The following is a 133,112-nucleotide window of genomic DNA, read 5'->3' on the forward strand; positions in this document are numbered from 1 at the left end:
TGTGTGAGATTTGGGCCCCACTGACCCCCAGGCACTCCCCAGAGAGGAGGCTGCCAGCATCCCGACACAGCCAGCAGGATCTCCCCAACAGAGCTGGGCCCTGTCCTCCCATATCCCTCCCTCCTGTCAAACTTACCCCCTCCCAGCCACCCCACATCTCCTCACCCTCTCCTTCAGCTGTCTGCCAGCCCCATGAGTCCTCTCCTGCCTCTAGTGATTATGCCCCGAATTTCCCCTTTGTTCCTCAGCCAGGCAGTCCCTGCCCTCTTCTGACCTCTCTAGCCCCACCAATCTGCCCCATGGCTCACTGAAGGCCCCTTCTCATTCCATGTCTCCTGCCTTCCCACCAGGTGCCCGGAGCCGTGTTTCACTCACCGCAGTCCCCTCTGCCAGGGCAGCTTTGGAGCCGGGCAGCTCCAGGTTGTCCTGCCCACTCTTCTGTGTGGTGAAGCACATGTGGGGGTTGGTGCAAAGGAACTGGATCTGCTCCGCCAGGTCCTGAAACTAGCAGGGTGGGATGGGGACAGCCATGCAAATTGGCTCCCAGGCTCACATGCTCTGGGGGAAGGCTGGAAACCCCTCCCCCAGCTCCCATAACCAGCCTCTCCTCCAGCACAGGCAGAGTCAGGAAACAGGACAAGGCCTGTGCAAGGATGGGGCCCCGATTGTATGGGACAAACACATCCTTCTGGGGGTCCCGGATCCTAGGGGATAACTATTCCCATTAGGGGCTGTGGATCATCTGGGACAAGCCCCCCCCCGGTAAGGAGCTGGGATGGGACAAGGGGCAGGAAAGACTCGGTTCCTGCTCCACTGTGCAGTGTTTGTATCTTGTCTCCACCTTGGAGATACTCCGTGACAACCCTCCAGCCACCTTCCACCATGGTCAGATCATTGTCGTCCTCTGGGGCCAACTCCTCCGACTGGTCTCTGGGAATCATTGCATCAGGGAGAGACTCCTGCTGCTGGGGGAAGGAAGGGAAAGGGCAGGGTACGGCAGAGAGAGATGGGTTAATGTTCCCCTCTCCCACGTATGGGCCCCGTGGCAAAGAGGGCCTCACACTGCTGCTCCCTCAGACACCTCTGCCCCCAACCTCTTCCACAGAGGGCTCTGCACTCTCATGTCCTCCCTGGGAGATGCCACCACTCACTTGCCAGCAGCCCCCCACCATGCTCTGCTGCAGGGGGCAGCTGTGCAACTCCTGCTGGCATCAGTAGGGTCACATGGTTCAGGCCAGCCCCCTTGGCTGGGATCCCACAACAACTCTGACAGAGCAACAAGGCACAGGGTGTGAACAGTCTCTTACTGCTCCCCATGCCCAGAGTTCTGCTCACCTGCAGTGGCCTGCAGGTAGGGAGCTGCAGCTGTTCCCTTGGGAGCAACCACTCTCTTGCCCTAGGGAGGTGTCCAGGGAGTGGGCAGAGCGATGCCTCCTGCTGGGCCACTGAGGCTGGGCTCCTGGGGGCTGGCCTTGAAGCAGAAGCAAACCCAGAGATGTGTTGCTTGGCTCCTGTCGTGGGCTGGGTGCTGTCTGCCCATCCAGAAGTTGGGCCACCTCCATCTCTGTGTGGAGCCCTCCTTCCCCTGCACTTCATTCACTGCTCCAGGAGCTGGTCTCCTGCTGCTCAGGAAGGCCAGGCATGTCCACCTCCTGGGCTGGCCAGGAGCTGCTTCCCCATCATGGGGGACAAAGGGGGCCGCTCTCCTACTGGAACCGCTGGCAGCTGCCTCCCTCTGGCTCCAGGGCCACCTGCAGAGCCTTCTTCCTCAGCATCTGCTTTAGCACATCCATCCTGGAACTGAGCAGGGAGCAGCTGTGAGTCTGGGGCAACACAGTCTTTTGCCAGTGGGACTGTCTGCCCTCCAGGTGGGCACTGGGATCTGCACATGTGGCAGCAGCTCATAGGACAGGCTGCTCCCAAAGCTCCCCCGCACCATCCATGGTGCTGGGACAGCAGGGGAGTTGCAACCGTTCAGAGCAGTAGGGTCAGGGACTGATACCTGCAGTTAGTCAGAACAAGCAGCTCCCTCCTCCAGCCCCAGGTCACACTCCTCCATCTCCCCAAGCCTGAGAAGGAAGAGAACCCAGGAGTCCAGGCTTCACCTGGGAAACTTCCCTGGCTCCGATTCAGAAGGTCCCAGCCATGGACTGTGGAGTGCCTGGGTTCCCATTGATTTTAGCCCCTCGTAGCGTCTGGCCCCCCAGCCTGGGGAACAGTCTTCTGCAAGGGAAGGGCTGGGAGCCCTACAGCTGGGACATTTCCAAACACACTGGAGCTGGCTCTGGAGCAGGGCTGGGCAAACTTTTTGGCCCAAGGGCCACATTGGGGTTGCAAAACTGCATGGAGGGCCGGGTAGGGAAGGCTGTGCCTCCCCAAACAGCCTGGCCCCTGCCCCCATCCGCCCCATCCCACTTCCCATCCCTGACTGCTCCCCTTAGAACCTCCGACCCATCCAACCCCCCACCCCCTGCTCCTTGTCCCCTAACCACCCCCTAGGACTCCACCCCCTATCCAACCCCCTGCTCCCAGTCCCCTGACTGCTCTGATCCCTATCCACACCCCCGCCCCTTGACAGGCTCCCCGGGTCCCCACGCCTACCCAACCCCCTCTGTTCCCTGTCCCCTGGCTCGTATCCACACCCCACCCAGTGACAGCCCCCCCCCAAGACTTCCACGCTTATCCAACCCCCTCCTGTCCCCTATCCCCTGACCGCCCCCCAGAACCTCCCCCTTATCCAACTCCCCCCTGCTCCCTGTCACCTGACTGCCCCCCAGGACCTCCCGCCCCTTCTCCAACCCCCTGGCCCCGTTAGCATGTCGCTCAGAACAGCATGTCTGGTAGCCACATCGCCTGGCTGGAGCCAGACACACAGCCATGCTGCCTGGCAGGAGCGTGCAACCCCATCGCCCAGAGCGCTGCCCGCGTGGCGGTGTGGCTGTGGGAGAAAGGGGGCAGCAGGGGAGGTGCTGGGGGCTAGTCTCCCTGGCCAGGAGCTCAAGGGCCAGGCAGGACAGTCCCATGCGCTGGATGTGGCCCGCAGGCCGTAGTTTGCTCACCTTTGCTCTGGAGAATACCCTGCTGGCTCCAGGGGGCTGTGCTCCAGTGAAGGGCTCCAGGGGGCTGTGCTTGGAAATCACTCTGTCATTGGGGGGATGCCCCCTCCCATTTCTGCCCCATCCTGGACATAAAGGGGAAGTGACTCAGGAAACAAGAGCCGGTGCCAGGCCTAAGCAGACTAAGCAATTGCTTAGGGCCTCAAGCAGCTCAAGGGGCCCCCCTATTTGCTTTTTATTATAAGAACTTGCCTGTTTTAGTGGGGGGGCAAAGATATTCCTGCTTAGGGCCCCCATGGGCTAGCACCCGCTCTGAAGGACACGCTGAATGGCGCTCACTTGCTGCAGGAGATGGAGTGCTGGGGGCGGATGTTCTGATGCACTTTCTGCCGCCCTCTCTTCTCCTCGCTCTCCAACCCCAGTGCGGGCTGGAGGGGGCCCTGCCCTGGGGGGTTATACTGCATGCCAGCAGGGCGGGGTGCAGATGACAATGTCAGTGAACACAGAGCAGGGCTTATTGCTGTGGGATAGGTAAATTCAGGCCAGCAGCATGGGACCAAAACACTGACCCCATGTGTGTCGGGGTTGTGACCCCACCCCCTTTCTCATGAACCCCAGCACCTGACACCCATTCTTGAAGCCTCCCAACCTCTGGGCTGTAGGGAATGGGGACCCAGCCCCTCTGATGGGAAATTGTGGCCTGGGCCGGAGCAGCCACTGGCTCAGGGTCACTAGAGGAGCCAGTGACAGAGCCAAGGATGGAACCAGGAGTCCTACTTTCCAGGTCCCCGCACTAACCCCTACAGCACATTGCCTCCTAGAGCTGGGAATGGCAAGCAGGCCTTTACTCCCTCTCCTCCTGGCTTAGAGTGAGGGTGAGATCTGCCGTAGTGCCTGGCAAAGGGGATTGGGGGTCAGCACTCCTGGGTTCCATGCTTGGTTTCATTATTGACTTGTGGCCTCTTGAGGAACTCACTCCCTATCACTGTGGCTCAGCGCCCATCTGTAAAATGGGTTCTGATACTTACCTGCTCTTGTACGAGGCTGTGAGAATCACCCAGGGGAAATTGCTCTTGGTACCACACCCAAAGACATGGTTTTATCGGCTTTTGTAGCGAGAAGGCGCGGCCTCCCACCTGTCAGAAGGGGAGAGACCCGAAATCACCCCCTAGTGGGCAGAAGCAGGCCACTTCCACTCCCCCACCCCCAAGGCAGAGGGCCGGGACAGGAAGCAAGACTATAAAAGGCCAGCCTCCTAACTCAGTAGGAAGAGAGCTGCCAGAGGAGCAGGATGTCTCTCTCTTCCTTGCTGCCGGAGCCTAGAGCTGAAGGAGATGGCTGCTCAACCAGAGGAGTTACCTGAATTGCCAGAGACCAGCAACGCCGATGAACTGCCGGGGCTGCCATTGGCTGTTTACACAGGGGAGATCGAGGATGACCCCGGAACCCAGGTGCCCCAAACTGGGAAGGGTAGGAAGGAGCCCAGGAACACTGAATAGGGTTCGGTTGTGGAACTACTGTGAACTAGCTACTGTGTTGTGGGTGGATCCCCGCTGACCTAGTGGTGAACTAGCCCACCACTAATAGGGCCCTGGGCTGGGACATAGTGGAGTGGGAGGACCTGCATCCCTTTACCCTGGGCACCTCACCTGTGAAGGGTGGCCACCTCCCCACTAAGAGGCCAGGTGGCCTGAATCGGTGCCCGCTGGAGCTAGGGTGCCAGGAGCATTTGCTGTCACTCCTGGTTGGGAGCTAATTCCCCACCCTGAATTGCTGGGCCATATTGCACGGACTCAGCCTGAAACGCCCTGATTGAGGGACTGGGGCAGAAAGACTAATTAAGGCCTGGGCGGATTGCTGGCCAGGCCTGCTAACTGCCTTGATTGAGGGACTTGGCAGGACTAAATGCTACTTGGACTAATCACCAGGTGGACTCACTGGCTGTGAGCTGTGCCCTGCTTGCGACACAGTGAGGAGGAGCAGCCTCCTGCCCTGTCAGAAGGGGAGAGACACGTGCACCTCCTTACATCTTTGGATGGCGACCAGCAGGAAACCAGTCTGGACTCTTGCCCCAGAGAACAGCCATCCGCTGTCCTTCTGAGCTCAGGGAATTTAACTGATCTGATCCAGGCTGGAATAGCGGGAGCTGCTTCAGATCTCAGCGATACTGGCGGAGCAGGAACTGGGCTGGAGACCTGCACTCTTGCTCCCTTCACATTATGCCTGGCTCAGGCAAGAACATTTGCCTTTGTGCAGGGAAAACTGTTTGACTTGATGTGACCAGTGCCCCTTTGGTCTGCGGCCAGAGAGAACTGTTGATGTAAACGTGATAAAACAGTGAAGAGAAGCAGCTCAGATGACTTGACAATAAAGTTCAGGTTGAGTGGCAGTATCCCAGGCAACTGACACAGGTTGAGGGCTAGAGATGTTGTTTCTGCCCCTGCCACCACCTGCCAGCTTGGCCTACCAACAAGGTACGTGATCCTCTAGTACAAGATACTGCTGCTAAACTAATATTTTAGTGTTTATTCATATAGACACCAACTCCATGGGTGCTCTGGGGCTGGAGCAGAAAAAAAATAGTGGGTGGTCAGCACCCACCAGTCACAGCTGTTTGGCAGCTAGAGAAGAGGTTTGGGGAGGGCAGAGAGCAGCAGGCGGGTGGGGGCCTTGGGGAGGGGGAGGAGAGGGGGCAGGAAGAGGCAGAGCAAGGGTGGGGCCTCGGGGGGATGGGACAAAGTGGAGGTGGGGCCTTCGGCCAAGTAGAGGTGGAGCACTCCCAGGGAAAAATAAAATAAAAGTCAGCGCCACTGTTAATTTGTCTAAGCCACTTCTCTCCCTTGTTTCATCAGTTTCAGATCACAGCTTTCCCATAACAGTGCCCATTGTAACACTGCAAATGTGCTAGCAGAGACTTTCACAGCATACTGTTTCCTGGGGGAAACTGGCTGGAAGGACTCCACCTGGGGGACTGTCAGAGAAGCCGTGAGGCTGAAGAAGGCATGTTGCAAGCAGCCACAATAAAGCTGGAGTTTGTTAGTTATCCTGGTGTCAGAGGGACATCGTATATGGCAGATGATCAAGACACAGCAAAGCGTTACACATGTGCCAATGGTAATAAAATCCTGGACAGCAGGACAGACCATTCAGAGCTGCACTTCACAGAGCAGAATACTTCTGCGAGTACAAATTTTGTTTCACAAGACAAGGCTGGGGTAACAGAAGATAGAGGGGCTGAAGCCTCCAGGGATGTTCATCCGGCAAGCTAAGACTTTAATTCCAGCATGGAAGAGCTGGAAAGAGGAATTTAACCTCAATGTTACCTGACTGGAGAAAGCTAGAGAGAGATAAGTGAGACTTTGCATGGAAATTCCCCAGGCTCAATGCACCATAGAAGCAGTTTTGATACAAAAGCCTGTTTTGATACTCCTGTAACTCCAGGAAGAATGAAAGAATGGAAAGATGTAATTTCTTTCCTTGGTATCAAGCAGCTGCAGAGGATGTAGACAAGTACAGCACCAACTGAAAAGTGCCAGCAGCCAGCTGCAGTTTTGGAAATTTTTAAGATTCAATTATAAGAGACAAAGAGTCCTGTGGCACCTTACAGACTAACAGAAGTATTGGAGCATAAGCTTTCATGGGTGAATACCCACTTCGTCAGATGCATTATAAGAGACTAGATAGCATGCAGGCTATGAGACTCATGAGTATAAGAACAGTTGCTGATGGAAGCTGGCTTAACTTAGAGGAAAAACTTGGTGATATGCAGGGCAGCAGAGCTATCCACAGAGAAGATTAGAACTCTAGCAGGGCAGTCAGCAGAAACTATCCATGCAGGGGCCGCTCCAGGCACCAGTGCTCCAAGCGCGTGCCTGGGGCAGCAAGCTGCGGAGGGTGCTCTGCTGGTCGCCGCTAGGGCGGCAGGCGGGTGCCTTCGACAGCTTGCCTGCGGAGGTGCCACTGGTCCCGCGGCTTCGGTGGACCTTCCACAAGCAAGTCTGCGGAGGCTCCGCTGGTCCCGCGGCTTCAGCAGACCCTCCGTGCTTGGGGCAGCAAAATGTCTAGAGCCGCCCCTGTATCCACGTAATATACAAGATACGTCAGCAGCAAACAACAGTAGAGACACATGCAAATACTGTAGGAGAAAACATGCAAAACAGAAAAGTGTCTGGTTTATGGGGAAAAAATGTTTTATCTGTGCCAATTTTAATAGTTTTGCAGCCAAGTGTTTGTGCAGAGTGAAGAAAAACAAACCCAAGGTATACACAGTAACTGAAAAGAGCACCAATGAGTATGAAAACAATTATGTGGGTGACCAAACTGCTGGTAAACACAGTGCAAGAAGACTCTAGGAAGCACCAGAAACTGTGGTCACAGACGATGAGACTGCAATACCTCTTCTGGGAATCTAGGCCATCCAAGCGATGAACCTGATGAAAGTGCATTTCCAGAACTAATGAAAGTGGATAGCAGAGTGACTGGAGATACCTTGGATGGTATTACCTGGGTCCAGAGGAAGTATAGAAACATGTTTCCGGGTGATGGATGGCTAGACAGTGATAATAAAATATAGATTGACACCAGTGTGAAGTCAGTTAAATTGCTATAAAGAAAAGTAGCCATTGCATTACTACAGGCACTGAAGGATGAACAGTGGAACCCACAGAATCGTGGAAGTATATAGTCTGTAGAGAAGAGCACCGACTGGATAAGAAGACCTGTGATGGTAAGAAAGCCATCTAGAAAAATAAGAATATTCCTAGATCCAAAGCCCTTAAACAAAGCTTTAGAATGGAACCATTTCCCTCTGCCTACAATTGTGGACATATTATCAGATTTGTTTAAAGTGAGACTTTTTTCAATATATGATGTAAAAAATGGATTCTGGAACATCAAACTGGATGAAGAATCCACTTAGATGACAATCTTTGCAACTCCATTTGGGATGTACCGATGCTTAAGGATGCCAATGGGAATCAGTCTGGCACCAGAGGTATTCCAGAGCAGACTGACCCAAGCATTGGAGGGCCTGATGGGACTCTGGACAATAGCAGACAATGTGCTGACAGTGTGAGAGGGTCACGATCCAGAACAAGCATAGCAAGATAATGACTACAAATTAAGCAGAGAAACATTAAATTGAACTTAAGGAAGCTCAGGTTGAGAGTAACCAAGTTGACATATTTTGGACCTTTGTTGACCATAAAACCCTGAAAGTAGACCCAGGAAAAGTGAGGGCAATTAGAGAAATACCAGGGATGTTAATGGAGCCCAGAGATTTCTGGGAATGGTCAATTATTTAGCTAAGTTTTGCAACCATCTCTCTGAGAGATTCATGATCCTAAGACAGCTGACACATCGGGACTCCTTATGAGAGTGGACAGACCAACATGAGCAAGTATTCTGGAAAGTAAAAGAGATATTGGGAAGGCTCCCATTCTGAAATATTACAACCCAGAGGAACCCCAGAAGCTGCAACGTGGTGCATCCAAGATGGGTCTAGGGGATACTTTGCTGCCAAGGGGAAAACCTGTTGTATTTGCAAGGAGACTATTGTCCTTGAACATTGTCCATGATGGAGAAGAGATCTGCTCAAATTGAAAAAGAATTGTTAGCAATACTTTTGGAATGGAAAAATACACCAATGCCCTTACGGGACATACAGTCTGACCACAGATCTCTCAAAAGCATTTGAAGAAAGCCATTATGCAGTGCACGAAAGTGCTTACAACAGATGATGATATGTCTGCAGAGATACAGTGTACACATCAAGTATTGCCCAGGCAGAGAGTTGGTATTGGCAGACATGTAGAGTCAGGCTTACCTGTCAGAAGCCAGCAGGAGGGATCCGTAGAGGCCAAGATGGAGAGAATACAGATGAACTTTTATCTATTTGAGAAGAACGACAGAGAGAGATACAGAGAGGTGCAGAGAGAGACAGAATGTTGCAGACCCTGAAATTCCCCTTGCCCCCCTAAATTGTTAATACATCTTGGAATACTGGCGAAATTCCAGAAGAGTGGTAAGATGGCAATATTCAAAAAGGAGCAGTAGCCAGAGCCCCGGGCCCTTTAAATCGCCGCCAGAGCCCCAGGCGGCATGGGTCAGGCAACACTGAAGGGCTGGCTGGGGGAGGCTCACCCCCCCCAAGCATGCCCCCTCTGTCCAAGGCCCCGCCCCTTCTGCCAGGCCCCCATATCGGTAAGAGTTTTAAGTTACTTTCACCCCAGGTGATGCCATGCTGTACTTAAAACTCACAAGCAAAACAAACAACCAGGGGGTTTCTTACAAGGGTAGGATGGTGCTGAGGCTTCCTGCTCTGGAGTCCAATGGACAATTGGGCTGGCTCTCAGTAGCTGGAGCAGGAGTCACTCCTTCTATTAGTCTCTAGGCTGCTGGTCTGTGCTGGGCTGACACACGTCAGTGACCCACTAGCCCCCACCAGAGATCAATGGGAAGTTGAATGGGCACCTCCCAGGCTGCAATGCTTCTCCCTCCACTCCGCTCCACCGGCAGCCAGCAACCAGCACAATGTAGCCAAACGCTTTGTCTCTGAGTTCTGGCTTCTGATTGGCTGTGGTAGTAGCATCCAGTGTGTTCTATCTCCGCCCTGTGTTCCAGGCAGGAGTGACAGAGGGAATTGCCCCCATCTTGCCTCGGCATCACCCCAACATGGCTGTGGAAAAAGTACACTCCTGCCCTTACTCCACTGCTGCACCGTGTGGGCTGGAAACCAGTGAGCAGAGTGGAGACATTGCCTGTTCAGCAGGTGCACAGGAAAAAATATTGGGAGGGTATGTGGTATACAAAAGTTAAGAAACTGATCTTATAACTCCCAAGAGGGCTGAATTGTTGGGCACATAGCAGTCACATGCTCCATTGGCCATAGGGTTATAACTTTTAGAAGTTCTGAAAATTTACATACACAGTTGACACAGGAAGAAAGACTTTTTTTTAAATTCATAACCACTGCCAGAGCTACCAACATAAAGGATTATGCCTTTGAAATATTGTTTAATTGAGAACCCGGCCTTCGTGCATTTGGCCTTTGCATGGGCTCTCAGTCATGATTACTTCAGAACAATATGAACTTTGCACCACACACCATTGTTTATTCATGAATGGGCAAATTATTAGAACACTGATGAAAAATTAAATTTCAGTGAATATCAGTTTCAATTAAATTCAGTCTTTCCAAAGAAATTCTTTTGGGACTAACACTAAGTAGGGAAAATGTCAGCCCAAAAGGAACCTTTCTGTGAAAGTGCAAAGAGAATATAAAAAACAGCTTTGACTGGAAGCCACCTTTCAGGGTTAACTATGGAGTCACTGCCCAAGATTTCATAAGACGTGGCTTTCATGTCAGCTTCTCACTGATGCACAGCTGATCTGACAGCCAGACATTGCATGGTACGGACCCATGGACACTGCTGACAAAAACGTCTGATCAAGAGTGCACGGGGACGCGCACATGTGGAGGTGGAGCAGCCTACGGACAAAACATCTTGGAGAACTCCAAGTTACTGTACAGGTAAGTAACCTCCCCTTCTTCAAAGTGGGTGGCCAAACTTGGCTCCTCTTGGACAGATCTCAAAAGGAGCTTGCTCAGCTGCCATGAAGGTACTTTCCTTCAGAAAGGAAGGATGGCCCAGTGCTGAGGGTATTAACCTGGATCTCCCAAGTCCCAGGCTTAATTTCTCGCTTGCCCACAGGTTTCTTTTGTGACCTTGGGCAAGTCACTTAATTTCTCTGTGGCTCAGTTGCTCCTCAGTAAAATGGGGACAATAGTACTGCTCTACTGCACAGGCATTTCATAAAGATAAATATATTAAAGATTAAGAGGTGCTTACATACTATGGTAATGGATGGACCATATACAATGAGGACTCAGGTTTCCTCAAAACCTACCTATTAGTGTCATGGCGAAGCTGAGCTCTGTTCAGCATCTGACCCCAAATGTGAGGGCTGAGCCCAAGAAAAATCTGGCCCTGAGTTCTTATGAAAATCTGGCTTTATCTTCCAACTGGTCTAAGTAACTGCATATTTCCCTGGATTTGTTTTAACACGGGCCTATTAGATACTTGCTACCTTCATTGTGCAGTAGCACTAAATAAAGACCTTAAATGTGGAGTCTCTCGCTACCTCCCTAATCCTTGTTTCACTTAGTATTAGCTACATTTAAATCTGCCTTAAGATGCTAATCTTTTTTTAATCCTTTTTTTAATTGCTTCATTTGCTGGAGAATAGCTCTGGTGAACTGGGACCTACAGTGTTCTGAGGGCCAGCTGCACAAGCCATTGCTTGCAGGCAGCACTCCTCACTGTACCTTGTCCAGTGTTGGTTAACTCTCCTTCCTGACATTTGCCCTTGGGAAAGCACACTAGTTGACTGGAGCCCCTGAAGAAGATGGGTCTAGTGGGAAACTGGTTTAATAATGAGATCGGGGCTCTGCACCACAGGATGGCGGGATGATGGAATTTGTCTTTATTTTTCTGTTGGTAAGACCAAGAGCTGAAGCATGTTTGGAGAAGCATCAGACCATGGCCCGTGCATGTGCTTCAGCAGGTCAAAGGACAGCCTGCTCTATAGTCCCAGTCTACTGTAATGCACCAGCTCCTTCTAGTACAGACTGTTAGGGTGACCAGATAGCAAGTGTGAAAAATCGGGACTGGGGCTGGTGGGTAATAGGAGCCCATATAAAAAAAGCACCAAATATCAGGACTGTCCCTATAAAATCGGGACATCTGGTCACCCTACTTGCCTGTTCAGTTCCACTCCTGCAGTGTGTCTGCTGCCTGGGGCGCCCTATTTTATTTTTTGGTGCTCTATGGACTGCACTGTGACCATTACACTGTAGCTGTGCCTGTGCCCTGTCTCCCTGGCTACTTTTTTGTGTGCCCAATGAGTCTGTGCACTTCCCAAAGCCCCATCCTTCCTGGCTGTTCTGTATGGTGCAGACCTGTAGGATTGCTTCCCTGTGCTCTGCTTTAACTTAGGCCTGATCTACACTTAAGGCTGACCTAGCTACAACGCTCAGGGTTGTGAAAGAAATGTCCAGTGTAGTTAAAGTGACTTAGTATCTCCACAACCGTGCTACAGCCATGTTGGTACAGCTGTAGCACTTACAGTGCAGATATTCCCAAAAGTGTGATAGCAGCCAGAGGATCCAGGCAGGGTGGGTGCCGTGCTAGGGTTCCCTCTATGCTACCACATAGAACCTTTTTGTGAAAGTGCAAAAAATATGAAAAACAGCTTTGAATGGAAGCCACCTTTCAGGGTTAACTATGGAGTCACTGCCCAAGATTTCATAAGACGTGGCTTTCATGTCAGCTTCTCATTGATGCACAGCTGATCTGACAGCCAGACATTGCATGGTATGGCCCCGTGGACACTGCTGACAAAAATCTCTGATCAGGAGTGCACGGGGATGCGCACATGTGGAGGTGGAGCACCCTATGGACAAAACATCCTGGAGAACTCCAAGTTACTGTTCACATGGGTGGCCAAACTTGGCTCCTCTTGGCCAGATCTCAAAAGCGCTCAGCTGCCATGAAGATATTTTCCTGCAGACAAGAAGGTCTAAAAATTACGGGGCTCTGCAGCACATGCCCTTCAGCATGTAGAGGGAAGGTTCCCTCTGTGCCAGCACAGCAGGAGTGTGGCTAGAGCCAGCCCCCCCACCCCCCCCATATGACAGCTCGCCCTGGCCAGGCCCTTGCTGGTGCAGAGGGTGCTCGCTCCCTGGGCGCTGCAGTGCTGACTGCTCCCAGCAGGGCAGGACGGGAGGGAAGTGGCCTGGGCTGTCCCTGCGGCGCTTTAATTGGAGTTGTGGCCTCCTAGCCCCCAAGTAGCCCAGACAAGCCAGGCTTCACCCAGCATCCTGGGGGGGGTGCTGCGCCGCGCCTGCCCCTTGCGCTGGCCACTGCCACCCAGCTCCCTGCAATGGGCCACGCTGTGCCCTGCTGCACCCCACAGCCGGAGGCTGCGACATTCCCTGCAGAACCCCTCACCCCCACCCACTCCCCGTAGAGCCCAGGGGGGCGGCTCCGCTCAGCCAGACCAGGGGCCTGCCGCGGCATTTCGGCAGAGAGCGGGGATGGGAATTGGGTGACGGTCCCTCGCCCGGCCCCTTGTGGGGGGGGCCTTGCGGCAGAGAGTGCGGAGCGCCCCTGCGCGACGCTCCCTGGGTCCCTTGGTAACGGCGAACGCCGCGGCGGGGGCGGGGAGCGGAGCTCGGCGCTGCTGCCCCGCCCGGCTCCGGCCTGGCCCAGACCGGCTCCGCCCGGGTCATTCACCCCCACCCCCACCCGACCCTGTGGCCATCGCGCGGGCTGCCCCGCCCCCCAGCCCGGTCGCAGCGCCCCCTAGCGGGCGGGGCCCGGGCAGGCTCCGTGGCGAGCTGCTCCCCGCCCGCCCGCCCGCTGCTGGGCCTGCCTCACGCCGCGCCTGCCGCCCACGGGTGTGAGCCGGGCCGCCCCCCCCCCCCGAGCCAGGCTCGCTCCAGCTGCCCCTGCCCGCCTGACACTGCCTCCACACTGCGGGGAGCTGGGACCGTGCCCCCTGAGCCAGGCTCGCTCCAGCTGCCCCTGCCCATCTCACACTGCCTCCCCACTGCAGGGAGCTGGGACCGTGCCCCCTGAGCCAGGCTCTCTCCAGCTGCCCCTGCCCGTCTGACACTGCCTCCCCACTGCGGGGAGCTGGGACCGTGCCCCCTGAGCCGGGCTCGCTCCAGCTGCCCCTGCCCGTCTGACACTGCCTCCCCGCTGCGGGGAGCTGGGGTCGTGCCCCCTGAGCCAGGCTCTCTCCAGCTGCCCCTGCCCGTCTGACACTGCCTCCCCGCTGCGGGGAGCTGGGACCGTGCCCCCTGAGCCAGGCTCTCTCCAGCTGCCCCTGCCCGCCTGACACTGCCTCCCCACTGCGGGGAGCTGGGACCGTGCCCCCTGAGCCAGGCTCTCTCCAGCTGCCCCTGCCCGTCTGACACTGCCTCCCCACTGCGGGGAGCTGGGACCGTGCCCCCTGAGCCAGGCTCTCTCCAGCTGCCCCTGCCCGTCTCACATTGCCTCCCCACTGCGGGGAGCTGGGACCGTGCCCCCTGAGCCAGGCTCTCTCCAGCTGCCCCTGCCCGTCTCACACTGCCTCCCCACTGCGGGGAGCTGGGACCGTGCCCCCTGAGCCAGGCTCTCTCCAGCTGCCCCTGCCCGTCTCACACTGCCTCCCCACTGCGGGGAGCTGGGACCGTGCCCCCTGAGCCAGGCTCGCTCCAGCTGCCCCTGCCTGTCTCACACTGCCTCCCCACTGCGGGGAGCTGGGGTCGTGCCCCCTGAGCCAGGCTCTCTCCAGCTGCCCCTGCCCGTCTCACACTGCCTCCCCACTGCGGCGAGCTGGGGTCGTGCCCCCTGAGCCGGGCTCGCTCCAGCCGTCCCGTGCCGTTGGAAGCACCTCTGCAGACGGCCAGGTTGTCCGGTGATTTCGGACATGGCCTCGGAGGCGGTGAAGGTCATAGTGCGCTGCCGGCCCATGAACGAGCGAGAGAAGGCGCTCAGCTGCCAGGCCGTGGTCAACATGGACAGCCCCCGGGGCCAGTGCTTTATCCAGAACCCGGGGGCCACTGACGAGCCCCCGAAGCAGTTCACCTTTGACGGGGCGTACTATGAGAGCCACAACACTGAACAGATCTACAATGAAATTGCCTACCTGCTGGTGGAGGTGAGTGAGGCCAAAAGTGATCTATGAGCCACAGAGATTCTCCATGGAGAATGGGTGGCTTGGGAGATTGGCAATGGCTGGCAAGGCCTTTCCATCAATTACTGCAGAGTTAAGGGCCGGCCCTAGGTTTTTTGCCACCCTAAGCAACTGCCAAAGCAAAAAAAAAAAGAGTCCGGAATGCCATCCCTGAAATTGTGCTGACCCAAGCACGTGCTTGGTTTGCTGGTACCTAGAGCCAGCCCTGGCAGAGTTTAAACTTTCATTAAAAAATTCTACAAAGTTTTAATCTTTATGGTTTTGAAGAAAACCTACTGAATGTGACCTCATGCTGCACTGTCTCCTTGATTCATAGATTTGAAAACCAGAAAGGACAATTGGGATCATCTAGTCTGGCCTTCTATATAACAAAAGCCATGAAACTTCCCCAAAATAATTCCTATAGCAGATTTTTTTAGAAAAAAAATCAATCTTGAACTGAAAATTGTCAGTGACCCTTGTAAATTGTTTGATGGTTATTTACTCTCATTGTGAAAATGGTACATCTTATTTCCAATCTGAATTTGTCTAACTTTGACTTCCAGTCATTGGGTTGTATTATATCTTTCTCTGCTAGACTGAACAGCCAATTATAAATATTTGTTCCCTATGTAGGTCATTACAAACTGTAACCAATCACCCCTTAACCTTCTCTTTGTTACACTGAATAGATTGAGCTCCTTGCATCTACAGTAGAACCTCAGAGTTACGAACTGACCGGTGAACCCCACACCTCATTTGGAACGAGAAGTACGCAGTCAGGCAGCAGGAGAGAAAAAAAAACAAATACAGAACTGTGTAAACATAAACTTCTAAAAATAAAGTCAACATTAGAGGTCCTTTGCACTCTTCTGACAACGTGCAGCCAAAAGGGCTATCTGGACCCGCTGATCTTAAAATGTCTAACTTTAGTAGCTGCTGTTCAACATCCTCCTGAGATATCTAGTAGTGGAATGGAAAGAGTGTAATAATCATCATATAATGAGACTACATCATCTGTTTTTTCCCAAGTACTGAACAGAAATATTTATTGGTAATTTCTACATTATTATTGATAATTCTACCATTTGAATTTAGCAATGAATGAGTACCATGGTCAAGATTCTTTTATGCTTCCAATATACTCAAAAAAACGTATTCTAACTTTGCTTAAATATACTTGCCATAGATTTCTCTGTGTGTCCCTTTTTTTAACTTCTGGTTTATATATATTACTATCAACTTCCCCCTTCTTTAATTTATTATGTATTATGTTTTTCATTTTTTATAGCTGCTTTCACTTCCCCTCTAAACCAGGTCAGTTGTTTAATCAGTACGGTCTTCTTCCTTGATTGTGGCTTTTGGGGCATCTAATAAAGTGTTCTTAAACAATTCCAAAATATGATCGATCATATTTTTCTAATTAAATTTTTCCTCCCAGCTGATTTGGCAGATAATTGTTTGCAGCTTTGTGAATGTGGCCCTTTTAAAGCACAAAGTATACATATTACTGGTTTGGACTTTATTCTGTTTGCACATTATAAATGTGACCAATTCATGGTCACTTGTACCTAATAGTTCTGTGATCAGTCCCTCTTTATCTGTCAAGATGAGGTTTAATTCAGAGTCATCCTGTGTTGATTGCAACACTTTTTGAGTTAGGAAATTGTCATCTATAATATTTAAAAATTCCAAGGATGTTTTAATACTGGCAGCCAGTGGAGGGATTAGCCATTGGGCCAATGGGGCTGTGCCCAGGAGTCCCAGCCAACTGAGGGACCCCTGGAAAAAATCTGCTGCCACCGGTGGAAGCCCAGAGGCCTAGCTGCCAGGCGGGCAGAGCTGGGGAAGCCCCCGCACCCTGACTCTTCTCCACGGCAGCAGAACAGGGTGGGGGAAGTCCCACACACACACACACACCACCACCCATCCCCAGCAGAAGCTGCTGGGCACCAGGGCAAGCCACCTCACCCAACCTGCCCTCCAGCAGAAGTGCTGGGTGGGCAGGGTGGGAGAGGCTCCAGTGCCCCAACCCTGGTCCCTCACAGAAGCGTTGGGGGGTGGCAGGGAAAGCCCCAGTACCTGTACCCCCACTGCGGCCCTGGGACAGCGAACCGCGGCCAGTGGGAGTTGCGATCGGCCTAACCTGCGAATGCAGCAGGTAAACAAACCAGCATGCCCCCTGGCCGGCTTCAGGCCAAAGGTTGCCGATCCCTGCACTACAGTAAACTGAAGAACATTAGCATAGTATTTCTCCTCTGCTCACTCAAAGGCATCTCTGAAGCTGGCAAAGGAGGGGATGACCTCAATCAGCAGGGGGCTGGGAGGGCTTCACAGCAGGGGGCTGAGCAATTCATCAGGGCTTTGCCCTTTTCCTCATTTACAGCTCTTCGCAGCCTCTCTCCCTAACCATGTTTCAGTCTCTGGTGAATTGGCATGTGGTTCATTTTTTTCAAAATCTCTGTTTAGTTATTATTGCCATTGCATCTGGGGAATCTTGCATTCAGTTTTTTTAAAAATCAGTAAATCCGTCACCCAGTGGTGATTTGTAAAGTTATATCTATTTCATGTCTTGCTGAGATGGGAAGGAAGGAAGGAAGGAAAGATCGCTCCAGGGCCAGTTCTGGTTTTTTTGCCGCCCCAGGCAAAACAAAAAAACCAAAAAAATCCGGCAGGCCTGCCGGAGCATGAAGGGAAGGGAAAAAAAAAAAACCTATGGGGCGGCCAGAGCGGCAAAAGAGAAAAGAAAAAAAAACCACACCTGCGGGGTGGCCAGAGCATGGGTGCAGGGGACTCCCAGCCCTGCAGACATGCCCTGGGCAGTGGAGTACGCACCCAGGCTAGCAGGGAGGAGAGAGAGAGAGAAGGGGGCAGCCAGGGCTTTCTTCAGTGAGGCGATCACCATGTCGCCTGCCAGGAGGGCTCCGCGCCGCTCAGGGAAGGAGGTGGGCTGCCCTGCTGGGCTTGCTACAGACCTGGCGCCGCTCCCAGCAGGGCACTCCCCTCCTCCGCACTGCCACCCCCTACAAAAAGAAAGAAGAGAAAATCTTGTGGGGATAGCCGAAGTGGCAAAGCAAAAAAAAAACAATGGATTGGAGGGGAGCCGCCCCTTGGAATCTGCCACCTCAAGCCGGCCCTGGGTCACTCCCTCCTTTAGCCAGCTTTGCAAAGGATGAATTTGAGTGAGTGCATGAGACATAACGTTCTTATCATTATTCTAGGATTAAGACTTCTCTTTTAGCCACAATCAGCTGGAGTTCCATTTGTTTCTCTGGTCCTCAGAGTATCTTCTGATCTGCAGCAAAAGTATCCTAATTTTCTGTACTATAATCAATGGGCCCTTCCTGTTTTGACCACCTCTGTTCTGTCAGCCCCTGGGGTTTGAGAGAAACCAGGGCATTTATACAGCAGTGAATTGTATTTTATTTTATTCTCTTTTAGTCTATGGCCTGAGCTAGGAAGCTTGTCTTTTGCCCCTACTTTTCTTCCACTTCAGGTTTATTTTTCTGGGTTTTGGATGAGATGTAAAACCAAGTCCTTGGTTTGTAGAAATAAAGATCCCATGGGACTTTCCAGAAGAAATTCAAAATTCCAGCTCAGGTGCTTGCGTTCCATCCATCTACAGATGACATTGCAATTTCTTTGCTCACCCAGCAGTTTCTCGCCTTCCCTATAAAAGCACCGTTAGGTGATAGAATAGAATCTTAGTAGCTTGATTCAAAACATGTGAAGGGACGAAGATAATGGCTATTATCTTTATGTTTTTCTTGGATTTTCCAGGGTGTTACTGAGGGCTACAATGGCACCATTTTTGCCTATGGCCAGACTGGCAGTGGGAAGTCATTTACCATGCAGGGCATTGTGGACCCTCCTACACAGAAAGGCATAATTCCCAGAGCATTTGAACACATTTTTGAGAGCGTACAGGTATGTAGAGACATGAAATGGCTGCTGTAGCAGGGACTGTAGCCCAGATCCTCAAAGGTATTTAGGTACCTAATTCTCATTGATTTCAATAGGAGTTACGTGCCTAAATATCTTTGAGGTCTGGGTCTATATGTTATAAGCTATTTATTAATAGGTTTTTCTACAGTATTCACCGCCATAGTATCTGAGCCCTACAAACATTAATGAATTTATCCACACAACCCTATGGCAAGGTAAGGAAGTATTATCCCCCATTTTACAGATGGGGAAACTGAAGCACAGATCAGGAAAGTGACTTCCCCAAGATCACACAGGAAGGCTGTCACTGAGCCGGGATAGAACTCTGATCTCTTGTGTTCCTCCTCAGTGCTTTAGCCACATCCTTCCCACCCCCAAATTATCAGGAGGGTAGCAGGAGACCTCATGTCAACTTGCCAAGAACTTCACATGATGAGTACATGAGTACTGAATGCAGTTCTGGTTGGCTGAGCGTGTATGATTCAGTAATGGGCATATGTAGAGTCCAACAGAGTCCTTGAGATTTGGGACTCAGGTGCTGTTTACAGCTCTACCACATTTACTGTGTGAGTTTTGGCAAATTAGTGTTTCTCTCTCAGCCTCAGTTTCCATATCAGTAAAACCAGGATAATGCCTAAATCTTAGGAAGTTGTGAGGCTTAAGTCATTAATGTTTGTAAAGTGCTGTGAAGCCCTCTGCTGAAGAGTGCTAGAAAAGTATAAGATACTTTTACTCCAAGCAGAATATTCTCAATGCTGTGTATTTACCAGTGTAAACGAGCCCCTCACACTAGGTCTATACTTCTCAGTGTCTATGTATTGTATGGCAGGAGTTTACAATCTGAAAGATCCCATATTATGTAAACTAAATCTGCAGACTAAGTATTTTCAAAAAAGCCAAGGGGGGTTAGGCACCCAACTGTCATTGACAGTCAATTGGAGTTTAGGTATCTAACTCCCTTAAGCACTTTTGAAAAACTTCCCCTAAAATCCCATCGCTTGTTTTTGTACAGTGTGCTGAAAACACCAAATTCTTGGTGAGAGTCTCTTACCTGGAGATCTACAATGAAGACATAAGAGATTTGCTAGGAGCTGACACCAAGCAAAAGTTGGAGGTGAGGAAATCATAAAGTAATTATGGCTAAATGAGGATATGCTTTAATTTGCTCTGACTGCTATCAGGCATGCCTAATAGAAATGAGAGAACCCAGCAGAGACTTTTTGCAGAAACTGAAACATGAAGCATTTGGGATGTGACAAAAACTGTTCTTATTATGTTTGGTGAGTTTTATCTACAGTCTGGTCCCATTCCCCCAAATCTAATACTTTCCTTTATTGTCTGAGACCCAGTTTGAATATACTCTTTTACATGAAAGTAGAGTGTGCTTCAAATCAATGTTGAAAGTTATCATCAATGTGTTTTTACCCTGACAAAAGGTTAAACTCAGCTTCTCTCCGCAATTGATTTCAAAGTTCTTCATTCTTGATGGTGGCTATTAGAATATGCAACTCACAAGACCAAACTTACTTCTGTTATTTTACGTAGGTATTTGAATTTAACTGAACACATATAAAAGAATGCCTGTGACTGGTGCCTGCCACCTTTGGCATCAATTTAAAATGCAATACAAAAATAATTACAAAACCACACACACTCACTCACTCGCTCTCTCTCGTGGGATCTGAGCCCAGACCCTGGAAGGGGTGTGTGCATGCCTGCATTTTCCTTTTTTAAAGGGGACGCTTTAGGTAGAGCCCTGGCTAGTAGCCACTAGACTTCACCAGAGCCATGGCGGAGTGGCAACTCCTGGTCCTGGGGTTAAAATATAGCTCTGTAGAACGGACCTTATCATCATTTGTCACTCCACCAATTTTGGTGTGCAAACTTTACCAGCAGTGACATTTTCTTCCAGTTCATTGATAAAGATATTTTGTAGCATTGGACCAAGAACAGATCCCTGTGTGGAGCCCCACTAGAAAGGCTCCAAATGCGTGATGAGTCCCCATTTAGAAGAACTTGTTGAGGTCTATCAATTAGCCAGTATGCATAAGGGCCGCAGGACTGGACCCAGGGTCCCAGCTTTGGGCTAGGAGGTGGGAATCTGCCTCAACTTTACAGGGAGGCATGAAAGGAGTTAGGTTGCTGAAAGTGGACACATGGAAAGAAGGGGTCAGGAGAGAGGATACACAGGATCATAGGGAAGGGGAAAGATGTCATGAAAACAGAGATGTAAGAATGAGAGGGATTGTGCAGACCCTTAAAGTGAGGCTGAATTGCTCAACTTAGAAGGAGAAGGGAGCCAGAGAAGGGATTTGTAGGAGTCTGGAAGAACATTAGGTTATGTCTAGTTAGGAATATAAGACACCTAACTGGATGGACCATTGATCTTGTCCAATGTGGCAAGTCCTATGTTACAGTGTCCAGTTCCAGTATGCTTCAGAAGAAAGTGCAAGAGGTCCCCAGTGGACCATTATAGAATAGCCTGCACATAGGGGAAGTTTCTTCCTGATGCCCATAAGTTTGTATCTGGTTTATGCACTGAAGCAGGAGGGTTTCTGTCCCTTATCCATTTTTAATCTTATCTAATGTGACCGTGGATGATCTTATTATCTTTAAAAATTGCTGATCCTTTATAGACAGGATACTGCAGAGGTACAACTCCCAATTGGAATGCATGGGAAAGGCAGGAAGTTTCAAAGATGTAGTACAATAAAATGAATACAGTTAATAATTCTATTGATTGTTGTTTTACAGTAGCTTTGCAAATCTCTGCCCTTCCCATGCATTCTTGTGGGGAGCTGCATGTCTTCTCTTCTAATTTACATGCCAGCAAGATTGTCAGTATAAGGAAAACCAAGGTACTAGCACCATCTGCTGCACAGAAGTGTTGAAACTGTGACAGAACTTTAGCATGTGCCTGGCCCTATAGGGGTGACCTGGTGGGTCCCCATTTCCTCTCTCTGCAGAGAGAGTGTGTGTGTTTAGGGAGAAATAGGGTTCACCATTTTAGAAAGAGCTTCCTGCACATTCCTGCTTTTTGTTCCACATCAGTCATGACATTGGTTTCCATGATGACTGCTGTTGGCACAGGCAGGGCAGTGCTTGGGCAGAACTGTTTCCACAGGAACACACGCTGGTGACAGCTTCTGGCTGTAGCTGCTTCTACAGAATAATTAAGTGAGTCAGTGTTCTGTGGAGACCCAAAGCCTAGGCAGATCTTCTGCCCCCTGCAGCCCTACATGTTTCTCCTCTGAGATCCCATTAGTATTATTAATTGTATTTGTTTCCTTTTAATGTCGGTGACTCCTGGCCACCCGTGCACCCCAGGGACTCACAGTCACTTGCCACGAAATAAAGCCCTGCAGTGAACAGGCCTCCCTGAGCTCTGCTTGGAAGACATCACACTCAGTTGATGTGCAGTGTCAAGTGAGTGGAATGTCCTTATTCTCCCCTAATAGGCCAAGTACAGCTTCCTCCCATGCAGGGCAGTGCCATTCCTTCAGCCGCTTAGAGATGGACATTGGTGAGGACTTCGCCAGGGACTAAGCTTCCACAGCACTCCTAACTTTAACCATCCCAGTCACCTGATTATCATATATCACAGTTAAAAGCTATAGTGTAGATCAGGGGTCAGCAACCTTTTGGAAGTGATGTGCCGAGTCTTCATTTATTCTCTCTAATTTAAGGTTTCGCGTGCCAGTAATACATTGTAACGTTTTTGGAAGGTCTCTTTCTGTAAGTCTATAATATATATAAATAAACTATTGTTGTATGTAAAGTGAATAAGGTTTTTAAAATGTTTAAGAAACTTCACTTAAAATTAAATTAAAATGCAAAGCCCCCCAGACCGGTGGCCAGGACCCAGATGAAAATCAGCTTGCGTGCTGTCTTCGGCACGCGTGCCAGAGGTTGCCTACCCCTGGTATAGATTGACCTAACCCTGATCCTGTAACTTGGTTACCCAGGCAGCCTAAGGCTTTAGCTTGGTTAGGGAACATGATCAAGGTCCTACCTACACTACATTTTTAACTCTCTCATAACCTGATTCTGTTCTATTCTAGATAGGTTCTTATGGTGCATTTATCACAGTAGTGTCAGAGTGCTTTCCAGCAGTGCATTAAGCAAGGCGACTAACATCTGTCATATATCTGAAATCACATCAGGATAACCAGGTTGTAGCTTGGTCCCCCGACTCAGTTATTTTGTGGTGTAGATAGGGTCCTAGTTGTCAGCTCAAATGATGATGGCCATAACTGTTTGCAGATGATTTCAAATACATTTGAAAGCCCCAATGAGAATGGAGTCCAAGTGGTGTTTGTGATCCTAGTGGGCTATTCTGATCACTTTTTCCTGTGATGGATTTGATGGATCACGCAAGGCTATAAAAGAAAACACATGTACTTTAGTAACATCTTTTATGAAAAGTCTCCTCTGTGGGAATTTTAGTTGCTGGGAGGATTCTATTAGAGATTTAATGTATTGGGGATATCTCTCTCCAGAACAGGACTTTGGAGTCACCAAAGAAAAACTGACACCCAGATTTTATACTTGTCCTGAACATGACGGGCAGGATTTTGAGAGTTTAATCAATGCCATGTAGATGCCCATGTGGTGTAGAGGGGATCAGTAAAACACCTAATATCAGTATCCCTCACTACTGTGTCTCAGGGCTTGTCTACATAGGTCAGGTTTCCCTCCCTACTCTGAACTTTGGGGTACAGATGTGGGGACCCACATGGAAGACTCCTTACGCTTATTTTTAGCAGCTTAGGTTTAAAAAAATTCCCCAGGGCACAAATCCCTTCCTTGTCCTTGGACGATATTGCTGCCACCACCAAGTGAGTTAGACAAAGATTCAGGAAAAGGATCACTTGGAGTTCCTATTTCCCCAAAATATCCCCCCAAGCCCCTTCACCCCCTTTCCTGGGGAGGCTTGAGAATAATATACCAACCAATAGGTTAACCTGGTGAGCACAGACCAGACCCTTGGGTTTTTAGGACACTAAAAACCAATCAAGTTCTTAAAAGAAGAACTTTATAATAATATAATACCTCTGTAAAATCAGGATGGAAGGTAATTTTACAAGGTAATAAGATTTAAAACACAGAGGATTCCCTTCTAGGCTCAACTTCAAAGTTGCAAAAAGCAGGAATAGACCTTCCTCTTAGAATAGGGAAAAGTCACAAGCCAAAACAAAAGATAATCTAATGCATTTCCTTTCTATTACTTACAATTTTTGTAATCTTAGATGCTTATTTCAGGTAAAGTTTTAGAAGATTTTTTTCTCCTTCCCCGGTCCTTCTCTGTCTGAGAGAGAAACACAAAGAGAACCCAAACAAAACCTCCCCCCTAGATTTGAAAGTATCTTCTTTCCTTATTGGTCATTTTGGTCAGGTGCCAACCAGGTTATTTGAGCTTCTTAACCCTTTACAGGTAATGGAGGGATTTTATGCTACCCTTAGCTGTATGTTTATGACAACATACCACTTAAATCAATGTAAGCTATGTTGTTTAGGGGTGTGAAACCCTGCCCCCCCCCGAGCAACATAAGTTACATTGACTTAAAGCTGTGTGTACGCTTCGCTATGTCACCATGAGACACTCTCCCAACAACATAGCTTCTGCCTCTCATTGTGGTGGAGTAATTTCGTTGATGGGAAAGTACTCTCCTGTCAACGTAATGCATCTTTATCAGATGTGTTCCATCAGCACCGCTGCAGCACGGTAGTGAAGACAAGCCCTCAAACACTTGATGTAGTCAACTCCCTATAACCAGAGACACGAGCCATTTGCTATGGCAGATGAAAACCTTGACATATCTTCTTAATGTTTGAAGTTGAAGACACAGCTATGGGGCAGCTCAGAGTAGGGGAGCAGGGCACCATGTGACACTGGAGATGCCTGAGTTAAGCAGCAAACTCTTGACTTTAGTTCCTGTTGCATATGGTCTGTTTCCTGGTTACAGCCAAATACAGCTGCCTGCCACATTACAGCTGTGTAGTGGGGTGGGGCAAAGTCTAATTATTGAGCACCTACTGAGCACAGTGCAACCTCCAAGTTAGTGGGAGATGTGGGTGCTCTGCAGGTACACAGCACCCCTCAGGAGTTGCTTCAGAGTGCTGTTCTGTAGCTGGCAATGAGATTTTTGCTGTAGTGTCCCATTATGCACATAACTGCCTTTTCCTCCTTTCATATGCAAAGCGTGTGCACTCCTCGGGCTCCTGGAAAGTTTCCAGAGTGGTCTGTGGTGTTTCAGAGTCTAGTGGTCCTGCTGTAACCTGTGTTCATGGATTCATAGATTTTAAGGCTAGAAGGGACCATTCTGATCATTGTGTTGTGCTCTTCCTGCTTGCAGCTGAAGGAGCACCCAGAGAAGGGGGTGTATGTGAAAGGACTCTCCTTTAACACCGTGCACAGCGTGGCCCAGTGCGAGCGCATCATGGAGACGGGTTGGAGAAACCGAGCAGTGGGCTACACCCTGATGAACAAGGATTCTTCCCGCTCCCACTCCATCTTCACCATCAACATGGAGATATATGCTGTAGGTAGGTGCCAGATTCCTGAGTCAGGCCTTTGGGAAACTAAGCATAGAACCTGCCTGTACAATCTGGTGGATAATCCCAGAATAAAAACTGGCACTTGAATACAGCTGAGCAAATCATTGATTTTTCTGTTCTATTGCTGAACCACAATATCTGTGGGGAAAAAATCGGTTTGTTTCTAAATGAAACTGAATGTTTTGAGTTTTTCTCACCAAAACAAGAACTGAAAACATTCCATGTGGGTCCAAATTAAATGTTTTGAATGTATGTTCAAATGGACATTTTCAAAATGTTTTGTTTTTTTCTAAGGTATTTTGACCTTTTCAAAAATTTTATCTGTTGTTTTTTTTGGGGGGGCCAAAACTATTTGTTAAATTTGATCGACATTTGCAAACGGTTTCAGAGCCCTTGAAAAATGCTTTTTTCAGTGAATGTACTATTTGCTGAAAATTTTCCCAGTTCTAGTCTTGAATGATTTTAGGTCTAGAATGAGAGCTGTGCCTTGGCACCAGCATTCACTACAGTGCAAAGTGACTGAGTATCTTTTAAATGGCTTTTCCCTCACTCACCCATGGAGCGGGGGGACAAGTGTCCTACACATTGTTTGGGAGCATATTTCCCTCTGTTTTTCTTTTTCTTCTAAAATCCTTATTTGATGCTGTTGAAAGGTGCTGGACTGACAGCCCCAGTGCCTGCAGGCCACACTTGCACTTGGAATTCATAGATTGTAAAGCTGGAAGGGACCGTTACTATCATAGAATCAGAATCATAGAAATGTAGGGTTGGACAGGACCCGGAGAGGTCATCAAGTCCAGCTCCCTATCCTGAGGCAAGACCAAAAAAACCTAGACTGTCCCTGACAGGTGTTCGTCCAACCTGTTCTTAAATAGCTCCCATGATGAGGATTCCACAATCAGCCTTGGAAACCTGTTCCAGTACTTAACTATCCTTATAGTTAGAAAGTTTTTCCTAATATCTTATCTAATCTCCCTTGTTGCAGATTAATCTAATTACTTCTTGTCCTGCTTTCACTGGACATGGAGAAGGAGAGGTTACTTACCTTTCTGTAACTTGAGTTCTTTGAGATGTTTTGTCCTTATGAGTGCTCCACTGCAGTACGCATGCACACCTCTAACTAGTCTTCTCCCTGCTTAACACAGGCCAGAGAACTTCACCCAGTTCTTCCTGCACTGAACCTACGAACTTTTGATTGAACTACAGCATATCTTTTAGACAGATACCTAATCTCAGTTAAAAGATCCCAGGGAAAGAGAATCCCTAGGTAGTCTGATCCAGTGGCGAATTACTGTCACTGTCCAAAAAATGTGCATTTTATTTCCGGTTTGGATTTTCCTGACTTTGGCTTCTAGCCACTGGACTTTCTTTATTCAATAAAGTATGGATAGCAACAGGGCAAGTTGCCCCCAGATATCACCATGCCAGTGTGTCTCAACCTGGACCTGAAAGGGCCACCCCTGTGAGAGAGAGAGAGACCATCAGTCTTCCGTGCTCCGTTCAGTCCTTGGCCTCTGCTGAGTGCTAATAGTCTGGTTTTATTTCCTTCATCTGTTCTCCATTCATGGGAAACTTGCACAATGTCTTCCAACTATAATTGCAGACGCTGCTGATAGGCCCTCATTTCCATGTATAGAGAATTTACTCACCAAACATTTACTAAAAATGGGGGAATGAGGGGTGACCCTCAGAATAACCCAATTAGCTGATCACGTGGGTGTTAACCGTGCCTTGGTTTGTTGAACCAGATCCTGCTTCACCAACGTCTATAATGTGGGACCCTCAAATCCTGACGTTAGCCTAAGAATCAAAAGTAAATGCTTACACTCCTCTCGTGTTCCAGGTAGGGCTTGGGTTGCAGTCTAAGGGCTTGTCTACATCAGAAAGTTGCAGCGCTGGTGAGGGAGTTACAGCGCTGCAACTTTGAAGGTGTACACATCTGCAGGGCACCACCAGCGCTGCAACTCCCTGTTTGCAGCGCTGGCCGTACTCCCGTTTTGTCTCGGGTGTAGAGGATCCAGCGCTGGTGATCCAGCGCTGGTAATCCAATGTAGACAGTTACCAGCGCTTTTCTTGACCTCCGTGGAAGGAGGAAGCCTCTGGTAATCAAGCTGGTTTCCTTTCCCGGTTTGCTCTCTCGGTCCCGGAGCCAGCCAGCAAACCGCAGGGAAGGAGACCTGCTTGCTCGGGGTTCCGGGACCGAGAGAGCAAACCGGGAACGCCGCGGTTTGCTCTCTCGGTCCCGGAGCCAGCCAGCAAACCGCAGGGAAGGAGACCTGCTTGCTCGGGGTTCCGGGACCGAGAGAGCAAACCGGGAAAGGAAACCAGCTTCGCCGCGGTTTGCTCTCTCGGTCCCGGAACCCCGAGCAAGCAGGTCTCCTTCCCTGCGGTTTGCTGGCTGGCTCCGGGACCGAGAGAGCAAACCGCGGCGTTCCCGGTTTGCTCTCTCGGTCCCGGAACCCCGAGCAAGCAGGTCTCCTTCCCTGCGGTTTGCTGGCTGGCTCCGGGACCGAGAGAGCAAACCGCGGCGTTCCCGGTTTGCTCTCTCGGTCCCGGAACCCCGAGCAAGCAGGTCTCCTTCCCTGCGGTTTGCTGGCTGGCTCCGGGACCGAGAGAGCAAACCACGGCGAAGCTGGTTTCCTTTCCCGGTTTGCTCTCTCGTCCCGGAACCCCCCTTGAAGCCGCCCAACAGCGCTGCAGTGTGGCCACATCTAACACCACTTGCAGCGCTGGTTGCTGTAAGTGTGGCCACTCTGCAGCGCTGGCCCTATACAGCTGTACTAATACAGCTGTAACAACCAGCGCTGCAAAATTTTAGATGTAGACATGGCCTAAGTTGGAATTATTTGTCTTGTTTAGAGGCTTTCAAAAAGTGGTACCTCTGTTTTTGTAGCCCAAACTAACAGGGTGAGAATGGCTTGTCATTTAATTAACTTGTTAGGGAAGCCCCATGCATTCCATGGCAAGCTGGACCTAAATTCTGTTTCAGTGTCTCTGGATTTTGCAGTGCTATAGTGCAGCAGACTGGAAATTCTGCATCCGTTTCATTTACATTTGAGATAGGACATTTTTACTGGCTTAACATGACAGTCGTAATCCAAACAGTATAGTGGCTATTTATTTTGAAATTAAATTACATTCATTTTACACGTTGCTCATGTTTTCAGTTTTTATGCCTCAAGATTTGTTATTGGCAATCCAGAACTGCATAGTAGAAAATGGAGGAGAGAGGAGGGTGAAATACGATATTTTGGCAGCTGTATATTGGACAGTCTGATTTTTGGGCAATTGGGGAGGGGTAGGAGCAAATTTGGGATTGTGGAAAAAGCACGTTAGCTGGATGTTTCAACTAAAATGACCATCAGTCAAACAGTTAACAAAGCTGATATTTAAACTGTCATCTTTAGGTTTCAGATTGGACCCCCATTAAGACAAATGGGGAAGATCAAGCTGTCTGCAGTCTTGGGAAGAAAGACAGCATCACTTACTTACAGTTCCTATTTTTAAGAATCCCTTCACAACAATGAGGTCTACAAAGACTTTTTAATGCACGTTTAGATTCCAGATTGCAAACATGCAGCAAGTAGTAGATTCTGTGGCAAATTCTGTGGCTGCAGATTTATGAAATACACAGGTTCCTTGCCATTAGTCCAGTGTTTCTCAAACTGGGGTTGCTGCTTGTGGAGGGAAAGCCCCTGGCGGGCTGGGCCGGTTTGTTTACCTGCCCCGTCCATAGGTCTGGCCAATCGTGACTCCCATTGGCCGCGGTTCCCTGCTCCAGGCCAATGGGAGCTGGTGGAAGCGGTGCAGGCTGAGGGACTTACTGGCCACTGCTTGCCCTATACAAGCGGCGACCCCAGTTTGAGAAAGACTGCATTAGTCCTGTCTGAGCAATCAAAGGAACGGGTGCTTCCCCCCTTGATTTGGTGGGAAGGAAGATGTTTTAGACTTGTCTCATGCTTCTGCTTCCAGAATTTGTTGATGGACTAGAAGAGAATTAGACAGTGACAGCCTGACTTTCCAACCTGCTTGCAGGCATTTTAGCAAGAGTCTGGGGACTTGTTACACCAGGGAAACTAACCCAGTAGTTGTATTGATTGAAACAAACAAGCTCCTTGGGTACAATTACTGGCAGGAGCCAAAACAACTACTTAATTTTTAATTGCCAGTTGCAACTTACAAACCCCCACTCTTCAGAGTGTCCATTTGCCCCAGGGCTCAGAAAGGAGAGTAAGAAGGGGTGGCAGTATATTCAAACTCCACCTATTTTCCCCAGTTTCACCCCCAATCCCTGAGCTGCCAGATGTTTCTGCCAGAATGATCAGTGATGAAACAGCTAGCAATGCTTTATGTCATAATCATTACAGTTTAGCGTCAACACCCCATTGTGATGAATAGGCAGTTAACTTCTTGGAGCTATTGTTTCTGTCTAACTGAGAACTCAGCTTTCACAAGATGCATCAGTTTATGCTTTGTTGACATTTGGAAGGTTTTCTTCACAGCCTTAATGTCTAGAAACTAATTTTTTGAAATGAAAGTTTAGATTTTGCAGATATTGATAACGCCATCACAGTAGTGCTGACTCTGTCGAACCCTTGATGCATTCCATTGTCAGTTTCATGCTGTTCTAGCGGCTTGTGGCCAGTTTTACTCTTAACCCTGGGTTGTGATGGCTGGTGTTGGGAATAGCAGGGAAAGGGATGTTTGAAATGAAGGATGATCCAGCACTTAGGGTGGTAACCTGGCACATGGAAGACCTGGATTCAATTGTCTGTGCCATCACAGACTCTTTATGTGACCTTGGACAGATCACTTAGTCTCTCTGGACCACAGTTCCTCATGTGTACAGTGGGGATACTAGCCCTGCTCAGCTTCATGGGGGTGAGGATGAATCCATGAAAAATCATGAGGTGCTGAGATATTGTGATAATAGAGGCCACATTATTTACCATAGGTAGAGTTTGCAAAGTCTGACTTCCTAGCCTAGTTTTTATTCACTGGAGAATCACTCTCCTTTTGTTTTATTTTCCTTAGTTCACTGAATGAGCATTTGCTACTTATCTAGCATCTCAGATGCTGACTGGCAGAATGGGGCTTAGGGAGGGACTAGGACAGTTTTCCACCTAGTGAGTTACTTGAAAAAGAGACAAATGCGTACCTTTAAAAACAACTTCCTTCTGGCTCAGAGTGCTCTGTATGCTTCCGAGAGTGGGGTAATTTATGGAGGTGCTGAGAGTCAAATGGTTCAATACACCCCTAATGAATCCGAGCACATTGGAGTTCTGGGGTGAAATTCTGGCCCACTGAAGTCTTTGCGGCCATGTTTTCACCCTGACCTTTATCCTTCAGTCCCTAGTTAGCAGGAGTGGACAGCATGCCCGCGCCCTGGATGGGGAAGGAGTGGCTCACATTGGAGAGAAATCCCCCTGGCCAGACTGGCAGCAAAGCTGATAGGTTCTGCAGGGAACTGCTTGCAGCTTTTCTCAGTCATGAGGATAGTCCTAGAGTTTAAGGCCAGAAAGGATCACCAGATCATCTGCTCTGACCTGTATATCAGAGGCCCTCAACACCACTTGGCACCAGCACACTAAACTCATCATCTGAAATTACACCAAATTATTACAGCCCACAGGAGACTAGCCTGTTCTATGCCACTGGTGTAGATTACACGGGACTGAGCTGCACCAGTGCCTGAGGCCCCACAATGGCAGGGAAGTGATTAAGTGAGAGAGACCCACTCAGCTCAGGGGCTTCTTAATTAACAGAGACTTGCCCAGTGCCCAGTGTTCAGACTTTCTGAGCAATTTGCAACTTGTGCAGTTTCAGCTTCTTTTGATCTTCACTCTACTTATTTTTGCTCACTTTTCTGTCCCTATTTCCCTTACCCAAAATAAGCAAACAGCAAATAACAAACTGATAACCACTTTGTTCTCTAGCCAGCACATTTACAACTCACTTAAAATCGCTACCAGCATTTCAAATCAATCAGCTGTGCACAGATCCTGCTTGATTTCGCCACTGTGACTGGTTCGGTCACAGAGACTCCCCCTTGAGACCTCACCTGATGTGCTGAGACTACCTCTGAGCCCGTTTTCCCTGCCAGCTTGGGACTTCAGTACGCTGTCTTGTTGAGCCAGACACACTAGCCTCCTGCAAACACAGACCCAGGTCTGAAGCAAGTCCTCCAAATAGTGCAGACTTAACTGAAAACAGCTTAAGAAGTGCTTCTGTCTCTAGCACCCATACATCAAGCTCCCATTGGGATCCTAAATCCATTTTACTCTGTATAAAGCTTATACGGGGTAAACTCATAAATTGTCTGCCCTCTATTACACTGATAGAGAGAGATGCTCAGCTGTTTGCTCCCCCAGGAATTACTTACTTACTCTGGGTTAATTTATAAGCAAAAGTGATTCTATTAAATAGAAAAAATAGGATTTAAGTGGTTCCAAGTAATAACAGACAGAACAAAGTAAGTTACCAAACAAAATAAAACAAAAACACGCAAGTCTAAGCCTAAGACATTAAGAAACTGCTTACAGATAAATCTCACACTCAGAGATGTTCCAATAAGCTTCTTTCACAGGCTAGACTCCTTTCTAGTCTGGGTCCAATCCTTTCCCCCGGTACAGTCCTTGTTCCAGCTCAGGTGGTAGTTAAGGGATTTCTCATGACTGCAGCCCCTTTGTTCTGTTCCACCCCCCTTATATAGCTTTGGCACAAGGCGGGAATCTTTTGTGTCTTTGGGTCCCCAGCCATCCTTCTAAATGGAAAAGCAACAGGTTTAAGATGGATTCCAGTACCAGGTGACATGGTCACATGTCTTGGGAGACCTAAGCCTTCATTGTTCCTGGCCTGACTCACAGGAAGGCTTGCAAGTAAACAGAGCTATTTACAACCAATTGTTCTAGTTGATGGGAGCCATCAAGATTCCAAGCCACCATTAATGGTCCACACTTTGCATACTTACAATAGGACCTCAGAGTTATGTTTCATATTTCTAGTTTCAGATAGAAGAATGATACATTTATACAAATTGGATGACCACACTCAGTAGATTATAAGCTTTGTAATGATACCTTACAAGAGACCTTTTACATGAAGCATATTCCAGCTACATTATATTCACACTCATTAGCATATTTTCATAAAATCATATGGAGTGCAACGTCACAGTCACCTCAGAGTCCTGGCCCACCCTGTCCACTATCCCACCTCTAGCTATGGACATTGCTGCTGAAGCTTTAGAGGAAGGCGATCTCTCGCCTCCAAAAAAAAATAAATAAAAAAATACAGTATACATGGGCGTGGGGGGAGGAATTCCTTCCTGAGCCCAGTACACTTAGCATTATTTTGGAGTGAAAGGTAGGAAGGAAATGTTACAGAAGGGAGGGTCACTTCCTGGTCTCTGGTAAACAATGTGTTAACTTCAGCTTAGCTCTTGGCTTCCCCTAAGTACTACTGCATGAGAGAGAGCTGTAAATTGGTTGCTTAGGAGGCAAAGGGAGCAGAATCCTTTTAAGAAGGTCAGGCTCCTCACCCAGGCTCAAGGGACTGGACTGAATCCCAGTCTGGGGAGTTTTCTTGGTTTCTGCTTATACTTCCCATTGTCCATTGAGGAGGAGCAGACTGTGGCAGTGCACGTCTCTCCTCCTGCTGAGTCATTTCACCAGCTTCTAAGCAGTAAAACTTGAACCTTGGAGAGTGTTTGCAGCCCCCCTTGGGATGCCAGGAACCCACATGGTGACGTCTTGATAGTGTTTGTTTCCCTGGTATGGGGCACTTCCTGTGTCTGTGCACAACAGGCCACCCTATGAGCATCACCATACACTGAGGCAGCTTTGATTCAGGCCTAGAGAGAAGCTGTAGGCTGGAAATTGAACTAAATATTGCTTCCAGGCTTCTTGGTTCCCCCAAGCCTTTCCCGGTAGTCCACTTGAACGGATCCTCCTCTCTGGCCATTCACATCCTCTGCTGCTTGTACTGCCCATATGTTTCTTCCGGCCATGCTGAATTCCTACCCCACTGACTCTTGACTCTCATTTCCATTCTCCCTTATCTCCACCCTTTTAACCTCTCTCTCCCTGCCTGGCATTGATCATTTAACTCCATGAAACATCCTGGGGGACATAGTTTGTATGAAAAAACCTGCACAAGGTAAGAGTCCCAATCCTGCACGGTGCTGAGTGTCTTCTGCAAAATTCTGTGTACCTTCATCTTCCACTGAAGCCTATGGGAGGTGAGAGTGCTCATGGGATCAAAATCTAAAGCGGTTCAAGAAGTTTTGCTGTGTATTCTGGGAACCAAGGCCCTGATTCAGCAAAATTGGTAAGCACATGATTTCAATGGGACTCAAGCCTGTGTTAGAAGTTATGCATGAGTATATGTGCCCTTCTGAGTCAGGGCCTATGTGCATACAAAGTCTAGGGCTCAAATTCATATGTAATGCCTAAGGGCAAGAGGCCTGGTCCTTGTCTGGTGAAGTTGCTTCTTCTTAAAAGAACCCAATCCCACATTGTTTTCTTGCAGATGAGAGAGGGCAGGATCACCTGAGGGCTGCAAAACTCAACCTGGTGGATCTGGCTGGAAGCGAGAGGCAGTCCAAAACCGGAGCCACAGGGGAGCGTCTCAAAGAAGCCACCAAAATTAACCTCTCTCTCTCAGCTCTGGGCAATGTCATCTCAGCCCTGGTAGATGGCAGGTGCAAACACATCCCCTATCGAGACTCAAAGCTGACCCGGTTGCTGCAGGACTCCCTTGGAGGAAACACCAAGACCCTCATGGTGGCCTGCCTGTCTCCTGCTGATAACAACTACGACGAGAGCCTCAGCACTTTGCGCTACGCCAACCGGGCAAAGAACATCAAGAACAAGCCCCGTATCAATGAAGATCCCAAAGATGCTCTGCTGAGGGAGTATCAAGAGGAGATCAGGAAGCTGAAGGCCATTTTGGCTGAACAGATGAACACAAATAACTTGTCAGGTACGATGCCCTTGGACTGCTCCAGAGTTGCTTTATCATTGGCCAGAAAATTACACCTTAAATATACAGAGTGCACGTTGGCATTTCTCCCCAACCTTCCTTCTACCTGCTGGGGAAGGCACTCTTCAGCCCAATGCCAGCAGCTTTGGCCTTTGAGTTGGGTGAGAGGGGTAGGGGTAGGATGGGAGCAGTCTGTTTTCAGATGGGGGGAGACTTTAGGGAGGGGAGCAGCCTCTAGGACCCATCCTCCATACTCCTGGATAGGAGCAGCCTTTCATGTAGGGGATAAGACTGTATGGCCTTTCTTCCCTTCCCCTGCCCCAGACAGAACCAGCCTTCAAGAGAGCAAGCAATGTCCATGCCCCCTTCGCCTCCCTACTGTTGATCCTACCCTCCTGGGCCTGAGGTTATGTTAGGTGGCCACATTAAGTGGTACTCCTGCCTTTTCTCTCTGAGGATAAGTAAGGGAAGGGAGCAGCATAGGGGCTATGAAGCTTGAGAAGCACAAGTTCACAAGATCACTGCTCGATTTAACCAGACATCTTGCCCGCATCCCTGTAACTTTAGGATTGGGTGAAGAGGCAGCATTCTCCAGCAGTTAGAGCAGAGGACTAGGCATCAAGAGTCTTAGGTTCTGTTCTCAGCTCTGATGCTAATTCTCTGTCTGACCTAGGGCAAGTCACTTAACATTTGTGTGCCTCAATATCCTCATCTGTAAAATGGGAGTGAGAATGATCCTCTTCCCTGAGTAAATAGCTAGATGAAAACCAGGGACAGGAAGACTCCAGTTAGCACTGTATTCCAAGCAGCTCTCACTCTTGCATTTACTGCCATAACCCTTTCACATCACTGCAGACCTGTACTGCTCTCAGAAATGTGATCCAGTGTCCAGGGAACAATGTCTTTCTGTGTTGAAGAGTTTAGAGTGTCCTACGCGGTAAACTACTTCCCACTGCCAGTCTGGCCACAGGCAAAGATCATACCATTGTAGCCCTCAATTACATCCTGGAAAATAATAGCAAGAACCTATCTAGTCTAGATTAGAATTATCTTCAGCCTTTTACAGAGCTGGAACCAAGCTGTTTAAAACTCTGTCCTTCCACACAGCAGTGACTTTCTCTCAGGTGCAGCCCCAGCACAGAGCATGCTCTATCAGTGTGGACTGTATCCTATTAACACAATTTAAAGGAATGTCTAGGCTGACACATTCCCTATCATCTTTTAGCCTCTTTCTGTTGGCTAGTTGCCAAATGATCTGTGGACAGTCCTCTGTATGTGTGAGTAATCTTTCTCCTTTCCTTAGGTCTGTTACCTGCTGAGACTGCTCAGCTGGAAGTGAAGCCAGCTCTCCTACCTGAACCCCAGCCAGATGTTGAGGCAGAGAAGCAGCTGATCAGAGAAGTAAGCCAGGGAGTATGACCCCCAAGTTACTTCCTGCTGGGGGCTGTCCACTTTTACAATCCTCAGCACAACTGTAGCGCAAGGGGAACTGTGTGACCTGCTTGGTACACCTCTCCCCACGCACCTCAATCTTTGGTCTTGTACCACATAACCTGTGTTGTTGGAGACCATGTTACAATACCACTGTTTCCCAACATTTTTTCATTTTGCTTTGGAGATGGGATGGAACTGGGTTCCCAGCATGGGTCGATTTGCATTGTAGAAGTGCCTTAGCTTTCAGCACTCCCTGCTATTCTAGTGTGGAATCTCCTCTCAGCAAGGGGTTCAGTGAATCTGATCTGACCAACTATTGGGCCAAATCCTGAACCTCTTACTTCCTCCTTAGTTAGACTAAACTCCCAATGATGTCAGTGCTGCTGGTTGCTTAGGTGATCATTAATGAGATATAGATCCTTTCGGTTCCCTTGGTGTCTCTAATTTGGCCATACTGGGAGGGTCAAAAATTTGTTCCTATCTGATAGCATTTAGGATGTGGTTTGTATGACACAAGGCTGCCCCATTTGTCCCCAAAAATCATAATGACCAATTTCAAATACACAGAAGCCTAAATTCTAGATTTCCTATGAACCAGCACTTATCTAGCCTGGAAAATTACCATTTAACTGCAATTTTGGATTTGTCTAAGATTGTCTGTGTGGGTCAAGAGTCACATAATCCACCATCAGAAAGGATCAGAAAATTCAGATTATGCATCGAAACATCTCACATAGCCTGGATATATGCTGGAGAGAGGAATAACTAGTGCACGCGCACACACATACACTGATTACTCTGTCTTATTGACAGTCAAGTTTTTAATGCCATCTGTACATTTCCTGATGGCTGATAATCCAGGCTGGGATATTAGTCCATTTCCTAACATGCAGGTGTCCAAATTCATAATCCACCTCCAGATTCAACACTGACCAGACTCCTTCTTGGCAGACTGGGCAGAGAGATCAGAGGTGAAAGTGCTAGAGGGAGTGAACTCCCCTCTCATTTTTAAAGGAGATCCCTCCAGGGCAGGGCTGAGGCATGCTGGCATCACTGTGGCGTCAGCTATTCCTGTCCTGTGGATAAATGGAGAAGTGCCAATCACCTTTGAGCAGCCACTGTGTTCATTTAAATTGTAGAGTGGAAAATGGCTGTGAATGCAGCTCTGTATTTAGTATATTGCTAGGGAAGTGACAAGCAGCCCAGAATGGGTGGGCATGGTCAGGAGTAGACCATTGGGATGTGCCATGCCAGGCTGTCCACAGTGCCCTTGTGCCTTTCAGGAGTATGAGGCGAAGCTGGCCCAGCTGAAGGCGGACTATGAAGCTGAGCAAGAATCCCGCGCCCGACTTGAGGAGGACATCAATACCATGCGGACTTCCTACGACCTCAAGCTGTCCACTCTGGAGGAAAACCTCAGGAAGGAAGCAGGTGGGAACAGGGAAGATTTAGAGAAACGCTAGCTTTTGTGGAAACCATAGTCAGGGAGGATGTAGACCAGGGGACTAGCAACTGCAGACAATAGAACTTTGCAGCCTGGGCCACAACAGCACTTAGCTTGAATAAAAGTTTTGAACTGCAGAGATGACAGGTCCCATCATGCATTGCTGTACCTTAAGCCAGTGGGCTTGGCACAAGCCACACTTCTATGGACGATACGAGGGTGATAGTTTCAAACTTTTCCATTATATGTGAATTAGGTGTGCCCCTTCAATGCCTGGTGATTAGCCAATATGGCCTGTCAACTCGGCAAAGTTTGGGGATTCCTGAGACAATTGTGACTTGCTGCCAGCCATCCTTATTTGTTTTGCAGTGCTGCCTAGGACCCAGTTGAGCTAGTTACTGAACAAATACAGATCAGAAAGATGGTCTGTGCCCCAAAGAGCTGATAATCTATAGTAGTTCTATTACCTATGTTCTCAATAGTTGGCTCAGAAATTTTGTAACACAAAATGGTAATTTTTCTTTGACCGTTAGCCCCCACCCTCAGAGACAGACTGAGCATTCTCATGTGAACCTCCAAAGTTTTACCATCCATTGTGAAGACTACTGTTTTCATGCAGGATGCTCTCTGGGTCTCCCATGGTTTTCCCCAAACAGAGTGGAGTGGCAATTGGCAGCTGTTTTGCTCACACGTGGTATTTTCATAGAATGATGCCCTAGTGGTGGAGAGCTTGTAGCTAAGAGTTCTGGGTATTTTTTCTTGTATTCTCCAGATGCTGTCCTGAGGGTTGAAACTCTCCCTGACCAAGCACCTTTGTCTCCAGGCCCTGTTGTCGCTGTCCCAGAAACAGCACAGGTGTCCACCAAGGTACCCATCAGCCAGTGCTCTTTATCAGACAAATGGAACAAATCTAGCTGTCCCCCTGTGTCTGTGAGGTTCATGGATACTCAATAAAAGAGCGTATTTATCTAGCCACAGTGCAGCTGCTTCTGGGGTAGAATGTGGCAGCTGTTTAACAGTGCACAGCCAATTGAAAATGCAAGGGGAAATTTAGCTTTCCCAGTGCCAAAACTTCACTCCAAGCAGTACCATATCCTTAAGGGTAATGTGACAATTTCGGTGGCTTGTGCTGCAGGGGGAAGCAGCAAAATGACATTCCTTACTCTTTAGTCCACGAGCAGTCCCAGCTTCCTCCTTCATCATGTGTCACAGTACACATGCTGCATGTTTTCAGAACAGCTGTCTTTAGTTGCCTTTTGCCCTCAGGACACAGCAGAGCCTCAGATAGCCCAGTACGTCGGGAGTGTGACCAGAGAGAGTTCTGGAGCAGAAGTGGCTGTTGCTGCTGAGGAGCTTCAAGTGGCTGTGGACCAGCAGCAAGTGCTTGCCAGGTCAGTAACTGTGCCTCTGATCCAGCAAAGCTCCTTCTGTGCATTGCATGTGAGGTGCATGGGCAGAAACAACCAGACTATTGCACTGTATTATTATTATTAAGCTCGGACAGTGTGCTTAACGTGTACAAAACAGAAGATGATGTGTCTCCTGCTCCACAAGGAAGTTCCAGTCTCGTTCAAACATGAAGACCCAGCAGATCTGACATTAGATGTTGCCAAAATACAGAAATTATAAGAGTGAAGGCCTGTTCCCCAGTATATTTGAAGAGATTGCAAATGGGACAGCAAGTGTTTTGCTTCTGGGTTACCAGATCAAATGCTGCCTAACTCTGAAGTCTTTCCTTTCTTGGCGCTGTTGGTAGGCCTGTCTTTGAACTAATGCATTTCTATCTACTTGCTGTTGGTAAGGTTTGGAACTGAACAGACTGCGGAGACTGCTCCTTTTTCGATTCCAGAGGGGGTTCCTCCAGGGCATTGGAGCCCGGTGGTGGGATGAGGTGTGGAGGAATCTTGCCTTGTTGCTGCCCATAGTGTAGCTCAATAAATGAGACTTTCTTCTTTAGGGCTGTCAGTCTGCTGTGATAAAACTCACCTTGAAAAATATATTGGTTATTGTTACTGTAAAATATTTGCCCCAAAACAGTGAAAATGGAAATCAGCTGTTCTTGCAAGAACCACATCTGAACAAGAACTGGCAAATCGGTCCCTTCTAGTTTGAATCTGCTGTGGAACAGGGTTCAGAGCCTTGAACCCAAACTTGACCCTTGGAGTATGAAGAGCTTCAGATTCAAGGTTCAACTTTTGGCCCATCTTGAATCCAAACTAGTGTGAAGATGGCACAGTTGTTAGTCTACCCTGGAGAGGGCCTGACTGGAAAGTCCCTTTAAGCAAAATGACAGTGCATTGAAACAATATGGGACTTGCTGTCAGTTCCTCACTAGTGGAGTTTCACAATATCCTGATTCACTCTTTATGGGTTCCACTGTTTTTTGAGGCAATTGTGTGCCTTTATATTAAACTCTCAAGTGTTGAATGCTGCTTCGTTCTGAAAATGGCCTTGTGCTGTAACTGTTTCTCCAGAAGGTTTCCCAAGGGCTTCTCTGCTGCACATCTCTGTTGGGCATCTCTTAGGCTCAAACAGGCTATTAAAATATACAAAGCAGTGCAATTTGTAAATTATAAGCTATTCGCCTGTTAGGCTGTGTCAAGGCTGAATCCTCATTCTGTCACTCCGAGTGCAGGAAGTGGGGGCCCACAAGGACTTTACAAATTAATACTTGCCACTCCAGGCTTGTTTTAAATTCCCAAGGTTACAGCTTCTCTCTGACCTTGGCTTGGTAAACGCTGCCACCACCCAAATGCAAAAAAAACCTCTTTGAACCCAGGAAGGAGCACTTGGGAAATCCTCCCTGTGGGGTACCCTCAAGCCCTCCCGGGAAGAGCTGAGAAAGAAAGCAAAGGAAATTAGCTGTTGCTACCAGAATCAAGCAACATGCACAAACCTCTTAGGGACACAAAAAATCCAATTGTCTTCTTAAAAAAAGGTAAGTTTTATTAAAAACAGAAAGAAAGAAAATACATCTGCAATTTAGGCTTTTGCTAGATTTTAAAACAGCAGTTCCAAAAATTAAGCACCCAAAATAGCTTTCTGGGGGGTTCAGCTTAAAGGTTACAAGCTAACAAAAGCATCCGGGGTTAGCACAGAGGAGATCCACAAGCCAAAATAAAGAATAAACCTGATTGCATTCATCTAAATGTTCCCTATCCAAATGATTCCTTCTAGGTATGGAAGCTGATTTTTCATACCTGGTTCAAAACTTACACAGCATTCCTGTGTTAAAGTTAGAATCAGGACTCACAATTTGTCAGACCACTCTGTTTTATTAGTGCAGCGCTCCGCCAATAACACCCAGATAATGTGAGCACCATGCAAGGCAGATAAAAGGGTGAGCACTTAACAAGATAACAAAGGAAGCAGAATCTGATAAGTTTACCTGGGCTAGGCATGCATACCAATCCTCTGTTAATGTTTCGCCATTAGCACCCTTGTTTATGCCTAATGTTTCTTTTCCTGGCACCTGTATTTCAACATTTCTTATTTCTGCTTAAAGGTACTTACAACATTTCTTTAATCCATTCTTATTTTTACAATTTAATTCATTCTACTTTCACACCTGCTTATAGCGTTGCTGCCCTGCCCCTGCTTCTCTGGAGAACAACAGACAAAGGGAAAGTTTCTTTCCCATTTTAAAAAGTTCTAGCCTTCCCATTGGCTCTTCTGGTTGGGTGCCCACTCCTTTTCTTTTACCTGTGGGATTGTTAACCCTTTACAGGTAAAACAAGCAGAGAACACCTACCAAGAGGGATTTTACAGCTAACTGGCTGGCTGGGTGTCTATCAAAGGGAGTTATGTCCCCCTTCATTTATCACAGGCTGAGACAGCTTCAAAGAAATTATTCTGATTGATTGTGTCAAATCTCAACACTCCCTTGCAGAACTTAGTTTGCTTAACACACAAGGAAAGGAAACTCACTCCTACAATTACATTGTTAAATATCACAGGTCTTTGCATATCAGGCAAGGCAGGGTTCCTTGGAGATGGGATTTTCAAAGCCTCCTTGGAACAACTTTACAGCTCAGGATGTCTGCGGACTATCTGCTACTGTTTAGCAAAGCAGGATTCAATTGTGCATTGAACAAAAGCTGCTGAGGGCTAAATTGTTTCATATCAAACTCAAGCTATTGAGACAGGAGGTCCAGTGGAGCAGAAAGAGCCGGTTTCCTCCTGAGGAAACCTGAGTTCTTTAGGAATGGGTTTGCATGCTCTGATGGAAGAAAAGACAGTTAAGAGGATAATATCATCGCAGGTCATGTCTACTCTGGCATTCTCTCCCTATTGGCCTCCATTGGCCAGCCTCTGATATAGCAACAGCAATGCAAACCCCTGTGTAGAAAAAGTATATGGCTGTAAGGTCCAGCTTACACCAGGTTCAATCAGGATAAGCTCCACCAGTGTGAATAGTGACTTAGAGCAGTTTACCTTCTCTACACCAGTGCAATTACACGACGGGCTGGCAACCAGTGTCTGAAATCCTCAGCATAGGCAAGGGATTGTAGTAAAAATATTAACATTCCCAAGGGGGCGATCACCTTAAATGACCTGTTGGAGGGTTGTTAGGGGAACAGGTTTTTTTCCTCCTGTGTACAAAATATTCAGTAATTCAGTGCAGGCACATATTCCCTCATGATGCATGGACATCAATTTGTTGTGTGATTCACAGAAGGGCATTTGTCTTATCGTCATGGCAGACTTCTCCCTGCCTTTCAGGGGCTTCACTGTTGACCTGAGGTCAGCAAGAGACCAAGCCTTTGATGTGGCAGCCACTGCGTATGGAAATTGCTCCCTTTACTGCATCTGCCTCAGTCCACCCACTGAAAATAAATTCCAAATGATTTTGGGATGCTCTGTACCCTAATGGCAGCCCCTGCTATATCAGTCTTGGGGCTAAACAGCAGGTTTCAAAACAAAGAATAAGGATAAGGATGTTAATTTTAAAAAAATCTCTCTTACTTCATAAATACAGGGCCATAAATGTCAAGATTTCTAGATATACCTAATGGAGAATACATTCAGGGTGTATGTAAAGATACATACACTGAGCTCAGGCTTTGGTGAACATCACCACACAAAGTAAATCTTAAAACAGAGGCTCCCCATCGTCACTCACCTCTTAAATCAACAAATCTGAATACTCGCTTCAACAGAAATCACTGTCTGTTTATTGTATCTTTTAAAATGTCTCTAGGCAGTTGCCATGAAAGTGTATTATTTGCATATGTGCAGATGTTCCTTTTTGCTACAGATCTAAGAAATGTGTCCAACTCTTCCAGGCTGCACATGCTGGAACAACAGGTGGTTGGAGGAGAACAGGCCAAAAACAAGGACCTGAAGGAAAAGCACAAACGTCGGAAAAAATATGCAGATGAACGGAAGAAGCAGCTGGTGGCAGCGCTGCAGAAAATCGATGAGGACAGCAGTGACTGGGTCCTGCTCAATGTCTATGACTCTATCCAAGAAGAGGTCCGAGCCAAGAGCAAGCTGTTGGAGAAGATGCAGAAGAAGGTAACCCCTAAGAAGCAATTAACTCTTGTATAGAGCTAAGATTTGGGGAGCATCCATGAGATTACTCTTGGAGGTGCCCCTTACTCTTATCCCCCTATCCCCTCATCCGCCTTTCCTCCTTCACCTTCATCCATTTGTTATAGTGATGAGACACTCCAGTCAGCATGACTTTGGCATCTCTGTGTCTCTCAAACTGATCCTAGTTAACTGACAAGACATGTTAGACATGGATTTTGATTATTTTAGCCCCTTGATAATCTTAAATATTAAATTATCCTTGCTCACGTCGAAGCCACGCGATTTCTAAAAATAAGAATAAGATTTTTTTGCTTAGGGGGAGCTCAAAATTGCCACTATGTTATTCCACCTCAAGATAACACAAAGTAGAAGTAAATCAAGTGGCCTACTTTTGATAGCTATATATGACATGCTTTGAGCCAGCCTGGATAGAACAACAGACGGATTCAGGAGACCTGAATTCTCTGCTTGGCTCTGCTGTTGACTCATGTGGGCAAATTGTTTCCCCATCTATAACTGAGAAGAGAGATTTTTTTCACTCACCTTTGTAAAGATCTTTGAGAGCTGCAAGGGAAAGTGCTCTCCAGGCGTTGTTGTTATGATTTGTATGGTTACTCACACATATCTATAACATGGGCAGAGTTGGCAGGACTTGGGATCATTTGAGAATGGTCATGGTGGAATGTTGCCCATCTCCAGCTTTGTCCTGCTTTGACTTGCAAACTAATAAATTGGCTGTACGCGTGCGCATATGTGTGAGGGAGATTATTCTCTCTAGTGGCACAGCTTCTTACATTGTCAAAGCTGACGTGAGGGGCACATAGAATCACAGAATATCAGGGTTGGAAGGGACCTCAGGAGGTCATATAGTCCAACCCCCTGCTCAAAGCAAGACCAATCCCCAACTAAATCATCCCAGCCAGGGCTTTGTCAAGACTGATCTTAGAAACCTCTAAGGAAGGAGATTCCACCACCTCCCATTCCAGTGCTTCACCACCCTCCTAGTGAAAAGTTTTTCCTAATATCCAACCTAAACCTCCCCCACTGCAACTTAAGACCATTACTCCTTCCTTGTTCTGTCATCTGGTACCACTGAGAACAATCTAGATCCATCCTCTTTGGAACCCCCCTTCAGGTAGTTGAAAGCAGCTATCAAACCACCCTCATTCTTCTCTTCTGCAGACTAAACAATCCCAGTTCCCTCAGCCTCTCCTCATAAGTCATGTGCTCCAGCCCCCTAATAATTTTTGTTGCCCTCCACTGGACTCTTTACAATTTTTCCACATCCTTCTTGTAGTGTGGGGCCCAAAACTGGACACAGTACTCCAGATGAGGCCTCACCAATGTCAAATAGAGGGGAATGATTACGTCCCTCAGTCTGCTGGCAGTGTCCCTACTTATATAGCCCAAAATGCCATTAGCCTTCTTGGCAACAAGGGCACACTGTTGACTCATATCTAGCTTTTTGTCCACTGTAACCCCTAGGTCCTTTTCTGCAGAACTGCTGCCTAGCCATTCAGTCCCTAGTCTGTAGCAGTGCATGGGATTCTTCCGTCCTGAATGCAGGACTCTGCACTTGTCCTTGTTGAACCTCATCAGGTTTCTTTTGGCCCAATCCTCCAATTTGTCTAGGTCCCTCTGTATCCTATCCCTACCCTCCAGCATATCTGCCACTCCTCCCAGTTGAGTGTCATCTGCAAACTTGCTGAGGGTGCAGTCCATGTCATCCTCCAGATCATTAATGAAGATGTTGAACAAAACCGGCCCCAGGACTGACCCTTGGGGCACTCTGCTTGATACCGGCTGTCAACTGGACATGGAGATGTTGATCACTACCCACTGAACCCGACAATCTAGCCAGCTTTCTATCCACCTTATAGTCCATTTATCCAGCCCATACTTCTTTAACTTGCTGGCAAGAATACTGTGGGAGACTGTATCAAAAGCTTTGCTAAAGTCAAGGAATAACACATCCACTGCTTTCCCCTCATCCACAGAGCCAGTTATCTCATCGTAGAAGGCAATTAGGTTAGTCAGGCATGACTTGCCCTTGGTGAGTGCATGCTGACTGTTCCTGATCTCTTTCCTCTCCTCTAAGTAGGGTGACCAGACAGCAAGTGTGAAAAATTGGGACGGGGGTTGAGGGTAATAGGCACCTATAGAAGAAAATGCCGCAAATATCGGGACTGTCCCTATAAAATAGGGACATCCAGTCACCCTACGTCTAAGTGCTTCAGAATTGATTCCTTGAGGACCTGCTCTATGATTTTTCCAGGGACTGAGATGAGGCTGACTGGCCTGTAGTTCCCCGGATCCTCCTCCTTCCCTTTTTTAAAGATGGGCACTACATTAGCCTTTTTCCAGTCATCAGGGACCTCCCCCGATTGCCATGAGTTTTCAAAGATAATGGCCAATGGCTCTGCAATCACATCTGCCAACTCCTTTAGCACCCTTGGATGCAGCGTATCCAGTCCCATGGACTTGTGCTCATCTAGCTTTTCTAAATAGTCCTGAACTACTTCTTTCTTCACAGAAGGCTGGCCACCTCCTCCCCGTGCTGTGCTGCCAAGTGCAGCAGTCTGGGAGCTGACCTTGTTCGTGAAGACAGGCAGAAAAAGCATTGAGTACATGAGCTTTTTCATGTCACTAGGTTGCCTCCCTCATTCAGTAAGGGGCCCACACTTCCTTGACTTTCTTCTTTTTGTTAACATACCTGAAGAAACCCTTCTTGTTCCTCTTAACATCTCTTGCTAGCTGCAACTCCAAGTGTGATTTGGCCTTCCTGATTTCATGCCTGCGTGCCTGAGCAATATTTTTATACTCCTCCCTGACCATTTGTCCAGTCTTCCACTTCTTGTAAGCTTCTTTTTTGTGTTTAAGATCAGCAAGGATTTCACTGTTAAGCCAAGCTGGTCGCTTGTCATATTTACTGTTCTTTCTACACATCGGGATGGTTTGTTCCTGCAACCTCAATAAGGATTCTTTAAAATACAGTCAGCTCTCCTGGACTCCTTTCCCCCTCATGTTATTCTCCCAAGGGATCCTGCCCATCAGTTCCCTGAGGGAGTTAAAGTCTGCTTTTCTGAAGTCCAAGGTCTGTATTCTGCTGCTCTCCTTTCTTCCTTGTGTCAGGATCCTGAACTCGACCATCTCATGGTCACTGCTTCCCAGGTTCCCATCCACTTTTGCTTCCCCTACTAATTCTTTCCGGTTTGTGAGCAGCAGGTCAAGAAGAGCTCTGCCCCTAGTTGGTTCCTCCAGTAACTTGCACCAGGAAATTGTCCCCTACGCTTTCCAAAAACTTCCTGGATTGTCTGTACACCATGGTATTGCTCTCCCAGCAGATATCAGGGTGATTGAAGTCTCTCATGAGAATCAGGCCTGTGATCTAGTAACTTCTGTTAGTTGCTGGAAGAAAGCCTCATCCACCTTATCCCTCTGGTCTGGTGGTCTGTAGCAGACTCCCACCATGACATCACCCATGTTGCTCACACTTCTAAACTTAATCCAGAGACTCTCAGGTTTTTCTGCAGTTTCATACCGGAGCTCTGAGCACTGCAGTCATACTGCTCTCGTACATGCTGGGCATGCTCATCTGGCACAGCCAGGATTTCCACCTGCCTGCCCGATAGGGTTGCCAACTGTCTAATCGCGCAAACTGAAAGACCCTTGCCCTGCACTCTGCTCCTTCCGTGAGACCACGGCCCTGTCATGCCCCTTCTCCAAAGCCCCACCCCCTGCTCACTTTATCCCCTCTCCTTCTGTCGCTCATTCTCCCCGGTCCTCACACACTTCCACCAGACTGGGGCTGAGGTTTGTGGTTCAGGAGGGGATGTGGGATGCAGGATCTGGGAGGGAATTTGGGTGCAGGGTGCAGACTGTAGGCTGAGGCAAGGGGTTGGGGTGCAGGAGGAGATCAGGGGGTCGGCATTTACCTGGGGCGGATCCCAAAAGTGACCAGCACAACCCTCTGGCAGCGACTTCTAGGCAGGGGGCCCAAGGTCCATCTAGTCCAGTAACCTGTCTACAATAGGGGCCAACATCAGATACTTCAGGGGAAGGGGCAATAAACTCTGGTGTAGGCAGATGTGGAAAAATCTGCCCCTAGAGGAGTTCATCCTAAACCCTAATAGTTCGGCAGAGATTTCCTTGAAACTTCAAGCCTGAGGTTTTACATCTCTTCCCATTTTTTTAGTATATGCCAGTGTAATTCTGAATATTCTTGATGTCGATATAAGTTCCAGCCCCTCATAGCAAAATTCAAAGTTATTTATTCCCACAACTTCATGTGGCAGTGAGTTCCACACTCTAATTGCACATTGTGTGAAGAAGCGTTTCCTTTTACCAGTTTTGAAATTGCCACATTTCAGTTTCATTGAATGTCCTCTTGTTATTGGGTTATGAGACAGAGAGAATAGAAGTTCCCAATCCACTTTCTCTGAACCATTCACATACCGTATACTTAGATCATGCCCTCTCTTTATTAGTCTCCTCTCTAAAGTAAACAGTGCAAATCTTTTCAAATTCTCCTCAGATCTTTCTTCCCTCTTCATATCTTCCTCCTAATCATTCTTGTGCCAGTCATCTAGAGTTCTCTCTGTTCTCATCACAGTTAACCCTTTCCTTTTGGTGACCTAGCTGCGAGCTGCTGAGACCGAAATCAAAGACTTGCAGTCAGAGTTTGAGTTGGAGAAGATTGATTATCTTGCCACCATCCGCCGGCAGGAGCGGGACTGCTTGCTCTTTCAGCAGCTTCTGGATCAGGTGCAGCCCCTCATACGGCGTGACTGTAACTATAGCAACCTAGATAAGATCAGATGTGAGTCCATCTGGGATGAGGACAGCGGCTGCTGGAAACTCCCAGAGCTTGTCATTCAAAAAACCAGCCTTCCTGCAGGTAAGAAAGGCATCCGCATTGTAGTCCTCATCTACGCATCTTATCTCTGCTCACTAGCATGGCCCGTGTATTGCATTTGGATAGTATTTGCTTATAAAATCTTGGTTTGGCTCATAGGTACGGAATAAGCTGTAATCTTTCTGTGGGAGCCTGGATGATGGTCTAGCTAAATGAGGACAAAGCATCTCTTATTGGGACTACCTAACTATTTATTTTGAACAGGGTGTGATTGATTTGCGTGACAGTAGGAAATCTTGTGTTAAACTACACAACAGTATAACCCATATCTGATTAAATATCTTCAGCCTCTCTGGGCCTTTAGTGGAGTGTTGTTTGGTAACTGGTGCTTAACAAAAAAAGTTGCCTTTCTCCCCATTCTTTTCCTTCAAGGACCTTGAAGCACTTTATGAGATTAATGAATTAGGCTTCACAAACCCTCATCAGGTAGATATTATTAGACTGGTTTTAAAAGGGGTAAACTGAGGCACAGAAGGACATGACTTCCCAATGTGCCATAGTGAGTCTGTAGTAGAGTGAGGGCTGGAACCCAGGATGCCTGACCCCCAGTCCTATGTTTTTTATTTCATTTCCTTCTGTGTATTAGCTGCCTTAGCCCAATAGATGAACCATTTTCCCTACAAGGTTGAAATATTCACTGCACAGACCTGCAGGCCCCATATGTAGTTGCACTGTGTTATGTAACCTATCATTTAAATCAGCTTCTGTACCCAGTGGCTGGAGGATAAACAATGTGATGCCATTTTTTAAAAAAGCCTCCAGAGGTGATCCTGGAAATTACAGGCCAGTAAATCTAACTTCAGTACCGTGCAATAGTAAAGAACAGAATTATCAGACACACAGATGAACATAAAGGGAAATCGTGCCTCCTCAATCTACTAGAATTCTTTGAGGGGGTCAGCAAGCATGTGGACAAGGGTGATCCAGAGGATACAGCGTACTTAGATGTTCAGAAAGCCTTTGACAAGGTCCCTCACCAAAGGCTCTTAAGCAATGTAAACTGTCATGGGATAAGAGGGAAGATCCTTTCATGGATAGGCCCTTCCAAATTCACAGTCCATTTTGATCAGTTTCACGGTCATAGGATTTTTAAAATCATAAATTTCATGATTTCAGCTATATAACTGAAATTTCACAGTGTTGTAATTGTAGGGTTCCTGACCCAAAAAGGAGTTGTGGTGGAGTCGCAAGGGTATTGTAGGGGGAACTGCATTAGTGCTCCCCTTACTTCTGCGCTATTGCTGGTGGTGGCACTGCCTCAGAGCTGGAGAGCGGAGCTGCTGGCCAGGAGCCCAGCTCTGAAGGCAGAGCCACCGCCAGCAGCAGCACAGAAATAAGGATGATATGGTGTGGTGTTGCCACCCTTACTTCTGCACTGCTGCCTGCAGAGCTGGGTCCCCGGCCCGCAGCCCCCGCTCTCTGGCTCCCCAGCTCTGAAGGCAGCGCAGAAGTAAGGATGGCAATATCACAACCCCCCTACAATAACGTTGTGACCCCCCGCAACTCCCTCTTGGGTCAGGCCCCCCAATTTGAGAAATGCTGTTTTCCCCCATGAAACCTGTATAGTATAAAGTAAAAGCACAAAAGACCAGACTTCATGGGGGGGAGACCAGATTTCACGGTCCGTGACGTGTTTTTCATGGCCATGAATTTGGTAGGGCCCTACTAGTGGATCAGTAACTGGTTAAAAGATAGAACATAATGGGTAGGAATAAATGGTTAGTTTTCAGAATGGAGAGAGGTAAATAGTGGTGTCCCCCAAGGGTCAGCACTGGGATGAGTCCTGTTCGACATATTCATAAATGATCTGGAAAAAGGGGTAAACGGTGAGGTGGAAAATTTGCAGATGATACAAAACTACTCAATATCGTTAAGTCCAAAGCAGACTGCAAAGAGTTACAAAGGGATCTCACAAAACTGGGTGACTGGACAACAAAATGGGAGATGAAATTCAATGTTGATAAATGCAAAGCACATTGGAAAACATAATCCTAATTATACATATAAAATGATGGGGTCTAAATTACTGTTACCACTCAAGAAAGATCTTGGAGTCATTGTGGATAGTTCTCTGAAAACATCCACTCAATGTGCAGCAGCAGGCCAAAAAGCTTAACAGAATGTTAGGGATCATTTGGAAAGGGATAGATAATAAGACAGAAAATATCATATTGCCTCTATATAAATCCATGGTACATCCATATCTTGAATACTGCATGCAGATCTGGTTGCCCCATCTCAAAAAAGATATATTGGAATTGGACAAGGTACAGAAAAGGGCAACAAAAATGATTGGGGGTATGGAATAACTTCTGTATGAGGAGAGATTAATAAGACTGGGACTTCTCAGCTTGGAAAACTGATGACTAAAGGGGGATATGATAGGTCTATAAAATCATGACGGGTGTGGAGAAAGTAAATAAGGAAGTGTTATTTACTCTTTCTCATAACACAAGAACTAGAGGTCACCAAATGAAATGAATAGGCAGCAGGTTTAAAAGAAACAAAAGGAAGTATGTCTTCACACAAAGCACAGTTGATCTGTGGAACTCTTTGCCAGAAGATGTTGTGAAGGCCAAGACTATGACAGGGTTCAAAAAAGAACTAGATAAATTCATGCAGGATAGGTCCATCAATGGGTGTTAGCCAGGAAGGGCAGGGATGGTGTCCCTAGCCTGTGTTTGCCAAAGCTGGGAGTGGACAACGGGATGGATCACTTGATGATTCCCTGTTCTGTTCCTTCCCTCTGAAGCACCTGGCATTGGCCACTGTCAGAAGACAGGATACTGGGACCCAGTATGGCCATTCTTATGTTCTTATTGGTTGGTGCATAATGTGCCATCTACTGGATAAAAAGTGTAGTGCGAGCGTCCTTCTAGTCCCCTATGGCTCAGTAAGCAGTGATCTGGGGAAGTCTGCAAGCAGCAGTGGGGAGCAAGAGGGATGGTCAGGAAAAGCTGGAACTGATTCAGTGCTGCTGGTCCTTTAAGTAATGCCTTTGTTCTCTCATAGCAGTTCCATCACTGCCACAGACTAAGCCAGCCAGGAAGAGCGCCTCAGGCGAGAACGGAGAGCTGCTGATGGTAAGCTGCCCGTCTCCTCCAGAACCCTGGGGGAGCCTTCTGAGCTACACAGCTCTTCCTTCTGGAGGAAATAGGCAGAGGGCTGAGTGGCTCCAGAGGGACTCATACCCAGCCATCACTGGCATTAGACTAAGGGCTTGGCTACACTGGAGAGTTGCAGCGCTGGTGGTGGGTTTACAGCATTGCAACTTAGTAACTATCCACACCTGCAAGGCACATCCAGCGCTACAACTCCCTGGCTGCAGCACTGGCTGTACACCTGGTCTCCTTGGGGTGTAACGATTGCAGCGCTGGTGATGCAGCGCTGCTCATCAAGTGTGGCAACCAAAAGCGCTGTTATTGGCCTCCAAGGTATTAGGAGGTATCCCAGAATGCCTGCTCACAACAAACCGGAAGAATGGCTGAACTCCGAGCTCCCCGGAGCTGCTTATCTAAAAAACAAACACAGCTCCTGTTTGCTGGAGCGAGCGGAGGCAGGCAGGGGAATTGCTTTGGAAGGTTCACAGCTGTTTGCTTGAAGAGAGAAGTCACAAGGCAGAGGAGGAGGGGGAGGGGGGGAGTCCGTGTTGAGCAGCTGCTTATGTGGTCTGAAGGCTATTTAGGAGTGCATAATTTGCATTTAGTGAATAAGAGAGGGGTGGGGGAAGGGCTCAAAACTTTTAAATTGATTGCAGGTTGGTGATGTGTATGTTCCAGTCCTTAGAACTTGCTAGGCAGGGAGCTGACTGATCCAAAAATCCACTCTCTCTCTCTCCCCCACGTTTCCCCTCACCCCCCTTTTGAAAAGCACGTTGCAGCCACTTGAACGCTGGGATAGCTGCCCACAATGCACCACTCCCAAAAGCGCTGCAAATGCTGCAAATGTGGCCACACTGCAGCGCTGGCCCTACACAGCTGTACGAAGACAGCTGTAACTCCCAGCGCTGTACAACTGTAAGTGTAGCCATTCCCTAAGGGTGTGTGTAAAGCAGAGTAAATAGTGAAGCAGTGAACAGGCCTCTCAGTCCAGTGGCCAGTCAGGGGAGTGTAGGAGCCTGGCCAGCAGAGGCTGGGAATGCTGGGAGTCCAGCCCCTGAAGAGGAGAGACAACCGCGGCCAGAATGATAGACAACACAGCCCTAGAGCAGTTCCAAGACTAGAAGGACAATGCATTGGCTGTTCTCTGTGGGGAACTGGATTCAAGTTCCAGTTAATTGGTGGCATCAGAGTCTTATTCCTGGGGGAATTCTGCGGATGCGCAGAATTCATGAGTCTCGCATACTTTTGTATTTTCCCGCATAAAAAACATTCTGCCCAAGAAGTGTTGCAGTTCCATCTTTTCCCCACCAGAGGCCGCTATGGTGCCAGAACAGCCGGCTGCGTTCATTCCGGCTGTTCTAGCGCCACAGCGGCCTCTGGTGGGCAAAAGGTGGAACTGCAACACTTCTTAGGCAAAACGTTTTTTATGCAGAAAAATAGAAAATTCTATGCTCAGTGCCCAGAACAGAGTTCATCACAGCAGCTGCCCGCGGAGCCAGGTTGGACAGAGTGGGGCACACGGGGCTTCTGGGGGGGTGTCACAGATTCGGGTTCAGAATGGCTAGTGGGGGGGACAGACAAGCGTGGGCTCAGGAGCTCCTGGGTTGACAGCATTGAACCTGGAGATGGGAGAGGGACTCTGCAGAGACCCGTGGGGATGCGGGGTGCGCGGACGGAGCAGACGCGCCTGACTGAATGGGAGAGGCCTGGGGTCAGCCAGGGTCTGCATGGGGGTGGGTTCCCAACACCGTAACCATCCCACTCCCAAAGAAAAACCTCCCACCCACACTCATCACCCTCCAGGGTCACTGCTAGGCGCCTTCCTTTTCCCTCAGCTCCTCCGTAATCCTCCAAGCCTTTGCACTGCTTCTGACAGGTGTGAGAAATACAGTTCTGTATTGTCATTTAAATGAATTACACAACCTTCTGTATTAATATGCCTAGTATGGAATCTATTTGTCCATAAAAAATTGTCAGAATTTTTTTTTTGGTCTGTATTGTTACAGACGTACTTGCTGACAGATATTTTGAAATAAATTACCAAAATAATTGTAACTGGCATGATTATATATTGTGTTATTTTGACAAATAAAATATGCAGAATTTTCAAATATTGTGTGCAGAATTTTTAATTTTTTGCTGCACAATTTTTAATGTTGGGGGTGCAGAATTCCCCCAGGAATAATCTTAGCTCTCCTTTGACAACAACAAAAACACTCCCTGCTTTGCTTGGCCTCTGCCCAGGGCACAATTGCTTGGGACTAGGATAGTGCAGCAAGTGTGGACGGAAGCTTAGTCCCAAACTTCTGTGGAGATAATTGAAACCTGCCTCATGGATCAATTGCTGATTTCCCCCTCCCACCCATGCAAAACCTTAGTAAATGGGATCAATCCTATTGCCCGCAGTGGTTGTGTGGCCCCTACAGGACCTCTTGGCAGGGCTTTTGGACAGTGGATTTGCATGGTTTGCAAACCTGCTGGCCATGTATCTACTGCAGCCTTGGAGAGAGTTGCCAGAAAGCCATTCAGTGCCGCACATGGAGTCTGCCCGCACCCTGTCCAGTGTAGCAGTGTTTCACCTGTGTCATTACATTTTGGACTTTGCTTACAGGTATTGTGGATGGGGGGTGGCAGGATGTAGCCCAATGCCTGTCCAGATTACGTCCAAGACTGTGTGTTCTGCAATGTTACTGTTGCCCAGGTTGGATCACATGTTCAGTCACTTCATATTATCTCTAAGTCTCTGGCCCTAGCTCATGGAATGGTGCTTGGCTGCTTTCGAGCTGGAGCTGAGGGGAGTGCTACTCACAGCATTTTGTGATCCCAGCAGGAAGAAGACCGCTACAAACTGATGCTGAGCAGGAGTGACAGTGAGAATATTGCCAGTAACTATTTCCGGTCCAAGCGAGCCAGCCAGATCCTCAGTGCTGATCCCATGAAGAGTCTTGGTAAATATCCCAACACTCTCCTTTCCTCCGTGTGCCGGTATCTCCTCCATGGAGGGTTCCATTCCTAACATATCAGTCTAGAAGGATTTGTTGTTCCCCAGTCAAATAGCCTCTTTAATGGACAATGCAACCCATTCCTTTATTGGCGGTAATAGCCATTTTCCCCTCTGAGAATGGTTCCCTAGAGTTGCTCTAGCAGACCAGATGTTGATAAAGCTACCTGTAGTGATTTGAATGATTTGCTTCCAGTGCTTGTAGCTTGGAGGTAATTCACGTTCTTCGTGTCACCCTGACCAACACTTGCTATCTTTTGTCCCTCCATAAGGGTGCCACTTAGCCCAGTTTTTCAGGGAATAAAGCACCATGGGCTGGATGTTCTGCAGAAGCAGCGGCCTTAGCCCGTGTGTCCATTCAGTGGTGCTAGTGATTCGTTTTTAAATTTGCCATGGATTTAGTCCTTGGTGACAAGTGCCCTTGCTGTGTCTGACTCCATTTGTTTTAGGGATAGCTAAGCTCTGTAAATGTACAGCATGGGTCCATCTGTGCATTCAATAGGAGGCTCTTGCCGATCAGGCCCTCTGTTTTTTGGTTTTGGGTTTTGGTTGGTTGGTTGTTTTTAATTAATTTTGGAACAATGTACTGAGCTGCAAAGCTCTGTGGCCATTTCTGAGCCAGCACACAGAAATAAATGCAGCTGTGGATGAACTGATACAGATCCTTTCCTCTTCAGGTCACTGGTTCCAAAGTAGACTAGGTAGGTCTAACAAAAGATGACAACCCTGTGGTAGCCTGAATGAAACAGATTTTTGTGGGGTTTCAGTCTAATTCCTGGTGAAGAGCTGTCTGCATAATAAAACCCAGGGCCTCCCAGAGGGAGGGGCAAGTAGGGCAATGTGCCCCAGGTCCCCACGAGAATATAGTATTCTATAGTATTGCAACTTTTTTTTATGGAAGGCGCCCCCAAAATTGCTTTGCCCCAGGCCCCCTGAATCCCCTGGGCAGCTGTGATAAAACCCACCACCACAGTTGGTGCTAATTGGCATCCTTGCTAGCAGAGACTGAATGGACTACACACACTCCCATCTTACCCTTAGAAATGTCTCATGAGGACAGGATTGAGGCACATTGATGAGGCAGCATGGAGAAATGTATCCAGTTACTACTACTTCTGTGAATGAAGCCTATTACCCCTAGTCTCAGGTGCCTGTCATGCTGGCAGCTGGGCTCTTCAATTACAGAGAATAAGCAGAAAGCCAGAACAAAACAGAGACATAATCAACAATTCAACCAACTAAATGAGCTTTGCATTGTGCCATGAAAGTCATTCAACTCTGGCTGTGATGCACTCCCAAATGTGGAGGCAGTCCGCTGAGAAAGCTCAGCCACCAAGCATGGGGTGTTTCACGCTCCAGGACTGTCAGTTATTAGTATTTGACTAGATACATTGCATAGTCAGAAAAGCAACCAGTGAAATGGTCCACTCCAGTCTGGAAGTTCCTTAAAATGAGTAAATTAAATGCAAAAATATCTAAATTTCCTTCAATAAAATTAATGGATAAGGTTTTAATGCAGCTGGGAATGTGGAAAAGCATTGCTGAGTCTTAACAGACCAAACATATTGGTATGTCCTGTTCCTTTACTCTACAGCCCATCATAACTCCCCTCCTGTGCTGAGCGCCCCCCTGAACAACAACACCTCCAGCATGGCACCAGTCTCTCCTTCACAGACTGTGGAGATGCCCCAGCCACGTCCTTTCCGCCTTGAGTCGCTTGACTTCACCACACCATCCTCCAAAACAAAGCGCAAAAAGGGCAAAAACAGCTTCAGCAGCGACCCCTTCTGAGTGAACTGACCTCAGGTGAATACGGATCCTTCTGATTGTAGTGGCCTTCGTGGACTCCAGTCCCCTGTGGCCCCTGGTGGCAGTGTCTGTTCAGATTGCAGCAACCTACCTTAGCAGTTACCCTCTTAACAATGTAGCATTTGGTGGCAGCAATCCTCTTATCACAGCAGCTTTTGGAAGGGACAGTTTGACTTTCCTTTGAGTTTAGGGTCAGTGGAGACAAATGCTGCTTCCAGGGGTTTTTAAGCCTGTAATGACAACTCCAGGTTCAAGCTGGGGCTGGCACATTCCTCCGTTACCTGCTTCCCTGCCATGTGTGTGCAGCCAGCACCATATATTTAGTCTTCCATTCTGGTCACTGCCATGCCCAGCAGGTGGTGGGAAGTCAAACCTCTGTACTTGGACTAAAATCTTTAGGTGATGTGAGGCAATGCCTCAAAAAAAAGCCTTAAAATCACTTTCTGTATTTGCCAATGCAAGTTTCCTAGACAGAACTTACTTATTTCCTTTTGGATGTCACAGCCACAACTTGAGCTCATGCCCCATACAGAATTCTCCTGTCTTATTCCTCACTGTAATAAGGCAGTGAGAGGTTCTGGCAGTATCGCTACCATATCACAGCCATATCACAGCTTTTCTTGAGAAAGAGTCTGAAACTGACATCATTTATGAGACACAAATTCAGTTCTCCAAGGAAATACGGTTTGCAAATTTGTTCCCTGACTCCTAGATCAGATCAGATCGGAAACTGCAGTTCAGTGAGACAGTGGAAATGATTGCTCCTGTCCTTGTGTTCAAGATGTTAGAGTTTTATAAACTGTATGTTGACTGTTTATATTTTAGTCATTTATCATCTGGTTAATGATCGCAATACATTGCCTTTTAATGACGAACTCAGTCTGACTGTTGTTATATTTACAGTTCATGTTCCTTTGCATTTTTGCCAGATGTTGCATACATGGGCCACAATCCCTGTAGCTGCAAAGCACTGGGTCGGGAGTGTCTTGCCCATCAGCTTTTGCTTCATAATCTGAAAGCCAGCATATTCTGCTGTTGATCAGCAAAAGACGCTGCCTACCCCAGTTGTCCTAGACAGTGAGAGGTGACCCAAATGGCAGGGCATAGCTCGGAGAAGAGGAAAGGGACATATGCTGCAGCATGGTTACCAGCAGTGGCAGTGGGAAGTAAGCCCCTGGTGTTGGCAGATAGAGCACAGTTTACAGCCCTGCTAGGACAGTAACAGTGTTGTCTACTCTCACGATTTTATTGTAAATCTTGCACTATCCGGTGCTTTCCATAAAGCTCCCACAGTCATGTGATTACATGGGAGACTCTGCTTTATTTTAACAAGTTAAGTTTCTAACCTTCGCAGTGGCAGCAGTATTGCTAAACCCAGATGTTCAAAAATCATGAGATTGGCTTTCATAGCAAGAGATTATGTAAAAATAATAGATTGTGTTCTTTTTATTGGCTTTCTGCTTTTTGAACCTTTAGGGTCCATTGGGGTCACATTATGAAGCTTTGTCCAGTCATGAGGGATAGAAACTTACTTTTAAGAATAGTATCAGAGGGGAAGCTGTGTTAGTCTGGATCTGTAAAAGCAGCAAAGAATCCTGTGGCACCTTATAGACTAACAGACGTTTTGGAGCACGAGTTTTCCGTGGGTATTCACATTCTTCTGACGAAGTGGGTATTTACCCACGAAAGCTCATGCTCCAAAACGTCTGTTAGTCTATAAGGTGCCAGAGGATTCTTTGCTGCTTTTACTTTTAAGAATGAATGCTGAAATCCTCACATAGCCACTTGACTCCAGGAGCTTGGGCTTTAAGAAAAACAGTAATTATCATGGACTTGTGACAAAATCATGAGAGTTGGGGAAAGTGACAATAGAAACATGCCAATGGGACTCCTGAAGGGCAGGACTGCAGAAGACAGAGACCCAAAGTTGTTGTTTTTTTAATATCATGCTTGGGAGTGGCTCCTGCAGTGAGCCTGGGGCATGAAGGAAACCAGGCAAGGGCGGTGTGAGAGGAGGCGGCGCGCTGCGCAGGCCCAGCAGCAGCAGCCACAGAACCCGGCTGCAGGAGCAGCCCGGCCTGGGCTGGGACCGCTGCCACCCCTTTGATGGGCCGCAGGGGGCGCTGGCTCGGAGGCGGTTTTAGCGCGCATGGGCGGGGCTCAAGGCGCCCTCTGAGGAAGGGCTGCTGGGCGGGGCCCGCTGTGTGGAGTTGTCTGTCTCTGATTGGGCCCCGCTCTCCAGGAGGCGGGCCTTCAGTTCTAGTCCTCGGGCCCCGAGAGGGAGGGAGGATGTGCCGGGTTTCCGATCGCTTCCGGGTCACAGATTGAGGCGGTTTTGCGTGTCCCGCCTCTATGGGCAAAGCGGGTCTGTGATTGGCGTATGGAGAGGATCGGTTCCGGGTGAGGCTGCCCCCCGAGAGGAAGATGGAGGCAGCGGCCGCTCTCCCCTCAGGGCGGCTCCTGCTGCTGGTGCTAGTCGGGCTGGGCCTGGCCCAGGCGGACGGGGGGCCCCGCACCCTGGTGCTGCTGGAGAACATCAACCTGCGGGACACGCACTCGCTCTTCCTCCGGAGCCTGGCGGGTGAGGGCGGCGGAGCGGAGCCCGGGTGGAGTGAGGGGAGAAGCGGGGGGGTCCCGCGGGAAGGCGGGAGTCATGGTCTGGGGGAGGGCGATGGGGGTGCTGCCTGTCTGTCTGCTGAAGAGCTTCCGTTTGTTAGACTCGCGTCTCCCGTTGTTGGCTGCAGCCCCTGCTGCCCAGATCTCACGAGAGCATTTGCTGCTTTCCTGTGCGTGTTTCCCTCTCTGATGTTCACGTCATCCACAAGTTTTATCACGGCTTGATTCACATCAAAGACGTGCATGAAAATGCTATTGAGAGCGCAGAGGTTCTTGTTTGTTTTTAATTTGGTTTGTCCAAAAAGTCCCCGTGTCCCCTGAACACTGTGGATTAGATTGTAAGTACCAAGAAGTGTCACTGCTTGGAGACTGTCGGGAACAATTCTGCAGACAGTGCTCACTGGAGTACTGAGAAAATAAGTGTATTGTGGAAGAGTAAAATGCTTGACTTCGATATTTATGTAGCAACTTAAAAAATATGAGAGTCTGGTGGCACCTTAACGACTAACAAATTTATTTGGGCATAAGCTTTAATGGGTAAAAAACCCACTTCTTCAGATGAATTACACCTTAAAAAGTATGGCAACCAGATGCTTAGATTGTAATGGGTAAGACTGAATTAAGGGCCCTCTTATCTCATTTTCTAGCATGATCTGTCTTATACTTTTTTTAAATTAAAGTTGTGTCAAATTATTCATGGCTATGATCTTTGTTTTCTGGGTGCAGATAGAGGCTTTGACCTCACCTTCAGGACTGCTGATGACCCTGGCCTGTCCCTCATAAAATATGGAGAATTTCTGTATGACAATTTGATTATTTTCTCCCCATCTGTAGAAGGTAAGTGATCCTTTTGCATAAAGGAAAAGACTCAGAAATTAAGTTGTGTAATACTCTGAGGCCCTTGGAGAAGACACATTAGATCTGTAAAGTGCCTTGCAGATATTCGCTAACCTTCATAATACCACTTTTGAGGGTAGTCTTTTACTATTCCAGTTTTCCAGATGGGGAGGCAAGAGATTTATCCAGGGTGAAACAATTAGAGGTGGCAGAGCTAAGACTTGTCCTGACTCCCAGTCTTCTGATCAACCATGAGATTGCTTTTCCTAGGTTTGATAAAACTGATCAAAGTATTCTTCGGACTTGCTTCATTTTGACCTTGAGGAGGCTTTTGGGGCCTGTCCCTGAGATGTGGAATTACAGGTGTTATCTTCATTCATCATTGGGCAAACTGTGGCAGGAACTGTATGCATTTTAAGCAGTTAAATAAATGGTCATCAGGCTGCTTCTAAAAAGGAGGGAGGGGGGCAGAAGCCTGTAGAACAAAGAATAAGCACAAAAATTTGGCTGATTGCTTTGGACCTGCAATCACTGTTGGGTATCTATTTTCTGTAAACACCATTTCATTACCATTGTTTGCTGTGATAGCAACTGTTATGTCTGTTGTTAATTCTCAGATCACTTTATAATCCCTGTGGTGTATCTAGAATTATGGTACTGTGATTCAGTAAAAAAAAAAAAAAAAGAAAAAGAAAAAAGAGTATTGAATATGTATTTTTGGAGCAGTGCTTCCATAGATTAACAAATGCACTGTTCTAAAATTCTATAACTAAAAGATGGAATAACACTATCATTATTTTAAATGCCTTGATTTTAAGTATAGTAATAGTCGGACACCGCCAATACCACACCAAGTAACCGAGACAGCCGACCAGGGAAATAACCCACTTCCTTCCCTGACAGACCAAGGGACGCACCCCACCCATGTACTTATCAGCTCCACCGATACTGACTTGGACTCCTTATTCATTCCATGGGTGGCATACCCGAGCCCACTTATCCACTGACACTTTAAAAACCCTTGCACCCCAATCTGGGTATATGCCGGTTATGCAATATGTATGTATCTTTTCATCCTTGCAAACAATATCTGTAACCCCCCATAACCCAAGCCTCACCCCAGATGTACAGTACCTTCCCTCTCAACCGGTGTATACTTCATTTCAAACATTCACTTTAATACAAATTTTAAATTGTTCTAATTCACACCAAAATATCTGGATTCTCTCTTTACCCCTATTAACAGCCTGAATCAGACTTGATGAGGGATTATTAATAGCAACCTTTTTGAAATACATCCCTTCAGGAAAGTGAGCGATCAGGTGATATTGGTGTGATGAGAGAGCCAAGTGAGTGTTCAAAAGGAACACTCACTTAGCAAGAGTGGAGAGCTAGCTGATTGTGTGTGAATTAAACTGAATAGTATAATCTGTAGCCCCAGGTTATAGCACACTTAACTTCAGGTGAGCCTCAAAGATAGTGTCAGGTAACTTAATTTTGAATATTACTACTAGGATTGTGATAGTGGAATCAGATCCTTAGGAGAACTAACTACAGAACTGTGAAAGAAGAAGCTAATGGCTCATGATACGTAGGAACCCTTTTTAAACTACATCAGAGCTAAATTTTAGAGTGTGGCATACAGTGTCTTCCTCATGACCTGTTCTTAACCTCTGACTTACTCCACTTCTGTCCTTCTCTTGGTGTTCTGTTTTCTCTTTCAGTTTCTTAATTAAGATACTGTAAAGTTTTGGCTGTACCTCTTTCAGCTTGCAGAGATGCATGTTTCTCTAAATTCATTTGCTTTCTCTTGATATATTGGTTATTGTTGCTATAATGAAGTTTAATTAAATTTGATTTTGTTAGAGAATGGAATGAGTGAGGTATTCCTCATCATTTTCCCAGGAATGCTTGCATTGGTGCCAGTTATTAATTATTCCTTCTTGTAGAAGTTGAATTACATTTCCTCTTATTGACAGATAGATATATCTCGCTCTATCTCAATGCAAAAGTCTATCACTATCTTTAAAATGTGGAATTTCTACCTGCAAACAGATAAGAATTGTATCTTGGGGTGGGGTGAGGAAGAAGCAAATCAACTACATGTAACCAAAAGAAAAGTATGTCTTTAAATATGCCCAAACAAATAATAAAAAAGTCATTGGCTATTTCTCTGCAACTGAGATTGAATGGCTAGATCTATGCCTTTTAAAGGCTGGATTTTATGGTTCTTTGTCTTCCTTCTGAAGGAATTAATCCTCCCTTAATCCAACCCTTTAATCTATGTTGGCCATAGGTGTATGGCTTCAGGATCCTGCTTAGGCACAGGAGGTGCCCATCACTCCAACACAGCTTCTCTATTAATTTGCCTCATCACCCTTGTATTTCCCTCTCCTCCCTTGCTACGAAGCACTGGTAAAATAGTTTGCTGTCCGCTTTTTGAATCACTAATGTCTGATGCATCTTTTCAGATTTTGGCGGAAACATCAATGTAGAGACAATTACTGCTTTCATCGATGGAGGCGGAAGTGTCCTTGTGGCTGCCAGTTCTGACATCGGTCAGTAAAATCTGCGTGTCAAACAAATGGGTGTAAATGTTGGCTTTTCACTTTATAGCTGCATAATAAGAGTTTGCTGGATATAGAGAGCACAGATCAGTCCTGTGGGGGAAGGTGTCTTCCTTGTCATGGGAGCTCTTAGAATTCTGGCTGCAATCTTTTTTAAAGGGGATTTTCAAAAGCTAAAACTATACAGCACTCTGTGCATTCAAAACATGCTACAAACCTTCATTCTCACAGTGCTCCGAGGGAACTGATGGAATGCCTTAATTTCACTTTCCAGAGAAAGTTGAGTTCAGCTAAGGGTTGTGTACTGAGTGCCCCCAGCAGCCTGGTTAGCAGGACGCTTGCACATAAATCAGGGCTGTCCTTTGTTTTTATTTTGATTTTTAGTTGCTTTTATGTCTTGTACATAGTGTTAATTGGGACTCCGCTTCTCTGTCCTTTTAGGTGATCCTCTGCGAGAGCTGGGCAGCGAGTGTGGAATAGAGTTTGATGAGGAAAGGACGGCAGTCATTGACCATCACAACTATGATATCTCAGACCCAGGCCAGGTAAAAGTCCAGACACTGAATTCTTTGGGTATGTCCAGGGCTTGAGGAAACTTGTCTTAGCTAGTACATAGCTTCTGGGAAGGAATTTTTTTTTTTTTTAAGCAGTTGGCTGTAAGGGCTGGAGACAAATCTTGTCTTCCTTTTTCTCTTCTTTCCCCTCCTATCCATGCTCATTCCAAAGACTGTTTTAAGTAGCAGCTGTGAATCTTATTGAATGATATGCTGCTTTTATTATTGCTCTTATCTTTAATGTAAGATTGCAATTATCATGCACCTTTGATCTATGCCTAGACAACTTCTAACTTTCCAGTCACACTGAGCAGTTAAAAACACCACCTGGAATAGTCAGGGGTTCACTGTATTGGACCTCGAACTCCTCGGGGATAGGAGATCGGAATTCTCCCTTTCTAGTGAAATATTTTATTTCCTTTTATTCATGATGGGTCAGGAGATAGAATATCATGCTTAATAGCCAGGCATATTAAAAAAGGTAAACTCTAGCTCAAGACACAAGGACAAAGAGAGATCAATGTAGAAAACTCTGTAGAAGTTTATCAAATATATGTGATATCTTGATTTTTTCTGTCCTTGCATGGTCCATCTGGTTGGATGCATGGTTCTGAAATATCTGTCTTTACAGGAGAGATACAAGATGTCCCAGTAATGTTTGAGAGTTAAGAACATTGTAACCTAGCTTTTCTGTAAACTATGTGGGGCGTGCACAATCCCCGATGGATGGGGGGAAAACCGTTGCTTTGGGGTGCCTATGTAACTTATCAGCAGTGCAGATTTTGCAAACGTTCCTTTTCTACTGTACCATCTTGTGCTTGCTACCAAACCAATCTTACAGAACGTATAGTAGGACTTGGAGATTCATAATTTGTAGCTAGATACGAGTTCTTCCCAGCCAGTAGATAGTTGAAGGCCTATCCAATATCACTGAAAGAATAACACTCTAACAGTGGTTTTCAACCTTTTTTCATTGCAGACCCCTTTGGAAATTTTAGACTCAGGTTAAAAACCACTGTTCCATAGGTTCATGGGGCCTTTGATTTCACTGTGGTGCTGTTATTTAGACTCTCTTAATATGCTTAGTTCTTAGATTGGTATCTCTTCTAGTATGTTGTAATAGCTGAATACTTCCTGGTTTAAACAAAAAATTCTTTCAGTGGAAAAATGTAACTAAAACTCGGTACAGTAAGTGCAGTAACTACCCCTCTCGATACACAACTATCCCTCAGGGAGAATTCTTCTGAGTGACTAAGTTACATCACCATTTAATTAAGGCAGCTCCTGACAACATGCTGCAAAACTGTAAGCTCATTATTCCTTACTTAAGAACATCTTGTGTCCTAGAGCAAGGCCTTGCAGGCCAAGAGGATCCAAACTGCTCTAGGATGGGCTGTGTAAGTGTCACGGACTGAGGCTTTAGGCAGCAGCTGTCCCCCAGTATCTTCTGGCACTTTGGAATGCAGATTCTTCCATGTTGTACTTCAGGGGTAGGCAACCTATGGCACGCATGCCGAAAGCGGCACACCAGCTGATTTTCAGTGGCAGTCACAGTGCCTGAGTCCTGGTCACCTGTCCAGGGGGCTTTTAATTTTAAATTAAGCTTTTTAAACATTTTAAAAACCTTATTTACTTTACGTACAACAATAGTTTAGTTATATATTATAGACGTAGAGAAAGAGACCTTCTAAAAACGTTAAAATGTATTACTGGCACGCGAAACCTTAAATCAGAGTGAATAAATGAAGACTCGGCACACCACTTGTGAAAGGTTGCCAACCTGTTGTACTTTCTTGACATGCTTTTTCTGATATGCTGAAATCCCTTCTACAGTGTTCACATTAGCTTGTGGCAGCAATCAGAACAAATAGGAACTAATAAACACACGTTCCTGCAAGAGATCTGCATCTGTTGCCCTGGGATTTACCTTCCTTCTGATTTAAGCTTCCTAATATGCAACTCACAAGAAACTCTCACAAGAGAAAACCTGCTCTAAACTGTAACCAGCAGGGGCTGTTGTCTGTTCCCTGAGGGCTTCTAAGCATGTGCCCGGTTTCTTCTGCTCTTACCACCTCCATCCCCTTGCCTTGTGTTACAATTCTTCCTGTCAAGAGGTCAAGTGAGACTCTGCAGAGCCAATTAATGCTACTTCAAAGTTCTGGAAGGGCAGCTGTAGAACATGAGGTGCCTTGTGGTGCAGATCACTAGCCATAGAGTGGCAAGCAGACACACATTAACAAGTTGCCTGTGCATTAATGACATTGTTCAGTAGCCCGTGAAAGCTTACCACAGGTCTCTTGTTTCCTTCCTGAAGCACACGCTCATTGTCGCAGACTCTGAAAATCTGCTGAAGGCTCCCACCATTGTGGGGAAAACTCCATTAAACCCCGTTCTCTTCCGAGGAGTTGGGTAAGTGAACCACAAGGCAAGGCTGGCAGTAGGGCTGTAACTGAGAACACGAGGTTTCTCTTTGGATGGGTTTCTTGCCACTATCTTCCTTCCAGATAGGTTATAAGCCTAGGGCTGGGGTAGGGACTATTATAAACAAAGCATGATAGGTTGGTTTTTGGTTTCTTCAGTTGAGATGCAACAGGCATTTGGTCCTTTAACAGGATGAAATTGGGGGGAGGGCGGCTGAGGGCAGGCAAGAAAGGCGCAGACTTCATGCTGGTTGGGTAATAAAAGGTTATTCCTCATCTCTCAATCTAGTTATAAACTTCTTTGAAACAGAAAACTTTTAATACAGTAACTCCTCACTTAAAGTCGTCCTGGTTAATGTTGTTACATTGCCGATCAGTTAGGGAACATGCTTATTTAAAGGTGTGCAGTGCTCCCTTCTAACGTTGTTTGGCAGCCGCTTGCTTTGTCTGCTGCTTGCAGGAAGAGCAGCCCATTGCAGCTAGCTGGTGGGGGTTTGGAACCAAGGTGGACTGGCAGCCCCATATCAGCTTCACGCTCCCCTAAGTTCCCTGTGCAGCAGCTACCTGCAGTTCAACTGTGTCCCTTCCCCCGCTGCCATGCTTCTCCTGCCCTGTGCCTTGGAGCTGGTCCCTGAGACTCCTGCTTGCTGTGCCTGGGGTGGGGGGGAGGGAAGGAAGAGGGGGGCTAATGTCAGGGTGTCCCCCTTCTCCTTCACCCCGCTTACCCCATCTTCCATAGAGCAGGGCTCAGGACAGAGGGAGCTTATAGCAGCTGTGGTATCAGCAAGCTGATCTAATTAACAAGGCAGTGTACTTAAGGGAAATGTGCATATCTCCCTCCATTCCTGCTGCCTTGCAGAGTGAGCGAGTTAACCCTTGAGCGCTCAGCCAATTGCTAGTTCATCATTTAGCAGTAAGGGAAATATCCCACCCTCTGACTCCTCCACCTCAACCAAGCTTCACAATCATCATCACTGTGTACTAGTATTACATTTTTTGTTTAAAACTTAGTGTGTGTGTGTGTGTGTAATTAATATAATATATTTATATAAAAAAAATCTTTGGTGGAAAAAATTTCCCTCGAACCTAAACCTCTCATTTACATTAATTCTTATGGGGAAATTGGATTCGCTTAACATCATTTTGCTTAAAGTCACATTTTTTTCAGGAGCATAACTACAATGTTAAGTGAGGAGTTACTGTATTTTACTTCTTGCTGTTTACTCTTTCTCTCTACGTGGACAGTGAAAGTAATCCATTCACTTCCCTGTTCTCATGTACTCATGTTTGTTTAAACTATTTGTATTTGAATTTAGAACAAAGAAACACTTCTGTTGAAGTCAAGTTTTGTAAAGGGTTGTTCTTAAAGGAAACTTCAGTCTTTGATGTGATACCATTTCTTTAAAATAGCATAACTATTCACAGTTGTTTAAAGTGACAGTTGATATAAAATTAAGTGGGCCTGATTGACTTCAGTGTGTGTTGCCACTAATTTCAGGAGGAGCTGAGTCAATCCCATGGTTCTCAACCTCTGTGAATTTCATATATGTTAGCAGACTTCAGTAAGAATGTAGTGCACACTAATCTTCTTGGGCAGGTAACTCAGGTTTGACCAGCTTTCAGATGTCTTCCTGATACTTAGACTGTGTCTCTCTCACGACAGGATGGTGGCTGATCCTGATAACCCTCTGGTACTAGATATCTTGACTGGCTCCTCTACATCTTATTCCTTCTTCCCAGATAAGCCCATCACACAGGTACACACAGTTATCTTTGTCCTCTTTTGCTTCTAATCCTGTGGAATTAATTACCTCTCTTTCAACAGTTTAAAAATGGATCAAGAGACTTAACTCAAGTGCCTCTTATATTCTGTGTCAAATACTTACGGGGTTTTTTCAAAGTTCCAGTCCACGGTCTCTTAGTACTATATATTTTCAAATATTATCAGAGAAATCTATCTTTCTTGCAGTTTCATTGGATCCAAATGAAAAAAGCTTAACAGGACTGCACTGGAGGAAATATCAGCTCTTAACTTTGATACTGTTTTGCTGTATCAAAGGGGCTGAATTCAGACTGGTGAAGTAGAAGCAAAAGGCTCTGAACCCCATTGCTACTGTGACAGGCAATAGAATTTGAAGCCTTTTTCCTCTAAGATACTGGTAGAATTTGGACCAAGTTGGTAGTAATTGAAAGCTCTGTCCATCTTCCAGCAGGACTGTGACCAGTGTGAAATGAGGTGGTTCTTCTGTTTAGTTTTGAGGCTCTGTAGCTGCAAGGGGTTAAAAACAATGCTGTTGTAGTTGGCAGATTCTGGGAGATGAATGTCTCAGCTGTGTTGAAGCCTCATGCTTCTCTCCACTTAGGTAGCGCAGTAATCTGCAAAAATGCATTGTGTCTTATTGACATGATGAAAATGTAGAGAAAAATAATAAGCTGGGAGTTGGCATGAGTGGGACTTAACTGACAGCAAAAGTGTTCAACTTTGTCCGCTTAACATGCTCTTCCATAATGGGTGTTTGAACAGGCAGATGAGTAGTTTAAACATTCCCTTTAATTAGGCTTATGAGGTTTGACAAGTCATTTGACACGACAATAATAACTTGTCTGGCCCCAGCGAGACCTAGCAGCAAATTTAAAGGTCGTCCAATATCATTTAAGTCTCAGACGTTTCCCTGCTACTATTAACTATTTAAACCTCATGGATAATACTGCCTGGCTAGTTTCAGTACTTGCCTAATAAAGCTGCTTAAAGCCCTGATGCCTTCTTTCCATATATATTAAACGTGAGTTTCTGGTTACTTTTTCTTGCCATGTGATCTTGAGCACATCATCCCTGTGCCTTTATTTTTCTTGTCTGTACAGTACCCAGCCCACTGGGGTCCCTATCTCAGTTGGGGCCTCAAGGTGCTACTATAATACAAATCATTAGTGCTGATTTAAATCAATTCTTGTCCAATTTCAGTACCCTCATGCTGTTGGGAAGAATACCCTTTTGATTGCTGGTCTCCAGGCCAGGAACAACGCCCGTGTCGTTTTCAGTGGTTCTTTGGATTTCTTCAGCAATGCTTTCTTCAACTCTGCTGTGCAGAAAGCTACACCTGGCTCTCAGAGGTGCACTAGCTTAATGTGGTCTTCTGTAGGTAGGGTGGGCCATTCAGGCTTTTCTGTCCAAGTGGTTTGGGTACCTCTTTGATCAAGGGATCCCTAGCAGGTGATGAGAACTAATTGTATCAAAGATGACTGATGGGAATACTCTGAATACTATCATAACTATCCAGCCCTGCTACTGTAAAATCTACACTGTTTAGGTTATAATAAAACTTAAGAAGAAAATGAAACTTCCTTTAAGTGCAGTGCAAATTGTCAAGCTGGCTAGCCCATACAGCTGTCTCCTGTCCTTATAGATATCCTGATAGGTGTGTGAGAAGCAGTTTCTGCATCCATTGTATTCAGACATGCTGTGAACACCATTCATAATGTGGGCCCAGCTCTTACTAGGAAATTTTGACATAGAATATTATACTCTGAGTGCTGATATAGATCAGATCAGTGAGCAAGCTTGAAACCTTTCAGTGCTGATCTGTTAAAATATGTTTCACTGTATTTTTAAGCAACTACCTAGGAGACCTAGTAGACAGTTGGGGTCTAAAGATCAAACAGTCTTATGGGAAAACTTACAAGTAATGTGATCATTTAAAATGGGTGCAGACTTTCTGATCTGGCACTTAGTTCTTGGAGAAACTTCATAGGATACCTGACTGAAAAAATGTCTGGTCCTGTGAATGCCCTCCAATGCAATCTCCCACTAAGCTTCTGTTCTCAACCTCTCATCATCTGTAGGTACTCTCAGACTGGTAACTATGAGCTGGCTGTTGCCTTGTCCCGCTGGGTATTCAAGGAAGAGGGTGTGCTGCGGGTTGGAGAGGTATCTCACCATCGTGTAGGGGAGACATCACCACCTAATGCCTACACTGTCACCGACCTCGTGGTAAGACTGACTGTAGGAAAATGAGTCAAATAGACTTGTGCAGAGAGAATGTACTCTGGTTCATTGGGCTACGAGTGTTGTGGAAGCAGATTTATCTCCTCTTTTCTGGTTGGAAAGATGGTTGGCACCCAGGGCCTCACCAGTCAAGGTGTGAAATTTCAGAGGCCATGAGGAAATATAACACGGTGGGTTTTTTCTTCCTCTTAATTGTAGGAACTGTTCCCTTCTTGACAGTGTGTTTCTCCACTAATGTGGAGGCAGAGTCAACCTAACCTTTAGTTCCTACATGTAACTTTCACTTAATACTAAATTTCAGACTGCTCATGGCTCATAGACTCTAGGACTGGAAGGAACCTCGAGAGGTCATTGAATCCAGTCCCCTGCCCTCATGGCAGGACCAAATACTGTCTAGACCATCCCTAATAGACATTTATCTAACCTACTCTTAAATATCTCCAGAGATGGAGATTCCACAACTTCCCTAGGCAATCTATTCCAGTGTTTAACTACCCTGACAGTTAGGAACTTTTTCCTAATGTCCAACCTAAATCTCCCTTGCTGCAGTTTAAGCCCATTGCTTCTTGTTTTATCATTGAAGGCTAAGGTGAACAAGTTTTCTCCCTCCTCCTGATGACACTTGAGTATCATTCAATATTAAGTGGCGGCAGCAGCCAGCTCTGGAGAAGTCTGTGTTCTGTTATCTTAAGTATTACCTAAGTTTGCTGAGGGAGGTTGGTTATCCTTGCGAATGGTTTCTCTTCAGTCATGAATCTTCTTGCTAAACAGGTATCTGAGCCTGATCAAAAGCACGTGCTGGAATTTTATCTTCCCTGTTACCTCCATTTCACTCAGATTCGGGATGCCAAGCTTCATTATACAAAAACAGTACATTTGCAAGCCTGAAATACCATCTGCTTTGAATAGAAATTGCAGCTATATATTTGGGGGTGGGGAGAGAGAGCTTAGCATGCCTAGAGAGTTTAAGTGTAGCACTCTCAAATTCAAGTCAGTTCTACGTTGCTGTACTCACTCACTGATTTGCTACTGAGTATTGGCTTGATTTTCAGTGCATGGTAGTTCAACTGCATTTCTAAGTGTGGAAACTCACTTGGACTCTTATTTTGGAAATAGCAGTTATTGGAAAAAGTCCCCGTTGTCCCCCCTGATTTCACGGAAAGTGGAGTTCATAGTTTAGGATTGAGATTTCTATTAAATGGATTTCAGGTATCACACTTAGCTCATTGATAGGGCCCTACCAAATTCATGGTCTATTTTAGTCAATTTTGCATTTTCAGGTGTTCATGTTTTCAGATGGAGGGTCCTGATCCAAAAGGGGTTGTTTGGGGTGGGGGTGGCACTCTCACAGGATTGCCACCTTCACTTCTGTGCTGCCTTCAGGGCTGCGCGTGGCTGCAGAGCTTCCAGCAGCCAGGGGAGATAGCTGGAGCTGAGTCTGGTCCCCTCCCTAGAGTGGCCATTCAGGGGAAGTAGTCCTGTCCCTCCCTAGACTAGCAGCTTGAGCCAGTGAATGGTAGAAGCTCCTAGCTGGGGTATCCCCAGCCCTGCCCCTCCCCTCCAATTACTACATTTCACAGGGGAGATCTGATTTCATGGTCCATGACATGTTTTTCACAGCTGTGACTTTGGTAGGGCCCTACTCATTAACAGTGTGTCCTCTTCCTTTATACGTCTGTTAACGCAGCATGCATTTGTATGTTACAGGAGTACAACATTGTGATTGAAAAGCTCTCTGATGGGAAGTGGGTCCCCTTTGATGGAGATGATATTCAGCTGGAATTTGTCCGCATTGACCCATTTGTAAGGACTTTTCTGAAGAAAAATGGTAGGTCTCCTATTGGACAACTAATGATTCCTGCCCTAGGGCTTTAACAATAACAAAAGACTGAGTGTTGACTTCTTCCCCCACCACTGAAACTCACCTCACTCATATGTGCTGACTTGGAACGCTGTGGTTCTCCTGAGCAGGTAGTGTACAGAATCACTGCAGGAAGCATGTGCCACTGTTAAGAGGAAAGGTGCACTTTACACAGCACTTCTTCCAGCGGAGTAGCTTTGGGTTCCAGAGGCTAGTCTTCAGTCTGGATGAAAAGCGCCACAAAGAGGGTTTGGGGGAGACAAAGGGCCATGACAAATGAAAGGAGGTGAGGAAAGAATGGCTCTTAACTCCTTAATGCTTTTGTTCTATTTACTGTGTAATTTAAATGGCCCTGCCTCTTTCCTAGGTGGCAGATATAGTGTGCAGTTCAAGCTGCCGGATGTCTATGGAGTGTTCCAGTTTAAAGTGGACTATAACAGGCTGGGATACACCCACCTGTACTCCTCTACACAGGTAAATTGTGTGAATTCTCTTGTCTGTGCGGTAGGAAATGTAAGAGTACTGGCTGAGATTTCAAGTCAAGTACTTAAATTTTGCAAATGTTTTGAGTGGATACCACATGGGCTGTTAATCTTAATTACCATGTAGTTGCATCCAGCCTTCCTTTGTGTGTGAAATGGATTTACAGGCTATCTTACTCTGTTACCCTCTTCAGTTATATGTAGGAAGGCCTGGAAATAAGCCTTTGTAGAGCATTTTACCCTCAGAAACACATTCTTGCCTCTTAAGGCAGTGTTGGACACCTGCCAGGGCTGCCTGCACTGAGGCTTAAGGTTTGCCAACATGCTTCTAAAGCAGTTGAGGATTTGGAGCTTAAAACTCTAGTTTAAAAATAAGAGATAATTGAACCACTTCTAGGAGTTCTCATACATTTACCTTTCCAGGAAGGTAATCTGGTTCTACGGTCATCTGAGTGGGGCATCATCAGAATGGGTTTGTAAGTTAAATAACACATCTAGAGCTGAGATAATCCTGCTACACAGAGGACTGAATGACTTCCTCTCCTGTGACCCTGGTCTTGTGTTCTCTTCCCTCCCAGGTGTCTGTGCGTCCCCTCCAGCACACACAGTATGAGCGTTTTATCCCCTCAGCGTATCCATATTATGCCAGCGCCTTCTCCATGATGATAGGCCTCTTCGTGTTCAGCATCGTCTTCTTGCACATGAAGGAGAAGGAGAAATCTGACTGAGATCTCTCAGCAGGAGAAAGAGCCCTCGTCCAAGACATTGGCTCCATGTGAAGACTGGCAGCACTCAAGGCACAGATTATAAATGTTTGGGGACTGGAACCCTCAACTGGTAGGAGCCAGATGAGCCATGGGGATTTTTAAGACTAGAGTGACTAGTGGGAGAGAAATTGAAAACTTTTATGTCTGAGAGGAAGCCACTGATGTCCACAAAAGATCAAAATGTATGGCAGTTCCAATATCTGTTTTCAGGTTTTTTTCATGAAACACCATTTTGTTATTTTCACTCCTTCTCAGAAAGGCTCTTGCCTCAAGATTGTTCTCATTTCCAGAATAAAGATTTGTTCTCTCACCTTCTGCTGAAGTATCTGACTTTTGTCATCGGCTGCATGCGTGTTCTCCCTGTATGCTGCCCCAGCTCTGCACAGACAGCTGGCACAGGAGACCTCGAGCAAACCACCCAATGACCACAAGATCCGTTAAGGTACGAAGGCACCAGGCCAGGTTTGTCAACAAAGCACAGTAATAGCATCTGGCAGACTCTACAGGGATACTAAGACACACATGTCTGTGACAATGGACACAGCTCAGTGAAGGGCGGGACCTTCCATTCCCCCCTTGGCCGGACCAAGGTACTCCCTCTGAGATGCATCTTTATACCCTGATACAAACAAGTAAATACTACCTCCGACATAATTAGTTATTGCCCCCAGACATGGCTAGTTATCACCCGTCACCTTGTACATTATGGTTCGATCAAAACATCTTTATTACATACTGTCATCCTGACCTTATCTTTCAGGAGGGGTCAGTGTGTTCCTGTTAGGGAATATTTTTGTACCATCCTTGATATTGGGATGTGTTTGCATAAGTACTCTGTGCTTAGCACTTCTTAGGAATTGTTCTTCTGAAATAGCCCTGTTCTTGCCAGATTGTGTGAGTAGGTCCTTTCTCATACCAGGCCTCTGATACAAGGGCTTACATCACAGGCTCTCTTCCTACTAGTCATGTGAGGTTTCCTAGAGAGGAACACATTTTTCATATACAATAAATCGAGGACTGGTTCTAAATTGTCTATATGAACTCTATCCGAAGCTAAACAGCTTGTGAGTATTTAGGAAACTATTTGAAATGGGACAATGAAATAGAATCATAGGATTGGGGAGAGACCTCAAGAGGTCACCTAGTCCAGTCCCCTGCACTCATGGCATCCCCTGACAGGTGTTTGTCTAACCTGCTCTTAATCTCCAGTGATGGAGACTCCACAACTGCCATAGGCAATTTATTCCAGTGTTTAACCACCCTGACAGGAAGTTTTTCCTAATGTCCAACCTAAACCTCCCTTGCTACAATTTAAGCCCATTGCTTCTTGTCCTATCCTCAGAGGTTAAGAAGAATGTTTTCTCCCTCTTTGTAACAACCCTTTATGTACTTGAAAACTATTATATCCCCCCTCAGTCTTTTCTTTTCCAGACTAAATAAAACATGGATAGTGCCATACTGTAAGGAGGTGGCCCTGTCTCAAGAGTTAATGTTGTAGTGAGGTTCCTGTTATATAAGGCTATATTTATTGTTTTGCATCTGGTCAGAGAAGCGTTTTCTGGCAAAACAATTGAGACAAACTTTCTGAGGTGGGTCTTGCAGGATGGATGTAATACACTTGGTATCTTTTTCCTCAGACGTACTGATCTAGAAACATGGCTGTGAGCACTAGGGCATAGAACCATACTGGAGAATGCCTCAGAGAGAGCGTGGTAACTCCATCAGCTGCTGCCAGAGTTCCAAGTTCTCCAAAGATCTGAAGAGCTAAATGTAGTGGAGGAGGGGAAGTTTCTAACACCTTCTTGCCAAAACAACAGCCTGCTGTAATCAGTTAGGGGAAAAACCCACCTACCCTCCTTCCCTCTGCAGCAGTTTAGAGATCCTAACTCACCTGCTTCTGATAGTCTACATCCACACTCTCCTTTCTAGGGCAGAGGGGCTACAGCTTCCACTCTGCACTCTTGTTCCTGCATGATGTGGCTGTGGCAGCATGGCTACCACCAGAGAAAGTGTCAATGTCTCATGGTGTCATTTTTCCTCTACAGGTGCCATAGTGTGATGCCAAGAGTCTCAGGATTGCTTTTGTAACTTTTTTTTTTTTAATCCTACTAGGGTTTGTAATCAGCAATTCCTAGTTTTCCATGTGTTTCTTTTGCAAGGAAGGCACTTAATCTTCCAGAGACATCAAAAGTCTCAAAGTACACAATATTAAAGAATTTAGCAACTACAGAATTGGTCTGTATAACAAATGCAATCCAAAGCCCTGCATTGAGGCACTTCAGGGGTTGTTAGGAAGCCCCTGGCGGACTATGAACTTCTGCCGTTACTTGTTGTGGATGCAGAGTTTAGAGGATAGTGGTGTTTAATCCCACATGAGCCACTAACATTTTCATTCTGAACTCAGTCAGACTATCTCCTGAATGCCCTATTCCTCAATTAAGCGAGCTGGTATAAAGCAGACATATGGACCTTCACACGGATAGGTTCTTGCTGCTTGCCTCGCTTGTAGAATCACAGCTCCGATCTCTCACAAAAATACAACCACAGGCGCTAAGCTTCTAGTCAGTCTTATAAGCACCTGCCCGAGCAGCTCCGTGACTGCAGGGAGGGTTAAGGTCCGGCTGCCTGGGCTGCAGTCCTGGGAACAGATCCAAGGTCAGCCCCTCCCCCCGCCGCAGGGACCGCGGCTGAGGCGGCGACGGACAGAGCAGGGGCGGGGAAGGCCCCGCTCCCCCGGAGCGTGGGGCCCGGGAACGCTGCCCGGGGACGGGCGGGACAGCCAGCGGCGGGGGCTGGGCCGTGGGACCCCCGGGGGGCGGCTCCGCCCGAGTCACTTCCGGCAGCGCGCGACAGCGCCGGGCGGGCGGGGCTTTTACGACAGCGGGCGCGGCGCTTGGCGGCGGCGGCGGGGGGCTGCTGGCGGCGGAGCCCGGCCCGGCCATGCTGCTCACCGTGTTCTGCCTGCGCCGGGACCGCTCCGAGCTCACCTTCTCGCTGCAGGTGGACGCCGACTTCGAGCTGCAGAACTTCCGGGCGCTCTGCGAGCTGGAGTCCGGCATCCCCGCGGCCGAGAGCCAGGTGAGGAGACTCCCGCCGGGCCCCCCCGCCCCGGCCCCTTCCCTCTGGCGGGCCCCTCCCCCCCTACCGTGGGGAGACCCCCCATTCCCCTGTCCCGGCCCCCTGCCAGGTTCCCACCTCGCCCCGGCCCGGGCAGCCCCCTCCTGTGTGTCCCGGCCTGGAGAGGCCTTACAGAGACACACACACTGGGGAAAGGGCTCGGGCCCCGCCTCTGCGGGACGAGCGAGAGCCCCGTGTTCTAGCCTCTGCCCGCCCCGGTACCCCTCCCTGCAGAGCGTCAGGTGAGGAGCTGGGCTCATCCCAGGATCCCCATGGCTCAGAGCCAGCGGAGCCTCTGGGAGGGGGATCTCCCCGGTGTTTCTGCCTCCGAGAGAGAGTTGTGGAATTATGGAGCCTGTGGGGGACCTGGGGCCCCATCCTTGCAGAAGGACAGCCATGCCTTGTTAACCCTCCCTTCCTGCACCCAGCAGCTGGGCGAGACCTCAGGTTTCATCTCCTCTCTTAGGACTGCTATGGGATCTTGTCTAGGCAGTGACCCCTTCTGCTCTGGCTCATGGTAGCCAAAAGAGAGGAGACCTCATCTCCCCAAGAAATGACTCCTCCACGTTTGTAGGATCCCTCCACCTATCTTCAGGACACAATAAATGGAGCCAGAGTCTCTCTCTTCCACCTCACCCTCCCAGACCCAGAGATGCAAAGCCTGGATACTTTCTCTCCCTCATAATAGAGACCCCTCTATTCTGTTCTTGGGTGGCACGATCTTGGATCCACTGACAGCCACATTTAGACCCCTTTCTTCAGACCCACCAAATCCACTTTATTGCTAGAACAGTCTTCTCAGATTCCAGTCTCTCCAGTGTCCCTGACTGTCTCCCACTGCCCCCTTTTACAGCTGCAAGCCAGGGTCACCCCATCTAGTTTCTAAGAACCATATGAGTCCCTGGAGAGGGGGGAAAGTGAGGATTTCTCTGCCCTTTCAGAGTGATGAGGATTGTGTGAGTTTTGGGGTGAAGAAGCTGGCCTCCCAGCTCCTTGCTTAGGGAAACATCTCAGAATTGCTACTAGGAAGTTGGCTGCACCTTCAGCCCATCTAAGAAATTGCTTAACATCCTCTCCCTCATTCTACTAAGGAAATGGGGTAGCATTTTAGGATGAGAATTCCCTTAGATTTCTTCTAACACTTAGTACATCAGGTTGACTTGGTCCTGGACCCTTCTTAAGCCTGGAATGCCAGTTTGGTGTGTGTGTGTGAATGAGGTTTTCACTTCTTTCCTTTTGGGTGTGAGAGGCAGCTGAAGTGAAAATTGGTGTCTAGGACTTTCATAGAGAATATCTCAGTCGAGTTCAAATTCAATAAGGCTTTACTGGCATGACAAGCTATACAAGTGTTGCCAAAATATAAGAAAACAACAAGTGCTAGGTGTGTGTTAGAGGGGGATGCAACCCACCCAAGATAGGGTTGCACACCATTTGGTGTTTGATTGCTGATATCCGGTTGTCATTTCTGCCCACATCTGATTTGATGACAGTGTTTTTGTGCAGTGCCATATCTGCCATCTCTCTCCAAATCAGAGGCTGGAGATACCTGTCAAAGCGCATGGAGCATTCTGTGATCATTGCCCTTTGCTTTTTTGGTCTTTCCGAAAATATGCTCAGACAGCCCAAAACTTTAATTTAAATTTTAAGTGAATATTAGTGCCGGTGAAGGGTGTTAGACTGACAGCCCTGGAGGTTGATGTCAGTTTCTCTTTGCAACAGGTTCAGTATGGGCAGCAGGAGTATAATAAGCTTTTCCTCCACATTGGCCAAGTTCTCTGACTCATCTCAGCCCTGGGTGAGACACCTCCACACCCATTCCCTTGTGATTGGGTTGAGAGGTATAGTTCAGATGCCACTTTATAGAGTGGGTAAGGAGCTTGATTACGGTGAATGGTTTTGTGATGTGGACATCTGTCCACTGAGTTCTAGACTAGGGCCTTCAGTTCATTTCCTGGAGGCCATCAAACAGCTACCAGATATATTGGCAACTAGGGCTGATTTGCTGCGATTATTATTTAGGGTAAAGTTTTAGGGTGTTCACTGGGAAAAGGCCTGGAAGTACAGTTTTAAAAGAAATCAAATATCTCTGTCCTTTTGTTTCCCAAATAGTCAGACCTGTGTGTGCATGCAAATAGGTAGATTTAAATGACGTTGTTGCCTCTATCAAGCCACATCTGTAAACTTAATTTGCCTCCCCAGATAGTCTCTTAATTTTGGGGAAGGGAGAAGGCTCCCCACTTCTGTTGGAATTAAGACTTCTCACCAAAAGCTACTAGGTCTGAGCCTTCATGTTGCCATATTGTTTCTGAGCTATTTTTTCTCTATTAGCTTCCTGTACAACCCAGTATTTAACTTGGCTGCTCTCAAGGTTTTAGTGAAATTGATTCAACGCTTTAAGAGATGCAAAAATCCCAGGAGTTCAAGTCATAAGCTCTTCAGGACCTGAACCGTGTCTTTATATGTGGCCTGTGTAGAGCAATGGGATCCTGGTTTGGGCATATGAGCACTACAGAAATGTGAATAATAATAATAATAAAGGACATCTAAAAAACAACATGAAAATACTATGTGCAGTAGCTCCCATTCCTGCAATACAGGTTTAATGCTGACTTTTGATCACTTCTGAGTTTGGTGAGTTGATGCCAGTTACTTAGTGCTGGAAAGCTCCATGTCTTATCTGCTTCCAGTGACGTGCTGCATGCCATCCTATTCGAAAGCCAAGTAACTGCAGAATCAAGTCACTGATCTAATCACCGTAATCTAAAATGAGATTAGAAAATTAAAGGCCTGTGGAATTCCTTAGGGGAAACTCTTATTTTTCTCAGTGGGGAGCGAGTGACGATGGATTGCAAAGATTCCAATTCTTTTTATGCTGCTGTCAACCCATGTTTATACAGAGAATGAATATTAAATCCAGATACATGTTCTTAAATGAGACTTGTCCTGGTACAGTAAAATCAGAGTCCCAAGCACCTCCTGGTCCATGTTCTTCCAATTTGCCTGCAGGGGAAGAGGACCCCATGACCACTAAGTAGCAGTTAACCCTGAAAGCTTTGACTACAAAAACATGAATATCCAGTGTTCTTCCTATTGCCAATGACCAGCATAACTTCCCTGCATGTGAGAATGTACAAATGATGGCCACTGGAGGCTTGAATTTCTGAAGTACTGCCTGAAGTGTAAACACCTCTTGTTTTTCATATATGTCCCTCCAGCTACTTGCATAATAACATGATAACATTGACTCTATTTTAAGATGATGGGTGGTCGTGTACTCATTTGCTTGCTTGTGCTGCTCCATCTGTGGGATTTTTTCCCTCTGAGCTGGTGCCTCTCAGCAAATAATTTTAAAGTTTTATATACTAGCTTCTACAGTTATCTGTGTCAAATAACCTGCAATTGACTCCAAACACCATCATGAGTGCCTCTGCTTCTCTCCTCGCTTCCATTTACCTTTCTCTTGCCTAATTCCTATTTCCTTCCGTTCTCTCCTTTATTGTCCATCATTTTCCCTTTCTGCCCATGTATTTGCTGGGCCGATATCTGTATAACATCCTTTCTAGTCAGCCCCTCTTTCTGTAGAGCATTTTGCAATCTTTCATAGGAAGAAACTATATAAATACCATTTGTATTTTACTTATTGGAAAACCAGCTTATCTTAAGGACAAGGCTCAGATTCCAATAAGGAAGCACTGTGCTTGCTTAAACTGACAAATTGTATTTTAACTCAGGGGCTTGTTCTTCTTGCATTATTTTTATCCTAGCTCTCTTTTTACAATGATCAGAGGCATGTTGCTTTAAAAGCAAAATTGTCAGGTTCCTGCCCCGAGGCAGATGCAATTCATATTAGACATTACGCAGTGGGGAATAAACCAAGGAAGTGGGGAAGGCCAAGGGTTGTGATGAGAAACTGATGTTCTTATGATGTGTGTTCATTATTTTATTTTACTACTGTTCAGGAGAAAATGAGGGCTGAAAGTCTTGACTAAAAAGCAGGCTGGATAAAACTCAATGTTTTTTTATTTAAATTGGATTTTTTTGATAAAATGCTTTTTGAGGAAAAAAACCTATCTAAAGTTAGTTTTAATTAAGATACATTATAGCTCAAAGATATCTCATCATGGAATAGGAATTATAAATTCTAATTCTATAGTATAAGACAATATCTTCATGTAATGTTTTAAGAAAACTTTGTAAATGAGTTCCAATAGTTCATGAATTAGGGACCCAATTTTATAGGGACCCAGGGGCTTCTGTATAGATCAGAGGTCAGCAACCTTTCAGAAGTGGTGTGCCGAGTCTTCATTTATTCACCCTGATTTAAGATTTTGCGTGCCAGTAATACATTTTAACATTTTTAGAAGGTCTCTTTCTATAAGTCTCTAATCTATAAGTAAACTATTATTGTATGTCAAGTAAATAAGGGTTTTTAAATGTTTAAGAAGCTTCATTTAAAATTAAATTAAAATGCAGAGCCCCCCGGACCGGTGGCCAGGACCTGAGCAGTGTGAGTGCCACTGGAAACCAGCTCATGTGCCGCCTTAGGCACCCATGCCATAGGTTGCCTACCCCTGGTATAGATTATTTAGGTTAATCTTTCTTTCTACCCAATGGTATCTTCTAGACTGAGCACTGAGTCCCATCAGAGATGCTTAGTTTTGCAGTTCTCAAACTATGGATTTGTGTCTCCAGAGATAACATGCTTGTTAACATCAAAAATGTTTTAAAAGAAATAATATATAGAGGTGAGAAATAACAGACCTCAACCCTATTGTCCTTCTGCAAATTTGTATACACAGAGTCAATCCTTTACCTCTCTCTAAAAGTGCGAAGTTTCAAAAAGTTAAATGAATAGAAGATTGTTGGGTGTGGAATAGATCTGGACAAGGAGAAGTGTGGAGATAAATGTGACAAGGGAGGGACAAGCAGTAGAAACAAAAGTGAAACTGTTTGAGCGGCATATTCCAGAAGTCTTGAGGTCTTTCTGAGTGTAGCTTTCATTGATTTGAGATCTACCATACCATTCTCTCACTAGAAGGGAAAACCTAGAATGGCAGCAGGCCGTAGATGAGGCCCAGTTTGGGTCTCCTCTGTCTCTGAGTTGTGAAGAATATGTATTAAGGTTATAACAACCAACAAGAATGCACTTTTATGTAGAAATCCATGATTAAATTGAGTCTTCCTGACTAGTAATTTAAATCTATTAAAATCAAATCCACCCTGCTAAAAAGGATGCACTGTGAGGAAAGATTTAATGGAGATAGTTGAAGCTGTGTGGCACAAAGTCAGAGAAGATGTTCACAGCCAAAGTGGTGGCACAAAAACACTTGTGAGGAAAGGAGACGCAGGGAACAGGGAGGCAAGTGGATCAGGCAGCGAGTAGGGCATGTGGAGGGGAATAGAAGGCAAGAGAGGTGAAGGGAATCGTGAGATTTTTGCCTCCCATTCACCTTTTGATTGCTAACAAGTTTGTGATTTTTTTTTTAGTATGGCTAACAGTGCACCATCCATCCTATAAAGGGATTTGGAAAGGGAGGGGAATCTGAACAAAATGTGCTGCTGGAACTTATTTTGGAGTCTTCTGGGATCATTTATATACTTTCCTTCTTCAGCCTCTATCCCACCTCCATTTACTGACGTGCTCTTGGGTTGCACATTGTCATAACACTTCAGCTAAGGAGATCTGGAGCCCATCAACAGTTCTCTGAGTACCAGTCACGAGTTAGCTGCTGTGGGTGGCCCCAGGAGCTTAGAACTCTGATTCTCACAGTACAGTGCTGCAGAGATAACTACATCAACCTCTAGTTTTTTACATTGCTGACACTACTCTTCTCAGTGTTTATAAAGTATGCTACTTTTATGGCTAATCCATTTTCTTGATTGCAATTACTTGGGAGCAGAAACTGGTTGACATCCTATTGAAAATTAGAGTAAGAGTTCTCGTTCTAGATTTTGATTTACTTCTGTGCTGCCTGGGGATCTCTAGTAGGAAGTGTCACTGACCTCCCTTTGTGAGGCACTTTGAGATATACTGATGAAAAGTGCTATATAAGAGCTAGGTGGTATTATGTACCAGTGTTAGACCAAGACCTTGACTGTACCAGGCGGTGCCTATCGGTTGGGTGTGGTCTTAACCTACTATGAAGTCTGGGCAGCTCCAAACTCCTAGACCTGTGGAAGATCTGTAGCAGGCTAAAGTATGCATAGCTGAATGGAGAGTGGGCAGTGATGGTACACATGGGCCCAGCACAGAATCTCATCAATACGGTAGAGTGGGGGAGCATATAGTGTCTTTCAGCACCATCGATCTGCTGATGGATGGAGAGATTCATTAAACAGATTGTAGTACAGGTGCTGGAACCAACCAGAGGTGGTGCTCTTCTAGCATAAGACCTCAGCAGCATGAATCAATGGCTTACAGATATTATAGTTTTGTTTGGTAGAGTTTGTAATAACATCCCCCTATACTCTGTATGGTAACCCCAATGACTAATAACTGAATTTTCAACACTCTGTAGCATCTATTTTTAAACATTTTCTAATAAAATTTTAAATCTGCACTGCTTTTGTTCTTGCTTTTAAAGGAAAGGCATTCCTGCTGTATTGTCATTCAAGCAGCAGAAAGCTAGCTGCCTTCCTGGTCAAGCATTCTTTGCAAAATCAGAGCACTTCATAATGTTGGGGGAGTCTTGGGCACTGCCCAGCTTCAGAGAAGTTAGTGACTTAATACTGGGCTGTCTCATCAGCGTTTGCTTTTGTAACGTTTCATACCACACAGAAGCAACGAAGTCAAATTAGTTCATTTTGCCTGTAAAGGAGGATGGTTAAGAGTGTGTTAAGTTGCTCTGCTGAGGGATATGGTGTAACTGCTGTGTGCTTAATTCATGCTTTGAGCTGTTAAGGTGAAAAGTTTAAAAATCCAATCCAAGCAAGAAGACAAGCTAAACCTCTTTTAAACTGATGAAGTTGTGTCTCCCAGAATGTCCATATGAAGAAACTGTCATTTAAGATTTGCAGGTGGAGGTCAGGTTTATTCTTAGCTTGTTTTTTTCCCTGTCAGTGGCATGACTAATGCATGTGGTGCACCACTGGGTGTGGTGTATTTAGTTATGTGAGATGCTGCTTTGACAATCATATCATCACAAACAAAGCTTCATAATGCCAGTAAGAGTTGGTTGTAATGTTTCTTCTCTGCTGATTTAAAACTCAACAAAATTTACACATGCCCTGGATCAAAATAGCTTACGAAGTATAAATGGAGCCTGGGTTGCAAACAGGAAGAACTAGAACTACTGGTGCAGGAGGTGAAACCAGGTATTATCAGGTGAATGGAAGCATGCTGGAATAGTAGTCATGACTGGAGTACAGGTTTTGAAGGATATGTGCTGATCAGGAAAGACAGAAATAAAGATTAACGTGGTGTAGTAACACTGTATGTTAATGATGAGGTAACCTGTAAAGAACTTAGAAGTGATGGAATGGAATGTTTGGGTCAAAATCATTTTGGAGAAGAATGGAAACAGACTCCCCTGGGATAATGCTTGGGGTCTGTTACAGAACCCCAAGATCTGATTTGAATATGGATAGCCCAGTGAGAGAAATACTATGGGGAATTGTGTGATTATGGGAGACTTTAATTTCTCCCATAATTGGCCTTGTTAGCACTACAAAAAGTAATTTTTCCTTTATTGATGTTCACCCCTTCTTGTCAACTGTTGAGAATAGGCCACTTCCACCTTGATTGAATTGGCCTCGTTAGCACTGACCCCCCACTTGGTAAGGCAACTGCCATCTTTTCATGTGCTGTAATATATATATATATATATATATACACTGCTTACTGTATTTTTCATTCTGTGCATCTGATGAAGTGGGTTCTAGCCCACGAAAGCTTATGCCCATATAAATTTGTTAGTCTCTAAGGTACCATACAGACGTCTCATTTTTAAAAAAATTTCTCTGATGTTGACTGGAGGACCTCATCTGGACTACTGCATGCAATTCTGGTCTCTCATGTTCGAGAGATGAATTCAAACTGAAACAAGTGCAGAGAAGGGCTACTAGGATGATCAGGGAAATGGAGAACTTACCTTATAAGAGGAGACTTGGGTTGTTTAGCCTAAATGAAAGCTCTGGAGAGATAGGATTGCTCTCTATAAATTCATCAGAGTGATAAACACCCGGGTGGGAGAGGAGTTATTTAAGATAAGGGCCTATGCTGGTGCAAGAACAAATGGATATCAGCTGGCCTTCACCAGGTTGAAATTAGATGAAGGTTTCTAACCATCAGAGGAGTGAAATTCTAGAAGACTCTTCAAAGGGAGTAGTTAGTGCAACCTTTTTGTTTCAAGACTGAGTTTGACAAGTTTATGGAGGGGATGATATGATAAGGTTGCATACTGTGGCATATGGCCTATCCACAATTGCTATTAACAGATATCTGCAACAGTCAGAGATGGCTCAGGGTCTAGCTGATTACCATATTTGGGGTTGGGGAGGAATTTTCCCCCAGGTCATATTGACAGTGACGTTAGGGGCGGGGGTTTGCCTTTCTCTGTGTCGTGAGAGAGAGGATCACTTGCTAGGATTATCTGGGTACATCTTATTTAAACATTTCCCTGCCGTTGCAGAGGCCTCGGGCACTGGTGCCCCTTAGTCCCTCTTAGGCTCTGCCTGTGGCACATAGTAGTCTAGTCTCCACTGGGCTCTAATACTTTGGTCTAACTTCAGTTGTTGGATTTAGTATGCGGATGGTGTTGGCCTGAGGGATGAGTTGTTGGTCTCTTCTGACTTTAGAATTTATTGTGCATTGACATAAGTTAATGATAATGTAAGTTTTTGTAAAACTGGATGTTATGGAAAGTCATGGCTACATGTTCACAATTCCACTGAAAACCTCATGTCCTCCTATCCTGTCCAGTATTCAACACTTCTGCCTTGAAATTTGTTAAGTTAAATGCTTTATTGCTGCTGTCATGTTTATGATGGGAGATCACAATTTAGAAAGTAGGCAGACAGTAGAGTTTTCGCTGAAGGTGATTCCAGGTTTATATGGGAATATGTAGAAATCAGGGCGTTATCCAAAGCTGCTCTAAAATCCTCCATTCTTCTTCTTCTTCCTTAACCAGCCCTTCTCAGAAATGCTATGTACTGTGAAACCATGTTGGTTTCCTGTAAGAATAATTCTCTGTGGAGCACTGCGTACTTATTTCTTGGGATCTATCTGCCTAGTGCACAGGGCACTTGATTTGCAGCAGTCTGATGAGAATTGCACGCTTACCAGTAATTCGTTTGGATTTGTCTTGAAATTTATAGTGAATCAGATTTAATGTTCCTAAGTAAAATCACCACTTAGGGTCTTGCTGTCAGTTCACTTTGTGCCATGCATAAGCTTGTTTCCTATCACCCTGTCTCTCTCCCTATATACAGATTGTCTATGCAGAGAGGCCTCTAACTGACAACCACAGATCATTGGCCTCATATGGCTTGAAAGATGGGGATGTGGTGATTTTACGGCAAAAGGAGAATGCAGAGCCACGACCTCCAGTCCAGTTTCCAGGTGAGAAACACTTCAGACTAACTTGCTGGGCTACCTGCTGTTGTCTTGCAGTCCCCCTTGCTATACCAGATGTCCATTGTACCCAGATTACCTTTAAACTGTGACTGTTTAGCCTTTTGATGCTTTGGAGGTTTTATTCATTGATGTGTGTGAAACTTAACTAATGTCGTCTTGTCACGGGTCTACTAATCTATTAAATTTAAAACGTCCCCTTTTTTCAGAGAGTTAATAACTTGATGATGAAAAATATACTTGGGGCAGAACGTTGGTTCATTAATAAATAAATACACCAAAATACTATTTCGTGTGTATAATGCATTTCATACAAGTGCTTGAGAAACTTCATAGTAGCCACCCTCAGCAAAACTGTTCTTGTTTAGGGGTGGGCTTTTTCTTTGCTTTGGTTACTTACAGGGTTTACCTCTTGCGGTGATGTTTTAGTCCATGGGTAGGCATGATTTAGTTTGCTGTTCGGGGGTGAGAGAAAAGTGACCAAAATAATTTGGTTCAGAAAAGCAGCTTCTGTGAAGTCATGTGGATTTTCATAAGGCTTCCTGTTCCTCTCCCATTCAGTATAATGATGCAGTAATATGCAGGCTGTGCTGCTCTTACGCATTAGAGGGTTGTGGCAATGTGTGCTCTGAGTACATTTTTTTACTAATGCACAGAGAAGCTGAAGCTTAGCAGACCCAATCACGTGATGCAATATATATTCAAAAGGTTCCTCAAGCCCCATAGTATGGAATTGGAGTCCTACTTCTACCACCCTTCCCTCTTTTAATTCTTAATCCTAAGAGTTCCCATTATAATTGTATCCTTTACAAAAGGAAATGTTGACTGCAGGTTATAGCAGGGGAATGGCTGTAAAGGTCCCAGCTCTGCCTCGGCTGGAAGATTGGTGGCGGCAGTGCAGGGCTTCAGTAATATTTTTCTTACTACAGTATCTTCTTTCATCTGAGGAATTCAGAAGCGCTTTGTAGATGGAGTTAAGCCTCGTAACCCCCTCATGAGGTAGATTGGTGGTATGCATATCTCCGAGTTGAAAAATTGAGTTGGAGGGGGTTAAGTGAGTTTCCCCAGAAAATGGGCCAGATATGGGAATAGATCAGTTACATAAATATGTAATAGTATTCCTAACCCACTAACCTGAATATGTTGGTGACACAGTGGAGCTCAGACGTGAATTCGCTATGTACATGAAATGTTAGTGTAGGTTGTTCAGCCATTCCACAGCTTTTGACTGCATTGTCCACAGCAGCTGAGAATGTGAAATGGTCAAACTGTTAACTCGTTTTTCCATAAGGTCTGCCCAGGATAGACTTCAGCAGCATTGCAGTGCCTGGGACGTCAGCTCAGCAACAGCAGCAACCAGCACAGCATCTTCGCCCATCACCTCCGGATACATCTTCATCCCCTCAGGGCTTGGACAATCCAGCACTGTTACGGGACATGTTGCTTGCCAATCCCCACGAGCTGTCCCTACTGAAAGAACGCAATCCACCCCTAGCTGAGGCCCTGCTCAGTGGAGACCTTGGTAAATTGGGATTTGGAGGCGATTGGTTCTTCCTTGCTTTGTCTGAGGCTGTTACATGGTAACATCCATCTGTGCTGAATTCTAGTACAAAGTAGTTATGCGTGTTCAGTCACACAATGGCTTCTTAGTGAGTTTAATGCTGACAGCATTGGAGGTGGAATACCCCTATCCCCAGAAGAGGAGTAGCACTAGCTAGCAACAGCTTTGCAAACTTCCTCCATCTGACTGCCGGTTTGCCTTGTCCTCTTTCTTGGAGGGATCACATCTGGGGAGTGAGATCAGTTTTTAGGACCAGTTCCATCCCTGGCCTCTGTACTGAGACTCCTGTCAACTGTATCAACTGGTAATTGTGTTACCACCCCTAGCTCTCTACAACCCAGACAGGAAATAGCTCATTTTAAATCCCATCCTACCTCCCTTGCAAAGGCCTGAAAGATATTAATATATGTCGCTACAGACATGGACAAAAAAAACCGAAATAAGAGAGGCTTCGAATCTCACTGGCAGGCACCTAATCTGGCAACCTTGTGGTCGCCCTGGGAACCAGTAAACAGTATTTATTTCACCATTCCTTTTGAAGAGTTTCCTTCAATGTATTTTTTAAAAAAATTAAATTTGGCTTTTTTAGAAACCAATTGTTAAAATCCTTCTGAGTGCTATCTAAGATGGTGGTGCACTTGGCAAGCTTAGTGGTATGATGCCCTCTGTGCTCTGCTGGTGAACACCTGTTCTTTGCTGCTCACACCTTGCTTTATTTGAGCTTTATTTTATTTATTTTTGCAATAACATAGAGCTCATTTAATGTGAAAACAGATCATTTGGAGGCATTAAAATGCATGGTTATAAACTCTTACTAGAGATCCATTCGTGGGAAACAGCTTATCAGGAACTTGGTTACTAATGTGGAGGTTTGGGAGAGATGATGGAAGGAAAAAGCACTCTGTAGAAGAGCCTCCCCACAGTTTTTCTCCTTTCCAGTACAGGAAGGCTGGAGGAGAGAGGTACAAGGCTTTTTTTTTTAATTCTCTATATTGATTTGATGTATATGAACAGTTGCAAAGAGCGAGGGAACACAGTAATGTACAGTGCTGTATGCCATATTACTAAAGCATACAATCCTTTCCATAAAACGTGTCTTTCACTGGCCCTCTTTTGAGCCTAGCAGTGTGTCCCCTATATCGGAGAGCTGGTTGCAGAACCACGTGAGATGTTCTTCCTCCCCATCCTAGGATGAGAGCACTGCTTCTAGGGCTGGCTGCCCTTGATGGCGCAAGCACACTTGCGGTACTAGTGGTGCAGAGCTCTAACTACAGGATCCCAGGACTAGTTCATCTGCTGCTTTTTTTGTCTAATCTGTACAGTAAACTCTCGTAATTCAGATTTGGTACAGCTCTGTGCATTCAGAGGGTGGATTATCAGGTTATACTGTCAGAATTTGCCATCAGCATTTGGGCAGATATCCAGGTCTGCTCTCACTGTAGTGTCCAAAATACATCAAGCTTCAATGCATATGTAATTGTGTTAGGTGCATTACAATACATTAAAAGGCACCATCTATACAGAGCATGGAGCCATGGAAATCAAAACATCCTACTCCTTGCAGAGTCGATAAGTTTTCAAGGCCAGGTGTATTTGGAACCACTGCATTTTCTGAAGTGAAAGCACTAGCTACTGTTGAAACAACTGTTCTGATTTTTGAATGCAAGTGGGGTTAGGAATGCATTTTGTTGTGTACAAACCTTGAAAAAACATGGCTGAAATTTTCGACCATTGGTATCTAAAAGTTGTGCATCTAATTTTTTTTCAATAGTGACCACTTCTTAACTCCCATTACGTGTAGATTTAGGAATCTAACTGTAAGAACTCAGACTTGTAAATCTTGGCCTATGTTACTTGGTTTAAAAATAAAACTGCTGTTTGAAGCCTGTGATGTCATAGAACTTTGACTTTGCTCAGATGCAAAATTAATCTATGTCCAGTGAGTTCTGCTGCTGTCTTTTTGGCGGAACATCTGGTTTTGTCGGCAACATGGTCCAATGTACAGCGCACCATACTGGGATTCAGAAGACCTAGATTACATTCCTGGCTATGCCACTGACTCAGTGACGTTGTGTAAACCAACTGACTTTGGTGCCTCCATTTCCTCATGTTAAAATGAGTGTGGGTAATGACATCCACTTTTGTAAAGCGTTTTGAGATCTATGGGAAAAATGGTAAGTATCATGGTTATTGTGAGTTCAGTTTCTCCTAACTGGGAAAAAAAAAAAGTTTGACTAAAGATTGTTCTACATACAAATGAATAATTTAGACTAGACTAGAAGAAAAAAATGCTGAATTTCTGACTCCTATTCTGGATGTAACTTATTTGCTGCTTTTGGAGTTGTTCTTGCATGATATTGGGTAGATCTTGCTGCAGTAAAGCAATGAACATATTTTTTAATAGCAGCTCTTTGATTTAAATATCGCGGTGTCTCTGCACATTACATTTATTTGCAGACAATGGAAAGATAAATGTAGGGTAACTTCAGTTCATTCAGAACCTGAGAACTCTGTTATGTCTACATAGGCTCTTGGGCATCAGGCCCAATTGCAAGGAGTTCAGTTCACTGAGATGGGAAACAAAGTGGGAATCTCGAGCGAGTACGTGATCAAGCCCGTGAGTTTTCTCTGTGCTGGCTGATTTTTCAAGTAGCCCTGGAATAGAGCCCACTGCTGATGGCACTAGTCACTTTACCTTTCAGTGGTGGCCAACATCTTTAAAAGACACTGTTTTGCTACAAGTTTAATAGCATTTCATTTGTAAGAGTAATTTCCAGTAAACGGTGTCTGTGCATCTAACTATGGTGTTTGTATCTGTTTTTGTTACTGCAGAAAAATTTACCCGGGTGCTGGTGGAGCAGCAACAGGACCGAGCCCGCCGAGAGCAGGAGAGAATCCGTCTGTTTTCAGCTGACCCTTTTGATCTTGAGGCTCAGGCAAAGATAGAAGAGGACATAAGGTAGCAAACCTAAGTCCAAGGGAGAGCTCTGGACCACTTTTTGGGACCCTGTTCCAGTTGAAAAAGCATTTTTGGGGTCTAGTTGGAATCGAGAGGGGCAGGTAGATGCAGCATTGTCTCCCATTTGTTGACTCTGCCACTTCTTTTGGTGGTGTGGTCTCACCCCTACAGCCATCGGAGTAGAGGTGGTCTTGGTCATCTCTCTCGACACAGGGGCTGCAATTTCCCCAAATCTGGTCAGAGTCTTTGTTCTTTTTCAGGGACCTTTCCCAATTCTGCAGTGCGTCTCCGTTAACTAGCCAGTAGAGAGCACTGCATAGAAACTGCTTAACCAAAATTCCCTGGAGAGCCTGCAAGTAGCTGCCTGGGGTATATTGGATCCCCTCAAGCCTGAGGACCAGGGCTTACAAATGTAGCCCCTAACCCATGTCTCCTGGGTATGTCTACGCAACGAAGAAAAACTCATGGCTGGCTTGTGCCAGCTGACTCAGGCTGCAGGGCTGTTTCACTGCTGTGTAGACTTCTGGGCTCACTTCACAGGGCCCTAGGGCTCAAGCTCCAGCCCGATCCTGGACAGCTACACAGCAGTGAAACAGCCCACAACCTGAACCCCATAAGCATGGGTCAGCAGGCCAGGCCAGCCCTGGGTGTCTAACTGCTGTGTAGATATACCCATTGAGCCGTGGTCCACACTTACAACTTATGCTGGCATAGCTCCCGGTGTAGATGCCTTTGACAGAAGAGTGCTTCTTGTCAGCATAGCTAACATTGGGGAGGTGGTGTTTCTACACCAACAGAAACTCCTCCTGTCAGTATAAGCTACCTCCCCCCTGGGCGGCTGTAAGTTTGGTGGTGCAGATATAGCCCAAGTCTCTGCTTAGTTGCAGATTTTGAGCACGGTCATTGTCAGAGAAGTGGCTCTGTAAAAATGGCACCATGCTGCCCCTGGTTTACTTCCCCTTTGTATCTTTTGTATGCAACTTCAAAGTCTGTAAGTCCGAACAAGGCGTCTCTCACTGCCAGTGCTAGAGGCTCAGGTAGGTACTGCCTGTGGGAGATGAGGTCTGATTCTTCTGTTTCTTACATCATTCACAATACATTTTTGAATCAGACCACAGTAAGCAGTTTTGCTGATGTATGAGAACATTCTGCTTCATACAATAGGCTCATACTGGTTTTGCAGACTTGGCAGTGCTAAAACATGCATTAGTAATAGGGAAAATAATCATTTGTTATATTGTAACGACTACAGTACAATATAACAAAGCATTTTGCACTATGTACATGTTAAGTATTTTTCAGTATTTCACAATACTCTTCAAACACTGACTAAACAAAACATCTCCATGAGCTATTTAAGTTGTGTCGTTATCCCCACTTTTATAGATAAGTGGAAACTGAGGCAGAAAGAGCAAGTGATTTGCCCACAGCTAGACAGTCATTTAGTGACAGTGGGGATCAGAACCTGGGAGCTGCTAGTTCTCAGTATTAGTCTCTGATCACCTGACTCAAGCCCCTCTCTATTAGATTTTGTCCCCATGAAAAGATGGGTTGGGAGCAGATGCTGTGTGCAGCATAATACATGCCACATTCTACAGAGCCATGTTTCTAATCTTTATGCACATTTTAAGGAAAATCGGGGGGGGCAGGGGTCGGACCAGGGTTTTTTGTAATCAAGCTGATCCTAAATATCTGCCAGTCACATACACTTCCTTCTTCCAACTGACTTAATCTGACGTACTCTGAGGGCCCAGTATGTGTTGCTTTGAGCTAGATCATGAGTAAATAAAGCCAGGGCAGCCTAGTGGCTGTGCAATACGCTGCTTTGCAGTTGTCCACAGTAGCAATGTGAGACTCACTGGTATGGCGCCTCCTGCTGGTCATCTGGGAATTAGCTCTTTTCCAGTGTATGAAGCACTCTCTGGAGGCCGGTGTCTCGCCTGCCGCTGGCCCCATGTCCCTCTCAGACCCAGGTGCCCCTTACACTGGGGTTCTGCCCCAGCAGTAACCTACAGTCTGGATCTCCCCTCCCAGGGGAACCCCCGACCCTCTAAACTGCACCTTGCCTCACTGGGGCAAACTGCAGCCTGTAGTGGCCACTCATCACTGGCAAGGGAGTTGGACCAGCCTAACCCCAGGCTGCACCTCTGCAGCCCCAGTACCTCCGTAGGCCTTGCACAAGGCCTGCAACCTGGGGAGTTACCAGGCTGGAGCTCCCCAGCTCCTTTTGCCTTTCCCCAGCACCACTCTACCTCAGGTCCCCTCTTTCCCAGGCAGCCAGGTCCTTCTCTCTCCACAGCTAGAGAGAGACTGCCTCAGCTCACTGGCTCACAGCCCTTTTGTGGGGCCAGCTGTCTCCCAATTGGGCGTGGACCCAGCTGTGGCTGCCTTCCCAATCAGCCTACCCTCTTGGCTCTGTGGGGCAGCACTTTCCCAGGGTTGTTTTAACCCCTTCAGGGCCGGAGCAGGGTGATCGCCCCGCTACATCCACCTTGTGTTCTCAAGCAGCCACGTCTTAGAGCACTGCATATTCCTCTCCAGTGTCCCCTTCTGGAAGGTGTATGGAATATCACTGACTGTCTCCAAAGGGAGTTGCTTTTTGCCTTCCTGTGGTGGAGGGAGGATTGCTATAAGGTAGGAAAAGGGCAGGTATCTTCCCTCCTACTGAAAAAAAGGGAACCTATCTCTTTAAACTAGAGACCCTTTTATATTGGTACATGAGCTATTTCTGGCAGGGTAGCTGCAGATACCCAACATGCTCAAGGTTACTGCAGGCACGGAGCTTCATTTCATTTGGCTTATATCTATCTTGCGTTCCTTTTTGTAGCCTTGAATTTGTAGAGAGAATTTGCGGTGCTGTCACTGCACTCACAAGAGTTTCATGTAACCTGTCCCAACCCTGGTACTCGCAAAAGGGATGAATCTACTGAAATGTTATACAAGCATTTTGGAACATAACTTCTTGGGATCCTAGTGTTGTAGCAGAATGACTAATAAATGTGCAGCCTTTTGCCCCGAGTTCTTTTTGTTAACTCTGTAATCACAGGTTTTTGTTGTGAACAGAGAATCAGTTGCAGGTCTCCAGGTGCTAAAGTGCATCTGACCACTTTACTCCAGACTGCTGCACTGGGTCTATTTAAAGTGCTACAAGGAACATTCTTTCCTTCCTGCTTGCAAGCAACCTGATGCCTCTGGATTAAGGCAAGATTTTTTGCTAACATCTGCTAAGTAGGCTTGTGTGTAACTGCTGAAGTACGCCTTTCACAAGGTCTTCATAACTGGTGGTAGTGGGGAGAGGGAAGATGACAAATCTGTTTGTCATCCTTGTAAAGGGGAGGCTTTATAAATATGCCGTTTCTGCTCACCGAAGGCATGTTTCCAGTTTCTGGTTTTCATTTAATTCAGGCAACAAAATATTGAAGAGAACATGACAATAGCTATGGAAGAGGCCCCAGAGAGCTTTGGCCAGGTGGTGATGCTCTATATTAACTGCAAAGTCAATGGACATCCAGTGAAAGCCTTTGTTGACTCAGGTGATTCTCCCCATTTTAAATCTCTTTTTACGCTCTTTTCCTCCCCCTTTTCCTGGCTCTTTAAAGGAAATAGTAAACACCACAATAGGTCAATTTGTAGCATTCCCTTCCCACATTAAAGAATTATGAGATTTTAAAGGATCTAATTAAAATCTGAATGTACTTTCTGTCATTATTCAACTGAATTAAAAATATTTGCGATGTGTGTTGTGGTTAAAACATGACCAGGAGTCAGAATTTCTGGGTTCTAAACTTGCCTTTGCTGCTGGCCAGCTGTGTAACCTTGGACGAGTCAGTCTGCCTATGTGCCTCAGTTCCTCTAACTGTAAAACTGAGATTTCCTTTCCTTTATAACACAGAACACTTTTCATCTGTAGATCTTAAAGTGTAGGTGTTCAGCTTTATTCTAACTCCATAGCCATAGCAACCTTCAGGTGGTAGTGGGTGGCCTTTCTGTATACACACAGAGCCATAGTATAATCCAATGTCTTTATGCCATAATATAATTCCCTGACTGCCACTGAGTCTTAGATTAAAATCTCTATACTGGAGGAGATCCAAATTTTTAAACTACCCCTTGGTTGTTTTTAAATATTGCTAACTCCTCTTGTCTCTGCTGGTAGGTGCCCAGATGACCATTATGAGCCAAGCTTGTGCTGAAAGGTGTAACATCATGAGACTGGTGGACCGGCGCTGGGCAGGCATTGCTAAGGGTGTGGGCACACAGAAAATCATTGGCAGAGTGCACCTAGGTAAGTAGTGGTACAACGGGATAACTTTACCAGTAATAGCTTGGCGCCAAAGAGTGTCTGCTTTAATACTGTAAACTTTGGGAACTGCTGTAGAGTGGATGAGCTTAATGTGATCTTGATAAATTCTTACACCAGAGACACAATAACCAGGATTCCATCACGTTTAATGTTTTCATAATAAATAGGCATATCTCCAATTATTATTTTATTTATGTCCTAGAACTGGAATGGACCTCAAAGGTCATTGAGTTCAGCCCTCTGCCTTCACTAGCAGGACCAAGTACTTATTTTTGCCCCAGATCCCTAAGTGGACCCCTCAAGGAATGAACTCACAACCCTGGGTTTAGCAGGCCAATGCTCAAACCACTGAGCTAACCCCCTTCCTACAATCATCCTAACATTTTAATTCCAGTAGGTCTAGAGCCCCCATACAAATACTGAGGAAATCTTGATTCCTGGTGCTAACTGGTTATAAATAGCTTTATTCTTTGGTATGGGAGATCAGGATGGGGGTAATGGGCAGTGTGAATTGTTCAGGGTAGAATTCCAGTGCAGCTGAGTGTATCTCGTTCTGCAGTGAGGAGAGCACTTCAAGATATCTGTGTTCTTGCACAGGTTTCTCTGAAGAAAATGCCATACAAGGAAATATTCTCCTTATTGCTTAAGACATTGACTGTGAATTAAAGCACCAAAAACAAAATTCCACACACTAAGCAGTTGCATGCAGCTTCTTTAGCTCTAGTTTGAGGGGTTAGTTGATCAGTTCCTACTGCACTGCAGATCCAGTCAGCTTTTTAAATAAAGGGGAGGAAATAATTAGCCCCTGGGGGCTAGCAAACTCACAGTAATCACCAGGGCTGGCTCAGAGTAGACTTTTCCACAGCCAAGTCTATGTACATTGTGCTCTGATTCCATAACTTACCCACAGCGGCTTTGTATGATTTCTCTTAGATAGAGAGATACGTACAGTAGAATCCTCATGCTGCGGTGCTTGAGCACTTCTGGAGGGCAGGTAACATGGTGTTTTCTGTGTGCTTCAGCTCAGGTTCAGATTGAAGGGGATTTTCTGCCGTGTTCTTTCTCTATCCTTGAAGAACAGCCCATGGATATGCTTCTAGGACTGGATATGCTTAAGAGACATCAGGTAATGGAATCAATTGGTGCTGGTTTTGCAAGCAATCCTTGGCTCTTTCATAAGTCATTAAATGTAAAATCGTTATCATCCTTTATGAATTTTTTAGGATTAAAAAACCTCTGAGACATGTTGACATGGTTTTCCCATTGATTATGGGGGAAGCACTTATACCTTTCAGGTTGAAAGTACTTCATGTCTTGTCCCAGCCTAAAGGTCTTTGCTCTGAACTCTTGGTGCCTGAAAATCCTCTGAGGTCTGTACATGAGCAATTTAGAATAAAGACTCTGGGAAGTCCTCACTTGTAGCCGTAATCATAGTAGGGCTGAAGAGCAGGAGGACCATAATTATTCAGGAGCTGGCTAATAGGAGCAGCTGTAAGAAGCCACTTGGCACATTGAAGGCACAGGCTGCTGAGCTATTTCTACCCAGCATTTGTTTTTAGATCTACCAGTTGTTAGCACCTTCTTGACCCTTCTTCATCCAGTTTATGTAACTTTTCACTGTGTTAACCCCTTGATGTTTGGAAGTGACTCTTTCTAGTGCATTGTTTAATGTGTCACTAATTTATCTATTCTGGTCCTGTTTTATGACTGACGGTTACCAAGACATCATTTGCATGTGTCCTCTTTTCCCAGTGTTCCATTGATCTCAAAAAGAATGTACTAGTGATTGGTACCACAGGATCTCAGACAACTTTCCTTCCAGAAGGGGAGCTCCCAGAGTGTGCAAGACTGGCATATGGGCCAGGGCGGGAGGACATGCGGCCGGAGGAGATTGCAGACCAAGAACTGGCAGAAGCTCTGCAGAAATCTGTAGAGGAAGCAGGTACCACAAGGAGCCAAATCAGAGTAACAGTTGGCAGAGTGCTGTCAGTAACATGTCAGCTCTGTGTCCTGTCACTAGAAACCTCCTCACTTTTCTCAACTGTTCTAGTGCATCTTACTGAATGTAATGCCAGTGATGAGCAGGGGGACTTTACCCTCTCTTGCAGAGCCTCCTGATTGCTGCACTCTTTTCCTTGGGAGATCTAAATCAGATCTCTTTGTGGACAATACAGGCCGATGGGTTGCTGTGCCATTTTAACTTGGTCTTTCTTTGTGGTTGACTAGTAGCTCTCCCAATCCTCCCTGCCTCCATAGTCCATTAATCTTGTTGTTTTTAGTGTACAGCAAGGGGACAATTTCAGTTAAGTGATATTTTAGCGATTTTAATGGGTGGGGGAGGGTTAAAGGAGGGCCTTGTGGCAATAGCCATGAGCCATGCTCTAATCCCCACAGTCTATACAAATGCTAAAGGAAAATTGTAGTGAGTAGTTACAGAATTGTCAATTGATATTTATTTGCTCTGCAGCTACATAAATATGTGAATTTTCTAAACTGTTTTTAGAAGTAGCTATACTGGTTCAGTTTCTCTTTGGTGAATAGCCATAGTATCTCAGAGCTGAAATATTACTTTACTCTGCAACTCTGAAAATCTAATTTCCTATTTATTCAAATGAGGAGTTACATTTATTGTATCCTAACCTACATCTTTGGTATTAAAGGTGACCTGCAAAGGGGAAATATAATGAGCTTGTGCCCCTTCTTTTACTGCTTTACAACATAAGAGAAGCTGTAAAGGTGTGCAGATTGCAGTCCTGGGCTGGAAGGCCATGATGACTGGAGAACTAGTGAAATGGGGCTTGTCTGCAGTGCAGACGCTCTATAGCATCAGAGCTGTGATGCTGCAGCTGTGTCACTGTAGTGTAGACACTTGCTGTGGTGATGGAGCAAGTGTTCCTACTGCTGCATCTAATTAACCCCCCTGGGAGGCAGTAGCTAGGTCAATGGAAGAATTCTTCTGTCAACCTAGTGGTATCTGTACTGGGGCTTAAGTCAGCTTATAACAGCAGCCATACTGGGTCAGACCAGTGGTCTGTCTAGCCCTGTATCCTGTCTTCCGACAGTGGCCAATGCCAGATTCTTCAAAGGGATGAACAGAGTAGGGCAATTATCAAGTGATCCCCCTGCTGTTATCTAGCCCCAGCATCTGGCAGTGAGGCTTCGGGACACCCAGAGCATGAGGTTGTGTCCTGATCATGTTAACCAATAGCCATTGCTGGACCTATCCTCCATGAATTCTCTTACTCTTTTTTGAACCCAGTTATACTTTTGGACATCACAACATCCCCTGGCAACAAGGTGACTGGGCACTGTGTAAAGAAACACGTCCTTTTGTTTATTTTTAAACCTACTGCCTAGTAATTTCATTGGGTGACCCCTCATTCTTATGTTATGTGAAATCTCTTTTCCAAGCTGAACAGTCTGTCTTTTTAATCTCTTCTCAGATGGAAGCTGTTTCATATCTTTAATCGTTTTTGTTGCCCTTCTCTGTACCTTTTTTCTTTTTTCTTTCTTTCTTTCTTTTTTTTTTTTAAAGTTGGGGCAACCAGGATTGCATGCCGTGTTCAAGGTGTGGGCGTACCATGGATTTATATAGTGGTATTATGATACTTACTGCCTTATTATCTATCCCTTCCCTAATGGTTCTTAACAGTCTGTTAAGCTTTTTTGACTGCCACTGCATACTGAGTGGATGTTTTCGAACTATCCATAATGATTCCAAGATCTCTTTCTTGAGTGATAAAAGCTAATTTAGACCCCATAAGCTATGGTTCTTGGGGTGGGGAGGGGCAGATAGTGAGTTTTTCACACCCTAGAGTGACGTAGCTAGGTCAACATAAGTTTAGGTATAGATCTGGCCATGGTGATGGCCTAAAAGCAGAAGACTGAGCGGTTAGCCAGGCTGTTTGAAATGTTGTGGTTCTGTTTTTGTTAATGCATCTTTGATTTCAATGAGACATGGTTTGAGTGAAAAAACTTTAAGGATTCAGCGTTCTCCTCCAGTCAATTAAGGTGTTAAAAGCTCAAAATATGCATCTCTTAGATCTCCCAGTGATCAAAATCAGGAAAGGCCAAACTTTGCAATCCTGATACTTCAAAGGTGTTAAATGAAAAAACCTTTCAGTCCTTTATCCATGATTAAGATTGAAAAATGAATTTGCGCTTTTTTTAAAAAAAAGCTTTTGCAGGTCAACCTTAAATTAATGGTTTTGTTTGATTTTTAATTGGTTTCTTACTTGAAGACACACTTTAATTTTTAGATTTGCTGTTTGAGCGGAGATGCAGTGGCAAGAATTGCTTTTATATTGTGTTAGTTTTCTTTCAGCTAAACCCTCTTCTTTTTCCTCTAACTACACAGTCATGGTCTAAGGAGTAAGTAATGACTTATTTTCAAAACTAGATCTTTTGTATTAAGGGACAGTACAGGGCTGTTGTCATGTGCCCTGTGGATCACTTCATCTTTTAAGGAAAATCTACTTTAAAATTTGTACATACAAGAAATATCTTTAGAGTAAGGCCTGTATCATGAACTGTGAGCTTCAGTACATCAACACAGGAAATAGTTTACTACATCTTTGAATGTTTAAGTAAAATCTTAAGTCTTTATTGTCTCAAAGACCTGATTTACACTTAAGTTAGGTTGGCATAGCTACCCCGTTCCAGGGTGTGAAAAATTTAGACACCTGAGCGCTGCAGTTTTACTGACCTACCTTCCCGCCGTGTAAATACAGTTAGGTCGACAGAAGAATTCTTCTCTTGACTTAGCTGCCACCGTTCTGGGAGATAGATTACCTACATCGATGGAAAAACTCCTATCACTATAGGAAGCATCTGCGCTAAGGAGATAGTGGTATAGCTGCAGCAGTGCCAAAGTAGCCCCTGTAGTGCAGACATGCCCTTAATTTACAGACAAGTAGAGAGAGAGACAAATCATAACCTGGATCCAGCCTTGCCATCACCAAACCCTGGCAAACTCTAGAGCCAGACATGTTGTCTTAGGTTCATCTCGTTACCTTCAACAGGAAATGTAAAATATTAGTAGGGCTGTCAAGCGATTTGAAAAAATTAATCATGATTAATTGTATTATTAAAAACGTAAGCACACTGTTAAACAGTAATAGAATGCTATTTATTTAAATATTTTTGATGATTTCTACCTTTTCAAATATATCAATTTCAATTATAACACAGAATGCAAAGTGTACAGTGCTCACTTTATATTTATTTTTATTACAAATATTTGCACTGTAAAAAACAAAATAGTATTTTTCAATTCACCTAACATGAGCACTATAGTGCAGTCTCTTTATCGTGAAAGTTGAATTTACAAATGTAGAATTATGTACAAAAAATAACTGCATTCAAAACTAAAACATTGTAAAACTTTAGAGCCTACAAGTCCACTCAGTCTTACTTCTTGTTCAGCCAATCGCTCAGACAAACAAGCTTGGTTACAATTTGCAGGACATAATGCTGCCTGCTTCTTGTTCACTGTGTCACCTGGAAGGGAGAAGAGGTGTTCTCATGGCAGTGTTGTAGCCAGGATTGCAAAATATATACGTGCCAGATGCGCTAAAGAGTCATATGTTTTATGCTTCAACCACCATTCTAGAGGACATGCTGCTGATAGGTTCTGCTCAGTAATGATCCAAAGCAGAGCGGACCAAAGCATGTTCATAAGAACATAAGAACGGCCGTACCGGGTCAGACCAAAGGTCCATCTACCCTAGTATCTGTCTACCGACAGTGGCCAATGCTAGGTGCCCCAGAGGGAGTGAACCTAACAGGTAATGATCAAGTGATCTCTCTCCTGCCGTCCATCACCACCCTCTGACAAACAGAGGCTAGGGACACCATTCCTTACCCATTCTGGCTAAGAGCCATTAATGGACTTGACCTCCATGAATTTATCTAGTTCTCTTTTGAACACTGTTATAGTCCTAGCCTTCACAACCTCCTCAGGTAAGGAGTTCCACAAGTTGACTGTGCGCTGTGTGAAGAAGAACTTCTTTTATTTGTTTTAAACCTGCTGCCTATTAATTTCATTTGGTGACCCCAGTTCTTGTATTATGGGAATAAGTTAATAACTTTTCCTTATCCATTTTCTCCACGTCACTCATGATTTTATATGCCTCTATCGTATCCCCCCTAAATCTCCTCTTTTCCAAGCTGGTGAGTCCTAGCCTCTTTAATCTCTCCTCATATGGGACCATCTCCAAACCCCTAATCATTTTAGTTGCCCTTTTCTGAACCTTTTCTAGTGCTAGAATATCTTTTTTGAAGTGAGGAGACCACATCTGTACACAGTATTCGAGATGTGGGTGTACCATGGATTCATATAAGGGCAATAATATATTCTCAGTCTTATTCTGTATCCCCTTTTTAATGATTCCTAACATCCTGTTTGCTTTTTTGACCACCTCTGCACACTGTGTGGACATCTTCAGAGAACTATCTATGATGACTCCAAGATCTTTTTCCTGATTAGTTGTAGCTAAATTAGCCCCTATCATATTGTATGTATAGGTGGGGTTATTTTTTCCAATGTGCATTACTTTACATTTATCCACATTAAATTTCATTTGCCATTTTGTTGCCAAATCACTTAGTTTTGTGAGATCTTTTTTAAGTTCTTCACAGTCTGCTTTGGTCCTAACTATCTTGAGCAGTTTAGTATCATCTGCAAATTTTGCCACCTCACTGTTTACCCCTTTCTCCAGATCATTTATGAATAAATTGAATAGAATTGGTCCTAGGACTGACCCTTGGGGAATACCACTAGTTACCCCTCTCCATTCTGAGAATTTACCATTAATTCCTACCCTTTGTTCCCTGTCTTTTAACCAGTTCTCAGTCCATGAAAGGACCTTCCCTTTTATCCCATGACAGCTTAATTTACTAAGAGCCTTTGGTGAGGGACCTTGTCAAAGGCTTTCTGGAAATCTAAGTACACTATGTCCACTGGATCCCCCTTGTCCACATGTTTGTTGACTCCTTCAAAGAACTCTAACAGATTAGTAAGACACGATTTCCCTTTACAGAAACCATGTTGACTATTGCTCAACAGTTTGTTTTTCTATGTATCTGACAATTTTATTCTTAACTATTGTTTCGACTAATTTGCCCGGTACCGACGTTAGACTTACCAGTCTGTAATTGCCAGGATCACCTCTAGAGCCCTTTTTAAATATTGGCGTTACATTAACTAGCTTCCAGTCATTGGGTACCGAAGCCAATTTAAAGGACAGATTACAAACCTTAATTAATAGTTCCGCAACTTCACATTTGATATCTTTCAGAACTCTTGGGTGAATGCCATCTGGTCCCAGTGACTTGTTAATGTTGAGTTTATCAATTAATTCCAAAACCTCCTCTAGTGACACTTCAATCTGTGACAGTTCCTCAGATTTGTCACCTACAAAAGCAGGCTCAGGGTTTGGGAATCTCCCTAACATCCTCAGCCGTGAAGAGCGAAGGAAAGAATCCATTTAGTTTCTCCGCAATTACTTTATCGTCTTTAAGCACTCCTTTTGTATTTCGATCGTCAAGGGGCTCCACTGGTTGTTTAGCAGGCTTCCTGCTTCTGATGTGCTTAAAAAACATTTTGTTATTACCTTTGGAGTTTTTGGCTAGCCGTTCTTCTAACTCCTCTTTGGCTTTTCTTATTACACTCTTGCACTTAATTTGGCAGTGTTTATGCTCCTTTCTATTTGCCTCACTAGGATTTAACTTCCACTTTTTAAAGGAAGTCTTTTTCTCTCACTGCTTCTTTTACATGGTTGTTAAGCCACGGTGGCTCTTTTTTAGTTCTTTTACTGTGTTTCTTAATTTGGGGTATACATTGAAGTTGGGCCTCTATTATGGTATCTTTAAAAAGCACCCATGCATCTCGCAGGGATTTCACTTTAGTCACTGTACCTTTTAACTTTTGTTTAACTGACCCCCTCATTTTTTATATAGTTCCCCCTTTTGAAATTAAATGCCACAGCGTTGGGCTATTGAGATGTTCTTCCCACCACAGGGATGTTAAATGTTATATTATGGTCACTATTTGCAAGCGGTCCTGCTATAATTACCTCTTGGACCACCTCCTGCGCTCCACTCAGGATTAAATCTAGAGTTGCTTCTTCCCTTTTGGGTTCCCGTACCAGCTGCTGCATGAAGCAGTCATTTAAAGCATTGAGAAATTTTATCTCTGCATTTCGTCCTGAAGTGAAATGTTCCCAGTTAATATGGGGATAATTGAAATCCCCCACTATTATTGGGTTCTTAATTTTGATAGCCTCTCTAATTTCCCTTAGCATTTCATCATCACTATTACTGTCCTGGTCAGGTGGTCAATAATAGATCCCTAATATTATATTTTTATTAGAGCATGACATTTCTATCCATAGAGATTCTATGGAACATGTGGATTCGCTTAAGATTTTTACTTCATTTGAATCTACGTTTTCTTTCACATATAGTGCCACCCCCCCCCTGCATGACCTGTTCTGTCCTTCCGATATATTTTGTACCTCGGAATGATTGTGTCCCATTGATTGCTCTCAGTCCACTAGGTTTCTGAGATGCCTATTATATCAATATCTTCCTTTATCACAAGGCACTCTAGTTCACCCATCTTATTATTTAGACTTCTGGCATTTGTGTACAGGCACTTTAAAAACTTGTCCCTGTTTATTTGTCTGCCCTTTTCTGATGTGTCAGATTCTTTTTTTATGTGACTGTTTATCATCTGATCCAGCCCTTACATTATCTTCTTCCATCCTCTGCTCCTGACTACAACCTGGAGATTCTCTCTCTCACCTAAGAGAAGTCTGTGTCTGATCCACATGCTCCTTTGCAGCAGTCAGCTTTCCCCCATCTCCTAGTTTAAAAACTGTTCTACAACCTTTTTAATGTTTAGTGCCAGCAGTCTGGTTCCACCTTGGTTTAGGTGGAGCCCATCTCTCCTGTATAGGCTCCCCCCATCCCAAAAGTTTCCCCAGTTCCTAATGAATGTAAACCCCTCCTCTCTACACCATCCTCTCATCCACGCATTGAGACTCTGAAGCTCTGCCTGCCTACCTGACCCTGTTTGTGGAACTGAGAGCATTTCTGAGAATGCCACCATTAGAGGTCCTGGATTTCAGGCTCTTCCCTAGCAGTCTAAATTTGGCTTCCAGGACATTTCTCCTACCCTTCCCTATGTCATTGGTACCTACATGTACCATGACCACCGGCTCCTCTGCAGCACTACACATAAGTCTGTCTAGATGCCTCGAGAGATCCGCAACCTTCACACCAGGCAGGCAAGTCACCATACGGTTCTCCCGGTGGTCACAAACCCAGCTATCTACATTTCTAATGATCGAATCTCCCATTACTAACACCTGTCTTTTCCTAGAAACTGGAGTTCCCTCCCCCGGGGAGGTAACCTCAGTGCGAGAGGCAATCCCAGCACCATCTGGAAGGAGGGTCCCAACTATGGGAAGGTTTCCCTCTGCTCCCATTGACTGCTCTGCTTCCCTGGGCCTTTCTTCCTCCTCAGCAGCGCAGGGGCTAGCTGACCGGAGGTGGGACAATTCTACAGTATCCCGGAAAGCTGCATCAACATACCTCTCTGCCTCTCTTAGCTCCTCCAGTTCCGCCACCCTGGTCTCTAAAGTCCGTACGTGGTCTCTGGATTTCAGGTTTTGAATGTAGTTTGGTTTATAGGTTTTAAGGGGACTAAAGGGGCACAGATAGGACCGACAAGGGACCCCCGCTCCCTTCCCACTCCCTTTCTAAACTCCCTTGCGAAACTCCCTGTTAGCAGCCCCTGTTCACAAAGCTCTCTGGTCGCTTGTGCACAGCTTTATAAAGCCCTGGCCTGAGTGAATGCCCCGCCCACTGATTAAAGCTCAGCCAATTACCAGAGGCTTCTAGCTTTCAAACCTTCCTTTGACGCTCACAGCCTCCAACTGCCAGCCACAGCACACAGTCCTTCAAACAAACAAACTGACAAACACAAGCTCAGCACACAGCAAGTAACCCCCAAACACACACTACAGACAGTCACTTTCCCCACAGATACTGTATTTGCTGCTCCTTCACCTGGAGAACTCCCTTGCGAAATTCCATGTTAGCAGCCCCAGGTCGCAAAGTTCATTTTCATCATCTGAGTCAGATGCCATCAGAAGAAGGTTGATTTTATTTTTTTTTTTCTTTTTTTTTTTTTTTTTTTTTTGATGGTTCGAGTTCTGTAGTTTTCATATCAGAGCGTTGCTCTTTTAAGCATTCTCCAAACCTTGTCCCTCTGAGATTTTGGATGGTACTTCAGATTCTTAAACCTTGGGTCAAGTGCTGTTATTATTTTTAGAAATCTCACCTTGGTACCTTCTTTGCATTTTGTCTTCTGCTGTGAAAGTGTTCTTAAAACAAACATGTGCTAGGTCATCATCTGAGACTGCTGTAACGTGAAATATATGGCAGAATGCAGGTAAAGCAGAACAGGGGACATACAATTCTCCCCCCAGGGATTTCAGTCACAAATTTAATTAATGCATTATTTTTTTAACGAATGTCATCAGCATGGAAGCATGTTCTCTGGAATGGTGGCCGAAGCATGAAAGGGCATACAAATGTTTAACATATCTGGCATGTAAATATGTTGCACCGCGGGCTACAACAGTGCCGTGCGAACACCTGTTCTCACTTTCAGGTGATGTAAATAAGAAGCAGGCAGCAGTATCTCCCATAAATATAAACGAACTTGTTTGTCTTAGTGATTGGCTGAACGAGAAGTTGTACTGAGTGGACTTGTAGGCTCTAAAGTTTTACATTGTTTTGTTTTTGAGTGCAGTTATACAACCAAAAAAAATCTACATTTGTAAATTACACTTTCAAGATAAAGAGATTACGCTATAGTACTTGTATGAAGTGAATTTAAAAATACTATTGCTTTTATCATTTTTACAGTAAAAATATTTGTAATAAAATGAGTACTGTACACTTTGTATTCTGTTGTAATATAAATCAATATATTTGAAAATGTAGAAAAACATCCAAAAATATTTAATGCCAATTGCTATTCTATTATTTAACAGTGCAATTAATTGCAATTAATTTTTTGTATTAATCATGTAAGTTAACTGTGATTCATCAACAGCCCTAAATATTAATTTTTCTCCCATTAAAATGTTTGAGAAAGGTAAAACCAAGGTTGGTTTTCCAAAGCCTCATCAGTCAGATTGTGACTTTGCAAAACCAAAGGTTCATTTTTCTCTGACCCCCAAAACTGAGGACAATCAACCTGAAAAGTTTGAGGTTTTAAAATTAAGCTGTTAAGAGTCGAGTGCAAAAAAGTTGCAATAACTTATTATCGAAAGCATTTTTGTGCTAATATAATTAAAAATGCTCAACTGTTCATTATTTGCCAACAGTCTCACCTTGGGGGTTAAGGTCAAACACGTAACGTTTCAGCTCAGAAGGAAGCTGAGTGATTTAATAGAGGGATTTAAAATAGAACAGATCATCATCTCTAGTTGTTCTGTAGCACTTGTGAAATACTGTAACATACATGTATAAAATGAAGTAAGGTAGGTTTTGTTTTGAGTGATTTTACTGAGTCTTAGATGTGACAAACCTCATGTTCGTGGGCAATTATTAGCTGTATATTGAGTTATCAGAATATTAACTCTTACACCATCCTCCTCCTTTCCAAATTATTAGCTGCTTGCAGATGGCACCAAGAAAACCAAGAGAGAGAAAGAGAGAGAGGATATAGTTCAGCCCTAAAAGACTCCCCTTCCTGCAGGACCGCCTGTGCACTTTTATAGTGATTTGAATTTTGACTCCTTTTTGATTCATGATATGCTAGATATCACATTGTACATCATTAGATCAGTAAAATTCTCATTTGAATACACCTGAATTAGTCCTGAGCCTTATTCAACCCTTTCAGACCCACCTCAGAGGGGCTCGGAGTTTGGAGTTAGATGCCAGTGTCATCCTGGTATTAGTCCTGCAGAGACAATATCAATGTATTCATTACTGTGAAATACCAGATTCTCCATGTGAATTCCATTTCTGTTCAAGGATTTGTACTCTTCCAACAGTGCGCAATGCTTTCTCCCCTGTTGGATTCAGATGGTGCCAACTCCCTGTAATCAATGAGATTTTTAGGATATTGACAGCAAAACTACAACAAAACCTAGCAAGAGCAGTGGTTCTCAAACTTCTTTGATCATGCCCCCCTATTCTTTGTGTCTGTAGTCACTTATGCAAATCTCCTTACCCCCCCCCCCAAGTCATATACTCTGAAGGCAGAGCAGAAAGCAGCGGCTGCTGGCTGGGCGCTCAGCTGTGAAGCCAGCGCTGCGCCAGCAGCAGTGCAGAAGTAAGGGTGGCAATGTGAAAAGTGATATTTGTCAATATCACTTGTCACAGAAGACTTAGTGCCCATTGCCACCCTTACTTCTGTGCTGCTGCTGCTGCCCCGGGGCTGACAGCTGGAGCCCCCCCTCACCACCACCTGTTGAGGTTTTGAGGGATGGGGAGGAGGAGAGCGCAAGCCTGGGTGGCAATACTCTAGCTGTCAGCCCCGGGGCGGCTGGACTCCGGCTGTCCCCTTTATCCCATCCCCCACCACCCAGTGTGCACGGCCCTTCTGCACGAGTCCAGCAGCCCAGGGCTGACAGCCAGAGCTCTTTTTAAAACAAAAAACAAAAAAAATGCACATCTCTTGCCTCCCTTGGGAGACCCATCCCATAGTTTGAGTACCACTGGTATAGAGAAGTAATCAGCCCCTTTATATAACTGTACTTGCATCTAGAATGCCTAAGTATATAGGCAGTCCCATCACGTCTGTTGCCCTTACTCTTTCCAGCACAGGGAAAACCCTATGAAATATGGTGCGTTTTATCTGGAGACAAGTACGTTCCCATTAATTATATTGATTTCCTTGATAGTGTTAGAAAACAAATCCTTCTGCAGATTCTGCCATGTCTTTGGTCCTTGATAGACCATGTTTAGGTGTCTGGCAGGACACCAGCTACTTCTGTTGTCTATATGGATACAGCTCCCTGATGTATCTGACTGATTAGACCCTTATTACAGATTCCCTGTCAACAAAATCACCTTCCACTGCAGTAGGGGATGACCCTGTCCCACTTCCCCTTCCAAAGAATCGGGCTGTGCGGATGGGGGTCTGAGTGTAGTGTTAATTGGAGACACACAAATCCCAGTCTTGTTTTTCACTAACATTCTGTTGCACAGGCCTCACTGCTCACCCTGCAAAAGACTGTGACAGTGTGGAAGGCTGGAGGATTTACAGAAATGTTTTTTGTTAAAATCACAACTTGACAGAATTGTTGCTATAGTTACATTAAGACCAGCTGCGCAACAAGTAGAACAGGAGTGGCTCAATGTATCCTCTTTTGAGACTCCACGTCCCAGCTTGATCTAAATGGAAAATAATGGAAACAGCTATTTGAGGAGACCAAACCAGACTTCTTACAAGACAGGCATAAACTTTCAGGCAAATCCCAGGTGCACATGTGAGCATGTTTAGTCAGCGAACTCAATCCAATTATCTATTTAAAAAGAGGAAGACTTTTTGAAGATTTAAATGAAGGAAAGCAGTTCAGTGTGTCTTAATTACCTCAGTTGTCCTGCTGGTCCTGTTAAAGGCCGCTGAGATTTGGAACCTGTACACAGAGAGAGACAGATGACGACAAACCAGGCAGCACAGCTTTAAGTTTTGGATAGCTGGTTGGAAATAGGAAACTTGGACAGAGAGATCCTAATGTGATCTAGTGTAGGGACACTTACTGTCACACTGAAGGTCATGCTGGAAATTTGACAAGAGCCTGAGATCTGATATGTTTACCCAGAATCTTAGCAAAAATAAATGAATGCAACTTTAACTTGTTGGTAATACATCTTTCTTGATAAATAGAAATTGTTATCTGAGGTTACTGATAACCATATCCACAACTGATCAAACACATCCTTACCTCTGCGTGAAGATGGCTGCTGTTAGTCATGTTTTACCCTTGGCTACATCTGTTCAGTCACTGTGGTGTTCTGAAAAAGTATTGCTGGCTGAGACTGAGCATTTCTCTGGTGCCTTTCACCCAAGGATCTTAAATCTTATAACCTTCAGGCCACACACCCATTGTGAGGCTGGTATCCCCATATGTAAAATGGGGATACAGGTACATAATGGGTAAGTGATGTACCCAGGGGCACAGAGGAAGTTGCTGGCAGCAGAATCCAGGAACTGTTGCACTGTCCCCAGCTCCAGCTTCTCTGAAATGTGCCTGCTGTGTTTTTCAGCAGTTCACAGCGAGCTGGCATGCTGTTAAATGTGCCTTTTGCTGTGTATTTGTATCGAATACATAGCTTCTCCTGCACGCTGTACTGATCAAATGATAGTACAGTAAAATCCTTAACTTGATTGAAGAGCAGTTCCTTTCTGACTCGACATGGCAAAGTGCCCAAACACTCTTATATCGGAATGGCCAGTCGAACTTCTCGAAGGCAGCGACTACAAGGAGCTCCCCGTTCAGAACCGTATATTGGAAGAAGCTGGGGGAGGGGAGAGAGAGAGAGAGAGAGAGAGAGGTCACAAGACTATAACCATGCATGTTGTGTGCTTTGAATTGCTAACACAAGTTTTGGTGTGTTGTGTTTTCCTAATCCAAACAGAACATCAGAAGCCTTGATGCATGTAGTGTGTGTGTACTGCAGCTGGAGTGGGCCACAGACCAGGTATTTATAGCTACCCATTTATGAGCTTTCACCACAACTTTCACATTGCCAGCAACAGGGCTAACCTTGCTTAAACAATATTATGGAGAAACCTATGGGATGTGAAATTGAGGGCTCGTTCCTTTCAGAGGGTGAAAACATTCCACCTCCTTTAGATAAATGTAACAAACCTATAGTGTGTTTTTTTCCTCATTTAAGCATTTGTTTAAACCATTTGTTCATGGAAAGGAGGGGCTAATCATTGTATGAGCTTTCCTGCGCTACTTTCCTAATGCACCTTATTTCTTACCAACAGCACCTATGGTGCATAAACCTGAAACTCTTGAGCAGAGATGGCTAGTCACATTGAACTGCCTGGTTACTTTGCAATGTACACAAACAAGAACTGGAAGGACGCCAGCACACTGATATTTACTTGTGTCCTCAGCTAGGGTTCAAACACAGATCTCCTGAGGTGAAAGGCCACTGCACAGTCATATCTGTATTCACTTTGGATTTTTAAAGTAAGAAATTAATTGGTGTTGACAGCAAGTCAGGTTACCAATATACAACCATAGGCCACTGGTTGGCTGGGCTTATCTGACAACAGATGTAAAGAAATAACCAGATTTCTTTATATTGTTTAACTGTATGGTTATGTTAAGCTACCTAACTGACAGGCTACAACTTTAGCTTGTAATGGTTGCGTGTGCGGAGTTTAACAAGTAAGTTATAGCAATTGATTATTTTAATTTTTTTAAAGGGCTAGCAGTACAGACGCCCCCTGGGTTACGCAAACCCAACTTATGCAAATCTGCACTTACGGAAAGCTAGAAATAGGAGGTTGGGGGTGGGGGGTGTTGCATAATGGTTGGGTATACACTTCCAACTTACGCAAAATTCGAGTTACGCAAGGTGTTCTGGAACAGACCTGAACACTTGCAGTAAGTTTATTATGCAGAACTGTCTGATTAATTTGAAGTGTCTTGGGCACAACTAGATCATATGCATACTACTTTATTACACCTTGAAAATGTACACTCCCTTGGGAGAATGTTATTCAGCATGATGCATTTGAATTGCACGATTAAATGCTAAATCTCTTTTGTATTACTATGTGGCCTTTCTGTACTGATGCAAGTGTTTCTCAGAGGCCCTTTTGGGTTCTGAAATTAAAAAGCTTTACAGGTTGCTTATTTTATCACCATAAAAATAACTTTGCTCAGAGGTGAACTTGCAACCACCTGCCTCTTCCCATTATGGCACACATCAGTAGCTTGGAACAGAAAATAAATGTTAAGTGAATGAAGACGGAAGCTGTCAAGTAATTTAGATCCACAATTTTTCTACTCTAAAATTGTTATAATCTGATGGTAAATGTTCTCTGAACTCTAAATATCTTGCTTTTTATCCACTGCTCTGAGAAATTAAAACAAGTAATAAACAGTGGCTTTCTATTACTCTGTGGCATTTCTCTTGGCTGTTGTTCTCACATCTTTGCTGATATCCAGACAAAGAAAGGATCCCCTTGTTTCTTGTGAAGCACAACAAGGCTAGGGGAAGGGAGCAGGTATTTCCAAATGGAAAAGGATTATCTTCTTCTATGGAAGTTGCTTTTAAACTTCAACAAACCAACAAGTAGCTATACAAGCTAACACCACCACCCCTAAACACACACACACAAAATACCCTGAATATTTATCCTGTTAAAGGGTCTGTATATAATATTTGATGGGAGGGGTGGAAGAGGAGTTGAGATCTTAACTTTTTTAATTCACCATGTTTTTGCTCTGAAAAGTGACTCTATGTGGAATCATAAGATTTTGTTTTTTGTTTTGTTTTTTTTCTCAATGACTTCGGATTATACTTGGTGACTTTACTAGTTAGAATGTCTCTTCTAATTGTGAGCATAGCAAACATCCTGAGATCTGAAAGTCAACCTGGTTTCATCCAGTCTCTCTCATACTCACTTGTAATAACATATGTGCCCTTGTAACTTAATTACCAAATTTGCATTTATTCAGAGAGCTCTGGAAGGGCTGTTACATCTGATCTAGTTACAGTATATTCATGAGAAAGTGACACTTCAGCAGTTACCAAACTGAAATGGAATACCAAACATATTCTGAAATTGTTATATTACGTGAAAATGTAATAGCTCTTATAATCCTAACTACTACTTTCTCTTTCTATCCGTGTATAGAGAATAGTGATAAAGAAACTACCTCACTGGAAATGCCATCTTTACCATCTTCTGATGGATTTAAGAGTCCAGTCCATTCTTCAGGACTAAATTCCAAGATCTGTAATCCCACAAATCAATTACTTGATCGCTCTGTCTCCGCCCCTGCTTCAATTTGCTCTCACAAATCTAGCCTAGCAGAGAAGATTGATCCTACAGCTGTGAAGTCTTTGGAGTCACCAGCTGAATGTCAGCTAGCTCCAGACCCTCTTCTGTTACAGAATCTTTCTGATCATGCTGCTCGTTCAGCACACAATGACCATGCTATCCAGACTGGAGCAGTAACCTGTCATAGTCCAACTATACCTTCACAGAATACACTTGAAAAAACAGTTGCCGCTGACCATCTAATGAGATATAATGCTAAAGAACAAGTCCATGGTCTGGAATCTCCTATGGAAGTGACAAGAGAAGGCAGTTTATCTGATACTACCAGCAGGAATGGGCAGCAGGCAGTTCTAGATGTACCATTGCCTTCAGAACAGCTGGAACTGAACCAAATGACTGAGTTTCCTTTGGATCTTCAGACATGCAAAGAACGAGTGAGTGAACAATGTCTGGATAAACAGAATAGACCAACTGAGCCAGAACATCCTTGTAATGTCAGTGCCCTTGGGTTACCTGCTATGGGGGAGCAAGGCCTTACGAACATCCATCCAGAATCACCCATTGACTCTCTTACTGAGAGAAGAGAAAGTGGGCTGGAGAATATAGAGCTTTTGTGTGGGAAAGAAAATATGCCAATGTCTGCATCCTGTGGCTATTCACATACAGAAATCTTCATGGAAACAGACGTAGCTGAGCAGTCTGTCGTCACAGAACGTAGCTTGTCAAGCAAACAGAACACTCAAGCGAAGAATATTGGTGGATCTGTTCTGAACTTAGATTGTTCTTTGATGCAGATGGAGTCATCAAAGCATGACCCCTCTGTGTCTGTATTTTCCAGTAACCCGGTTTCCACTAGTGATTTACTGCAGCCTGAAACCAATGTTGAAGTGACTGCAATATGTACTGAGTTACCTAATTTATCAGCTGAAAATAGCTCTTCCTCCTCTGACATTCGTCAACTGAACGGGGATACAGCAGCATCCACTGAAGAGCCAAGTTTGTCTTTAACAGCAGCGTTGAAGGAGCTTCATGAACTTTTGGTTATAAATAGTAAAGGAGATTCTGTCATCTTTATGTCTGAAGACGACACAGGTCAGCCAGAAACCGTTCCTGAAGAGCAAATGGAATGCAAGGAGCTTTCTGATGATGAACATGAAAGTGTGGATCCAGAGAGTGGGGATCTAAATAGTTCCTTTCATATGGTGATGCCTGAACATGTGAACCCTGAGAGGCTAGCAGGGGTACCATCTTATGCTATGGGAATAGAAAATGCTAGCATCAAGATTTTAACTAGCAGCCAGTCAACTGTTGAAAAAGATGCTCTAGAGATACAAAAGTCATCAAGTAAGAGTAATTCTGTCATTCTGAGCTCAGTGGCAACATTTGATCAACTACAGAGTACTGAGCAGGCAGAAATTTTACCTGAATGTTTAGTAAATGACCAAGTTCCAGCCAGTCAGACTTCAGAGCTGAATCGATCACGCTCACCTGAGCTCACGGTGGAGGATGATGTTCCTCAGGATGCTCAGAGCCTGTTAACAGCAGTGACTGAAAGAACTGACAGTTCCTCAAATCCTGAAGATCCAAGGCCACCATGCGGACTTGTTGAGCCATTGCTGCGCCCACCTATCAGCAATCTGGAACTGTGCTCCAGAGCTCCTCTGCTGCCTGTTTTCCCTGCGGCGGACATTAATCAGATTCTGTGCGCTGGCTTTACCATGCGAGAAGCTCTTGAAGCTTTGGAGCAAGCTGGTGGAAATGTAAACCTTGCTCTTCTCTTTTTATTAGCCAAGAATATTGTAATTCCTACGTGACCATGGAAAAGATGGCCTGGCTGCTCCATCCTCCTTTTAAAAAACGTATCTAGATTATATAGAATAACCTGTACGCCGAATGTTGTCAGATTTTTAAAAAAAAAATTATTTTCAGCCAAAGTAATTTATGATCTCTTCTGTGTGTGTCATGCGTTAAATTTGGGCCTTTTAAAAGAAAAGTCTTGGCATTGTGTAAACACATTAGCTTTGAATTTTCCTAGAGAGGTGCATACTGGAATAAAATTGTTTTTATTTAATTGTATGATTTTAGAATGAGCTACGATATTGTGAATTAAAAAGCAGAAGCCATTGAGAAAACCATCACCCCGTTCAGAAAAAAGCAGATTATGAAAAAAGCAGATTATGAATGTGCATGTATGTGCCTCCCCAAGGCAGTGCAGAGCATGTGCTGTTATAGGAGAGGCATACAAGCTAGGAATTCAGTGTGGTACAAAATGAAACAGTTTGTTAAACTAAGCTGTTTGGAATTGTACCAGTCATCACTACTGTGCTTTGTAATCTGATGCTGATGAAGAATTGTAGCAGCTACTAGAGGTATGTCAATGCCCACAGGGCTTCGGATCCAAAAAAGTTTTGCAGGGATATTCAAAGCTTACACCTTATTGTGCTTTGAAAGCTGATGCCTAGGTTTCCAAAATGTATTATGCTATTGGGCCAGCGTGTTAAAAGTTTACATAGTGGGGCAGGGGGAGGAGGGAGATAAAATTTGGTGCTACCAAAAATAAGAGACAAGGCAAATGTTCTGAAGATATCCTGGTGTTAATCTTTTATTTTATTTCCCCAGTGAAGGGTATTTTACCCCTTTATAGATTTTTCCCATATCTTCCTCCACAGAGAAGTATGGGGGGGGGGGAAGCCTTCTTAAGCAGATACCTTTTAATTTGTTTTGTTAAACAATTTCATTAATTGCATCTGTTGCTATGGCTCTTTTCTCCTTTTGCCGCAGTCCCGTACAAAGGCATCCTGTAACTGTTCAGAGAACAAATTCTCTATGCACTGAGTAGGGACATATAATTAAAGGAGTGAAGAAATTTGCTTTTGCTCTAGTTTATCTCAATGCTTGGGGGTGATCAACCCCTCAGCCCTTTTTAAACGAACACTCAAAGGCTGTGACCTTCGCTGTAGAAATCTTCACTGCAAAAACTCTTTGTGGATCGCAGTGTAGTACCATGTGATAGATGAAGACTCTCCACGTAAAGCATCCTGAAACTAGGGCACTGATCTGGCTTCTGTATTACAACCATTGAAGCCTTTCAGGCAGTTCCCATCAAGAATTGTCTTTTTAGTACCCACAGAGACTGTGCTCAGGAAAGCCTGGTTCCAGGGAATCAGGTGCTTTCATGGGGATCAACTACTCTTTCTCCTGCTTTTTGGAGGTTCATGACACTCTTGAGGAGGGGAAGAGGGAAAAGCATGATAAAATGTGATACAAATTGTGAGTAGAAACCTTAAGCTGGTCCCATTTGCAATTCTCTGAAGTGGCTTCACCTAAAATGTAATCTCTGACTTCCTGCTTCAGACAAATAAACTGAAGTTGAGAGTCCACAGTGGCTGACAGTACATTTTCTCAACACATTATGTACGTTGGGTTTATCTGGGGCTCAGAACTTGCCCCTGTTTCTTCTTGCTTAGAATATTTGCATATGTGTATCTGGGGGCTTTCAGGGGAGTGAGATATAAACTGCATACATTCAATCGTATATATAAACTTGTGTGAGTCCCTGATGGCAGTGAGGGATAACTTGGTTTTTGGTTTTTTTTCCAGTGCATAATGTAGTGAAGAACAGCTTTGAGGAGTCCTGTGAATACGCAATTGAGCTTTCACAGGAATTGTGACTATAGAACTGAACCTAGGAAACATCAGATGATTTATTTTAAACCCTGCTCATGGGTTCTTGAGCAAATACTGGTGTTTCAGGATTTTTACTAAGCAGTAAAGCTTTGGTAAGCAGGTGGTGGCAGTAAGAATCTTGTGAAGTATTCTACAGTGAGCAGTACCCCTGTGGTAAGCTGTAGTGTCTTGGGTCATTATTTTAGAACTGATTTATAAAAGCCCTTTCTAATGGGCCTTTGGAAATTAGATGTACTATCCTATGCTAGAACATCTCTGGTCAAATGGAACAGCTGTAGGAATTTTTGAGGGGAAGTTCTATGGCCAGTGTCATACAGGAGGTCAGAGCAGATGATCATAATGGTCCCTTTTGGCCTTGGAATCTATGAAGCTATCCCTGTTTGCCTCTGCTTCAGCTCCCTGCAAACAGGAGCTAGCAGTAAAGCTCCTTTCTTTCCCATCTAGACTGTTCTCAATCCAAACAGCCAGGCTGTGCTGCTAGGTATGCTCTTACAGCACCATGGACTTCAGTGGGATTTTCTTGGAGAAGATGCTTGGCTGGTATAAGCTATCATAGCTCAGTTGAAGACACCAGCTGAGGGTCTGCCCTTTGTGTATATGTACGAGCTGAACTTGCTGCCCTTAGCACAGTTTGATTTACTGCCTGCTATTTAAAACACCAGATATTTGTCATCTGATGTTATGATACCCGCGTCAGATGTATGTGTTAATTTTTTTTACAAGCAGTTGCTAATAGCTAAATGAAGTATGGCTGTTTTGCACCAGACTGGTTGAAGGTTCTAGTTTTATGGCCATAGTTAGTTACAGATTGCACCTGCACAATTTATGCTAATGAAACTTTAGAGCATCAGCCAGTTGGCTTTGATAGTTTTTTTTCTGTCATATACTATAGTTTTTAAATTTTTACATTTTTTAACTCTGCCTGTGCTTTACAGAAAATAAACGCAAATCAGTACTGCTAGAATTTCCTGTGTCCCTTTCTCTAAATGGTTGGAAACAGAGGTCTGACTCCAAAACTGTAAAATAGCTGCAAATACTACCTAAGAGCCATCTAAACCTAGTGAGTTTAAGGTCTTTATTATATGAAACTTTGCTTTGAGTGAGCAATGCAGTTGGATTAAATTAGAGAATAAACAGAACTGAATAATTTTCTCTTAAGGAACAAGATTCAATAAACAGAATTATAAAATTGAAAAAAAGTGTGATTCTGAAACAATTTACTTGAATCTTCTTAATCCAGGAGACTGCATAGCATTGTTTTTCCTTAGAGTGCTGCCTAAGAACTGTTGTCTTCTATTTTAATGTGTAGCACATGTCCTTTTTGCTGTGCAGTATGCTACCTCTGTACGAAGTGATGTGGAGTCACTGTTGGATGACAGTGATAGGATAGACTGCATACATTTGTCCTCAGAGGAGAGATTTTTGCCTCTTCCCTCTTTTCCCTTCTCCCTCCCTCCACCCCTTCTCCAAAAAAAGGATGTTGGGGAGGGATAGCTCAGTGGTTTGAGCAGTGGCCTACTAAACCCAGGGTTGTGAGCCCAGTCCTTGAGGCCATCTAGGGATCTGGGTCAAAAATCTGTCTGGGGATTGGTCCTGCTTTGAGCAGGGGGTTGGACTAGATACCTCCTGAGGTCCCTTCGAACGCTGATATTCTGTTCTATGAGTTCAGGCTTGTGGTTTTTTTTACAGTGCAGTTGACTTTCCTCCTCAAACTCTTAAAGAGGGGGTTAGAATCTAGCCTGTGTAAACCAAATAGCACAAATTAAGTATTTTGTTTGAGGATTAAAGCATCATTTCTAATTAACATTGCATACATCAGACAGAAGACAGGACTGCAATGTAACTATACAGTCAACTTTATGATCAAATCTGAGTTCATCAGGAGCTCTGTGGTCAGCATAGTTCATTGGCCTTTGTCCATTGCCAAACTGGAATTGAGTACTTGTTAATAGCTTCAGCAGAGGCACCAAAGATTGAATGGGCCGTGTAAACGACTCCCTGCCCCGAAAGGGAGTCTTTCCAGATTTGTTGCATTTATTTAGTGCCTTAAATCAAAGGCTCTTGAAACTGCAAACAACTGAGTTAAATCTTGTGACACCCTGTTCAGGGAGGGAAAAATTTTCCCTATTTTACATATCAGGAAACTGGCCCAGAGAAGCTGTGTCTTACTCAAGATACCGGGAAGTCTTTGGTAGCCTTTGGCAACTCACTTAACCTCTCTGCCTTAGTCCACATGTAAAGTGGGGATGATATTTCGTTTAGCAGGGATGTTGAAGGGTTTGTAAAGCCCTTTGGGTCTGAGATGATGTAACTGAGGAGTATTATTCCTAGACTAAGGTGTGCTGATGCTGTTAGGCATTTTAAGAACTGGGGGCTTGAGGAGACTTCCAGTGGGTTTAGGATCCTTTTTCCTACATCTACCTTTTCCTACATCCCAGCACCCAACCCCAGCATCGCTGTTGAGAGAGGGAGAAGGAGGGACCTTGGGGTGGGGTATGCATCACTTTTCGCCTGACTCCCTTTCCAATTTGGAGCCCTCTTGTTTTTTTCCCTTGCACCTGCCAATCCCTGGGATGTTCTCTTAATCTCCCCTCCACCTTGCTGGCTCTAGAATCTAAATACCATTCTCCTTAGAGGGCTGGATAAAGGTCATAACTTCAGTTTGGCTTTAAGGGAGCTAATGTGGCAGCCCCAGGACTGACCCCCCAGTGCAGCATCTCTGCTGAGTTCAGACACTGTTCCTAAGAAACAATCTGGATTAGAGACTCTTTGTGCCCTTTGACCAGCATCAACCCTTCTCTCCCTATTCGGAGCAGTTACCCCAAACAGGAATATTTTTCTTCTCTGTTTCCCCACACCCCAAAGTCTGCCAATGCCTCTCAATTCTGACTCTCAGAACCTGGGCTGCTCCAACCTGGGGAAAACCTCTTCAGGAACATCTGGGCTCTACCACCTTAAACAGACATGGGAGTGGTGCTAGGCCTTGGTACTACACAGCGCTTTACCCATGGGCCCTGCTCAGTTCATCAACAACTGGGTAACGTCCCCAGATGATAAATATGCACTGTGCTGTAAATAGGACTGTTCTTACTCTTCCATCCTCATCCTCAACTCCAAAGCAAACCAGTCAACACAGTTGACCCATCAGTCCCCTTCCTAGGGGCTCCCTGTGAAATGTATAAGTGGCAGAAACAATTTTTCTAATGTGGAACCGCAGGAACAATCAGAAGTGTGTAGGAAATCCTCTGTCAGTAGCCATTGTTCCTACTGAAGGAATTCTCTCATTCCCGTATTTAAAGTGTTCTATGAAATGGGGCCAGGGCTTTCCAAGCTATTGACATCTGAATTTTTTTAGGCACAATGGATGTCTGCAAAAGAGGATGGTGCCAGGGATATGCTGGGTGGGGGAAAGGAGGGACCTCTGCTGTGCTGAGTAAATTAGAGCGTGGAAACCTCTCAAGAAATGAATGGTGGTGATGTGGAATGTATCATTTTCCAGAGGAGGGCACAAGACAGAGCCACAGTTCTTGGAGCAGGAATCCTTTGGTCACCCCCCTAGGTTGGTGTAGGGTTTACTAGGGTTATAAAGTCTGCTAGCCAACAAGCTTGGCTTGCGGTAAAGACCATGGATCCATAATGTTAGGACTTGGAGGTCTGGCTGTTTCAGATGCTGCAGAGAGCTCATTTTTACAGGTGAAAGGATACTGCCCTGATGGCCCATGCAATACTTGGCCTTATCTGTGAGGCTGACAACAAGGGAGGCAATTGTGATGGTGACTTTGCTGATGCAAGTACCAGCTACTGGGTAGGTTTGAAGTGGCTTGGTGCGTGATATGGGGAAGGGGGGATCCTGCAATGATGCTGCCTATGGTGAACCGTCTGTGGATAGCGGAACTTTGCTCTTCAGGGCTGTCAACCAGGCACAGCTTGAAAATGTTCCCATCTCTCTAGCTCTATCCATGTCAAGCTGTTTGGTTACTATTTGACTGATGCTTTTTAGCTTAAGGGTTTTGCAGACTCACTTAAGGAACTTGAGGGAATCCGTACTCAGGAATCCTAAAGCTGGTTGCACTTGTGTCACTTACTCTTCTGGGCTGAACATCTGTGGTTTTTCTTGCAGCTGGGTGTTGAAGAGGGAGGATTCCTTAATCCTGTATTGGTATGTAGTTCTGCCCTCAGTAATACATGAGTCTTTTTTTTATTTGACTTGATTTTTTTAATATTGGAGGACTGTTTCTCCAGGAAAAAATTGATGTGCAAAAAACAATTTGATATTTAAAAAAATAAACAAAAGTTTTATCACAATGTTGTCTGGCCAATTTGTTTACACCATTAATATAGAAAGATCATTTTCTCTGCTTTGCGATATATTGACCTCTACTACTGGCCTCTCAGCTTCAAATTCTTATCTTTATTTCTTTCCTAAGTGAAAGTAATTTCCTTGTAATATTCCCATTTTGACAAGTAATGAGCTAAACAGAAATTTATACTGTTGTAAAAATCCTCACTTATGATGGGTTCAAAATAGTCATGTGAGAGCTTGATAAATTTCTGTTTGACATCCTCAGATCACTACTTTAGTGTGGAATCTTAACTAAGTAAATTACATGTGCAAGATGTTGCATTCTGATTGGCTGCAGCATGTATTCACAGAAATAAGTCAGGCCACCTATACAAATTATCTCTGAGCCAATCAGAACACAGACATACATTTTGTCTAGATCTTTAACTAAATCCTTTTTCAAAAAAAAAAACCTGTGAAATTCATGACCAGAAATGAAAGCTCACATTAAAGATTCTCTTCTCCTGCTCCCCAAGCCCATTTAACAGAAAGGGTATAAGCATTTTTTACAGTGATGAGGTCACAGCTAGGCACATTTTGGGCTGTGATATCATCACAAATGCCAAACTGGACAATCAGAGCGCAGCTTTGGCTAATGGGCCAGAGTCTATTATTTTTGAAAGGAAACACTTTTTTCCCTTCTGAAATTTGTGATAATAATGAAGCCATTTCTGATGGAGAAACTGCCCCAGAGTGCAGTGACTGGTTTCCATGTCTTGACCAAAATCAGGGTGTACTTACCCTTGAGGTATCTGGTGCGCAAACATCTTAATTCACTAAGTCTTGTTCATGTCAGAAGGTGTCATTGTTACTGTAAGATAAGCTTTTCTGCACTGAAAACCAAAGCTGTTTAAGAGCACTTAGTGACAGAATGACAAAGGAGTCCATCTGAAATGTCAGGACATTGGTTTCCTCTTCACTTGCCTGCCAGGACCAGGGTTCAGGGTTCTGTGCTTGAGGTGCTGAGGTGTTACACTCCTGAAATGGTGCACGGGGCTGCTTGGGTGTTAGTAATAGCATCACTGAGAAAAAAACTGAACCTTGACTGTGGCCTTGCAAGCTAGATATGGAAGAATCTTAGAGCTAGAGAGGGCCTAATAGGCCAGCAGTGAAGGAAAGTCCCTACAGGTTCTGTCTTGTTCTGTCCAGGGTTCTCAAACTGGGGGTTAGGACCCCCTGGCATCATGAGGTTATTACATGAGGGATCGCTAGCTGTCAGCCTCCACCCCTAATTCCGCTTTGCCTCAAACATTTATAATGGTGTTAAATACATTTTAAAAGTGCTTTTAATGTATAAGAGAGGTCACACTCAGAGGCTTGCTATGTGAAAGGTCACAGGTTCAAAAGTCTGACCTCCTGTATAACAGGCCACAGAACTGCCCCAGGATCATTCCTAGAGCAGATCTTTTAGAAAAGCATCCAATCTTGAGTTAAAAATTGTCAGTGTTGTCTGCGTTAATTGCTCCAGTCCGAATTTGTTTAGCTTCAGCTTCCAGCCCTTGGATCACGTTAACCTTTCTCTACTAGAGTTCATTATTAAATATTTGTTCCCTGTGTAGGTACTTAGGCTGTAATCAAGTCGTCCCTTAACCTTCTCTTTGTTAAGCTAAATAGTTTGAACTCCTTAAGTCTATCACTATATGGCATGTTTTTTAAACCTTTAATCATTTTCATGGCTCTTCTCTGAACAGTCTCCAATTTGTCAACATCTTTCTTGAACTGTGGGTACTGGACTCAGTATTCCAGCAGTGGTCGCACCAGTGCCAAATATAGGAGTAAAATAAGCTGTCTACCCCTACTCAAGATTCCACTCTTTGTGCATCCCAGGATCACATTAGCTCTTTTGGCTACAGCTTCACACTGGGAGATCGGGGGGGGAGGGATAGCTCAGGGGTTTGAGCATTGGCCTACTAAACCCAGGGTTGTGAGTTCAATCCCTGAGGGGGCCATTAAGGGAACTGGGGTAAAAATCTGGGGATGGTCCTGCTTGGAGCAGGGGGTTGGACTAGATGACCTCCTGAGGTCCCTTCTAACCCTAATAGTCTATGATAGTCTATGTTCAGTTGATTATTCCCCCATAACTCCCCAAATCTCTTTCAGAGTCACTGCTTCCCAGAATAGAGTCCCTCATCCTGCAAGTAGGGCCAACATTCTTTGTTCTTAGGTGTATACATTGAAATTTAACCATATTGTAATCCACATTATTTTCTTGTGCCCAGTTTACTAAGCGATCCAGATAATCTGAATCAGTGACCTGTCTTCGTTATTTACCTCTTCCCCAATTTTTGTCATCTGCAAGCTTTATTAATGATTTTGTTTTCTTCCAGGTCATTGTTAAAAATGTTAAATAGCGTAGGGACAAGAACCAATCCCTGCAGGATCCTACTGGAAACACACCTTCTCAATGACTATTCCTGGTTTACAATTAAATTTTTTCTTTGAAAGTTTTTTTTCTCCAGACATCTGAGCCTTGTCTATACACAAGTTATTCTGCTTTAATTATACCTGTACTGGAAAGGGAATAAGCTATACCAGTATAAGCACATCTAGTCCAGTAATACTGCATCCTTACTTAGTTATATTGGTAAAACCGATCACTAAAATCTCCCCTCCCACCCCGAATCAACAAAGTGATACCACTATGGAAACTCTGTAGACCAGACTTCAGTCATAAGTGGATAAGTCTTGCATCTCTCACCTGTCTGCCCCTTAGTAGTTTGAGCAATGAGAATGGGAAGGAAGATGATTAAATACAATACGGCACCTTGGAGCTGTCACTGAGCTTAATCACACAGGTTCACTTCTTACCTGCCTCATGCTCTTCATTAGTATTCTATACCTTGCCCACAGATGATGTAAAATTATTCGTGATTCCAACAATCTGCTCACTCAAACATCACGTGGCCAAGGGCTGAGATGGCAGCTATAAGGTCTAATGGCTAAACCTAGGGTGCCCAGATGTCCTGATTTTATAGGGACAGTCCCAGTATTTGGGACTTTTTCTTACATACGCTCCTGTTACTCCCTACCCCCTGTACCAATTTTTCACAGTTGCTATCTGGTCACCCTAGCTAAACCAGGAATGTGGGATTCAGGAAAGCATGTGTTCTAATCCTGCCTTTGACTCACTCTGTGGCCTTGGGCAAATCATTTAACACCTTTGCCTGTATCTCCCCTTTTGTAAATTGGGGCTGAAACATCCCTCATGCATCTAGAGTCTCCCATGAACAAAGCTTAAGTGCTAAGTGGTGCCATGACTGTGCTAATTAAATACATGAGCTATAGCAGCTGAGGAAGTGTGTTGCCTTCCTTGGGGTTTAAACAGCGCAGAGCCTGCCAAAATGGTGACTGGTTTTAAGTCACCTTCTGTCTAATTAAAATTGCCAACATTATTAAACGCTGAATTATGTGCCTGTCTTGAAGGCTTTGACTGGTTTCTCTGCAGCGTGTGGAGGTTCACAGGAATGCAGGTAACTAGACACTGGAGTTGCAGTCAGTGTTCATCCCAATATTCACTCCTCTTTGTCACTGTCAGTAATACCCCTCTGCTCCTGGGATCAGTATCCCTACACTATTGCAGATGGGTCATGGTAGATTCTCCATCACTAACCATTGTTAAATAAAACGGGCTATTTTTCGAAAAGATCTGCTCTAGGAATTATTTTGGGGAAGTTCAGTGGCCTGTGTTATCCAGGAAGTCAGACCAGATGATCACAAGTGGATCCTTCTGGCTTTGTAATCTGTGAATCTATGTCCCAACCCTTTTTTATCAAAGCAATTTAACTCTTCACTTTGTTTTCCGCAAGTTGTTTCAGCTCCTGAGCTGCTTTTGTTGCTCATCTGAATTCCTTCCAGTTTGACAACACCTTTCTTCTTACTGAGGGGCCTGTGTCTGTGACGCTGTTCCATAGATCGCGTTGTACTTGTGGCACCTTAGAGACCAACAAATTTATTTGAGCATAAGCTTCCATGGGCTAAAGCCCACTTCATCAGCTGCATGGAGTAGAAAATACAGTAGGAAGATAGCTATACAGAGAACATGAAAAAATGGATGTTGCCATATCAACTCTGAGACTAATTGATTAAGATGGGCTATTATCATCAGGAGAAAAAAATATTTTGTAGTGATAATCAGGATGGCCCATTTCCAGCAGTTGACAAGGTGTGAGTAACGGGGGGGGGGAATTAACGTGGGGAAGTAGTGCCCCAAGGACTCATTCTTTTTGCTTATACAGACTAACACGGTTACCACTCTGAAACCTGCTCCATAGATGACTGCATTAAGCCAGGAGAGAGAGAGGCTGTTGCCTACTATATATGAACATGTTTTGCGTATTGCAAAAGAAGGTGCCTGTAAGATCTTGTCTACTCTGGCAAGTTTCTGTGAGTAACGCAGAAAGCTGCTTTACAACTCCTGAGGTGTAAACACTACTAAATCACTTATTGTGCAGAAACTGCACAGTTGCAGTGCTGTAAAAAAAAAAACAAAAAAACAAAAAACCCACCCTGACGAGAGGCATAGCACTTTCTGCGCCGGGCATACAGTGCTGCCATCAGCCTCTGGGAGGTGTCCCCCAATTCCTGTTCTCACCTCTCTGGCTATTGGTTTGAACTCTACTGCCCTGCCCTCAGGTGACCAACCCGTCATCCCCACCCCGTAAATTCTTTGGGAATTTTGAAAGTCCCCTTCCTGTTTGCTCAGTGACGCATGCTGTGGTCTCGGCACATCTTTCCAGGTGATGATGCCTGCTCTGTGCACCAGGCGATCCCCTGCTTGGAGCAATACTGAGCTGCTGGACCTCATCAGCATTTGGGGAAAGGGGGCTGTCCAGTCCCAGCTGCGCTCCAGCCATAGGAATTATACCACCTATGGACAGATTTCATGAAGCATGACAGAAAGGGGCCATGACCAGAACACACTGCAGTGCAGGGTCAAAGTGAAGGAGCTGCAGAATGCCTACCACAAGGCACAGGAGGCAAACCACTGTTGGTGCTGCACCCATGAGCTTCTACAAAGAGCTGGACACGATATTTGGTGGAGACCCCACCTCCACTGCGAAGGCCCTTGTGAATACGCACTTGCCCGTCAAGAGTAGACTGAGCCAGGAAGGAGAAATCTTGGGACGAAGAGGAGGAGGGGGACCCAGAGGCAGAGGATGACTTGGAGGTCAGAGATTCATGCAGCCAGGAGCTATACCTTGGAGGAGGGTAGCCAGTCACAGCTGTCGGAGCTTGGTGAAGTGCAAAGAGGAGAGGCCACCCCTGGTTAGGTGGCTTTGATTTTGGGAATCACGGAAGCCAGTTGTTGGGGAAGAAGTGTTGCAGAAAGCAGGCTTGTGTTTGTATGATGCACGTACCCCACATACCTAGTCTGAGCGGCGGAACAGGGTGTTGATTGACTCCCTCACTTCACAGGAATCTGCCTCCGAGATCTCCACGAAACGCTCATGGAGATACTGGGCAATCCGCTGCCAGAGTTTCCTCGGCAGAGCTGCTTTGTTTCTCGCCCCATTAAGGGTAACTTTCCTGCACCACTCTGCCATCATGGGGCGCGGGGAGGGGAGGGCGGGAAGGACCATTGTGCACACAGGGGAGCCGCATAAGAGCCAGGGCGGAAGGCACAATCTTGGAAAAGACCCTTCCTTGATTCTCTGCTCACCCTCAGCAGTGAGATCTTCCACAATGAACACAGCCTGTGGAAGAGGTGGGGACAGGAATGGTTATAAAGCCCCCTACAGTGCTGGCCCTCCCCACACGCCCAGTGTACAGTTGGGTCCGAGAACACTGATTTCCCCTGCCCCTGTGGCTACTCACCGTTTTGGGGATCTTGTGGCTGATGTGTGTGTTTGCCTGGTATCAGCCAGTCAGTGACAGGTATGTGAATAGTGGCTGTTTTAAAGCACTGAATCAGTGGTGAGTGTGTTGCAAACAGTATGGCTTCTGTAAAATGTTGATTTTTGACTTCAGATCTGACCTTGGGAGCTCAGCCTCCCTCTTTATCGCCAGCCGAAAGGCTGCGCAGGATTAGAAAGTGGTCATGAAGAACTAAAGAGGACTCTTCTGCTTGGTGTCATGATGCACTCTGCGGCCAAAAAACAGAAATTGAATGAGTGGAGGAACAGTGAGAAGAGGGACCAAAAGGAGAATGCAGCACGTCAGAACGAAGCCACGGAGTGGCTCTTAAACATTATGGAGCACCAAGCGGACACGCTCCAGGCAGTCCTAGCACTACAAACCGAGCAGCTCCTCGCACGCTTGCATGCCCTCCCCTGCAGCCATTGTCGCAAAACTCTTTCCCGTTTGTCCCCCAGACACACCACCAACACACTCTCTTATCAACCTCCTGGCTCCACTCTACCCGCAGCATTCCACTCGTCCCCTGTCACAGTCCAGCACTGCTGACTCCCAGTACCCACTGCACTCAACGCCCGTCCCTCTGCAGTTTAGCCCTGCTGAAGTACAGTAACTGCTGCACTATACTCCAAAGGGGAAGGATGGATATACCTGGACATACACAAATCTTTAATCGTCCTGGGACCCTCCCTTCCCCCATACCCCTCAGTGCAGATGTGTTTTTTTGTTTGTCTCCACCGAAGGTGGTTCTTTAATAAAAGAATTGTTTTGGTTTGAAAGCAATCTTTATTCCATTAATTGAAAGCAAACAGAGCCCTTCAAAGCAACAGGCAATTTTCTTAAACCTTCATAGTGCATTGTCTGCAGCAATCACCTCCTAGCATTACAAGCACTGCACTCCCGAGCACAGCAACAAATATTAGTGGCTTGTAGCTTCAAATTGCTGCCTCAAAGCACCCCGGATCCTTATGGGCCTGTGCTGTGCCCCTCTAATAGCCCTGCTCCCTGGCTGTTCAAATTCAGCCTCCAGGCTCTGAGCCTCTGCAGTCCAGCCCTTAGTGAAGCTTTCACCCTTCCCTTCACAAATATTATGGAGCGTAAAGCACACGGCTATACGCATAGGAATATTGTCGTCGGCCAGGTCCAGCCTCCCATATAGGCAGTGTCAGCAAGCCTTTAAACAGCCAAAAGCACACTCAGCCGTCATTCTGCACTTGCTCAGCCTGTTGTTGAACTGCTCCTTGCTGCTGTCAGGGTGCTCCGTGTATGGCTTCATAAGCCACAGCATTAAGGGATAGGCGGGGTCTCCTAGGATCACAATGTGCATTTAGACTTCTTCTACGGTGATCATCTGGTCCGGGAAGAAAGTCCCTGCTTGCAGCTTCCTGAACAAGCCAATACTCTGAAACATGCCTGTGTCTTGAACATTTCTGGACCAGCCTGCGTTAATGTCCGTGAAATGCTCTGACGTTATTGACATAAACTGCAACCACTGTTATATATTTGCATCAAATATTGTACAAAGGTTGTTGTGTGAGGTCTATGAAAAGGTTATGATTATGCTATCTGTATGTGTGCATCATTTTTGTAGTTGAAGTTATGAATATGGGCTATGTACTTGTATCTCAAAGTGTTTTGATTCCAAGTAGCCACAGTGAAGCATTTCATTAGCTTCTTGAGAAAGGACTATTCTCAGTAAGTGCCCAAACAAGAAACACTTAACTGGCAATGAACTTTGGGAGATGTCAATCCATATCTGAGTTTTCCTGGGAAAGTTCAAACTAACATGGAAACAATGGCATCAGCTGCAAACTGAGTCATGCATGGACATGTGACCTGCCCAGGTGACTCAAGACGCTATCTTGCTTTCTGTGATTTTCTACAGTAAGAACAAAGGGGTGTCCTTTCCCGGGCAGAGAATATAAAAGGCCCTGAAAACCCCTCCATTTTGTCTTCAATCCTGATTCTGACCTCTGGAGGAACCTTGCTACAAACTGAATCTCTGAACAAAGGACTGAATGACCCATCCCAGCTGTGGATGTTCTCCAGAGATTTGATTTGAACCTGCAGTTTATTCCATCACTGCTACAAGCCTGAACTAAGAACTTTGCCATTACTGTATGTAATTGATTCCATGTAACCAATTCTCTCATCTCTATCTTTTTCCTTTTATGAATAAACCTTTAGATTTTAGATTCTAAAGGATTGGCAACCGTGTGATTTGTGGGTAAGATCTAATTTGTATATTGACCTGGGTCTGGGGCTTAGTCCTTTGGGTTCGGGAGAACCTCATTTTTTTTCTTTTACTGGGGGTATTGGTTTTCATAACCTTTGGTCCCCATAATGAGTGGCACTGGTGGTGATACTGGGAAACTGGAGCATCTAAGGGAATTGCTTGTATGATTTATGGTTAGCCAGTGGGGTAAAACTGAAGTCCTCTTTGGCTGGTTTGCTGTGCCTTAGAGGTGGAGAGCTACCAGCCTTTGGCTGTAACTGCCCTGCTCTAAGCAATTTGTCCTGAATTGATACTCTCAGAAGTGTCCCACTAACCGTTGAAAGATGGTGTCAAATGCAGACGGAGGCACAAGGATTATTGGGCTGTGAAGCAATGCATCACGGAGCACTGGGACTGGACCCAGAATGCCCTGCGACCCCCTCTGCCTTCCCACAACTCTTAGCAGCTGAAGAGGAAGAGATGCTCTGTGGGATAGCTGCCCAGAGTGCACCGCTCCGAATACCACTGCGTGAACACGCTATTGCGCTGGCAGCTGACAGTGTGAACACACAACAGCGGTTTCCCTCCAGCGCTCTGAGCGGCGCTATAACTCTGCCAGTGTAGACATACCTTGAATTTCATTGGCTGTTTTGAGGAGGTTGCTGCCCTGTGGCATTACAGAATCCCATTGTGCTAGGCACTACAAACGCAGAACAAAGGTAGCCCCTGACCTCAACAACTTGTAGTCTGGGTATAAGACAGGAGACAACAGCTGGCTACAGATGGGGGAGCACAAGAAAACAATGAGACAATAATATCCCCGGAGCTGCTTTACCGAGTGACAGCTGTCTCTGAACTCTAGGAGAAGGTGTCTTTCTGGTATTTTTAAATGTAAATTTACACTTGTCTGTGTGTTTTGTACATTGTCACTTCTTTGTCTTACCAGTTACAGCTTACTCAAGTTGTGCCATTCTCCAGGAGACCTGCTAATGCTACATCTGCCAGTAGCAAGAGAAGTGGATTGAAGGGAGTGACAGTCTAACTGCTGTCTGGTTCCTGACTGTATTTTTAATAGGTTGTGCAATGCATTTAGGCTGAATGCTTGTTCCTATCCCATGTTCCCTTCCAGCTGAGACATGCCTGTTCCTCTTCCTCTACATTCCCACCCACCCAATTTTTTTAGCTAGGTAAGAGCCATTTGCAACATGTAGAGTTGACTAGACCTCCCCTGTATACCTGCAGCCCAGGGGGCAATGAAGGGGGCCAGAGGGCCCGACCATAGATGGCAGAGGCAGCAGTGGGAAGTGACAGCCTGTTGGCCTATGTGGGGTGCAGGGTAGGGAGTCCGAATCTCTCATGGGGCTCTTGAGCCTGGCTGCAGCTGCTGTGAGGCCCACAATCCTCCACCCCAGCAGCCAGGGACTGAGTCCCCTGCCCCAGCTCCAGGAATCATGGCCTTGGTCTTAGGAGTTCCTGAGCAGCGTGGGACAGGGGTAGCTAGCCTGGGCCCTGCTTGGCCTCCCCCTGGGGCTGTGATTCAGGGAGCTGAGCTGCTTGGGCCCTGGCTGCCTGGGTAGAGTGGGCCCTGGCAGGTCCTGCAGCAGAGGCAGCCAGGCTCACTGCCCAGGAGGAGCCCCCCTGCCCTGGCACCCAGGCCCCCTCCTTGTGTTGTGCTTGGCTCTGGTGTGCCAAAGGGCCACAATTTCCAGGTGTGGCAGAACCAGGCAGGATGGGGTCTAGTGCCCCCACAATGGAAATTTAGTTGGGGCGGAAACACAGATCACCTCCATAATGTGCTGTTCTCTGTGAACGGTGCACGACTGAGGGAGAAGCGAAAGGAGGACCTGAAGGGACCATAGCAGCACCTGGGACCCCAAAGGGCCACGTCACCTTAGTAAAATTCTGGTTCAGTCCTTGCTGCATCCCCACCCACATCTCTGCAGCAGAGGGCTGCTCAGTTGAATGGACACACTGCCTGGGAGAAGGTGGTGGGCAAAGAAGCCTCAGCTCATAACCTCTCCTTGTCAACATGCTGGGGGCAATGGAGAATGAAAGACATAAGGCAGCCTTAACAAAAGGGGTGGGGGCTATTGAAGTAAAGTAGAAATCTAAAGAGATCAAGGGACAGGTGAGAGGAGCCCAAAGGGCTGAAGGCAAAATATGAGGGAACATGCTGTGGTGCTAGGGGCTACATAGCTGGAGCAGGTTCTGGGCTCAAAGCAAATTCCTGGATGTATAGTGTCTACATGCATTTTGGGAGCAAGGTAGAAAGAATGCAAACAGATGCATTTAGTGCTGGCCAGGGGTGCAGAACCTTCATTTGCAATGCACAAGTTTAATCCCAAAATACACCGTTAAACAGGAACAATGTTCCATGTGTGACCTGTCAGATCCCTAGAAAGGGAATATTTCAACATCCAAATTCTGATCACTGACCTCTTCTGTCATTTCCTAACTCCTCCTTCCCGAGGCCACAGGAGCTAGTGGCCTGGGCACTGGATGTGGGAGAGCTGGGTTCTAATCCTCGCTCTGTCAGTGATGGTTGGTCTGCCTGTGGTAAGTCCCATCCCCCCCATCTGTGCCACAGATTCCTTTCCCACTTGTTTTCCTTGTCTAGTTACACTGGAAGTGTTTAGGGAGATACAGGGCCAAGCCCAGGGGGCCCTGATCTTTAGTGGGGTCTCTGGATAGAACAATAATAATCATTGCTGCTATTTCTACTGCAGCAGTAGTCAGGAAGAAAAACAAGGACAATGACTTTATTTTTTTGGCTCCAGCCCTGTTCTACCCAGTGTGCTTCTTATGTGCTTCTTTCCCAACACACCTGCTCCCCAAGAGGTTCTCCCACGGTCTCAGCAAAGTTGCAAAACTGGCTTGGCTAACTCTGTAATTGCATTACGCTGGTGGAGTTTACATCAAAAAACTGGCAAGCTCTCAGTGCTCCATGCCAGAGCATCAGCCTGCTCACTGCAGCCCTGCCAGGGAATTATGTACCAGGTCGGGGAAACAGGGCAAATTAAACCCATTTTTCTTGTGACTTAATAGGGAGATGAAACAAATGTCAGTCATTAGTCCCCACAATGGTTTGAACGTCGTGTTCGGTAACGTCCGGTCCTGGAGTTCAGAAATCCTGAGTCAGAACCCCAAAAAATCATGAGACTGGCCAGAAAAAGGAGATTTAAACCAAGAATAAGTCAAGTTTGTCTTGTAGTTTATGAACTCTCCTGTCTCACCTCAATATGGGCTAATTACAGCTTAACCTTAAATACCCACAATGTGCAAATATAGACACACCATCTCTCCGATTCCTCCCCCTCCCGGTTCCCCTCATTCCGTTCCGGGAGGCCTCCAAATCCCCAAGCAGGCAGGGTTCTGCAGTTGTCCCTAGTTACAGCTTGCAAAGAAAGGCTTCCCTGGGGCTCTTATGCCCAGTCTTTTCATTCCTAGAGTTCTTGTGTATGGGGACGGCTGTCAGGCAGCTGCTGTCAAGGCTGGAGTGGGGTGGCTGCGCTCTAAAGCTCTGTCTGGCACGGGGTGCCTGGCTCTGCAGACAGCAGCTATGTCTGCCCTCTGCACGGAAGCCTTTAGTGGCTGGATAGGGGAACTGCTGGTGGCTCAGGCCAAATTCCTGAGCTGCCTGTTTTATATCCTGGTATTTCCCCATCCCCACCAAAAGGGCCCAAAATCATGCTGACATGGCGACTTTGGGCAGCATCGTGTTTTATTTTAAATGATTTTCCTGCCCTATATCAAATGACCTTTAGTCCATGCTATTTTCCAAAACAAACTTCAATTATATTTTTCTTTATAAGAACAACTAGCATCAGCCCAGAAGTTCCTAAGCAGCCCCTCCCTGATCTCTCGGGTCATTGCAGTTTGCTGTGCCTTAAAGAAACGACTTTTGGTTTTGAACAGGTCGTTATTATACAAGCAGAAGGGGAGGAGGGAAATTGACTTGCTGCAGATTGGTAACGGGATCCAGTCCTTTTTACTTCCAGTCCATAGTTCAAAATCTACACAGGCCTGTAAGAGCCTAATCCTATGAGATATTGAGTTCTTCTCATTCCCATCAGAGTTGATAAAAGTTGAGTGTGTCCAGAACCTTGCAGGATTGGACCCAAACTCACAGAAACGTAGTTGGTTGGCTCAGGCCAATTGTTAGTGGACAAGTATCCCTGTCTCTCAAATGACTGTGACAGATGGCACCAAGTGGCTCCCCTGGTTACAGTCTTAGCAGAGAGGCTACAAGTGAAACAGACCAAAGAGACAGAACTCCTTTCTCCCTCTTCGCGGCAGCTCGAAGGTGGAGGGCGGCCTGGCGGCTGGGGAGGAAGCTAGCCCTGCCGTTAACTTGCACCATCCCTGCTCTGTGAATAAGATGGCATTGGTCATCTAGCAGCACCTCCTGCATAGCACAGGCCAGAGAATCTCACCCAGGGATTTCAGCAAGAAGCCTCTAATTTCTGTTTGAGCTGCAGAATATTGTTTGCAAGACATCTTAATCTTGATCTAAAGATTGCAAGTGACAGAGAAGCCATCAGCACACAGGTAGATTTGTCTCAATGGTTAATTACCCTCACTTAATTTATTTCTAGTCTGGATATGTCTAGCGTCAGCTTCCTACCACTGGATCTCACGCTGCCTTCTGTTAGTAAAAACGGCATCTTAGATTCACAGATCCCAAGGCCAGAAGGGACCTTTGTGATCCTCTAGCCTGACCCCTTGTATAACACAGGCCATGGCACTGCCCTAAGATAATTCCTAGAGCAGCTCGAGTAGAAAAACCTCAAATCTTGAGCTAAAAATGGTCGGTGATGGAGAATGCACCACAACCTTGGGGCAATTGTTCCAGTAGTTAATTACACTCCCTGTTAAAAATGTACGCCTTATTTCCAGTCTGAATTTGTCTGGCTTCAACTTCCAGCCATTTGGTCATGTTATACCTTTCTCTGCTAGACTGAGGAGCCCCTTATTAAATATTTTCCCTCCTGTAGGTACTTATAGGCTGAGCTGCCATACTTTAATATGCCAGAAGTCTCAAGCTGTGAGTACTAAAGCATCCCTGGAATTTTTTTAATATTATAGATTACAATTGCCTAACTCTAAAACTGTTTTAAACCAGTGTGGGAGAATTCTAAATTAGACTTAGTCTTGTAAGATAAAGAGACAGCTGCAGCGGTACAGGAGCCAGCAAACAGAGCTGTAAACGGGAGTTTGAGGGGGAGTTTACAAGGGGAGTTTGGGGGTAGACTAAGGCCACGTCCAGACTACCCGCCGTATCGGCGGGTTAAAATCGATTGCTCGGGGATCGATATATCGCATCTAATCTAGACGCTATATATTGATCCCCGAGCGCGCTTATATCAATTCCGGAACTCCATCAACCCCAACGGAGTTCCGGAATCGACAGGGAGAGCCGCGAACATTGATCCTGCGCGGTGAGGACGGGTGAGTAATCCGATCTTAGATATTCGACTTCAGCGACGTTATTCACGTAGCTGAAGTTGCGTATCTAAGATCGATTTCCCTCCCGTAGTGTGGACCAGCCCTAAGAGAGGCAGGCAGAGGAACACGCAGGCTACTGAAAGGAGTGTGCAGTGTTCCAGCAGTGTTTTGGTGCTTGTTGGGGGTTTGTTATGCTGTGGGTGGTGGTGTTTTGGATTGGTTTGTTTCCCAGATTTACAGGATTCAGGTGGGAAGCCTATGATAGATACAGAGGCAACAGTTGTAGTGACCCAAGCAGTGGAACGCACAATGAAGATGACTGGATGTGGAAGCTGCAGCATGTACATGATCCTTGAGGAGTTTTGTCTGCATAAAGTGCTGCCTGATAGAGCTGATGGAAGAAAAGATCCGAGGACTGGAGATGCAGGTGGAAACTCTGGTCGAGTTTAGAAGGGGATTCGAGTAGATGATGGGGTAAAGACATGATGAGGCCAAAGGGAAAAGCTCAGACTTGCAGATGGAAGCAGGACCAAAGAACTCTGAGGGGAGACTGATGGGTGAGGAAAGTGGACTGTGGAACTGGAAGCATGTGACTAAGAGAAGCGGCAGAGGAAAAGATGGGCTAGTGAAGGAGCAATAGAGCTCAGGAACAGGTTTGCAGAGTTGGAAAATGAAGAAGGGGCACAGCAGGTGGTCGCTGAAGGTGAGAGGACAAGGAAGACAAGAAGAGCAGCTAGTCCTATAAGGAGAGGGGAAGAGTCAATGAAGATGACACCAAACATGAGCCCAGGAGGATAAGGGATGGGTTGCAGAGGACTGCAAGGGTGAATAGGAATTGAGAAGAATACTGAGAAGAATAGACAGGCCTGTAACGAGAGCTGATCCAGAGAACAGAAGGGTGGGCTGTCTGCTAGGTGCTAAGATATGGGATGTGGACCTGAGGCTTAGGAGGATCCTAATGGGAATGGGAAAGAATCTGTTGATTGTCCTTCATGTGGGAACAAATGATACGGCTAGATTCTCGCTGGAACATATCAAGGGAGACTCTGCCAGGCTGAGGAAGACACTTAAGGAAATCGAGGCTCAGATGATCTTCAGTGGGATTCTGCCTGTTCCTAGAAAAGGGCAACAAAGATGTGACGAGATCATGGCGATCAACAGATGGCTCAGGCAGTGGTGCTATAAGGAGGGCTTTGGGACGTATGGCGACTGGGAAGCATTCATGGACAGAGGACTGTTCTCTTGAGATGGACTTCCCCCGAGTAGGGAGGGAAATAGACTTCTAGGATGGAGGCTGGCACAACTGATTAAGAGATCTTTAAACCAGGACTTGGGGGAGATGGTTGGAAGATGTCGAGGTAATCTCTTCGCTGGAATTCAACATTGAGA

General features: G+C 45.5%; 3 protein-coding genes across 9 annotated transcripts; all 3 read left to right on the top strand.

The window, feature by feature from the left end:
- Positions 1–13,702: 13,702 nt before the first annotated feature.
- KIF17 (kinesin family member 17) lies at positions 13,703–56,376 on the top strand. Of its 3 annotated transcripts, none has more exons than XM_030537857.1 (14): positions 13,703–14,762; positions 18,558–18,704; positions 19,735–19,836; positions 25,079–25,268; positions 33,810–34,262; positions 35,566–35,663; positions 36,980–37,127; positions 37,913–38,007; positions 38,407–38,531; positions 42,426–42,657; positions 47,314–47,572; positions 50,603–50,673; positions 53,519–53,639; positions 55,287–56,376. In XM_030537857.1, exons 1-14 carry the CDS (start codon positions 14,532–14,534, stop codon positions 55,481–55,483), a joined length of 2,469 nt encoding a protein of 822 aa, XP_030393717.1. In that variant the 5' UTR covers positions 13,703–14,531; the 3' UTR covers positions 55,484–56,376. The 3 variants fall into 3 exon arrangements, with proteins under 3 accessions (XP_030393717.1, XP_030393719.1, XP_030393720.1); XM_030537859.1 differs by having other exon boundaries at positions 50,606–50,673; XM_030537860.1 differs by lacking the exon at positions 13,703–14,762 and adding an exon at positions 15,753–15,831.
- A 1,510-nt stretch (positions 56,377–57,886) lies between these two features.
- Positions 57,887–71,923, top strand: DDOST (dolichyl-diphosphooligosaccharide--protein glycosyltransferase non-catalytic subunit). The gene is made up of 11 exons (XM_030537559.1): positions 57,887–58,082; positions 58,844–58,954; positions 61,426–61,512; positions 61,963–62,066; positions 64,390–64,484; positions 66,159–66,252; positions 67,458–67,606; positions 68,336–68,483; positions 70,206–70,326; positions 70,727–70,833; positions 71,420–71,923. The coding sequence occupies exons 1-11, from the start codon at positions 57,926–57,928 to the stop codon at positions 71,567–71,569; spliced, it is 1,323 nt and encodes a 440-aa protein (XP_030393419.1). The 5' UTR covers positions 57,887–57,925; the 3' UTR covers positions 71,570–71,923.
- A 2,584-nt stretch (positions 71,924–74,507) lies between these two features.
- Positions 74,508–113,559, top strand: LOC115637097 (protein DDI1 homolog 2). Of its 5 annotated transcripts, none has more exons than XM_030537988.1 (10): positions 74,508–74,686; positions 84,155–84,284; positions 85,588–85,818; positions 88,690–88,816; positions 92,222–92,349; positions 92,973–93,101; positions 94,142–94,245; positions 94,872–95,061; positions 107,790–107,852; positions 110,035–110,120. In XM_030537988.1, the coding sequence occupies exons 1-9, from the start codon at positions 74,549–74,551 to the stop codon at positions 107,804–107,806; spliced, it is 1,194 nt and encodes a 397-aa protein (XP_030393848.1). In that variant the 5' UTR covers positions 74,508–74,548; the 3' UTR covers positions 107,807–107,852; positions 110,035–110,120. The 5 variants fall into 5 exon arrangements, with proteins under 5 accessions (XP_030393848.1, XP_030393849.1, XP_030393845.1 ...); XM_030537989.1 differs by lacking the exon at positions 110,035–110,120 and adding an exon at positions 108,148–109,291; XM_030537985.1 differs by lacking the exon at positions 107,790–107,852 and having other exon boundaries at positions 110,035–113,559.
- The last annotated feature ends 19,553 nt before the right edge of the window (positions 113,560–133,112 follow it).

This window comes from Gopherus evgoodei, chromosome 18 (assembly GCF_007399415.2).
Source record: "Gopherus evgoodei ecotype Sinaloan lineage chromosome 18, rGopEvg1_v1.p, whole genome shotgun sequence".
NCBI classification, from domain to species: Eukaryota; Metazoa; Chordata; order Testudines; family Testudinidae; genus Gopherus; species Gopherus evgoodei.

Coding starts and splice junctions, on each gene's coding strand:
- LOC115637097 (XM_030537985.1), top strand. CDS start 74,549: ATGCTGCTCACCGTGTTCTGCCTGCGCCGGGACCGCTCCGAGCTCACC. Junction 74,687..84,154: donor TCCCCGCGGCCGAGAGCCAG/GTGAGGAGACTC, acceptor CCCTATATACAG/ATTGTCTATGCAGAGAGGCC. Junction 92,350..92,972: donor GAAAGCCTTTGTTGACTCAG/GTGATTCTCCCC, acceptor CTCTGCTGGTAG/GTGCCCAGATGACCATTATG.
- KIF17 (XM_030537857.1), top strand. CDS start 14,532: ATGGCCTCGGAGGCGGTGAAGGTCATAGTGCGCTGCCGGCCCATGAAC. Junction 34,263..35,565: donor GAACACAAATAACTTGTCAG/GTACGATGCCCT, acceptor TCCTTTCCTTAG/GTCTGTTACCTGCTGAGACT. Junction 37,128..37,912: donor AAACCTCAGGAAGGAAGCAG/GTGGGAACAGGG, acceptor TGTATTCTCCAG/ATGCTGTCCTGAGGGTTGAA.
- DDOST (XM_030537559.1), top strand. CDS start 57,926: ATGGAGGCAGCGGCCGCTCTCCCCTCAGGGCGGCTCCTGCTGCTGGTG. Junction 68,484..70,205: donor ACACTGTCACCGACCTCGTG/GTAAGACTGACT, acceptor TGTATGTTACAG/GAGTACAACATTGTGATTGA. Junction 70,834..71,419: donor ACCTGTACTCCTCTACACAG/GTAAATTGTGTG, acceptor CTTCCCTCCCAG/GTGTCTGTGCGTCCCCTCCA.